At 39.4% G+C, this 144,179-nt stretch overlaps 3 protein-coding genes, 5 long non-coding RNA genes and 2 pseudogenes across 19 annotated transcripts; 3 read left to right on the top strand and 7 right to left on the bottom strand.

Moving 5' to 3' along the window:
- Window positions 1-14,025: 14,025 nt before the first annotated feature.
- On the bottom strand, window positions 14,026-17,231 carry LOC126876048 (uncharacterized). Of its 7 annotated transcripts, none has more exons than XR_007693902.1 (5): window positions 17,175-17,231; window positions 16,847-17,122; window positions 15,781-15,903; window positions 15,202-15,290; window positions 14,026-15,098 (listed from the first exon to the last, which is right to left on the bottom strand). It is a non-coding gene; the product is annotated as an uncharacterized LOC126876048 (long non-coding RNA). The 7 variants fall into 7 exon arrangements; XR_007693901.1 differs by lacking the exons at window positions 16,847-17,122; window positions 17,175-17,231 and adding exons at window positions 16,343-16,406; window positions 16,561-16,840; XR_007693900.1 differs by lacking the exons at window positions 16,847-17,122; window positions 17,175-17,231 and adding an exon at window positions 16,536-16,840.
- Window positions 17,232-22,473: 5,242 nt separating this feature from the next.
- LOC126876056 (uncharacterized) lies at window positions 22,474-23,766 on the bottom strand. The gene is made up of 2 exons (XR_007693915.1): window positions 23,392-23,766; window positions 22,474-23,284 (listed from the first exon to the last, which is right to left on the bottom strand). It is a non-coding gene; the product is annotated as an uncharacterized LOC126876056 (long non-coding RNA).
- An 8,589-nt stretch (window positions 23,767-32,355) lies between these two features.
- LOC126876050 (uncharacterized) lies at window positions 32,356-43,259 on the bottom strand. Its single transcript, XR_007693909.1, has 2 exons — window positions 42,590-43,259; window positions 32,356-32,629 (listed from the first exon to the last, which is right to left on the bottom strand). It is a non-coding gene; the product is annotated as an uncharacterized LOC126876050 (long non-coding RNA).
- A 10,526-nt stretch (window positions 43,260-53,785) lies between these two features.
- Window positions 53,786-55,292, bottom strand: LOC126876055 (uncharacterized). Its single transcript, XR_007693914.1, has 2 exons — window positions 55,136-55,292; window positions 53,786-54,987 (listed from the first exon to the last, which is right to left on the bottom strand). It is a non-coding gene; the product is annotated as an uncharacterized LOC126876055 (long non-coding RNA).
- A 261-nt stretch (window positions 55,293-55,553) lies between these two features.
- LOC126876049 (uncharacterized) lies at window positions 55,554-61,495 on the bottom strand. Of its 4 annotated transcripts, XR_007693906.1 has the most exons (10): window positions 61,012-61,495; window positions 60,342-60,500; window positions 60,102-60,283; window positions 58,251-59,594; window positions 57,096-57,840; window positions 56,788-56,883; window positions 56,433-56,711; window positions 56,089-56,357; window positions 55,907-56,005; window positions 55,554-55,744 (listed from the first exon to the last, which is right to left on the bottom strand). It is a non-coding gene; the product is annotated as an uncharacterized LOC126876049 (long non-coding RNA). The 4 variants fall into 4 exon arrangements; XR_007693905.1 differs by having other exon boundaries at window positions 60,102-60,500; XR_007693908.1 differs by lacking the exons at window positions 60,102-60,283; window positions 60,342-60,500 and having other exon boundaries at window positions 61,012-61,492.
- On the top strand, window positions 57,799-64,916 carry LOC126876042 (omega-amidase NIT2-A-like). Of its 3 annotated transcripts, none has more exons than XM_050638968.1 (4): window positions 57,799-57,842; window positions 62,487-62,671; window positions 63,066-63,234; window positions 64,288-64,916. In XM_050638968.1, the coding sequence occupies exons 2-4, from the start codon at window positions 62,588-62,590 to the stop codon at window positions 64,299-64,301; spliced, it is 267 nt and encodes an 88-aa protein (XP_050494925.1). In that variant the 5' UTR covers window positions 57,799-57,842; window positions 62,487-62,587; the 3' UTR covers window positions 64,302-64,916. The 3 variants fall into 3 exon arrangements, 2 of the variants coding, with proteins under 2 accessions (XP_050494925.1, XP_050494924.1); XM_050638967.1 differs by lacking the exon at window positions 64,288-64,916 and adding an exon at window positions 63,509-63,869; XR_007693897.1 differs by lacking the exons at window positions 57,799-57,842; window positions 62,487-62,671; window positions 63,066-63,234 and adding an exon at window positions 64,107-64,224.
- A 2,236-nt stretch (window positions 64,917-67,152) lies between these two features.
- Window positions 67,153-81,337, top strand: LOC126876044 (katanin p60 ATPase-containing subunit A-like 2). Its single transcript, XM_050638971.1, has 5 exons — window positions 67,153-67,206; window positions 79,860-79,930; window positions 80,347-80,544; window positions 80,648-80,936; window positions 81,113-81,337. The coding sequence occupies exons 3-5, from the start codon at window positions 80,462-80,464 to the stop codon at window positions 81,320-81,322; spliced, it is 582 nt and encodes a 193-aa protein (XP_050494928.1). The 5' UTR covers window positions 67,153-67,206; window positions 79,860-79,930; window positions 80,347-80,461; the 3' UTR covers window positions 81,323-81,337.
- Window positions 81,338-81,749: 412 nt separating this feature from the next.
- On the top strand, window positions 81,750-88,839 carry LOC126876032 (katanin p60 ATPase-containing subunit A-like 1; annotated as a pseudogene).
- Window positions 88,840-95,861: 7,022 nt separating this feature from the next.
- On the bottom strand, window positions 95,862-95,980 carry LOC126876081 (5S ribosomal RNA; annotated as a pseudogene).
- A 39,321-nt stretch (window positions 95,981-135,301) lies between these two features.
- On the bottom strand, window positions 135,302-135,658 carry LOC126876072 (uncharacterized). The gene has a single exon (XM_050638986.1). It carries the CDS (start codon window positions 135,656-135,658, stop codon window positions 135,302-135,304), a length of 357 nt encoding a protein of 118 aa, XP_050494943.1.
- Between the last annotated feature and the right edge of the window lie 8,521 nt (window positions 135,659-144,179).

Raw genomic sequence — 144,179 nt, 5'->3', positions numbered from 1 at the left:
TGCTTCTGCATAGCGTCTAGTATGGCCCGAATACTTGGATCCACACCAGTAGCCATAGGGCTAACAGAAGATGTGTCTTCTGATTTTTTGCTCATAGTGGTTATTGTACTGTTGTTGGAGTCTGTACTAGCGAAGCTATTGCGACGAGTACGATAATATTTAAAAGAATCCAGTTCTTTACCTGAATATTCTTCTTTTCGTGACCAGTTTCAATTTTGGTGATGACCGTAGTCCGCTTTCCGTAGAAGTCGTTTTCACGCAAAGTGAGCTGATCTGCAGAGGTCCGCTGATCCCTCAATCTTCAATGATGCACGTATGCCGAAATGCGTAATTTCGTTTTCTTGAAGTTGATGGATCCTGGCACGGATCGCCAAAATGTCACGTAAAGTTGGTACTTGGGTGGTAGTAAGAAGGCTGAGTCGTAACCCAACTACTTATTTTCCTTTATAAAACTTTATTATAAACACAAAATAACACCGAACCGGAGAATAGGGGTTGTATGAGTACAGCAACTGGAAGAGGAACAAGAACTGTCCAAGCTGGGTGAAGTCTCGGTTTATATACGTTTTGGTTTTAGGATGTTGAGGAGCTAGGTGTAGGTTATGATGTAGAAAAGTGTCCGAAGGTCGGGGGCCCATATTCTATCTCTGATGTGGACTGAGGTGCGTCACAGCCTTGGTGTATGCTATGATGATAAGGTGGTGATGTGTCCAAAAGTGTCCGAAGGTCGGGTGTCGATGTATTATCACTGATGTAGGTTGAGATGTGATTGATGTCACAAGAGCTTGGTCGAATATTAACTTTCAACAACTCTTTTCAAGCTCACCAGTCACAAGCCACGGTTTACTGAATACATCTTTTTGGAAAATCCTTTTTAGATTTTCGTACAAGGAACATGGTTTGTTTGACAAGGGATTTTCTTTTGAAGCAATTTGGGGTGACAAAAAGGTCTTTTTCTTAGGTAGCTTATCAATAAAAATGTTTTATTAATGACGTAACTGGAACGAATACTAACGAATTTAAATAAAATCGACGACCAAATGGAATATATCTTCTTTTCAATTTTCATAAATCGAAAGCCCTATGGATACGTATAAATGTTTCTTTTACTCGTAGTAAATTATTATTATTCTATTATACGTGTGTATACTACAGAAGGACCATACTAATAGGCACCAACAGCTTTCATCTAACATAATATTTTCATGGAATCTTATAATCATCTTCGCCTCATTGTCTCCGAATAAGTCGTATTTAACAACATTTCGAATTTCGATTTGTTGAAAAAGCCGCTCAAATTGATGCACAAATTTGACTTCGCAAATCGCCTTTTTGCACTCCCCGTACTGGCGAGAACGAAGATAAATGTTCGGCACTGAGCTACTGCTCAGTTGCTACGAGTTAATCCTCGTTTTGCTTCAAGTAAATGAAACGCTCTAATCTGTAAGACGTCCATAAGATTCGGTTGACGGTGGCTGTTTCGTGTTAATCGGTGTCTCAATTTTCTAATTTAATTATTGTGCTCGATTTAATGACATGGCGATCTGGTCCAAAAAAAAAAAAAAAAAGTGACTCCTTTTTTTGCTTTGATATAAGATTTTTATTTTTACGTATGAAATATGGCGAAGAAGTAGTGACCTCTCTTTTATCGATGTAATCATATTAGGGGAACGCAGTAAATGGCTTCTGCAATATCATGGAACTATTCGTATCCCTCGATTAATCAAGTTCCCCTAGGTCAGTGGTTCTCAATTCTTGAAGCGTTTATCGATTAAAAAGTAGTTCTAAATCTTCTTCGATTTTCTCCAAAGAATTTTCAAATTGAATATTTAAGACAACATTTAATGAATTCAAATTGAAACGCCTTATTTTATCACGTAAACGATAATTAGGAAAGAGAAAGAATTCGTATTCTATATAGAATACATATTCCATGCAAAGTGTTCCAACAATTTTTAAACCTTTACAAATTTTCCATAACATACTAAAGGAATGTCAGTAATTTGTCATCTCAGTATGCCAATTTCCTTAAATTATGCCAATTGCCAATGTATGCCAATTTGTATAACATTTAAATCCACCTTTTATTGGTAATCTAAAAATCATTACTTTCTTCAATAATATAGGAAATAATACCTTAAAAATTGCTCAAGAAATACGCAAAATGCGTCGAAGGTAACCGAGCCAAAAAGATAATAAATAAATAAATAAAAAAGAAATAAATGAATTTAATAGTAAACACGTGGGTACTTGTTGAAATTTGCACCATTTGACGCGAGCAAACCGTTCGAAAGGAAAACACGTTCAGCCGCCAAAGCTGTGGAATTGAGATCACTTAATTCCGTTTGAATCCATCCATTCTCGTTTAATGACCTATTTGTTTTCAATATCATATCATTTCCAAACATATCGTTCCCGAAAGGCGAAACAAAATGGCAAAACAAATGTGAATACATATCACGAGCGAAGCAGAAGTGCGAAGGTTCTTCGGAACGATAATAATAAAATTGCATGGGAACTATGGATGGAATACAAGGCAAAGGTGTAAATGGTATTATAAGCTTTGAAACGACCGTATGGAACGAGAAAAAATTGATCAAAAAATTGAGTTAAGCCCTTTGAAGCTAGGAACAACACGCTTTGATGTTTTGTTTAAAAGAGAGAGTTACGCAAAAATTGTATAGGTATTCCCTGAAGGTAAATCAGATTTTGTTGCCGAGTAAATAAACGAGATTTCAAGTTTCTTTCGAATATTACAAATTTAAAGGTTTTGGTGGCATTTTATCATTAGTTCTATGATAATACAACTTTTTCATGAATTCTTTTATTATAAAAATATTACTTCTAAAATCCCCGCTTTAAGGGACCAAATCACATGGCTAAAATTTTTAATCTTTTTGATAGATAGTCGCTGTTGATACTTGACCGAGTATGGTCATATAGTCGGTTAAATAAAATTTCCATCCTTTCAAATATATATTATATTCGTCAGTGGTAAATGTTATCTGTGTTGGCATAGTGAATAAATATATTGACGTTCCGTGTTTTAATCAGCAGAATCGTAATCAATACGTGTTTTCTATGTGTATAGAGTGTTAAAAACTTACTTGTTATAGCCGTGGGAGATGGTGATCTGTTAGAAAAAATGGATCACAAAATTGATCTGGAGTATAATTTTCAAGGACAACAGTTTTTATTGCGTCATAAAGTTCTCATGACGAGGAAACAGAAATGTTATAGTCCTTACACGGATATAACATGTTCTTTTAGAAAAAGCTGTTTAAAATTTCATTAACCTTTACTCTGTATTTATTATGTTGTTGAAAGTATGTTTCAAATAACAGTTAATATAAGCATCAAAATAAATAAACAACAATTAATTAGATAATATCGTAATAATATAATATAATGGGTGTAATAATAAATAATAAAGCTTAGAAAATGTGCTCTTGATGAAACCGGTGAAAATTATCCTTTGTTCCATGGTATATATAGGGTAAAACGAATGGTAGACCGCAGCATAGTGGTTTCCAACGATCCACACTTGTTCTAATTCCTCACTCAACGTCTTTCGTGTCCATTGACGTAGAAAAAAGTAAGTTATTGTAATATCGGAATATATTAAAGGTGTAATTTTGTCCGATTAATTATAATTTATTAATAATGGATTGAAAATACAGACATTAGTTAGACAGAGAAACGATGTTTGATTAACAGGAAAACTAAATGCAACGCTCGTATTTACAACAAATAACTTGACAACTATTTGGTAACTCTCTCTCTCTCTCTCACTAGCAACTCTAACACTCGACAACACTCGCAACTCAATTCTAAAGACTCTATGCTTCGACGTCTCGATCAACTCTGATTCTCGCAACACGCACACTTTTCGATTCGCCTTGGATAGCGAAACCGTCCTTCTTCTAACGCGTTTTTAAAACGCGATGGCGCTATCACTTTCTAAAAGCGTCGTCTTTACATTTCCGATGGCCACGGGCACATCCGACTGCCAGATATACAATGTATTATAAAAGTATCATTACCATACTTTTCATGAAAAGAGCAATTTTTCTTGATAACTATACTCTGTAACATAGATTGAAGTCGCTGATTTGATCCCTCTGACATCGTTGTCTTATGAGAGTCTCGCCTGGTCTTAATTGGTTCTGTTGACTCTTATCGTTGTGAAAAATCGATTCGTTGTGTACCTTTTTTGTATAGAGAATTATTTTGTGGTAGAATATAATGTTGTAATATTTGTGGTCTTTACTTTACTAATTTTGTCACTGAGCCGCTCTTTGGTTCGTTGAGCGATTCATATTCCGCATATATTCCGTACTTGCTTCGCTTGGTACTTTTATAATTTTCGCAGTTACAATAAAAAATTTAATTCTTAACAGATTAAAGATTTAACCTCTTGCTTTATAGTGTACAATAATTTTTTTTTTTTTTTTATAGGTTATGTGATAAGCGTCATAGCGAAGCAAACGCAATTAGAGATACGTAATTATTGACTCTTGATAGTTAATCGTTAATCGTTAATTGTTGTTCATCGTTAATCATTAATTGTTTTTGATCGTTCATCGTTAATCGTTAATTGTTGTTGACAGTTAATCGTTAGTCGTTAATTGTTGATCATAAATTGTTGACTGTTGATTGTTAATAATTTAATTAACTTTTTTGTTGAACATCAAGAGTATTTCTTTCTTCACCCACTATCCACCTCACATCGTTATTCTACATACGGAAGGCAAGATTGATATCAAGTTCGAAGGACAGACCGCAGATGTCTGGTCTCTGCTATTACCACGAGACCTTTCGAGACCGCGCAAGGAAGTGCCGGGCCCCTTGAAACTGGACCCAGTGAAACGAGACCAGCCGTCCGTAAACGCGGCATGTAGCGATGGCTTTAGTATCCCGTCGCATTTTCGTGACGGACAGGGCACCAAGGATCTCTTTCCTCGTGAACACCGGTGTCAATATAAACGTATACCCGTGCAACAAACTACGCGGATCCGCGAACAAAGATACGTACGAGCTGTTCGCGGCGAATCGAGTGGTCGAAGCAAACCGAAAACGCCTTTCGCGAGTCAAAACGCGTCGTCTCTGACGCCACAATGTTAGTGTCACGACCGGCATACTTCAAATCCGATGGACTGACGATGGAGATAAAGATGTGGCGGCACTCGGCGACAATCGGCGGCAATATCGCTGAAGTGTCTAATGAACCAACAACATCCCAACGGTCCTTCCGCCGAAGGTTCTAGAAAAAAGAGCACGTGGCAACGGTCGCGGACGCCTAGCAAATGCAAATGCATGGTGGGGATGTTGAGGGATGACAAAAGAAAGTAATCGGATTCGATCGAAAGTCAAATCATAAGAGCTTCAGTCTTGGAAAGTCACGCCTAGAGTTTGGAAGTGGATTGTAAAGTGAATTGTTGTTAGAAAAAAAATAAAGTTTCTTTTTTTTATTTTTCACTTCAAATTTCTTTTTTTATTTTGTTATTTTACGTGACATTAGCGCATCCGGTATCGGCAACAGCGCGTGAACGACAAATGGCAGCCGCTAGGATTCGTTACAAAATCTTTGTCTCCCGTGCGATTAATTCTGTATTTGGAATAATTTTAAATATATTTGACAATATCAAGTATCAACTCGTCACGTCATTATTTAAATCATCTACCACAAATCCAAAAACAGAATAAGGAAAACAGAGAAAAGAACAAATAGAAAATTAAGTTGCTAACATGTTTTTCTATAATAATATTTTAACATCAATATTGTAATACGCAATGTGAAAATGAAAAAATTGGAAGCAACCGAACTACGGATGAAACTAAATCACTTCGCTGCTTGTAAAGATAACTTTTAGTGTTATAAACATAAGTCAAGTAGCAAAGAGCATAAATTGAATTTACCCAAACTCTTCTTGAAATCTGACAAAATGATTCTTTATTTTGTCAAAAAAATCTTTACGTATTTTCCATTCCCATTCGTCGCTTTTTTCAGTGACGTGTTTATCGCTACGTCGAAACTCCGTCGGGTAGCAGTTAATTTCATTTAAAGTAGAAAACTATTCAGAAACGTGTATACGTTACACAGCAACAAACCAGTCACCCTGTTATTACCTCGTTCTCAACAGTTCAAATTTCAGGGACAACCGACTACTTAGTATCGACCCAGTACGTCATATTTACTCGCCAAAAGTATTGTAAACGAAAATTGTAACCAGACGTGCCGTTAGTAACTACCATTTTTCGCGAAACTTCTTTTTCATTTGGCGGAAATTTAAACAAACCCCGAAACACCGTGGCGTTTTGCAACTGTCTTTAATCCTTTAAGATAAAAAAGATTGACGCAAAATTTTGACGGGATGAAATTTCACGATATATTCAGGTGAAACGATGCGAAATTAGAGCGAAGCTTATAATGGGAATATAGTTTGCTTGTCTGTTGTCATAAAATGAGATATGCAGAATATATTAAAAAATAGAGTATATGTAATACGAAACTTTATATTATTCATGTTATTATGGACAAAATATCACAATATGTTCATATATTTAAATCTCCTCCGAAAAAGATTATTGTATGTAGAACACAGTTTAACTGTATTTTGAATTCTTGTTTATCAGATCACAATTGATAAGTTGATATTAGGATGATTATCCTCATTTGAAACAATTTTGTGACTGTTACTTGTCAATATACTTTATATCTTATGTACATTTTAAATATAGTACGCAAACTCGAAGTTGCAAGGAACATTAATAAAAATTCAATATTTCAATAACGCCTTTCATGATTATAATTAAATATTTTTTCAAAATGTCGCATCAGTGTTACATCTAGCACCCCCTCCCCCACACACAAAAGTTTACCAATTTATAATATATGTACTAGTAGATTGACAAGTTACGATTTACAGGTTATATAGAATTCTATTTTATGATTTTATAATTTTTCGTTAAATAGAATAATCAAATAACTTGCAATTAGTAAAATTTAATTTGTTTTATCGTCAAACTTGTACAAGGGAACATATTAATGCTGGTAACTTTAGTGACTTGCAAAATTTCAATAGTGCAAGACAGGCCAGATATTCAATTGCAATTGGTTGCTATCCATATTTTCATCGGTCTTACAATAACCTTATGTTATCAATTATGAATTAAAAAGTTAATGAAATCACAACTCACCCAAGGCCAATGGGTATGACTTCTTTTCGAAGATCGATTGAAATCTCGAGTTTGTTGTTTGAGATATTCAGTTACCACAAGACAAAAACACCACTCCATTACAGCCGACGTAAACAAAACATGACAGATTCTTCCAATTCTCGGACAACAAACATAGGCTTACATACTTACTGTTTTAAAGTCACAGTCTGTCGTTGAACTTTCGCCAAGTAACTTGATACGTACATATACACGTCCCTCGAAATCAGTTTTCGACGAAAATACATACGTGACATGTTATGTTGCAACCGAACGTGAATTTCTCGCGGGAAATAGCCTGATATCGTTTATTTATGCGTCTCTCAAATACGAATTTTACTATACACTTCGTTTAAGGCACGCCATTTTGCAAAACGATTATCGAAAGATTACTGCTTACATCGAGATCAAGAATAGATTCGCAGGAAGCTGGATGCCGCGATTTCTTCCCGCGCTTTACTTTCTTTCGAAGTTGTGTGTTACGCCGGGCGACCCTCTGCCTGGCCCAGGTCACACACCGCGGGCCAGACGGACACCAGATGTCCGCTCTTCCGTACGGCGTACCCTCAATAGCCTTAAGTATCTTCCATAAATCTCAGGAATTTCCTAGTAGAGGCCCTTCAAACCAAACAAACGTCTGTTTCCGAAGAATTTCTAAAGACTCTTGTCTACCACGGCGTGACAAGGGAAAGTTAGTTTTTCTCACGTATGCTGCAACTTTCCTCCCACTAACCACTTTCTCTCGAGGGCGGTTAAGACCCTTCGTTTAACCAATTAAACACGAAGACTATTTCCCTCACTCTTCTAACTAAAATCGTCACCAACAGATCCGATGGTCCCGTGCGCTAGACACACCCACCCTTAGCTTTCCTCCGACACAACATCGTCACTCAACTTCACTTCTTCTACATCGTTGGAAAAGTCAACTACTAAGTCTACCGCTAATGCCCATCGTGCAGTCTAAGCATAACGCGAGAGTCGGTCTCGGTATTGTCGAGCCTACATTTCCTCTCCTAAATATCTTATAGTGCTACGTCCACTAATACATTGAATCCAATTACAAGAGCCCTGCTCTAACGTACATATCTATCTTATCTTCGTGCGATAAGTGATTATCTCTCTATCTATGCTCATCAGTGTAATCTAAGTGTTGGAAATATATAATTTATAATTCAGTGAATCACAGTGTTATACAAACTCAATCACCCCTATTATCTCACCGGAAATCAGGGGATCGATCAAGTCGTGGTGTCGATTGTTATAATCGTAACGGGAATTTACGACTCCCGTTGACGTCTCTCCTAGCGACTACGTCTCCCCGCGATTGGTCGAATAAACATTGTGATTGGTTGATTTCCTGCTGCCATATTCGGTTTCGCCGAGAATCGTGAACACGTACGCTGGAAGCAATGCGGGGTAATTATTTAATTTATTTCATAATATTATTTAACATATATCGTGAAAAGTTCTGAATATTCGGATTCTTCTGTTATCGTTTCATCGTATGTTAGCATTATCAGCTCTCGATATCGAATTGACAAACAGAATTTTTCTCATGCAAAGTAAGTCACATTAAGTATATGTATATGTATAGTCGAAGCAATGCAATTAAAAATTTTTCCATTTTAATTGGAATTATTTATCACAGACATTTTACCGAGCATTCATTTTATAAATCTTATACATATATATATGTCGGAGATGAAAGAACACCGGAGTCTGTAATTGAACAATTGTAGTTATTCAATCCGATTGTAATTGTTCGAGAGTTGTGATAATGAGCTTGGGCTCGAGGAGGCAGTCAGTCGCCGAACGTAGCCGCGGTCACGGGATGAACGCTTTGTCTAACAAAGGTATGGAGTAATTCTATAGCTCTCCTTAAAAGAAATATTCGTGGCGACACGCGACAGTAAACATTCCAACGGTTTCTGTCCCGTGGCTCGCCACACGCAGACCCTATTCTTCGAGTAAGATGATTGCCAGATGTCGATGCGTCTCCGCAGTACATGTTCGGCTAGCTCGAGGGCCCGTTATAAATCTTAAGATTTAGTCAACTAAAGTCCTTCAAACAGACAAACAGTCTTTGTCCCAACTACGGGAAAATAGGGGAGACTTATTATTCAACGAGCGGCGTCTCCCGCTAGTAACTTTCCCTCGAGGGCGGCTAGCATCTTTTTCTAACCACCGATATGGAGATTGACCAATTAGCAGCAACGTCAATTTCCCTTACTTTCTGAACGAAGGCTTTTCTCGACGAATCCGATGATCTCGTATCCTTAGACACACCCCATTATAGTTTTCCTCTGTGGCATCATCGGGACGGGAAAGGCATTCTCGTTCGCGATCTCATTGATGAAAGGAGTAACTCTTTACGATCAGTGAATATTACGCGTCCGACTTAGATTTTGTGAGTACGTTCATCTATCATCCCGTCGACCGCGGATTCGTTATTGAACCTAGGATCATTGTCATTAGTTTCTCGAGTGCCTAACTACCACGGTTACTTGTCCGGCTCTATAATAGTCGTATTTGCACTAGTCAATGTCTTCTCTATTGCATAACGACAACGTGTAACCCAAACGAAGATTCGTTTCACGCCCCTAACCCTAATTCTAATGTCCGCTCCGACATATATATATATATATATATATATATATATATATATATATATATATATATATATATACACACATCGTACATAAAGCAAAATACATCTAAAAAATAATAATAATAAGGAACCTCTGATGGAAATGCCTCCGCAAACATTGTCCGAACGACGATCACCGAAGCCTAGGGAAACAACAAAAAAGGAAAAAACATTAAAATCGCAAAAACAACCATAATATGCGAATATCCAAACTTACGAAAAATAACTCGAAGAAGGAGGTCCTTGTTGTGGGAGAGCAGCGGAATTGCGCGTGTTGCCCGAGCAAACATCGAGGTGATAATGATGCTGCAGCCGCCGGCCCTTGCACGCGCCGAAGAAACACGGGTAATTCCCACGGTACAAAACATAGAAGTTTCTCGCGGAAAAGACTAGATCAGCATGGAATGCTTCAAGCCTCCTAGACGCTAGCTCAGCAGAAGCACAGGACCGATAAAAACTAAGTCGAAATACGGAATTTACATTTTGTCACGTACGATTCCAAGAAACCCAAACTGCAACATCCCGATTCCCACGGAAGCGTACCCCCAGTGGACCACCACCCCGTGGGGGATGGCATTATAAATAAGCGAAGCAACATAGAGCAGCGCTCATTATTATTCTGGTGAACATTCTTATTACGCTCATTATATTTTGTGTTCATTGTTATTACGGATCATTCGTATTACGTTCATTATTCTTGCGTTCATTATTATAGTGATCATTGTTATTACCGTTCATTATTCTTGTGCTCATTATATTTTGTGTTCATTGTTACTACGTTCGTTTTTGCGCTCATCATTGCATTTAGAAATTTTGTATAGTATTTTGCGTTTCGGGGTCTTTAGTTTTTCGGTCAAGGAAAGAGAACCGCGACTAAGTAAAAGAAAGATTTTATCTTTGAAGTCCTCATTTCATCGCTTAGACAGAAACGCGCATTGTAATTGCGGTATTAATCCAGTTAGTAAATTGTTCAGTCTGTATCGAAATAGATAAATAAAGTAAAAGTTGATAGTAAACTATATTCGAGTTCAAGTAATAAACCCAACAAAAACTTCGACGACCACCGGAGCAGCTAAGGTAATGGCACCAGACAGCACCTACTCCTCAAGGTAAGAAAATTAATTTTGAAAATTTCCTTCTTCTCTGATAATCTCGTTGCCCTCGAGAATCGAATTAGAACTTCCTATCATCGATCTCGTTTTATTTTCGTGAACGGTTTTGAAGATAGAATCATTGTTTAAACTTTAAACAAAGGAGTTGTCCGCTGTGTCGGCTTGTGCGAACGGTATTTTCAGCTACTGAAACACTCACTGATCTTCGCATTCCTCCTCCCATTGTTGGCAAAATATTGTCCGTCTTTGGGCAAGGCTTGCGAAATCACACAAGTCCCGCACAGAGAGGACCATTAAATACATCGTCGGGGTCAATCGAAAATTAAGAGCAATACCGGCATTGCTATTAACCGATATTCGTGCCATCATTGCATGCGATTGTAAGAGAGAAATAGCAGAACAATTTCCCTTCGAAAATTTAACCAAAGGATCGTTCGCTGTGTTGGCTTGTGCAAACGGTGTTTTCGATTATCGAAAACACCCATCGATCTTCGCATTCCTCCTCCCACTGTTGGTAAAATATTACCCGTCTTTGGGCAAGGCTTGCGAAATCACACGAGTCCCACACAGAGAGGATCGTTAGAATCATCCTCGATTATTAAACTCAAAAGGCAAGAAAATCATGGTAACAGAATCCATCGTAGTAAATGAATTGAGTTTCGGTTCTAACGGCAAACTACTACAGCGAAATTAAAAGAGAAGAAGAAGTCAAAAGTAAAAATAAATTTATATAAAACAACGAAAAATCTCACATTCCTATCCAATCCAGCAACGCTAAAATATATATATCCGGCTAATAAAATATATATAAAGGTAATAATCTAAGCAATTCTACATTCAAATAAAAATCCGTTTAACGAGGACAAATATTTATTGTTCCCAGCTTTAATCCTCTCCCGTGCCAATATCCCTGCACATAGTAGGTTAGCCGAAAAGTGGAAATCGTTTACCAGTTGCATTAAGCGTCAGTTAACGCTACCCATTAAACAAAAAAAAATAATAAAAAATAAAATATTTTGAAATAGTCCTTAGACTATTTCTGGTGGCAGCAACTATCGTATTAATTAGAAATCTAAATCAGTATTACATACACAATAATATCAATTCAGTTTATTTCCCTTCAGATTAAATTCAAACTCAAACGAAAAAAAAAATTTTTCAGTAAAATTTAAACTTAAGATTTGATCGATTTAAACAAACAAATTGATACGTAACATTAGAGATTTAAATTTTTGGTGGCAGCGGTGGGATCCGCTTCACGGAGGATTAAAGTTGGTTTAAACGGTTCGATTCGCTCCACAAAGAATTAAAGTTGTTACGATTATCGATAAAATATATACCTAAGAAATAATATCGACTAAATTAAAATCGTTGGACAAAGACATGATCTTGATGTTGTCGGAAAAACTTAAAGCATGGGATGCGAATTTTCGCGACATGAGTACAACAATGAATAAATTACAAGACGATGTGCGTTCACTGAAAATAAAAAAAGAAATCAAGACACCCGTATCATTGCCGATAATTTCCCAAGCGACAATACCGATAGAAGTTAATCCCCAACCAATTAAGTTAAAAGATGCAATAGAGACAGTACCAATGTTCGACGGACATCGACCCTCGGTATTTCGATTTTTAAGAGCATGCGAGCGCGCACGAAACATGGTTCCTAGGCATCAAGAATCTCAGTTAATAAAATTATTAACGAATAAGCTTCGCGGACACGCATTTCTCGCCATAGAAGACACAGAAGTAATAAGTTTAAACGATTTCGGGAATAAATTAAAAGATATGTTCGGTCCGGGAAAAACGGTTAACGAATATAAAGGGGAATTAGCTACAATATTTCAACGACCAGGAGAAGATATTTTGGACTACATAGGACGCGTCAAAGATCTCAGACTGGCGATAATGAACGGGGAAAGGTACGAGTACGGCACCGTATTTTAAGATAGGATAGATCGAGACACGAGGGAAGCTTTCGTTAAGGGGCTTCCAAACGAGGTGTATTTACGAGTAAAGATAGCAGGATACCAATCCTTGGACGATGCGTACCGCCAAGCCGTGAAAGCAACACGAGAACTAAAACAAGTGAACAATAGAATTCGATACCAACATTCGACACCTTCGAATAATTATAACCGAAACAACCGCCAGAACTGGAGATTTGTACCGCCGTCGCGGAAACATCTAAACAACCCGGGAATAGAAGAAAATGTTAGAAAAGAAGCAAGAGCAATAATTTGGGAAGAAAAATGCATAAATAAACACCTCGATAGAGATCTAAATCAAAAGAGAGATGCTGATCATTTCAACCAATCAACTTTTCAATGCAAACACCATTCCGTTGCTGTGATAAGGGATAATGTCACGTTAAATAATAAGAGGACGCACGGTGCCATAGACAGGATCATGAGTGAGAAATTTCCTGAGTTACCAAACAAGATAAATAATATTAGTGCCAAAGAACTTTCAGACGAAGCAGAAACTAGGAAATTGAACGACGAGACGACAGGCAATGCTTATCCACTGCATAATATCACAGAGATATTGGACCCGCTGGGAAGTGCGAATTGCCTCTCCACGTTCAACTTGGCAAAGATACAAAAGCAAGACTCCACGAATTTCGTGAATGTCTCAACCATAATAGGAAAAGAGATAGCGAGTGTATCTCACTCAAAAACTTCTATAAAACCATCAGAAGGAAACTTTATCGAACTCAAAGCCAAATCATTAAATTGCAAAGAAGATCACACTATAGAAAATAAAAATATAGCTATCCCTAAATCCAAAACAGAATCTATAAGCAAAAAGGTTTGTAATAAAAATTCAAAGAATAATTCCAAATCTACCAAAAATATTCCTAAACGTTCCATACAAATAAATAATAATTTAATTATAATAAGCACTTCCAGTGAAACTATTCATCCTGAAAAGGTAGAGAAAAATAAAGGTTCAATTCAACGAGCCCAAAGAAATCAAAAGGGAGAAAATAGGGAATCACCAGTTGAAGATATATATAAAAACTTGAATACGCTAGCCATTGGATTATAATTGGATTAAAAATACTTTATTGGTTACTACATCTAATATTTGACGTAGGTAACATAGTAGGTAGTGCTGATCTTATGATTCCCCCAGGAAAATATAGATAGTATCACACTATACTATATACAAAATATTTTTGGGTTAATATGGCTGCGGCACTTTCAAAAATTTGTATTTTGAATGCTATTAGCAAGCAATTGGATAATTGGATCGATGTCAGTAAACTTGCGTCTTGGCGCAAAATAAAAACTAAAATGAAGGAAAGGAACGAAATTCTCCCCGCACGAATTAGTTTTGGACATCTAGCCAGAGAACCTACTGGTGAAGTAATAATCGAAGAGAACATGGAACCAACATACTCAGAATATCTCGAAGATCTGTTCAATAAAATTTACACCGTACAACGAATGGCAAGAGAAAATTTGATAAAATCCAAACTAAGATCAAATATTACGATCGACGAATCAACCTCAAGATTTTAAAATAGGAGATTCGATATATTTACTAAAAGAACCTAGTAAAGGAAAATTCTCCGATCGATATACTGGACCACACAAAGTGCTAGAAATCTTGCAGAACCAAAACGTCAAGATTGAAGTAAAAAAGGGATTCCGCGAACGGTGCACTTAAACAAGTTAAAACTAGCGCATAATCGAAATAAACAATGAATAAAGTGATTTCAGTGGGCAACGTAGTGCAGTAGTGTATGTTGTAGTGCTGTTCGTCGAATGACACAGATAGCGAAAACATAAAAGAAAAAAAAAGGAAAATTATTATATGTGCTTCAATTATTGTTTAAATATAAAACGTGTTAACTCAATGAATAATTAACTAGTGAAAGTGAAAGTTACCTTGTGAACAAGTGATCAACATACAAGAAAGTGTACGTGCAAGTATAGGTTATGGATCGTTGTTCGTGGTACATAATGTACGACAGCTACCTAAAATAAGTGAATAAATTAGTTTCAATCGTCTCAGTGCAAAATACAAGGTTACTAAATGTTATAACTATATTGTGGATAAATCAAAAGGAGGTGTGACACTGTACGTCGAATAATACAGATAGTGAACACCTAAAAAGAAAAAAAAGAAAATTATCATGTGTACTCCAATCATTGTTTGAATATAAAACGTGTTGATTCAATAAATAATTAAAAGAGTGAAAGTGAAAGTTACCTTGTGAACAAGTAATCATCATACGAGAAGGTTTACGTGCAAAATAGGTTATGGCTCCCTGTTTGCGGAACACCATGTACAACAGCCAGCTGAAAAATAAATGAACAAATTAACTTCAATTGCCTTAATGCAAAATACAACAGTACTAAATGTTATAACAATACTGTGGAAGCATGGCACTTTTCGTTGAATAACACAGATAGCGGAAACTTGAAAAGAAAAGGTTTATTACGAGTGCTCCAATTACTGTTTGAACGTAAAACGTGTTAGTTCAACGAATAACTAAAACAGTGAAAGTGCAACCTACCTCGTGAACAATTAATCACTATACAAGGAAGTGTACATGCATGAATTTCGCAGGTTAATAAGAAGAAATAAAATAGCTGATAAAGTATAGAAAGCGGTTAGAAAATAATCAAGATAGATTAATTGAGAGTTAGTAATAAATATAACCGGAGTAAAAGGATATTTTGTTATGCATTAATCTACGTAGTATTGTTATGTTATTTTGTAATGCCTAATAGCGGTCGCGCATACAATGCATTATACACATATTGAATTAAATAAATTAAACACCACCTTTATGACCACAGATATAAGACGATTGAAGGCAGCCGTAGTAAGTATCCAAGGCATATCAAAGAATCGGATGATGTTGTGGGAACGATCCAGGTAAGTGACGCAGCATCGAAAGAGCAGAATCTGAAGAATTACAGACAATGTTAATCTAACAAATAAATTTTAATCATTAATAAGGGAACTAATTCATATCATGCATAAAATAATAACAAATAGCAAGTACAAGCAATAATAAATTAATAGGGAAAATAAGAAAGGTTAATAAACACAGAAATGGGTTAGAAATTACAATGTCAATCTAACAAATAAAATTTAATCACTAATAAGGAAACTAATTCATATCATACACAAAATAATAACAAATAGCAAGTACATGCAATAATAAATTAATAGGGAAAATAAGAAAAGTCAATAAACACAGAAATAGGTTAGAAATTGATAGACTAACTAAATATTAACAACAAGACATGACTGAACTCGGTGCAGAGGAATAAAGTTATGCTACACGAAAATAACTGGTAACACAATACACAAAACATTAACTAAATTAAACAAGACTTACATAAATGCAAGTCACGTATAATCAAAACAATGACTATTGAAATTCGGTGACAATACAATCCATGCTATCACATTAAAGTAGCACACGGTATTGACACAGACAATATCATGAAATACAAAACAATATTACAAAAACACTACTAAATAAAATTATAATGATTAACAATTAATTAGCTATTTCAATAACACGTTACTGTTGACATTAAACCAACGCCATACCAAAGAGACACGCGAGCGGCCATGTTGAAAAATTCGTCGCACATACAAATAATAGCCAATGCAATGTAATACAGCATCATAATAGCAATGTTAGGTACTAATAAAAAAAAACAAACAAAAAAAAAGAGAGAGATAAGGAAAATATATATATAATAAATAACAACTAACATAATCATAACATATTATATATATTATATTATATACAGGGATACAGTCTTCGTACAAAGGAACAGGTCCAAACGAAACTTATAAAAAAAAAAAATAAAAATAAATAATATATATATACATTAACTATTTTTGTATGTGTGTGCAGAACGGATGGCGAATTCATCAACCATTCTCTGAACGACGGATGGAAGTACATGTAGGTGTTGTCCAGACGTTTCACGAGGAATCCAGAGAGCATTTTGAATCTCTGCAGAAAATCCTCCCATGCATGATCGTTACAATAATCTGACTCATCTCGAAAGAAATTTTTTTAGTCCAAGGAATAGCAATCCGCACCGTAGAACTGTAAGGCACCTGTACGCCACCCACGAAACCAAATACTTTTGCTATCCACCTGTAAACAAACAACATTTATAACTATACATATAATTCTCACTTATATCTACCAATATATATGTCGGAGATGAAAGAACACCGGAGCCTTTGGAATTTTGGATAATCCCGCAACAAGCTGTAATTGAACAATTGTAGTTATTCAACCCGATTGTAATTGTTCGAGAGTCGTGATAATGAGCTTGGGTTCGAGGCGACAGTCAGTCGCCGAACGTAGCCGCGGTCACGGGATGAACGCTTTGCCTAACAAAGGTATGGAGTAATTCTATAGCTCTCCTTAAAAGAAATATTCGTGGCGACACGCGACAGTAAACATTCCAACGGTTTCTGTCCCGTGGCTCGCCACACGCAGACCCTATTCTTCGAGTAAGATGATTGCCAGATGTCGATGCGTCTCCGCAGTACATGTTCGGCTAGCTCGAGGGCCCGTTATAAATCTTAAGATTTAGTCAACTAAAGTCCTTCAAACAGACAAACAGTCTTTGTCCCAACTACGGGAAAATAGGGGAGACTTATTTTTCAACGAGCGGCGTCTCCCACTAGCAACTTTCCCTCGAGGGCGGCTAGCATCTTTTTCTAACCACCGATATGGAGATTGACCAATTAGCAGCAACGCCAATTTCCCTTACTTTCTGAACGAAGGCTTTTCTCGACGAATCCGATGATCTCGTGTCCTTAGACACACCCCATTATAGTTTTCCTCTGTGGCATCATCGGGACGGGAAAGTCATTCTCGCTCGCGACCTCATTGATGAAAGGAGTAACCCTTTACAACGAGTGAATATTACGCGTCCGACTTAGATTTTGTGAGTACGTTCATCTATCATCCCGTCGACCGCGGATTCGTTATTGAACCTAGGATCATTGTCATTCGTTTCTCGAGTACCTAACTACCGCGGTTACTTGTCCGATTCTATAATAATCGTATTTGCACTAGTCAATGTCTTCTCTATTGCATAACGACAACGTGTAACCCAAACGAAGATTCGTTTCACACCCCTAACCCTAATTCCAATGTAAACCCGACATATATATATGTCGGAGTCAGGTTGGCACTTTGGGGCGTTCTATGAACCTTTACTTACTTTACCATCGCGGATGTGGTTAGTGTTTATCAGTGCGAATTTGGGCACTACAAGAGGCTATGAGTAACGGCAATAGGATGTCCGATATGATGGTGACAACGAATCCAAGTTCGATAACGAATCCACGGTCCACGGGATGACCAGTATCAGCGTGACTTACTCGGCAATTCGCTCAACGACTCACTAACTAAAAACTCCCTGAATCCAGACGAACCTACCCTTATATACTCCTGTCCCCGCTTCTCGGGTCAATCCTTGTTTTTAAGGAGAGTCATAAAATCATTCCGTACCTCTGTCAGGTACGCGGCCCTCCCGTGACCATGGCTACGTCTGGTGACCCGTTATGTCACCTTAAACCTGAACCCATCGTCGTAACGCCAGGTTGGAACATTAAAAGTTGCTTTCCTTATTTTTATGGCTTAAACATTAAAATCTTGACCATGGTGATGGAAGGTTTTTCCCAGCATTCCCGACGGAAAGTCCCGCTATCCTTCCCTCTCCGACATATTGTTCTATGTTAACCTGTTAATACAGTGTTACATTCATTAAACCACCTCTGTTATCCTAAACGAAACAGGGGAACGACTATTTGGCGGCGTCGATTAACATGATCGTAGCGAGAATTTACGCCTCTCGCTGACGCGTTCTCCTAGCGACCGCGTCTCTCCGCGAACGGTCGTAACACCTATATCATTTATTAATTTACCTACAACAATTAATATTAATTACTTATGAAATTTTGGATCAATACTTGGAATATTTTTAATAATTCAAATTATCTCAGGATTATTTTTATCAATAAATTACTGTCCAAATATCAATATTGCATTTAATAGAATTTCAAATATTATAAAAGATATAAACTCAGGATGATTAATTCGATTAATTCATATAAACGGAGCATCATTTTATTTTTTCATTATAAATTTACATATTTTATTTAATTTTATTTTATTTATATTAATTAACTTACAAATACCTTACATCTTAGGTGATCCAGATAATTTTAAAATAGCAAATCCAATAATTACACCAATTCATATTAAACCTGAATGATATTTTTTATTTGCATATTCGATTCTACGAACAATTCCAAATAAACTAGGAGGAGTAATTATACCTTTTATATCAATTTTTATTTTATATTTAATTCCATTAATTAATTTAAATAATTTAAAAAATAATAAATTATATTTTATAAATAAAATTTTTTAATGATCATTTATTAATATTTTTATTATACTTACTTGATTAGGAAAACAAATAATTGAATACCCATATACTAATTTAAATATATTATATACATCATTATATTTTATATATTTAATTTTCTCATTTTTTATAAATAATATTTGAGATACATTGAATACAAATTAGTTTCAACTTATTAACTACGAAAATAGGAATGGGGAAGTATGAAAGAAAGTAGGAAACTAAGTAGTATGTTTTCATGCGGTCATAAAATTTACTCGGCTATAAAGCCAGGTATAATTCTTTAGGAAATTTTGAAAACATTTGGAGGGGTGCAAACCCTTGGAGGCGGAGCAAAAGACATTTTTGCAATGTCCGTCTGTTGCGATTCTGTCCTGCTTCTGTCGTCCTCTTTCTTACAAATCTATAATTTTCACTGCTTTAATACTTTTCTTGAACTATCAATATTATATAGCAGCGTTCTATATCCAATTAATAATAATAGCAGGATACTCTGAATTGAAATTAATACGTACAGTACATTGAGAATAATAGTTTTAACTTATTAACTACGAAAATAGGAATGGGGCAGTATGAAAGAAAGTAGGAAACTAAGAAGTATGTTTTCATGCGGTCATAAAATTTGCTGGGGTATAAAGCTAGATATAATTCCTTAGGAAATATTGAAAACAGATGAGGGGGTGCAAACCCTTGGAGGCGGAGCAAAAGACATTTTTGCAATGTCCGTCTGTTGCGATTCTGTCCTGCTTCTGTCGTCCTCTTTCTTACAAATCTATAATTTTCACTGCTTTAATACTTTTCTTGAACTATCAATATTATATAGCAGTGCACTATATCCAATTAATAATAATAGCAGGATACTCTGAATTGAAATTAATACGTACAGTACATTGAGTACATAAAAAATAAATATTATTGTTTAATAAAATAATTAAAATTAATAAAATGAAATTCACAATAACAAATTCTAAAATAAATTTAATATTAATCAACTTAAAAAAAATTAAATTACTTAATTTAATATTAAATTTTAAAAAAATTTTATAAAAATATCTATAATTCCCAAAATTATTATTTTAATTTAAACTATTTTTTGTTAAATTAATATTTTTAGTTATATAGTTTAATAAAAACATTAATTTTGTAAATTAAAAATTTAAAAATATTAATATAACTAGTAAAATAATTTTAATATATTAAATTTATTACTATTAATGAAAACTCTTATAATTGTATTCTTCTTTATATTTATAAATCTAAGAATTAATTTAATTTTAATTTTAAATTATTTTTATTTAAATACTTTTATATTACCTTTAAAACAAATATTATATTTAATTTTATATATTATTTTTATAACAATAAATATCTTAATATATAAACAAATAATTTCATTAAACTTATATATGTCGGAGATGAAAGAACACTGGAGCCTTTGGAATTTTGGATAATCCCGCAACATTGTAACCTAGAGTCTACTATAGCTGTAATTGAACAATTGTAGTTATTCAATCCGATTGTAATTGTTCGAGAGTTGTGATAATGAGCTTGGGCTCGAGGCGACAGTCAGTCGCCGAACGTAGCCGCGGTCACGGGATGAACGCTTTGTCTAACAAAGGTATGGAGTAATTCTATAGCTCTCCTTAAAAGAAATATTCGTGGCGACACGCGACAGTAAACATTCCAACGGTTTCTGTCCCGTGGCTCGCCACACGCAGACCCTATTCTTCGAGTAAGATGATTGCCAGATGTCGATGCGTCTCCGCAGTACATGTTCGGCTAGCCCGAGGGCCCGTTATAAATCTTAAGGTTTAGTTAACTAAAGTCCTTCAAACAGACAAACAGTCTTTGTCCCAACTACGGGAAGATAGGGGAGACATATTTTTCAACGAGCGGCGTCTCCCACTAACAACTTTCCCTCGAGGGCGGCTAGCATCTTTTTCTATCCACCGATATGGAGATTGACCAATTAGCAGCAACGTCAATTACCCTTACGACCATCGTGCGCGAGTTAATTCCGTCGCTGGTGCAAAAAATCGAGTGTGGAACCTAACAATTTTTCGACTCCGCTGCGTCGCAGCTACCAATCTGATTATGGGGGAAAATCCTTTACAAAGCAGTGCCCTGAATATAATTTCAATACCGAGTGTCGAATCGACTTCTACGTAGTGGAGGCGCCAACTGGTAGATCAAGCCATCCGGGTGAGTCGCTTCCATTTTACCCCGATTTCGGAGCCGAGTGTTCGCTAATCAAAGAATCCGTAGTCTTGAGAATTTCTGGCAAAAGAACGATTGATATATTAGTAATGCGAGGAATAAGAAATATTGGTACTAAACGTATCGCCCAAATCTTGTCCGTTGCAGGTGTCGGCGATTAGAGATAAATTTTTCATGTCCTCGCTGATAGTTATTTAAAAATACGATATCGCGATTGCTCGTCAAATTTTAAGCCAAGATCTTGACGTAATATTACACAAACTAGCCTCGCTATGTGTAAAACAAAAATAATTCATGCCCGTAATAAAACCGCTGAAAACGAGATCGACGTCGATGAAGTTGACAATGAGGTACGTGGTAGTGATAAAAGTCGATTAATCTTTCTTTTCGAAAATTCAGAGATTCATCCGTTACGGGTTCCCTACGTACTCGTACAAAAAAAATACAGGACAGTTAGAAGTACAATTAATTGATCCTAACATCGCCGTACAAGGAGTCCGAACAGACTTCGCGAGCGCAGAGTAGTACGTGATAGAACAAGCGACTTAATTACAGCCAAAAATCATAAAGCCTAGTAATTCACCGTTCGCGAGCCCTATGTTATTCGTGAAGACGAACGATGGTTCAGATAGATGATTGGTAGATTTTCGAGGACTAAATAAAAATACGGTCGCGGATCGGTATCCTTTACCCCTTATTGCGGATCGAGTCTCGAGATTGCAAAAGCGAGACATATTATTATTCTGTACATATCCGGTGGGTTTCTCCAAATCCATATTCATCCTAATTCTAGGAAGTATACAGCATTGATTACCCTCGATGAACAATTTGGATAATAAGTTGTTGTTTTCTTCGAATTCTTTTGTGCCTTTGTTCGATCCATTCGATGTCCTTTATTTGCATAACATAAGTGCGTGCGCGTTTAATGTTTCTTCCGGAAGTCATTTTCGGGACGGCGATACTATGCTGACCCCGTCGAAAATGGGGATTCTTATAGTTTCGGACAACCCTAATAATTGTGCAGCTCATACTTGTCTAAATATTCTAATATTTATGTTCTTCCTTGCTACAATTTTGTAAACCATCAAAGCGTTTAGTACAGAAATCCTCAGGAGTAGTCGCGTGCCAAGTCTTCTGTAGCATTTGACCCTTTTTAATTGCGGTCACATAAGAAATCATTTGGTCTGAGTGATCTGTACTACACTTTCCTTCATTCCATTCAGCAGCGGCTGCTGATTTCGAGGTTGCGAACAAACGAAACGAGAGATCATTCTTGAGATTCCTTTGAAAACACGTATAACAGCCAACGTGCCATTCTTACGTTGTCGTCTATTTGGATGATCCCCTAATTATTGCCGACTCGATAGATCAAGCTCTAAAAGTATTGCACACCGTACTAGATACCCTTGTAAAAGCCGGATTCTCCTTTAACTTTTCAAAATATTCTTTTCTAAAGACATCGGTACTCTATTTGGAATATGTAATTTACGAAGGAGAAGTTCGTCCCAATCCGGGTAAAACGCACGCCTTGAGTTCTTTACCTGCGTCAACGACGGTCACACAGCTCAGACAGTTCATAGGTTTAGCCTTTTATTTCCGAAAATTCGTCCCTAAATTTTCACGGGTAATGAAACCCTTGTATGCGCTTACTTCCGATAATAAAAACATGACTTGAACAGATAGGCATGAAAAAATAAGGCGAAAGGTAATTTCCGCCCTGACCGACGCGCCGGTGTTAACGGTATTTGACCCGAACCATCCGATAGAACTTCATATCGACGCTAGTTCGGATGGATATGAGGTTATTTTAATGCACAAGATTAAAGGTAAAAAATAGAGTAATAGAATATTACAGTATAAGAAGTAGCCCTGCGGAATCTAGGTATCATTCTTACGAACTAGAAACGTTAGCAGTTGTGAACGCCGTCAAGCATTTCCGTCATTATCCCCACGGACGAGAATTTCTTGTCGTCTCCGATTGTAATCCGTTGAAGGCATCCAGTAGTAAGGTAAATTTAAATGACAGGGTTTACAGGTGGTGGGCTTACTTACAAACTTTTACTTTTGACATTCTGTACCGGGAGGGTAAACGAATGGCCCACGTAAATTTTGTCTCGCGAAATCCCGTAGACTTGGAGTATGAATTACGGCCCGGTACCCGGTAAAATACAGAGAAAAGGTAGAACTCTCTGCTTGTCCATTGTCCCCAGAGGTTTTAGATGATCTGTTATTAACCATTTGCAACAGTCCATTATGCACTTAGGTTGGGATAAAACGCTTGAGAAACTGTGCGACTGTTACTGGTTCGAAGGAATGGCGGAGTATGTTCGCAAATTCGTTGAGAACTGTCATGCTTGTCGAGTTTCGAAGGCTAGTTCAGGTAAAGTACAAGCTGAACTACATCCCATACCTAAGACCAGTATACCCTGGCATACGGTACACATGGATATAACGGGCAAATTGAGCGGTAAAAGCGACTCGAAGGAGTATATCATTGTTTTGGTCGACGCTTTTACAATATATAATGAAAAAATAAAATGATGCTCCGTTTATATGAATTAATCGAATTAATCATCCTGAGTTTATATCTTTTATAATATTTGAAATTCTATTAAATGCAATATTGATATTTGGACAGTAATTTATTGATAAAAATAATCCTGAGATAATTTGAATTATTAAAAATATTCCAAGTATTGATCCAAAATTTCATAAGTAATTAATATTAATTGTTGTAGGTAAATTAAAAAATGATATAGGTGTTACGACCGTTCGCGGAGAGACGCGGTCGCTAGGAGAACGCGTCAGCGAGAGGCGTAAATTCTCGCTACGATCATGTTAATCGACGCCGCGAAATAGTCGTTCCCCTGTTTCGTTTAGGATAACACAGGTGGTTTACTGAATGTAACACTGTATTAACAGGTTAACATAGAACAATATATTTTACAATAATATGATGAAGATGTTACAGAATTTTGGCTCGACTTTGATCTCTAGATAAATTCGTTTGCTCGTCAGATTTGTCGAAGTGTCACGCTTGACTCGTCAGAAGGAACTGCACGCCCTTCGATTATTTTCGTCTTTTCTGGAAGGCGACCCCTTAATGAACCATGCGCTTGCCACTACAATGTTTGTTTGCCGGGCAGCCGCGACGATCCGTCTGCGATGTTGTAGGACCGCGAGCGACGGTTAGAAAATACAGCCTGTAGTAAGCCTCGTGGCGTAACAATAGGTAAATTTAATATATGAATTTTATAAATTGATGAAATTATTTTATTCATTTTTTTGCTCGTAAGTTTTTATTTTTAATATAAAAAATTTTTGTTATAATTAATAGTATAATAATTAGGAAAATAATAAATATTAAAAGAATACAATAGTTGGGTTTTAAATATAATTTTTTAATATTATAAATTTTATTATTTTTGTAATGATTAAAATTTAATATTTTAATATTTGTCGGAGCGGACATTAGAATTAGGGTTAGGGGCGTGAAACGAATCTTCGTTTGGGTTACACGTTGTCGTTATGCAATAGAGAAGACATTGACTAGTGCAAATACGATTATTATAGAACCGGACAAGTAACCGCGGTAGTTAGGTACTCGAGAAACTAATGACAATGATCCTAGGTTCAATAACGAATCCGCGGTCGACGGGATGATAGATGAACGTACTCACAAAATCTAAGTCGGACGCGTAATATTCACTGATCGTAAAGAGTTACTCCTTTCATCAATGAGAGGGTCAAATGCTACAGAAGACTTGGCACGCGACTACTCCTGAGGATTTCTGTACTAAACGCTTTGATGGTTTACAAAATTGTAGCAAGGAAGAACATAAATATTAGAATATTTAGACAAGTATGAGCTGCACAATTATTAGGGTTGTCCGAAACTATAAGAATCCCCATTTTCGACGGGGTCAGCATAGTATCGCCGTCCCGAAAATGACTTCCGGAAGAAACATTAAACGCGCACGCACTTATGTTATGCAAATAAAGGACATCGAATGGATCGAACAAAGGCACAAAAGAATTCGAAGAAAACAACAACTTATTATCCAAATTGTTCATCGAGGGTAATCAATGCTGTATACTTCTTAGAATTAGGATGAATATGGATTTGGAGAAACCCACCGGCCATGTCCAGAATAATAATATGTCTCGCTTTTGCAATCTCGAGACTCGATCCGCAATAAGGGGTAAAGGATACCGATCCGCGACCGTATTTTTATTTAGTCCTCGAAAATCTACCAATCACCTATCTGAACCATCGTTCGTCTTCACGAATAACATAGAGCTCGCGAACTATGAATTACTAGGCTTTATGATTTTTGGCTGTAATTAAGTCGCTTGTTCTATCACGTACTATTCTGCGCTCGCGAAGTCTATTAGGACTTCTTGTACGGCGATGTTAGGATCAATTAATTGTACTTCTAACTGGCCTGTATTTTTTTGTACGAGTACTTAGGGAACCCGTAACGGATGAATCTCTGAATTTTCGAAAAGAAAGATTAATCGACTTTTATCACTACCACGTACCTCATTGTCAACTTCATTAACATCGATCTCGTTTTCAGCGGTTTTATTACAAGCATTAATTATTTTTGTTTTACACATAGCGAGGCTCTTTTGTGTAATATTACGTCAAAATCTTGGCTTAAAATTTAACGAGCATTCGCGATATCGTATTGTTAAATAACTATCAGCGAGAACATGAAACGTTTATCTCTAATCGCCGACACCTGCAACGGACAAGATTTGGGCGATACGTTTAGTACCAATATTTCTTATTCCTCGCATTACTAATATATCAATCGTTCTTTTGCCAGAAATTCTCAAGACTACGGATTCTTTGATTAGCGAACACTCGGCTCCGAAATCGGGGTAAAATGGAAGCGACTCACCCGGATGGCTTGATCTACCAGTTGGCGCCTCCACTACGTAGAAGTCGATTCGACACTCGGTATTGAAATTATATTCAGGGCACTGCTTTGTAAAGGATTTCCCCCCATAATCAGATTGGTAGCTGCGACGCAGCGGAGTCGAAAAATTGTTAGGTTCCACACTCGATTTTTTGCACCAGCGACGGAATTAACTCGCGCACGATGGTCGTAAGCTCTTGCACTGTTATAACCGGCACTGATCCCACTTCTGATGTCGGGTTTACATTAGAATTAGGGTTAGGGGCGTGAAACGAATCTTCGTTTGGGTTACACGTTGTCGTTATGCAATAGAGAAGACATTGACTAGTGTAAATACGATTATTATAGAACCGGACAAGTAATCGCGGTAGTTAGGTACTCGAGAAACGAATGACAATGATCCTAGGTTCAATAACGAATCCGCGGTCGACGGGATGATAGATGAACGTACTCACAAAATCTAAGTCGGACGCGTAATATTCACTCGTTGTAAAGGGTTACTCCTTTCATCAATGAGGTCGCGAGCGAGAATGACTTTCCCGTCCCGATGATGCCACAGAGGAAAACTATAATGGGGTGTGTCTAAGGACACGAGATCATCGGATTCGTTGGGGATATCACACGTTCGGAAAGTAAGGGAAATTGACGTTGCTGCTAATTGGCCAATCTCCATATCGGTAGTTAGAAAAGGATGCTAGCCGCCCTTGAGGGAGGGTTGCTAGTGGGAGACGTCGTTCGTGGAAAAATAAATCTCTGCTGTCTTCCTGTAACTGGGACAAAGACTGTGTATCTGTTGAGGGATTCTAGGTAACTAGATATTAGTGTTTATGACGGTCCTCAGGCTAGCCGATCACGTACTGCGGAGAGGCGTTGACATCTGGTAAACATCCTGCCCGGAGAATAGGATCTGCCTGTGGCGAGCTACGGGACAGAAACCGATGGAATGTTTACTGCCACGTGCCGCTACAAATCTTTCTTTTAAGGAGAGCTATAGGGTTACTCAATGCCTTTGTTAGATGTTAGTTCGTCCCGTTGACCGCGGCCACGTTCGGCGACTAATTGTCGCCTTGAGCCCAAGCTCATTGTCACAAGTCTCAAACGAATACAATTGGGTAGAGTGACAGCAAATCGTTTAATTACAACTGTAGATTTTAATTACAATGTTTTTATGGATTTACCCGAGGTTTCGGAGGGAAGGCATCGGTGTCCTCTTATCTCCGACACGGCCATCCTGACTATCACACGTCCTCGGGGGTAGCTAAAATATTGATTTTTCCTAATATTAGATTTGGTACAATCAACATTATTTACAACTTAATCAAATGTCAAATAAACCAAGGGTCCATTTCGACAACAGGATTTTGCTAGAGGTTTCGGTAACAAAAATAAAAGGTCAGATTTATTAACATTATGATTCGTATTCGAAATATTAGTTGCATCCTGTGGTTTATCAGTCGGGTCGTAGTGGCGTGACGGACTATTTGCGATTTTGCACCCAGATGAATCTTGATTTTGTAGATCGCACGACCGCACAGAGTTTCACTGGTGGTGCGTGCGAAAATACGACCGATTGAGGTTCGTAACATTGCAGCTGGCTGTGCGTGCGAGTACACGACCGCTTCAGCTTCATGGCGTTGCCGCTAGCAGTGCATGTGAGTACACGACCGCTTCGGCTTCCTGGCTTTGCGTTAATGACCCTCGGGGGTCGGGGTACTCATATCGCTCGGGTCACTGTCCTCGCCACCACTAGCAACGTCCAAATCCGCAGGAATGCGACTATCTGGCATCCTTCTCAGCCTGTCATGACTATACTTGTAAGAGCGTTTGCCGTCTAACGTTTTTAGAATATATCGGTCCCCCTCCAAAATCTCCGCTATCCTAAATGGACCCTTAAATTTCGGATCTAGTTTACATTGGTTTCTCTCTTCAATTTTCCGTAGCACAAAATCGCCGAGGTTGAACCTAACCACTTTCGCCTTAGTTTTATCAAATCTGTCCTTGTCGTACTTGGCACTAGCCTCTATATTTTTATGGCTTGGCGCCTTACATCGGAGATATCTATTGTCTTTTCCTCTATATTATCGGGTAGCGTTAAGCCGTATGGCCTTGCTGCTTTCCCGATCAGCAATTCTAACGGGCTTGATTTAGTTTCACGGTTGGTGGTGCAATTTAAAGCCAATTGTATTTCCCCGATCGCGTCTTGCCAAGACCGCCCGGTCGTTTCTATCGTCGTGAACATATTTTTTAGTGTACTCATAGTACGCTCTACCTGTCCATTGGCCCTACTAGCACCGGTTGCTATTAGGTGGAGTTTAATGTTCCTATCTTGGCAAAAATCTCGGAACTCTTTACCCGTAAAGCATCTTCCTTGATCCGCTATTATCCGGCAGGGACTGCCGAATAAAAATATGGCGGACTTTAATGCTTTAATGGTATTTAAGGAATCTATCTTACGGGTATGGTACAAGTATACAAATTTGGTAAAGGCGTCGACTAACACAACGACATACTCCTTAGAGTCGTTTTTACCGCTTAGTTTACCCGTTATATCCACATGAATCGTATGCCAAGGTATGCTGGTCTTAGGTATAGGATGTAATTCCGCTTGTATTTTTCCTGAGCTTGCATTTGAAACTCGACAAGAATGACAGTTCTCCACGAATTTGCGAACATACTTCGCCATTCCTTCGAACCAGTAATACTCGTAGAGCTTCTCCAGCGTTTTATCCCACCCTAAGTGCATAATGGACTGGTGCACGTGGCTTATAACGGACCACCTAAGGCCTCGCGGGACAATGGGCAAGCAGAGAGTTCTGCCTTTTCTTTGTATTCTACGATGAAGTGTGCCGGACCGTATTTCGTACGTGTTCGCGACGTCTTCCGCGAGCTCTTCGTTCTGTAATTTATTGGCGATCTTGGGAATCTGTGGGTCGCGACGTTGTTCCGCTAGTAGCCAGTCGCCGGAGATTTCGGCCAGGTTAATTTCCTTCTCGACAATTTTGCTGGTCGCACGGTAATCTAAGTTTACGGGGTTCCGCGAGAAGAAGTCTACGTGGGCCATTCGTTTACCTTCCCGATACATATTGTCAAAGGTAAAATTTTGCAGGTAAGCCCACCACCTGCAGACCCTGTCATTTAAATGTACCTTATTACTGGATGCTTTCAAAGAATTGCAATCGGTGACAACAAGGAATTCTCGTCCGTGTAGATAGTGACGGAAATGCTTGACGGCGTTTACAACTGCTAAAGTTTCTAATTCGTACGAATGGTACCTAGATTCCGCGGGGCTCGTTCTTTTGCTGTAATACTCCACCACTCTATTTTTACCTTCGACCCTGTGCATTAAGATAGCCCCGTATCCCTCCGAACTGGCATCCGTATGTAATTCGATGGGGTAATTGGGGTCAAATATCATTAGCACTGGCGCGTCAGTCAGGACGGAGATTACCTTTTGTCTTATTTGTTCGTGCCTATCTGTCCAAGTTATATTCTTGCTACTAGACGTAAGTGCATACAGGGGTTTCATTACTTGTGAAAATCTAGGAATGAATTTTCGGAAGTACGAGGCCAAACCTATGAACTGCCTAAGCTGTGTGACGGTCGACGGTGCAGGTAAAGAACTCAGGGCTTGTATTTTACCCGGGTTTGGGCGGACTTCTCCATTATGAATTACATATCCCAAATAGAGTGTCGATGTCTTTAGAAAGGAACATTTCGAAAAGTTAAAGGAGAATCCGGCTTTTACGAGCGTATCTAACACGGTGTGCAATCTCCCTAGCGCTTGATCTATCGAGTCGGCAATAATTAAGACGTCGTCCAGGTAAACACAACGTACGAATAAGCAAGGTCGCCTAAGGCCTTGAGAATGGCGCTCTGAAACACGGAGGGTGCGTTTTTCAATCCAAACGGCATCGTTACGTATTCGTATTGACCGTCGGGGGTGACGAACGCAGTATACTCTGTTGAGTTCGGGTGAATGGGAATTTGATGAAACCCGCTGGCCATGTCCAGGCTAATAAAGTATCTCGCGTTTTGTAATGTCGCGATCTGATCTGCTATGAGGGGTAAGGGATATAAATCCGCGACGGTGTTTTTATTTAGTGCTCGAAAATCTACGCATAATCTATCCGTGCCGTCCTTCTTTTTCACGAGTATCATGGGGCTCGCGAATGGCGAATTGCTAGGCCTTACGATCTTTGCTCTAATTAATTCTCCTATCCTCTCACGTACTATCCTGCGCTCTTCCTCGCTAAGCCTGTAAGGGCTTCTTTGCACGGTGACGTTAGGATCAATTAGCCGTATTTCTAACTGGCCCGTACTTACGCGAGTACGCGGGAAGCCCATAATGAATGATTCTTTGAAACCTTCGAGAACGGAAATGAATCGATCTTTATCGTTACCAATCACGTCGGTGTCGACCTCGTTAATATCGACCGCAACCTCCGCGACTTTACTAGAAACGTTAACGACCTTGCTCTTGCAAATATCAACGCTGTTTCGTGTAATGTTTACGTCAAAACCTTGGCTTAAAATTTCACGACCAATCATGATATCGTATTTTAGGTTGCTGTCCGCAAGGACGTGAAAAGTTATCTCCAATGTAAAACCGTTAATACCTACGGTGGACAGAATCTGAGACGTACTTTTAATACAAGTGTTTCCTATTCCTCGCAGTGCTACTACGTGAGTCGTTCTTTTGCCGGACAATTTCGAGGCTGCAGACTCTTTAATTAGCTAACACTCGGCTCCAGAATCGAAATAGAATGGGAACGACTCACCCCGCTGACTTAATCTACCGGTGGGGGCTTCCACCACGCAGGCATCGACACGATGCTCTTCTTCAGGACGGCGTTTTCCTTCTCGCAGCAGCGGGCAATGCGGCGCGATGTGTCCTGGCTTATGGCATTTGAAGCACGATGTTTTTGGGGAAGCGGTCGGTCGGCTTTCCTCCAGGCGTCGGGGGTCCTTCTTCGATTCCAACCTCATCTTTTTGCGGCATTCAGATATCGTATGTCCATATGCACCGCAGTGGCGGCACTTTTCCCGGGGGGTGGGAGACTTGCTTCGTTTATTTCCGGGGCCCGATGATGGCCTCCGTGGCGGAGATGTCCGCCTCTCCTCGTAGAGGAAAGGCTTCATTTCTTTTTGAAATTGTTTCACCGACTTGATATCACTCGTGAGTGCTAGTCGTCTAAAGCGTCTATCGCGCAAGCCCATTAGATAGAGAACGGTGGCGGTAGCTACTTCCTCCATCGTCGAATTACGCCACTTCGAATACAGGAGGGAGATAAGACGGTTTCCGTACGCCCCTGATGATTCGTTTTCCCGCTGTAGTTCCTTGGATACCTTGATTAACGAAGAGGCTGCTGTTTCTTGGCCACCGAATTGCGCGGTGAATTGTTCCTTAAAAGCTGGCCATGTGATCTCTTCGCCGTCCATTATTTGCGTAAGCCAATACGCTGCCGGACCCTCCAGGGCGCGGTTCAACGCAGAATATAGCGCAGTGATCTTCAGAGGGTGGTCTCACATAAGCAGGCTAACGGCCGCGCACCAGGCGGCTGGATCAGCGTTCTCGGTTTCGGGGTTAAAGCGCGGTAACGTTACCCTGGTTACCAAGTGTCCCTTCTTCCCCGTTAGCGATCGGATTAGCTCACGTACGATGCTCTTATGATCCCGCATCGACAACGTATGTTCGGATCCCACTTCTGATGTCGAGTAAAGTTCCGAGTCTGGGCACGAGTCGTTCTCGGCGGGGGCTTGGGACAGGTAAGGATTCCTCACTGAAGCTATCCATGTTTTCTTTTACACTGAAGTTATTTTTATTGACACACACGAAATTGTTACAGAGTTGACACAAACTCACAATGACCACACACTCGCGACGCTAGTGACAATGGTCTTAGGTTCGATAACGAGTCCGCGGACAACGGGACGGTAGTCGTACGCACTCGCAAAAATCTAAGTCGGATTCTGTGTTGATATTCACTGACCGTAAGGCGTTAATCCCTTTTTGTCGGTGAGGTCGCAAGAGAGAATGACTTTCCGTCCCGGTGATACGCCAGAGGAAAACTATGACGGGGTGTGTCTAAGGACACGAGATCATCGGATTCGTCGGGGATATCACACACTCGGAAAGTAAGGGAAATTGACGTTGCTGCTAATTGGCCAATCTCCATATCGGTAGTTACAAAAGGATGCTTGCCGCCCTTGAGGGAGGGTTGCTAGTGGGAGACATCGTTCGTGGAAAAATAGCTCTCTCCTGTCTTCCTGTAACTGGGACAAAGACTGTGTATCTGTTGAGGGATTCTAGGTAACTAGATATTAGTGTTTATAGCGGTCCTCGGGCTAGCCGATCACGTACTGCGGAGAGGCGTTGACATCTGGTAAACATCCTGTCCGCAGAATAGGATCTGCGTGTGGCGAGCTACGGGACAGAAACCGTTGGAATGTTTACTGCCACGTGCCGCTACAAATCTTTCTTTTAAGGAGAGCTATAGGGTTACTCAATGCCTTTGTTAGATGGAGAGATCGTCCCGTTGACCGCGGCCACGTTCGGCGACTAATTGTCGCCTTGAGCCCAAGCTCATTGTCACAAGTCTCAAACGAATACAATTGGGTAGAGTGACGGCAAAACGTTTAATTACAACTGTAGATTTTAATTACAATGTTTTTATGGATTTACCCGAGGTTTCGGAGGGAAGGCATCGGTGTCCTCTTATCTCCGACATATATGTCGGGTTTACATTAGAATTAGGGGCGTGAAACGAATCTTCGTTTGGGTTACACGTTGTCGTTATGCAATAGAGAAGACATTGACTAGTGCAAATACGATTATTATAGAACCGGACAAGTAACCGTGGTAGTTAGGTACTCGAGAAACTAATGACAATGATCCTAGGTTCAGTAACGAATCCGCGGTCGACGGGATGATAGATGAACGTACTCACAAAATCTAAGTCGGATGCGTGATATTCACTGGTCGTAAAGGGTTACTCCTTTCATCAGTGAGATCGCGAGCGAGAATGCCTTTCCCGTCCCGATGATGCCACAGAGGAAAACTATAATGGGGTGTGTCTAAGGATACGAGATCATCCGATTCGTCGAGAAATTTCGTTCAGAAAGTAAGGGAAATTGGCGTTGCTGCTAATTGGTCAATCTCCATATCGGTGGTTAGAAAAAGATGCTAGTCGCCCTCGAGGGAAAGTTGCTAGAGGGAGACGCCGCTCGTTGAAAAATAGGTCTCCCCTATTTTCCCGTAGTTGGGACAAAGACCGTTTGTCTGTTTGAAGGACTTTAGTTGTCTAAATCTTAAGATTTATGACGGGCCCTCGAGCTAGCAGAACATGTACTGCGGAGACGCATCGACATCGGGCAATCATCTTACCAGAAGAATATGGTCTGCGTGTGGCGAGCCACGGGACTGAAACCGTTGGAATGTTTACTGTCGCGTGTCGCCACGAATATTTATTTTATATGTTATAACGTCGTCCCATATAAGGTATTACGTTATAACGTTATAACACATAACGTAATACGTTATAACGTCATCCCATATGACGTAATACTTTATAACTTCATAGCATATAACGTATTACGTTATAACGTTATAACACGTAACGAAATACTTTATAACTTCATACCTTATAACGTATTATGTTATAACGTTATAACATACAACGTAATACGTTATAACGTTATAACATATAACGTAATACGTTATAACGTTATATCATATTACGTAATAAGTTATAACGTTATATATGTCGGAGATGAAAGAAGACCGGAGCCTGTGGAATTTTGGATAATCCCGCAACATTGTAACCTAGAGTCTACTATAGCTGTAATTGAACAATTGTAGTTATTCAATCCGATTGTAATTGTTCGAGAGTTGTGATAATGAGCTTGGGCTCGAGGCGACAGTCAGTCGCCGAACGTAGCCGCGGTCACGGAATGAACGCTTTGCCTAGCAAAGGTATGGAATAATTCTATAGCTCTCCTTAAAGGAAATATTCGTCGCTAGACGCGACAGTAAACATTCCAACGGTTTCTGTCCCGTGGCTCGCCACACGCAGACCCTATTCTTCGAGTAAGATGATTGCCAGATGTCGATGCGTCTCCGCGGTACATGTTCGGCTAGCCCGAGGGCCCGTTATAAATCTTAAGGATTAGTTAACTAAAGTCCTTCAAACAGACAAACAGTCTTTGTCCCAACTACGGGAAGATAGGGGAGACATATTTTTCAACGAGCGGCGTCTCCCACTAGCAACTTTCCCTCGAAGGCGCTAGCATCTTTTTCTAACTACCGATATGGAGATTGACCAATTAGCAGCAACGTCAATTTCCCTTACTTTCTGAACGAAGGCTTTTCTCGACGAATCCGATGATCTCGTGTCCTTAGACACTCCCCATTATAGTTTTCCTCTGTGGCATCATCGGGACGGGAAAGTCATTCTCGCTCGCGATCTCATTGATGAAAGGAATAACTCTTTACGACCAGTGAATATTACGCGTCCGACTTGGATTTTGTGAGTACGTTCATCTATCATCCCGTCGACCGCGGATTCGTTATTGAACCTAGGATCATTGTCATTAGTTTCTCGAGTACGTAACTACCACGGTTACTTGTCCGGTTCTATAATAATCGTATTTACACTAGTCAATGTCTTCTCTATTGCATAACGACAACATGTAACCCAAACGAAGATTTTATTCACGCCCCTAACCCTAATTCTAATGTAAACCCGACATATAACATAACGTAATACGTTATAACGTCACCCCATATAACGTAATAAGTTATAACGTCATACCATATAACGTAATACGTTATAATGTTATAACATATAACATAATACGTTGTAACGTTATAACATAGAACGTAATACGTTATAACGTCATCCCATATAACGTAATACGTTATCACGTCATACCATATAACGTAATACGTTATAACGTTATACCATATAACGTAATACGTTATAACGTCATCCCATATAACGTAATACGTTATAACGTCGTCCCATATAACGTAATACGTTATAACGTCATCACATATAACGTAATACGATATAACGTTATACAATATAACGTAATACGTTATAACGTCGTCCCATATAACGTAATACGTTATAACGTCATCCCATATAACGTAATACGTTATAACGTCATAAGATATAACTTATTACGTTATAACGTTATAACATATAACGTAATACGTTATAACGTCGCAAGATATAACGTATTACGTTATAACGTTATAGCATATGTCGGATCACGATTCGAATTTTGGGCGCGCGACGACTCTTCATGTGGACTAGCCATCGTTTCACAAAGCCGAGATTTTATTTACACGTATATACAGGTCTATCACTAAGCTTAACAAATAATAAGTACAACTAATAATAAGTCTAACAAACACTAAGCCTAATGAATAATACGATCTACGAATAATTAAATTAAATAATACTATTAGCAATGTTTGAGTTGAAACGAATCCACGGTCACCGGGATAACTCCTTACTAAGCGAAACTAACTTAGACGCAAATGCGATCGTCGAAAATGCTCGATGTATCACTCTCCAAGGCAATCGCAAGAATGTCAGCCTCGTGGAGATTTTTCTCCCTGTACGATTGCATTTTGTTTTCTATACCCGTTTGGAAGCATCGAGAAGGTTCCAAACGCCGTTGCTAGGCACACTCGTTGGAAGCATCGAGAAAGTTCCAAACGCCGTTGCTAGGCAGTTTCTGCCTGGAGTTTTGATTACTATTACAATGTATGTCCCATTGCATCGGCACCTCCGAGGCAACATCACACGTGGCTAGGCCCGCTCTCGAGGCCGCATGCCGCCACAACCACATTTCTCGGAAAACACATACAACCACTCCAGACCTCCGTTAGATAAAACATCCATCCCGTGACCGTGGCTACGTTCAGCGACCGATTGTCACCTCGAACCCAATCTCGCTTATTACAAATCTTAAGCAATTACAACTATAATAAAATCTAGACTAAGGTACTAGAGGATGTTCCCAAAATTTCCAAGGAAAGGCTTCGGCTTTCCTTTCATCTCCGACATATTATATATTATAGCTATAATTTTAGCAGATACTGTTTATCTATTTCGTTTTGCGTGTATTAAGGTCCTCATGGTGTATCGTATAGTAATTAATGCATCAGATTATATACATATTGGTGTTTGTAGGTAACACGTTATACAGAGTGGAGAAGCAGCATCAAATTGTCACGATTGCAAAATAAAATGAGTGAACGGCTGGTGAACGAGCAAAATACTCGTACAATAACAAGTGAATGTAAAGGGAGCTCTAAATTCCAAGAAATTCCATTTTATCAGCCGAACAAAATGTATAATCTGATAATGTTTTGAGGATAGTAAGTTAGGCAGGCGAAAAAAATAGGTGTTAACGATCAAGTATAACAGATACAGTAGTAAATATTCAACAATTTTTCAACCGTAATGTATTTATACACAAATCTGCGTACTTTGTATCAAAGTTTCTGTTGAAAATGACAACGTGAGTTCGTGCTCGCCATCCATATGCAGATGCGTTAGTGATAAGAAATAGTAACTAGAGGATGATGCTAGTTACAATCGATAGATTTAATCGATAGGCTTAAGATGCTTTTTTGTTTTTATCCCTAGTTTTTGTAAGCGTGTGCAATAAAGGCTTTTTTTGGCTCAGAACGGTGTAATAGATTTATCCATTCAATAAAATAATAACTACTCTGATCTTACCTCTGAGTATAGAAATAACAACAGTTTCGATACATATATTTTTATGTACAGCATGTATAAAAAGTGTCAGGGCGTATAAGTGTCCACTAGCGTGATTTCGGAGGATCGGAGCCTCTGGATCGATTGATTCATGCAAAATTTTGTAAAAATTGACGTTTGCTGGCACCGTATGCTACTTAGCACGAGGATCAAATGGAACTTTACTGGGAAAGTATATTTGGATACCATGATGTGCAAGATATTATTCTTGTATATGTAGGATTTGTATACATTTTAATCAATTTACTTTTTTTAATCAATTTAATCCTCATTTTATCAATAAATCCAATTATTTTGCCATCTATCTCTATTACCGACTATCGAATTGTTCGTTGTTCCAAAAATGTGTTGCGCGCAATACTGGGCACTATTAAATAAATTTTCATTTAAATAATTGTTTAAATGTTAAAAGACAGAAATAAATTATTTGCAATTTCAACAAGTTTAAATATATTATTTAAAATAATGAGATTAATTGTTATTTACAAATTTTATTTTCTATTTATTCTAAAAGAAAGCTAATAAAATCAGAATCTTTGTTTGAAAGTCTTTTTTCACGCAGTAGATAATTCTGTAATAATGTGAAATCACGCTGATTGCTCCATTCTGTTTATCACGGGCTATCCCACCTGCTAACGAAAACTTGTTGTTTTCTCGTTGATGTCACATTGCTTACTTTCTACCTGACTGCGAAATATAAACTTGTTGCGAATAATCTCGATGTAAGACCCAATGAAATTTCAACGTCATTTCTCCAGAAAACGGTTCAATTGCGACTCATAGCTTATTTTGAAAAGTTGTCAAGTTGGTCCTCGCGATGAGTAGACGTTTGTAAAACTGTATCATCCAGAGTTGTAGAATTAGGGTGGTCCGGTCAAATAAGTGTATTTTTTATATACTCTGTACATATACAGGCTTTTCCAGAATAATTCCATACCGCCAGACAGGATAAGACGTCAAACAAGAAAAAAAACATTTTTCTTTTCTTCAGCTTATTTTTGCGCGTAAACTTTTTGTATTTAAAGCTAAAGTTTGAAATAGTTGTCGATACTCTGTCACACTGAACGTATTTCATTGTAAGCTAGCTCAAGCAAAAACAAAGCCTTATACAAGAAAACTTCATCCTCTTCCTTTGACTTACTTTTGCATACAGAAAAATCTGCAGTCTAAGTGTGCTATCCTGAGATTCCTTGATTATACATATCTTTTCTAAATTTTTCGTTTCTGTTAACAAAACTTCCATAAATGATAAAGTGCAGGTATTCCTAAAGGAAAAAAATGTAAAGAAACTAAAATTAACGCCCAAACACCCAAAATTTCAACATTAACCCGCCATATATATATTGTTAAATATGTAAATTCGCACGTTCGTGGGGAGACGCGATCTCGAGGAAGCGCGCCAACGGGAGTCGTAAATTCCCGTTGCGATTGATTAATCGACGCCACGAATCGTTCGATCCCTTATTTCTTGTGGGATAATAAGGGTAGTTAAATTGACGATAACGCTGCTATTAACAGGTTATTATATATGTCGGAGGTGAAAGGAAAACCGGAGTCTTCCCTTTGCAATTTTGAGGAAGCCTTCTAATGCTTTAGCCTAGATTTTATCATAACTGTAATTAAGCAATTGTCATTTGTAATTGTTTGACATTTGTGAAAGCAAAAGTGGGTTCGAGGTGACAACTGGTCGCCGAAAGTAGCCAGGGTCACGGGATAAACGTTTTGCCTGACGAAGGTGTGGATCGGTTGTATTGTTCTCCCTAGAAATCACATAGAATTGTACTTTAGAGATGCTGATATAATGGGACACACGTTGTATTAGGAATTAATCTCCAGACAGAAACAGGTCGTCCCATATAACGTAATACGTTATAACGTCATACCATATAACGTAATACGTTATAAAGTTATATTATGTAAAGTAATACGTTATAACGTTATACCATATATCGTTACATATGTCACGACCGGCATACTTCAAATCCGACGGACTGACGATAGAGATAAAGCACTCGGCGACAATGTATATCGCTGAAGTGCCTAATGAACCATCAACATCCCAACGGTCCTTCCACCGAAGGTTCTAGAAGAAAGAGCACGTGGCAACGATCGCGGACGCCTAGCAAATGCATGGACGGTGAGGATGTTGAGGAATGACAAAAGAAAGTAATCGGATCCGATCGAAAGTAAAATCATAAGAGTCTGTCTTAGAAAGTCACGCCTAGAGTTCGGAAGTAGATTGTAAAGTGTATTGATGTTAGAAAAAAAATAAAGTTTTCTTTTTTTATTTTTTACCTCAAATTCCTTTTTTATTTTGTTATTTTACGTGACAGATACATCGACACTCTGTGTTACCACAGATTTTATACGAAATAGTGAAATTGGAAATCGAATACTGTATTCAGAGTTAAAATATAATGCTATATGGAAATGAAATAGCACTTCAAAGACTTGATAGATTTCGTTAATAAAATAAAGCAAAATAAATCTTTAATTCACTCACTACGAATTTATGGTATTGATTAAAATCAATGAATGTAGAGTTACTTCCGATTAAGGGTACAACTGTTATAAATTAAGAGCATAATTACATTGAATTAATGGGAAAATGTTGTTATAAATTATTGGTATAACTGTTAAGAATTAATGATGTAATTGTTTTAGATTAATGGCTTAAATGTTATAAATTAATGGCTTAAATGTATAAAATAATAGTTCAAATATTGTAAATTAATGGCTAAGATGTTGTAAATTAATAGCCTAAATGTTATAAATTAATAACTTAAATGTATAAAATAACAGTTCAAATGTTGTAAATTAATGACTTAGATGTTGTAAATTAATAACTTAAATGTTATAAATTAATAGCACAAATGTTGTTGAGAATTGTGGATCTTTGAAGTCGAAATAATGTTATAAGAACACTAAATTTATACTGAGGATTAATTTTAAAATAGTAATATATTTATTTCATGGACGATTTCTTATATATTCATCGATACACACTTGCACGCGTCTCAGCACTTTCTTCTATACCCGACTGTTAACCGACTGAACAGTTTACATTCATCTGTTTTCGAGAAGCCGCGCACACACATACATCCACACGCTGATATTCACATACAAGTATCTCTACTACACATTTAACCCAGTCCAACACAGAAAATTATACATATCTCAACAAATGTTATAAATTAATAGTTTAGACGTTATAAATTAATTGCTTATATGTTATATATTAATGGCTTAAATGTTATAAATTAATAGCTTAAATATTGTAAATTAATTTCTCAAGTATTGTAAATTAATAGCTTAGACGTTATAAATTACTAGTTACAATGTTGTTATTTGATATTTTTTTTTATTTACCTTATATTTAAATTCTTCTTGGATGTTCACTGTCCGGAATTTCAGGCACGAAAGAGCTCGCGCGCGACTTCCGCGTTCCTTATATATCTTGACAAGGTGTCGAGATGTCAATCAAACGTTAACGATCTCTTGACATAGCAAAGGACGGGTTTTCCATTATAACAAAATCAAATTGAACAATTTTAATCGTAATTTTTAATTTTTATCGTAAATTGGCGCCTTCGACGATTTAATACGGTATCCATTTTTATCATTTTAATAGTTTCTACAAACTAAGACTAAATTCACACCTCCTTGATACTAGTTTTCGACTATCAATTAGTTTGAACAAAAAGGGAAAAGAGCCTAACGGCAGTCGATGACGTTACTGTGAAATATGTTATGGTATTTAAATAATCAGCCAGATAAAATTCATATTAATCATTATATTATATTATCGATATTCGTTCATTTACTCGTGCTAATTACAAAATAAAATGTTCTCTTTTCTTGAATAACACCTACATCACCGTCTGCGATATTTAAATTTCTTATTTAATGCTTATTTAAAAGTCAGGTACCTTTTTAATTCCTCTCAAGTTAAACGAGTAAATTTACTCGTTATAGTTGTAACATAAAATGGCTATTTTCTTCAATACCACTTGCATCGCTGTACGTGATACAAATATTAATTATGTATCGAATAATATGTACCAATTGGCTGTAATCGCGGTTAGGTATTTCTTCGTTTGATCTATCAAGAGATCTATTAGGCTATTAGAGAAACACTTATTGATTCCTCAAAGATGTATCTTAACTTAAATCTTAAAGATTAACTAAATGATTATATTTGATTAGTATTCGACAGTGTCTAACATATTCAGCCATCTTCTTTTATAATTGATACTGCTCGGATCAATTATTTTATAATAAATTGCAGATTATGCCACGGTATATTATAAGATATTTGTCTATAGCTCTTTTTTTCTAATTCATTGATTTTATTATTAGTCTCGTTGGTTTTTCCTGTGAGTATCTGCTGTACGTACATTGGAAATACATAATGGATACGTACATTATATATATATTTTAAAATATAAAAATAAAAAATTAACAATACTATTATAAATATTGCTATTATAATTAATTAATAATAATTTAATTAGATAATTAAATTAAAATAATTTATAAATATTTAACGTAATAAAATAAAATTTTTTAATAAAATTGATAAAAATTGAATTATCTTGTATATAAGTATATATTAATATATAATTATTAATTTTAAATATATTAATTTTAAAATCTTTATACATACATTTAATTTTATAAAAAAATTAAAATATAAATATAAATATTTTAACTTTAAATTGAAAAAAATGTATTATATATAATTAATTATTTATATATAAAAATTAATATAAATTATAAATATTTTATTATCTTGAGATATATAATTAAATTATTATTAATAATAGGTAATATTAATTTATAATTACTTATTTATTTATATATATATATACGTCGGGTTTACATTAGAATTAGGGTTAGGGGCGTGAAACGAATCTTCGTTTAGGTTACACGTTGTCGTTATGCAATAGAGAAGACATTGACTAGTGCAAATACGATTACCATAGAACCGGACAAGTAACCGTGGTTATTAGATATTCGAGAGACTAATGACAATGATCCTAGGTTCAATAACGAATCCGCGGACAACGGGACGGTAGTCGTACGCACTCGCAAAAAATCTAAGTCGGATTCTGTGTTAATATTCGCTGACCGTAAGGAGTTAATCCTTTTTTGTCGATGAGACCGCAAGAGAGAGAGACTTTCCGACCCGGTGATACGCCAGAGGAAAAATATGACGGGGTGTGTCTAAGGACACGAGATCATCGGATTCGTCGGGGACATCCTACGTTCGGAAAGTAAGGGAAATTGACGTTGCTGCTAATTGGCCAATCTCCATATCGGTAGTTAGAAAAGGATGCTAGCCGCCCTTGAGGGAGGGTTGCTAGTGGGAGACGTCGTTCGTGGAAAAATAGGTCTCTCCTGTCTTCCCGTAACTGGGACAAAGACTGTGTATCTGTTGAAGGATTTTAGGTAACTAGATATTAGTGTTTATGACGGTCCTCGGGCTAGCCGATCGCGTACTGTGGAGACGCGTCGACATCTGGTAAACATCCTGCCCGGAGAATAGGATCTGCGTGTGGCGAGCTACGGGACAGAAACCGTTGGAATGTTTACTGCCATGTGCCGCTACAAATCTTTCTTTTAAGGAGAGCTATAGGATTACTTAATGCCTTTGTTAGATGGAGAGTTCGTCCCGTTGACCGTGTGACACCAATTACCTCTCAGAGAAAAGACATCGACTCCCGACTGTCGGACGCCAACGCCGCGACGCATCTTAGTCCCCATCAGAGATAAGGCCCCAACCCCGACTTTCGGACTCCTTGGAATCCACACCAAACCCCCCAACATCCCCAAGCCAGGGTGTATATAAGCCGAGACTTCACCCAGCCCGGGGAGTTCTCGTTCTAGTTGCTGTTCTTGTACAACACCCCTTTATCTGTTCAACGTTATTCTACTGTAAGTGCCAAAGTCATAATAAAGTTCGATAAAAGAGAATTAATAGTTGGGCTACGACTCAGCTTTCTTTTCTCTCGCAACCCAAGTACCAACTTTACGTGACATTTTGGCGATCCGTGCCCGGATCCATCAACTTCAAGGAAACGAAATTACGCATTTCGGCATACGTGCATCATTGACGATTGAGGGATCAGCGGACCTCTGCAGATCAGCTCACTTTACGTGAAAACGACTTCTACGGAAAGCGGACTACGGTCATCACCAAAACTGAAACTGGTCACGAAAAGAAGAATATTCAGGTAAAGAACTGGATTCTTTTAAATATTATCGTACTCGTCGCAATAGCTTCGCTAGTACAGACTCCAACAACAGTACAATAACCACTATGAGCAAAAAATCAGAAGACACATCTTCTGTTAGCCCTATGGCTACTGGTGTGGATCCAAGTATTCGGGCCATACTAGACGCTATGCAGAAGCAGAACGAAATCAAGTTAAGAAAACTGTTAAAGGAGACTATTAAAGCAGCGACTAGTCGGAGTTATCAGGGTAGTTTAGTTTCTAATAATTTGAACAAAAGCTTGGAGAAAACAGACGTTACTGTGGGAAATGAAGAAATGGTTTTGAAAGAATTTTCAAAAGAATTGCAGTCTAATGTAGAAAATTCTTATGAAAAGAAAGTATCAATTGACACCGCTTCACAGGATTATATTTTCATTAAAACAGACTTAATGTTTGATGTCAATAGCTCAACAGAATACCAGAAAGAGTCTGTGAAACGAAGGAAAGAAGATATTGCAGTATTGTATAATGATTTGTCACCATCTTCGTCACAAGATACTCAAAATTTACAAGAATGGTTTGACAAAAAAGTAAAAGTTTAGGAGAAGCAGAAAAAGATCATAATAAGAAGGATAATATTTCAATGAGAAATATTTTGGACGGCGATACAAATAAAGAAAACCAAATTGAAACGAAGGAATTAGAAGCAGTTAGTAAATCAACTGCTGAAAATGATACAAAATCAATAGACAACGTTGAACAAAATATATCATTAGAATCCATACAAACAGCAAGAGATAATGCTTACAATAATGAACATTTGCTTATAGAAGAAGACCAAATGATGACAGCGAAAAATGCGTGTGACACTACAGAATCAAAAACTTCAGCAGATCTTATGTCGAGAAATTTAGATGCTAATACACAAGAGAAGTCTTTAGAGAATAAAGATGACAAGAATCCATCTCCATCTATGTTAGATAGTAGTAAACGGAGCAGTCGTTATAATGTTGCTGCAAAGCCTGCTACTTCGCCAAAATTTGAAGAAATTGTTTATAATCAAACCAGACAATCAAACACAAATAAAATTTTGCGAAGCGCTTTAAAGACGAAATTAATCGAAGACAAGTCTGAAATAATTAATAAACAAAAGGCATCGGAAAATGTAGAAAATAAATTTGCCAAAGAAGAAAAAAGAGGTGTTAAACAAAAATCAATTTCAGATAGTGAAAACGAAACAACTGATAAGTTCGTCAACGAAGGGAAGGTCTTTTAACGAACACAGCTAGTGATAGCGATAGGTATAAATCTGTAGAAAATGATAATGCAGTAACGGGTGTAATAGCAACTGATGAAGCGAAACATAGAGGCAGACCTAGGAGATCGGATAAAGTCAAAGTTAAAGAAGATGAAAATACAAGGAAGATCCTACAAAATGAGAAGGGTGGATTAGAAGAACAAAGAAAACTCGAAGAAGATACAAAAGAAGAAACTGCAGAGACAGAAGTCAATTCAAAAGGTATATTAAATAATAAGTGCTATTTACTTGATACCGAAAGAGCTATTGAAATTAATGATACGGTTCAAGATATTAAATTTACTGAAGGTAGAAGCCGCACTCAAAATGATATGGAAGATGTAGTAGAAGATTCACAAGAATTATCTAATAAAAGTAAGTTATCAGAAATAAGGATTGCACTTAACAAAATTGAATATACAAAAACTATTTTACGGAATAAAAAGAATTCATTAGAAAGAGAAAGAGGAGTAAGGAAAAAGAAGAAAATGTACAGACAGAAATTATTTCAAAAAATATATCAGATGATAAATGTGATTTGCTTTAGAAAAAAAAAAATATTATCCACAAACTACATTAGGAATTTATCTATTTTAGTGAAGAGAAAGAGAAAGGATAGAGGAGTTGATCAATAGACTGTGGATTTTGAAGCGTTTATGAAAAACTTACAATTTTAATAAAATATTCAATGTAAAGTCTTATAATATTATAAGACTATAATATTATAATATTCAAATAAATAGATGAAAAAAAAATTGAATTTGCATAATTACTCATGGCTTATTGATCAATCATGCGACTCGTTCAGAGGTAACTCGAGTTGTAAAGGCGACAATTTATTAAAAATGGTATATCTGACGTACGATGCATTTGCTCATGTTAAACTATTTAAATAAGTATAAAAATCACGCGAAAAAAAATCTACTGAAAATAATGTTGAACTAGTTAATAATAATAAATCATATAGGGAAACACAAACCTTAAATCAAGATTTTAAGTTAAAAAAAAAAAAAAAAAAAAAGAAAAAAAAGAAGAAAGAAGTTGATAAAATGACAGCAACATGTAGCAGCAGGCGAGAGAAAATAAGCCAAATTTCTAAAAGAAGAAACGATGCTCAAGAACTCGAAATTTCTCGAGTGGATATGCTAAACAACGAATTTAATGAAGAGTTGAAAGAACGTGAAACGGCAATAGAAGACTTACATCAAATGTTAAAGCATCAATCGGAAATTCATAAAGTTACCTTAAATGAAGCAAGTTTGAAAATAGGAGAACTCTCTGATAAAATAAAATGTTTTAAAGGAAAAGATAGTCAGATACCGAAACGTAATGAATTACTCGAAGAAGAACAGAATAAATGGAGAAGTTTAGAAAAAATGATTACAGAAAAACTTGAAGAAGAAAAATCCCGTTAGGAAACAGCTGAAGACGAAGTGAGAAAGCTTTCCAAATATAACGAGCAACTTCTAAAAGATTATCAAGAAATCCATAAAAAAAAAAAAAAAGGTAAAGAATTAAACATGTACCTCAACTGAAAGATAAAATCAATCGACAGGATTTATATGCGAAGAACATAAGAACACAATATATAGAACAGCACAAGATGATCGAAAAATTGAGAGCAAAAGGAAAACGTGTGCATAATAAAGGTAAAGAGAACACATAATGTATCTTCACCAGGGGCGCATGATCCAAAATTAAATAATAAAATAAAAGGTTTTGTTACTGAAAAGTTAGAGAGATTTCATGACAACAAAAGCATTGCCTGTGCAGAGTGCAGTGTATCAATGTGCACTAAAAATGCAAGCAACGTGACGATTACTTTTAGAACACCACAAGCACCACGAAAACACAATCAAGACCAAACAAGATCAAGTTCAAAAGTGAAGTTACGCGAGCTTATTACTGCTAACGACCAAAAATTGAATTACGATCCCGATCATCAACTCGCTGATCCTCAAGTAGAATGTTCCGACAAAGACAGGACGACACAAGAGTTCGAGAAGCACATAGAGGACATGAAGGAGGAAGTGCAAAAATTAGAATTGCAACTCGACGAGTTACAAAAAAAAAAAAAAAACACACGCACGTAAAAAGAGTTCAATCTTTTGGAATACAAATTGAAGAACTAACAATAAAATTAGAAGAAATAACATAAGTCACAAATATGAAGTTGACTTGCTGGAACAAAAAAAAAAAGGCCAAAATTAATTCATGTGTTAGTAATTCAATGGAGGAACGTGAAGCTGGAGCTAAAGATGCAAAAGAGATAAAATGTAGTTCTTGAACCACAAGGACAAATAATCTGCCCTTCAATGTGAACTAGACGAACTAAAGGGTGAATATGAAAAAGTGGGTGATTTTGGATATAAATATGAAGAAGAAACTAATAAATTGAAACTGGATTTTGAAAAATAAGAAAAATGATCCTTGTCAATGAAAATAAATTTGAAATATTGCGTAGGGTAGAAATTGAAGGTAAAGTAAAAGATATGAACGAACAAAATAATTTTCTTAGAAAAGAACTGGAAAGCGTCCAAAAACTTTCCAAAGATGTTAATAATCGCTTACTCGAGGCGAACCAAGAATTAAAAGATTCACATAGAAAACACACTCTTATTTGAAAATTGAAAAAAAAAGAAAAAAAAACATCAGGAAGAATTAGGTGATATAATAAAACTTCATGATGAAGAAAAATATAAACTGATACAGCATTGGTGTTCTGTAGAATGTCAAACTGCCATAAAGGGTTACATTGATGGAAAAGTGCAGTAAATATTTAAATAACAATCCATGACTTCTTAAGTAATTGTAACAATCTTGATGTTTTACTATGGAACAACTAGATGAAGTGCACAGTGACATTAATAAAGTAGAATCATCGATAAAAGTAGATGTATCTTCTTCATTAATATCAGAATCAACGACTGATATTATAAAGAATGTGCATGATATTCCAGAAAATCAAAAAAAAAAAAAAAAAAAATAAGTCACAGGAATGTACAGATAATACAATTCAAGATGGTTTAGTAGTAAATAAATGTGATGTAACAAATTTAAATAAAAACAAAAACAATTTCTAAAGTAAGGAAAGTAGTGAGACAGAGAGCATAAAGAACGCTGCGATTAATGAAGTAGAACAAGAAATAATAAATAAGGACCCACAAATTGATGATCAATGTAAAAAAAAAAAAAAAAAAAAGATGAGAAATTTCAAGAAGAGCAAGCAGAGAATACAACTGAGATTGGAGATCATTCAAGATATGCAGGTGACACATCTTTAGATAAAGAAAGTACGAACGATGTTGAAATATTTAATACAAATGAGGGTGAACAAAACATTGAGAAACACAACGTTTGTACAGTGTTAAATATAGATACAGTTAGTGTTACTAATGCTCAGTGTCAAGCATTAATTAAAACACTTGGTGAAACTTTTGATGATAAAGCCCAAACATTGCATCTCACGGATACAGACACAGATTTGTCTAAACTAGTTGATAGTAGTTCAGAAGTAATGGTACTGACTGTAGAAACTACTATATATTAATGATATGAATGAAAGTACGGAAAAAATATTGTTTTAACTGTACATGAAAAGGATGCTGTTGTAAATTCCAATGAAGAAAAAAAAAATGTTTCTGCAGAACAAAAAGGAATGAAGAACGCTGAAATTGTAAATGAAGAATTTAATTCGATAGGTTAAGCACGAGAAAGTGATGGAACAATTATAGAAGTAATTTCAACAGAAATTGTGGCTCAAGAAGTTTCTGAAAATTGTAGCCAGAAATACAATTATGACATATTAAATCATACAAAGACAAGAAACGATTCTATAACTCCTATTACCTCAGGAGTAATTAGTGATCTAGAAACTGCAGATGACATTGATATTAAAGAAAAGAATAACAAGAAACAACAAATGGAAATGGCAAGATTGATCTTTTGATAGTTCACATAAAATTAATGTAGAAAAGAAAATTATTCATAATAAAATTGTCGTACTTATACATGTTGCTAATACAGAAGGAAGGAATAAATCTATAAGTGAAGCAGATAAAGTGCGCATAACTAACAAAAGAAGTGTCATTCAGGATATCTTTGATGATAGGGGCATTGAAAATGCAGAAGATGACAGTCAGTCGGTATCTAAAGCTCCAAATACTGTGGAAATTGAATTGAAAAGTTTACTAAATGACACAAAAACACGAACTATAGAGGAAAGCACAGTTGTACTGGTTGAAGAAGAAATTACATGCATGGAAAAAGAACCAGTTGTAGATGCTGAAAAGGCTTTAGAAGTTGCTAAACAAAACAAAGAAATGCAAGTATCAAAGGAACAACTGGATAACAATCAAACTATAAAGAAACAACAAGATAGTATAAAACCATTACTCAAAGACCACTAACTCATTCTATATCACAGGCTGTTAGAAAGTCTACAAAAGATTCAACACGTGATACTGCGGCATTTCGTCAAACTTAGCAAATTATCCCTATTAATCGTAATCGAAATTTAACCAGCCAACAACCTTCACAGGTTGAAATAGCAAAAGCATATACCACGACGAAGAAGAACAAGTACAAGTCGAACCAGTCAGAGTCCAATTCCTCCATACTGAGGAAACACTAAGATTTTGGAGGACCAAAATCAATCTAAAGAGGGGGGGGGGGGGGTATGTGACATCAATCACATCTCAACCTACATCAGTGATAATACATCGACACCCGACCTTCGGACACTTTTGGACACATCACCACCTTATCATCATAGCATACACCAAGGCTGTGACGCACCTCCGTCCACATCAGAGATAGGATATGGACCCCCGACCTTCGGACACTTTTCTACATCATAACCTACACCTAGCCCCTCAACATCCTAAAACCAAAACGAATATAAACCGAGACTTCACCCAGCTCGGGCAGTTCTTGTTCCTCTTCTAGTTGCTGTACTCATACAACCCCTATTCTCCGGTTCGGTGTTATTTTGTAAGTGTTTATAATAAAGTTTTATAAAGGAAAATAAGTAGTTGGGTTACGACTCAGCCTTCTTACTACCACCCAAGTACCAACTTTACGTGACAGGAGCCGCCTCGGACCTAAGACTGATAATATATAGGACTTGGGTTAAGTAGTAGAAAGGTAGTCGCGATACACTGTGTGGTTTTTAATAGTTCTTACACACGGTGTGTACGCGAACCTTTCCCACCAAACTAGATTAAGAGTGGGGCCGCTCCACTGGGATACGTCGCAAGAGAGGGTAGGAGATCCGACCGGCCTTGGATACAGTGTCCGGCCGTGGGAGGGAGGAATCCGTCTTCAATGTCTCTGCCATGTACATAGCTTTGTTTCCCCCTCCTTCCATTATGTCTAAGGCATGAGCCTGCTAGGTAAGCCTTACTGATGAGTCCACTAGCAGGCTCTGGACGAAACACACTTTTTTTCTTCTTTTTCTCCGTCTTCCTTCATATATCCGTGATAATTGTAGGCTGCTGGCTGTAGATGTCGCTTGCCGGGGTGTAGTACTGTTGTATTTTCTTCTTATTTAGATGTCGTGGAAGAAAAATCGCACTTTGGAAAAGTACGAGGCGCCGGGATTTGAACCCGGGATCCGAACGTTTGTACTCTATGGCGCTAACCACTGCGCTGCCGTCGTCCGACACTAGTTGGTTTCGAGTGGTGAGATTTGCGTTCTCGTGTGCCGCCACGAGAGGAAATCTCAGTGTGGGTGTGCTTTCTGAACGAAGAACGCGGATTCGTTGTTCACACTTTTCGTTAGGAAAGTGAGGGTGCCCATTGATTATAGCCAACGTTAATGAATGAAGATAGGAGGAGGAAGCCTCCTACCAACGTGGCTCGTGGGTGACATTGTTTATTGGAAAAATAACTACCCGCTTTCTCCGTTATTTGTAAGAGTGCGCAATAAACCTAAGCATTGTTCCAAGGACCATCCATAAACCGAAAACACTTACAGGGCTAGAGATTCCTTCAAGCTATTAAGATTACGTCAAAGGATTCAGTTTATAGTATATAGTATGTAGTAGATCAGTATATAGTATAAAGCTTCAGACGGCGCAAATAAGTAGTATAAATAATATTTGTGATAGATTTGGCATCAATTCCATGTTTCCTTTAATATTTGCCTTTAGAAAGTCCAATTCGTTTCACGATTATACAAATTACTAAAAAAATGTCTATATTAGTAATTTATTTATTTTGCATTAATCGTGACATGTTAGTTGCATTATGTTATATATAAACTACCACAGAGGAAAAATGATAATCTTTCAGTTATTAGTTTTCTGATTTTAATGTCATTTTATGAGTACTTTAACACGAGGTACTTGTAAATGAAAACAACCAATTAGGTCTAAAAACATAAGCCTGTTACCAAGACTCTTATTAAATTGAACAAGCTTTTCAAAAATCGAACGTGTATATTAACGCGAACTTATTATTTGACTGATTTGACTGATTTGACTGACATCCGAAATTGGTGAGATCATATGAAATTTTGCTTTTCGCATCAAAGCCCCTGACAAGAGTGAAATGGGTAAACAAACAACGGAGAGGAAGATAGAGGAAGAGCGAAAGAGGAGCAGTAGCATCGAGGACGAACAGGCCGCGGTGTTCCAAGAGGAACGAGATCAGCTGCGTGCGGACGCAAAGAGACGGATTGAGGAGATCCAAATCCGAAACATGCGGGCGTATAACAGGAGACGCAAGAATGCGACAGCATACAGGACGGGAGATCTAGTGGCAATCGAGAGGATGCAGAGGGGTCCCGGGCTAAAGCTGCATCCGAAGTTTCTTGGACCGTATCGGGTGATAAATGTCCTGCGAAATGACCGATACATAGTGCAGCGAGAGGGGGAGCACGAAGGGCCACGTACAACTTCCACGGCAGCCGATCACATGAAATGGTGGAATGCTGACGATAGTGATGTAAGTGCGAGCGGCGCTGATGAGCACATCTGAGGGCAGATGTGATTGTCAGGAAAGGCCGATTGTAATATCGTAGAATAGCTTTGATTGGAGATCGGCTGAAAATAGAAAAACCGTGTACGTCGTGTTTCTGTGGTTCGTTTACATTTAAGAGTGCCTACGTGACTAAAGGCACGTAGTTGGTAGTTCTTACATAGGTATGAGGGAAACAATAGACAACGTTAGAAGAAGGACGGTTTCGCTATTCAAGGCGAACCGAAAAGTGTGCGTGTTGCGAGAATCAGAGTTGATCGAGACGTCGAAGCATAGAGTCGTTAGAATTGAGTTGCGAGTGTTGTCGAGAGTTAGAGTTGCTAGTGAGAGAGAGAGAGAGAGAGAGAGAGAGAGAGAGTTACCAAATAGTTGTCAAGTTATTTGTTGTAAATACGAGCGTTGCATTTAGTTTTCCTGTTAATCAAACATCGTTTCTCTGTCTAACTAATATCTGTATTTTCAATCCATTATTAATAAATTATAATTAATCGGACAAAATTACACCTTTAATATATTCCGATATTACATTACCGTTATGTAATATTTATCATGCTTATTTTGTACGTAAAACGAATCGTTGGAATATTCCCGAAGCTAACGAAGCATTTCCCAAAAGTTAAACCGAAGAAATTAACGCGAATAGTTAAGTGAAATTTTTCCATTAACTTGCTGACCAACCGGCAAATAAAAAATCATAAAAATTGTTTCAATGTGTTGAGGTCACGCATAACTTCTTTTTTCATTGACGATTACCAAACAGGTAAAATTTCGAAATTGTACGAAGGCCACGTGACCAGATCGTATTGGAATTTGAAGTGCATGGAAAAAGACAACTCGAAGTACAAACCTTGAGCTGTACTACTCGAAGTACAAACGTGAACTAATGGATGCAGAAAAGCAATTAACGCCAAACATCCGAACAGCATCTTGGAGCCCGTCATTGTTCTGAAATAAAAGAAGTGACGAATTAAAAAGACGCAGGACTAATAATAATAAAGGAAACTTAGTTCGTATTATAAATTGAATTTACATCAGAAAAGAAGCACGATCAAGCGAAACAGATCGTAGAAATGACAAATATCATCGATATACGTTTCAGTGTAATTTCACTTTTGAAAATTATTTAGTTTAATACGATCGTATTCATCGCTCCGAAACTTTCATTGTGCTGCAATTTGTGCTGCGTCTTTTTAATTTCTCTATCTTTCTGTGTTTTCGGAAAAATTACTTGAAAGATTAAGAATTGCTTGCCTTATTTTATTTTCGATTAGTTAGGATTTGATTATTCCAGGTAAGGTTTATTATTTATAACAGGTTTTATCACTTGTTTATTATTTAGGAGTTTGTTATTTTAGGATTAGTACCTTTTAGGATTTCTTATCCTTCGAGTTTCTGTTTCAGATATCTAGGTCTATTTCAAGATGTTTTATTACATTAGGATTATTTATTCGATTAAGATAATTTAAGAGTTTCACAATGTACAAAGAAATAATCGCGTGAAATTTAGATTTATGCTTTAAACGTATTAAACACGCGGTAATTTCAATGTCTATAGCCTCGAACGTGTTCTGATTAGTTGTGTCATTGTCTGTGACATTGAAATCACAAAAATCCATTGCAAGTGTGCTGTCATGCAATGTGGATGTAATTGGGTTTTTTGGGGTTAGGTTGGGGTTAGGTTGTATCATCTGATTTGTACAGTACTATTTTAACGCAAGGACAGGAAAGTTATTATATATTTCCCGTCCATTATTTGAATCGTTGTGAAGTGTAACGAATTATATTCGATTCGAGGAGATGTTAATGAATTACCCATTTCATATGTAATTACATGGAAATAAAAATCATTGCAAAAATAATTGATCTAATGACAACGGAATTTCCAATATTTTTTTGTTTCGTCACGTCTTTTTCATAATATATCTTTTATAGGTACGTGATTTATTAATCGTTCGAATGGAAATAATTATTCGTATAATATTCAAATGATTCTAGCCATAAAATAAATTAAAACGATACCTGTAATGCAATCTGCGTATGACGTCAACCTCGATCTATGCTTATACAAGAAATTTTATCAATCAATGACTAGATATACAATAATCAAATATTATAAAATTTCCTGAAAACCTTTAGGTGTTAATATTAAGGTGTTAATATCTTTAATATTTGCAAGTTATTGTTTAGCGCTAATTAGTTAGAATGTAACAAGTGGTGTACCAGAATTGAGATAATTAAGCCACACGAACAATCTTATTTAGATCTTTTTAATTTTTTAATTCTCTTTTGCTCTAATACTTCGTAAAATTAATCTTCATTAGCTACTACACTTCATAGAATAACAAGAGATAATTTTTCTTATATAACGTTTCATTCATAAAATCTATCATTAAAGTATATCTTCATAAAAATATCATTCCATACTAACGGTATATTTGGTGTCATACGAGATAACAGTTACCAGTGATGACATATGTAACTTTATAAAGATATCTCGTTTTATTATATATTAAAAGAATGTACTCATTGCTGCTATATTTCAGATGAAAAAAAGGTGGCAATGATTTTACAGTAAAATCGTTCGTTTACAACTGATTCATTTACATTTCATGATAATACTGTGCATTCTGAATATGCTATGATTTGGTTTAAAATAATAAATAGTCCATTCTTGCATACTATTGCTCCAGCTTTACTTGTATTTTCGATATTGGTATAAATAGAAAGACAATTAATGTCGTTCGAGTCTATTTTCGGATCATTTATATTACGTTTAATCCATATAGTTATCATATGAGACATAGTATCGTAAAATTTGGAAGAATAAAACGTTCGTACAGGAAGTACATTTTATAAGAACTCCAACAAATCTGCGTGTGCACCTAAAATACAAACTGATAGTGATTGTTCATAAGTTTATATACATTATCTAATGTCAATCGAAGGTATCAATTCTTTTTCTCCATAAGAGTACTTCTTCATTTATATGTGTTCAAAAATACATGTGTTCAACCGTGAAGCATATGTCACCTACAACGAAAAAGAGTTTTCCTATACTTAATATTTCCTTTATATACCTATGAAAGTCTATTCTTCGCGTAGTATGAAATTATGAATAAATCTGGAATATTGTTCAATCTGAAAAGAAAAATAACTTATTGACATCATTCATTGATACGAGATTCAGAATGTTTGTTTTGTCTTGCAGAAAAAGAAGGCAGCCCTCCCTTTCTTTTAATGTGAAATAGAAAGCGAAAATTTGAAAACAGATTTTTTGGAAATTTACTTGCAAATATCGTTTTCAATATCGTGATTTTCTTCCCAATGGTACTGTACTTTCAAATTTTCCAGTATCCCTCTAAAAACAAAAAGTCGAACCTCGTTATTGTTAACGTAGGCATTACAAGGAAGCGAAGTATTAGAAAGCAGCTCCTTTTTATTATGGATTTCTCTATAATCATGTAAATAAGAAATTCCGGAAATTTTTTCCTCAAGAATTTAATTCTTGTGTTTTGATTGATAATTATTACACTGCATACTAACTTTTCGCATACTGTTCGCGTCTAACAGTTTCCTAATAATAACTACTTCAAAATTACATATGTTCTTGCACGAATTCAAAAGTACGTATGATACAATTACAATTGATTCTAAAATAATAATTATTTAAAGATATTAAGATACTAATTAAACGTTTCACTGTATTTCAAAATCTGGAACAACAAATTTTTATTTATAAAAAATGAAACTGTCTTTATATATTCTTTGTCACGATGCTATTTCTTATTACCGTGTCGACATTTTTTAAAATTCATTTTGTTATCTCTACGCAATATGAAAATTCATATACTGCTTAATATTTTTTACATATTATCCATCCACCGCATGATATCTCCTGAAAAATCAAAATATTAATGTTATATTATTACAATGCTTCTTAAATTTCAATTTTTGACAAATTTGAAATCCAATATATTTTGCACAATTATTATTTATCAAAAAATTCCAAGTTAGTAACTTTCTTTTCAAATGGCAAATAACATATACTTTGACTTACCTGTAAGTTTTTGTTCCTAATCATCATTTCCTCTTATAGAACACATCATTATTGTTCTCATAATTACTACCAGTGTCATAGATATTGTAGTGGCTACAACTGAATTAATAGAAAATGATAAATAACTGTGTATAACACTAACACATAATTGTGTATAACAATGACAGATAACTTTTACTTACATATCAGTCGATAAGGGATTACTGTGATATCCTGTTGATGTTTCTTAAGGCACTTGATTAGGTGCGATACGGTATCATTCCTTATGGTATACTGTAGATAAGTATTTTAGAAAATAACAAGAATAAATCTAAATTATTCAGAGGTTCCAGTTTCGGCTTAGACATAAATACAGGACCATTTGCAAAGAAGAAAGGGTGCGTTTCTACAGCCTCGTTATAGTAACCATGAATACCAATCTCTGAATTACTGGTTACTAAACATAAATATCCTATAAAATTTAATATATTTCTTTAATTTTTAATACATACATGAGTTAGTAGTTCTAAATTATGAATCATCCTACCTGTGATATTACACTTTTCCTTATAATATCATCACTCGAGTGAACAACATTAAGATCATGTAAACCATGTCATCCTATCTTACTGTGAAGATACTTAGTTATGTTATCTAACATTATAAAAATATCATCAAATTCAAGTCCTTTTATTCACATCACATGGCCACGACGATCTGGTTCTTCGTTATATAAGGTTCTAAAATTTGTCGTATATATAGGATGTACAAACCGTGATATCAAGGTATCAGTTCTTCCTTCCCAAGGGACAGTTTCATTAAAATTCTGATAGAATTAAAAATTAATTATTAATATTCTAACAATCATATATGTTAAATACATTATAGTCAACGATATATACCTGAGCGAATGTAGGGGTGATTCCTTGATAATTATAAATGTCATCAGCCCACATCATTGTGCCACTTCTTTGTACTCCAGCCTCTAGATTAACAGCCTAAACAAACATACGAAATTTTATAGAAGCTGTACAAAATATAGTATATATGCGCAATATTGAAGCGTTCAAGGGGATATAAAGGTAATGTACATCACATACACGTGTACTCTCATGCAACAAAATACAATTAGATTTAATAGTATAAGCTCTTTTATTCATCATAAGAGATTGGAAATTTAAGTGTCTTACGAGGGTGAGTAAAAAGTTACCCGCTCTGTCGGTGTAGAATTTATTTTAAGCAATTGTCAAAAAAGACATACATCATTTTTTGACATAATCACTCGATTTCTGTATACACTTTGTCCATTTGCCGAAGGACCTTTATATTTTCTCATTAAAAAATGTTTTGGGCTGAGCTGCGAACCACGAATGCATCGTCGTCTTCACCTTTTCATCAGCTTTTCCGGCATCCATCTCGCACAAACTTTTTAAAATCCAAATCTGTCGTGCACTATTGCATAAGCAGAGCCGTGGCTGATTTGCAAATGATTTGCCACATTATCCAGTGTCACTCGTCTATTCCATAGAGCATAAGTTCATGAGCACGTTCAATGTTGTCATCGTGGATGTGGACGGGCGTCCAGCTGTTTTTTCATAACACTTGTGCGATCTTCTTTGAACTTTTGTGCCCATTCAAACACACTTCGTGACAAAACACTTTCTCCATAATGTGCATTAAATCTTTGATAAATATAGGCATCAAACATAACCTCCGACCACAAGAAACGAATCACAGCATCCTGCACTGTTTTCCTGCAAATCACCATTGCAAAGCGCCATTACTCGCGCAACGGTCACAAACGAATTGACGTAACACAAAGAAACCTGCGCAGCAGCACTGAACAGATATTGACGTCATACGAAGAGTGCAGATGGATCAATACGGTCGACAGAAGTTTTAACTATCTGGAGTGCGGATAAATTTTTACTGAGAGTCGTATAGGAATCTATAATCTGTAAGTACACCTTTGGCTGAATGGAAATTTCTCTTACATATAGTCAAAAATGCTGAAACTGTGTATTGAATTGGAAAGTGATAAAAAATAAGTGAAGTTTCGAGGTTGCATGTGATTGCATGAGTACACAGGACGTTTTTAGCGAATAAAAAATAATTTTGAAAGACACGAGACTTATCTTGTATTTTATGCACTCTCTGTGTCCGAATTTCCAGAAGCTCTCTATCTTATGAAGTGTTTTAGATTAGCCGGAAAATTTTGTACGTACGTACAAGAAGTATACGATCTAAGTGGAATATTCCATTATTCTCTTGATACAACAGAAACGAAATTTACAGAACTTCTCAGAAAGTTGGTTTATTATTACCAAATTTATAGAATTAATATACGTTTATCATCTTTACATACCTAAGTCGTGGAGGTTTATCGTGCGTAAAAAATTAGTGTCGTTTCAAAGTTACATTTCGTACATTTTAAGCCTATAATTTGTAACGTACAAAACAATGTAAATTTGAGCTGTTTCTTATCTCCACAATAAGAAAATCCAACTTTACGTTTTTTACACAATGATATTTATGGAACAGTAATATCATATTATTGCATCGCTTGGAGAATGAAGTCAAGGTACGATGTGACCCTAGTGTAAACGCTGGGATACCCAGCTGTGCCACACTTATAAGCATAAGACACAATACCTATTAAATACGAGGTTAATTCATGTTGTATCAGCAGTGGTCCGCCACGGTCAGCCTGAAAGGATCGTTAAATTTTTAATCAAAGATACTGAAATATATCGATCGAATTGCATTGAAATTATACTTATATACAGTAATAATCTTCTATTGATTTGTGTATTGAAATACTCCAATTTATAACGTACATGTTATATGTATTTTGAGCAAAACTAAGATTAGAAGGAAATTAGATTAAATACCATAACGAGGTGTGAGAAGTGGGCAAAACTATTAAATTGTGTTTATCTATTATTTTTAATGTTTAAGACGTCGATTTGATGTTAATTCGAATTGACGTGTCTTCAGATACCGTATAGTTTGTAGTAACTCTGTAACTTAATTACCGTACAAGAATCCTCTCCACCCTGAGCATGTTCGGCGCATATTATACCATCAGTGATATCAGGTGCATTAGGAAATTTGGAATAAGCTATTTTGCATTCGGCGTTCTTAATCACTGGCATTTGTACTTCCATTAATGCATTAGGTCGTGGTCGTCCTACGAAGAAAATGAGAAAGATATTTAAGACTGGAACTGTTTAATTTTATTATAAAATTGATATCACTTGCTATATCTTAACGCTCCCCATCCAGCAACAAGGGGGTTATAGCCGACGAAGTTGCTCTTTCGTACAAATGGGATATACGTACCCTGAAAAATAAAAAAATAAATGAAAATGCAGGAAACGAATGACCAAAAGTATGAGAAAGAATTGTACACGCTTTATGACACAATATATGTGTACAGTAAGAAATTTCAGGATATGATACTTCAGCAATACTCAATAGCATATATATATATATATATTTGAGGACTTACTCGAAAATGGCACCTCCTCCACCAATCTAAGAATGGCAATATTATGTTTGTGTATGTTTTCTATTCCATCCATATGTGCACAATGTGCTGCGGTCAAAACATGCCTAGCCGATATCAGGGAACCTCCGCACTTCCATAGTGGTTTGTCTGGGTTTCGGGGATTACGAAAACCTAATGCAGCATTCCATGGCCAAGCGCCTAAAATGCAATAGTCATAGTTGTGAATATACATAATTTTTTCTCACATAACGAGTAACAACGATTATTACCTATTCGATATTCGATCATACAGCAGACGATAAGTACATACGTACAAATACTCTGAAATAGAGATTTGATAAAGACAGAAATTAAATTTTTATTCCAGTGGAATACAAATTATTAAATAATTCTATATAATTTCTATTTGAACTATACTGAACTATAAAGTTCAAACGTGTAATTTCTGCCCTAACAGTTTTTGATCTCTATCCATATTATTACTCCTATATCAATTTTTTATTTCAAGCAAAAAGATACTCTTCCTAACATGAAGTAAAAGAAAGAAATAATTCAAGTTAATAAGTAAAGTTACTACCGATAAAATCATAGCATTATTATTTAGTCTAATTGAAATGTACATTGATGTGCTGTTTAATGCCTTTAAAGTTCATGCTTTGCAGTAAATGGCTTATTATTAATCGGAAAGAAAGACATAAAACGTACCAAGTTCAGCTGGTTTACCATCGACCACCCTGTTATGAGAGACGTTGCTAAAACCACAGTATGGTGGTCGCAAAGCCTTATACTTATACACAGTTTTTATTAAAATTTCTCTCTTCTCTTTGTTTGGATCGTTCGGACAGCAAACGATCGTAACATTGACCTGGTATCTGCACACTGATCGTCTATAAAAATCGGTGGCTGTACGGTACTGTATCTGCCATATTTCTTGCAGAGGTTTACATTTTCTGTAGTCAAGGCACCTGCCTTCTTGATTGTCCGGTGTGGTACATTCTGGATCAAACAATTTTAAAACATTTATACAGTTCAAAGATGCGTAAGAAAGCGACACCGATTACTCAACTTTCGAAGTAAAAAGCCGATCAAGTCCACCGGATTGCCCTACAGACACGTATTAATCCGTAAGAGTTAGTCATCATGTTGATAATAATTATCTAAAGAAACTTTTCACGTGAAAATATAAAATTTTAATTGATTAGATATTGTGTTAGCCATACTTAAGAAAGAAAATGAAAATGAATGAAATGAAAGAAAAGGACTACCTTCAACCTCATGTTTTAAATAAACACTTTGTCAGTTTTGCGGTAAATAAATTCTTAGGAATTCAGGACAGTTTTTAGTGAATCATTTTGTTTCGACCGTTCGCGGAGAGACGCGATCGCGAGATAGCACGTCAACGAGAGTTGTAAGTTCCCGTTACGATTAAATAATCGACGCCACGAACTGATCGATCCCCTTATTTCGATTATGATAATAAGGGTAGTTCAATGAAATTCCACAGAATTAACACAAATAAATTAATGTTTATTTCAACAACTTATTAACTAGAAAGATATAAATGGAACAAAAAAAATGTAACTGCGTTTTGGTTGATAAGTAATGCGCGACATACCACATGTGTTGACGGTTCGACTTCTCGAAAAGTTCTGAACGCCTTTCGATTTTTTTCGTTTTTTCTGGAAGGCGACCCCCACTACGTTCGGATCACGCCACATTCTTTTACTGCGAGGTAAAATACGGGCCACGAGTCGACGTTTCTGGAAGTCGCCCTGCTTAATGAACCATGCGCTTGCCACTACAATGTTTGTTTGCCGGGCAGACGCGACGATCCGTCTGCGACATTATAGTGCCGCGATCGATAGTTAAGAATATGACCTATGGTAAGCCGCATGGCGTAACATTCTCCCCCCGTTGAGAGGGTACCGATCAAACTAGCGAGGTGTGGTTGAAGTTCCCATCTTATTTCGGCTCGGTGGCTAGTTGTTCGGGTTTCTCGAGATCGGGTTGAATTGGCAGTGGGACAAGCCTTTTGACGCCCCGATCCAAAATGCTCTTTGCCGTCTGAACTGTAGCTGTCCGGATGACACCATCGGTGCCTGAATGAACCTTGATAACTCGGCCCAGAGGCCAATGCATGGAGGGAACGTTGTCCTCTCTGAGGATGACGATTGTGCCCTTTTGGATGCTGTGTCCACCCTTGCTCCATTTATTGCGGTTGGTTAGCTCGTTCAAATACTCCTTATGCCAGCGGTTCCAAAAATGTTGTTTAAGCTGTTGGATATGCTGCCATTTGGAGAGTCGGTTCGATGGAATGTCTCTGAAATCTCGATCACGTAAGCACATTAATGAATCGCCAATGAGGAAATGTCCGGGAGTGAGGGCTAGGAGATCATTTGGATCGGTGGAGATAGGAGTTAGCGGGCGGGAATTGAGGACTGCTTCTATTTCTATGATAAGAGTATTACAGTGTTAAGCTCATATGTTTCTGTTTCTCCACTCGCGCTGCGCCATAATATCCTTTGATATTTCCGATCCTCTGGTCGTACGAGGAATTGCCGATACATTTTCTCGATCTCGCCAGTGAGTACGTACTGATGAGCGCGGAATCTAATTAATATACAAAATAAATTGTGAATTGATTCGAGAATATAGGATTTCTCCATTTTCATGATTATCGTGATTTTTGTATAAATATATTTTTTAAGATACTAATAATTAGGTACTTATAAATTAGTATTATCAATTATTTTGCATTTATAATTCCGCCTCTAGTATAAGTGTTAATTGAAAACTAACTTTATGTTTCAAAAAGTACTAGCAAAGTCGTTGAGTAACAAGCCACTGATGCTAACACAAATAGCATTGTCGTAATTAAATATTTCTAAATATTCATTTTTCATTTTGAACCCGTAGAAACAATTTATTATATATACTATTAGCTAAGTAATTGCATATTTAATTAAGTCGAAATATAAAACTTAGTTATTTTAATAATTTAAAAAATAAAAAACTGACAAACATTTCAATTTAATTTATGGTTGGAACAAAAGACAGTTATTTTTCATTAATTGAAATATTGCAATGCAGAGTACTTTCGAAAATACGCCGAGAGTATTCCTGATGGTGAAACGAGCGTTGCTTCATCGAACGCAGCTAAAGAAAACAACATCTATGTAGTTGGTGGTACGATGCCTGAAATAGAGGGCGATAAATTGTACAATACCTGTACTATTTGGGGTCCCGATGGAACTTTGATAGCAAAACACCGAAAGGTAAGTAATATATTCCTTTATGGCTTTGAATTTGAAAATATTGGGGCGAAGAAAGTGACTCTATCTAGGAATAATTTAGGAATATACATATGTACATACGTATACTATAACCAATTCTATAATTTACGGTTTATAGATAACGTTATGATACGGGAAACGCCCATTTTTGTTGTAATGTGTAATATAAATTTTTCACATACTTAAAATATTATTATACTTATTTTTTCTCCTTTTTAAACATTATTAAATGATAAGATTTTTTAATAAAAGAAAGTGATAAAAACGCTGTCAGTTATTAAATAAAAAATAATTAAAGTTTAGGAGTTGGTAACTTTGATATTAAATTACAAAAGTTGCAGCAATAGAATTAGCGACCACATTTTTATGTTATTAGGTACATCTATTCGACATCGACATTCCTAATAAGATTACTTTTCGAGAGAGTGATTCACTCAGTCCTGGTAACTCCCTAACGACGTTCGATGTGAAGGGCTGCAAAATAGGTATTGGCATTTGCTGTGATATTAGATTCGAGGAAATGGCACGCATTTATCGGAACAAAGGTACGGTAACTTAATCGATCAATACTTAACTAGCAAAAAATTAAATATCTTTCTTAAATATATTCTATATAAAATTAATATAATCTGTAACTCTGTATAAAAAGAAGCTTAATTTAAAAAACCAGTATATTTGCTGAAAATGAAACAAATAAAAGAATTAAAAGCACAATAAGAGGACTGTCCTCGCATATTCAGAAATGATGGAATGTGAACCGCGCAACTACGAAGTTAATTGGTATTCGGTGGCTTCATATTTCCTGCTTCTCTGGGTTAGGTTGCCAAATGCTGATATATCCAGCGGCATTCAATATGACCACTGGACCACTGCACTGGTCATTACTTCAGCGTTTCAGAGCGAATGATAATCAATTATACGTTGCCTGCATATCACCGGCTCGTGTTCCTTAAGCAAGTTACGTCGCATGGGGACATACACAGTTGATCAATCCCTGGGGAAAGATTCTTTACGATTTGGAAACTCAAGAGAATATGGCAGTCACCGATATCAAAAAAAAAAAAAAAAAAAAAAAACTGGCGAACCGTGTGTTACCACAACGAGACCCGCGATGCTATTTGTCGCTTTAAATTGTGCCGCAACTCGTTTTTGAGATCTTTGCCAGGGGCGCGTTAAAACATGCTGAAAATATATTTCTGGCTTTTCTGGGGTTTAACTGAAATATGACAAATAACGTTGTAAAACATATGTACTTATGACTTACAGAGTAATTGAGTGTACAAAATATATAGTATACAAAATAGCCAGCGATTTAGGGCTTTAAAAGATCAAAAGGAAAGAAAAGAAAAGAAAAGAAGAAAGATAATATGTTGTGGCAGTCTAAGTCGATCTAAGAAAATAGATAAAGGGAGGGGGGGGGGCAAAGCTAGTTAATCTGGAAAGAATCCAAGCGTCAATTTCAAGCATTTACAGAGAATCAAGCGGGCTGGTTAAAGTCGTGAGTTGAGCAATTATCCCGCGTTAGGTTCAATCAGGTTAGTCCCACGCGAAATTGATCCAACCATGCGAAAACGAGTGTATTCTGATTTCTGTCGCAGATACTTCTGGCTAGTGCAGTACCTACACGGTGGTTGTTGAAATAGCCGCTTCTCATCTATTTTCCGCAGCGCGGACATCATCCTTTGATCCCTTACGACTAACGAAGTTTTCGAAGATGTACGGCAGTTTGAGATTCTACTTGAAAATGATCATGATTGCGGTCTGTGTGCCGTCTGCTCTTCTTTTTGTCCTTCCGTTAAAGACTGGTAAGTTGATACTGATTAATTATGCGATCGAAACCATATATAATGGCTACAAAAATGCCGCCAATATAATATTCCTTCTTTCTTTTATCTGTCTGCCTCTCAGGTCGTTTTACTAATTACAATAAGTAATTTCGTCTTCTTTGCGCTCTCTTTTAACGCAAAAAAATATGAAATTAACATGATATATACATTACTACATAAGTTATATATAAAATATGTATATTATACCCTTGCCTACTGACTGATATGAATTTCTTTCGGTCTCGAATGCGTTAAAAGAGAGCGCAAAGAAGTCGAAATTACTTATTGTAATTAGTAAAACGACCTGAGAGGCAGACAGATAAAAGAAAGAAGGAATATTATATTGGCGGCATTTTTGTAGCCATTATATATGGTTTCGATCGCATAATTAATCAGTATCAACTTACCAGTCTTTAACGGAAGGACAAAAAGAAGAGCAGACGGCACACAGACCGCAATCATGATCATTTTCAAGTAGAATCTCAAACTGCCGTACATCTTCGAAAACTTCGTTAGTCGTAAGGGATCAAAGGATGATGTCCGCGCTGCGGAAAATAGATGAGAAGCGGCTATTTCAACAACCACCGTGTAGGTACTGCACTAGCCAGAAGTATCTGCGACAGAAATCAGAATACACTCGTTTTCGCATGGTTGGATCAATTTCGCGTGGGACTAACCTGATTGAACCTAACGCGGGATAATTGCTCAACTCACGACTTTAACCAGCCCGCTTGATTCTCTGTAAATGCTTGAAATTGACGCTTGGATTCTTTCCAGATTAACTAGCTTTGCCCCTCCCTCCCTTTATCTATTTTCTTAGATCGACTTAGACTGCCACAACATATTATCTTTCTTCTTTTCTTTCCTTTTCTTTCCTTTTGATCTTTTAAAGCCCTAAATCGCTGGCTATTTTGTATACTATATATTTTGTACACTCAATTACTCTGTAAGTCATAAGTACATATGTTTTACAACGTTATTTGTCATATTTCAGTTAAACCCCAGAAAAGCCAGAAATATATTTTCAGCATGTTTTAACGCGCCCCTGGCAAAGATCTCAAAAACGAGTTGCGGCACAATTTAAAGCGACAAATAGCATCGCGTGTCTCGTTGTGGTGACACACGGTTCGCCAGCTTTTTAAAAGCGCTCTCCGTCTGCTTTTTCCTCTCTTCCCTGTCTCTTCGTTTTTCCTTAACAAGCAAAACCATTTTCGCGAGGACGAGAGTACGGAAATGACGTACTGGCAATTTTGTTTTGTGATAATACAAGCAGCTCGGTTTCAGTGAATTAAACTTGGCCCCAAGCTTCTACTTATCCCTACCTTCCTTTCCTTTATTTTCCCTTCTATATCTGTTTTGCGGTTTTCCACATTTCCATCACAATAAACCATGTTTTTTCTCGATTTTACATGTTAGCCAATGATTCACGGCAAAAGCGTCGACTGTAAAAATATTTGTAGTTGCAATAGCAACAAGTATGTTTTCTCAAATAGAAAATATTGGGAGCGTACACGCTGGCAAAACAATTCATGAATAGCTCGTCCTCTGCTTGTTATTTGTTTCGATACTGTTAGCAAACAAATTCATGAAACATACTGGTATAGCGTAAAATGAACATAAAAGTTTTGCGTACACTTGAGAGCTGAACTTTGGTTGTTATACGTATATTATACATATACGCACACAGTTATGTATATGTATATATATATAGAAAATTCCTTAGAACCTTGAGCTTAATAACATATTAAAATCATTAACATTAAGGAGGTGAACTTTACTTACCAATTACCAAAGTTTCTTCCGCCAAATAATACATAAAAATTGAAAAAGATAATGTAACTAGTTTTAACTTTTTTTTGTGTTATAATTTGAATCACTCGATTTATCCGACTGAGGATGGTCGATCGCAATCTCAATTTATACGTATTCTCATCGCATGAAATAGATCACATGAGGGATTTTCAAAAGTCGATGGAATATTAATCGCGATTAATTATTTGTAGGTGTATTCTGTGCGGCTAAAGCAGTCACCTAATGAATTATTGAGTACCAGGAATGTTAGCGGTAAACAGGATTGCGGCTATGAATGATTCTCTAATGTCTATATTAGAGATGAATTTGATAATTTATCCTCATAATATGCAATCCGCTTTTAAGTGGAAATCATAATTAACAATTTCTGTTTGATTAAATATGAAGAGCAGATAAATCTATACGCTTAAATCAATATTAGAATTTCTTAACATTTTTATCAAATATTTTAGCACTGTAAAAGCGTCGTAGTAGAGAAATATTAGGTTGTTCCAAAAGTTTCTTTCGTTTTATAAGAAAGTAATAGATGTACAACATTTTTCGTTTTATATTATTTTATTGAATTACGTGTGATCCACCTTTTTCCAATTTAATGTAAAATAATATAGAATAACATAAAACAAAATATGTTATGCATCTGTCATTTCTTTATAAAACGAAAGAAACTTGGGACAACCTAATAGGAATTTACTTTTATTATCCATTATAAAAATGGATTGTTAATCCTCTAGGAGATACGAACAATATAATTGCAATTAATAAGGAATAAGCTAGCATAACTTAAACCAGCTTTTGCAGAAAGCTATTAGCTAAAGATGTTTATTAAACAATGACAACACGAATTTTCTTAAGTACCCCATTTGGTACTTAATCTACTTCGTAAGTACTGTGTGTCCTAGCCTTCAAAGGATGCAATTTTAACCAGAATGTTTCACATTACTTACCCGTATTATTTCCTTGTAATATAATTTATATTTACATTATCTACGTTACGTTACATTCTACGCGTTAATGTAATGTGATTTTTATTTCTAATCGAAGTTATTCAAACTTTGTAGTATCTCAATAAAAAATTAACAGCCTGCAAAAACTTCACAGAAGCATTAGTTTCTTCGAAACTATTGAATTCAAATGGCTAATATTCCTTAACAATATGCACTCGACGACGTTTATCGAGAGAAGTATGTGGCGTAATAGTTAAACTTTCAATTCATATACATATATCGTTTATGAAAAAGTAGTCATTCTGCTTTTGTGATCTGTGACACACTATAAATTCTCATAAGCTAACCAACGCGTAATCTTCTGTAACGTATTAATATAATATAAGTATGTATATCTCGACTTTGAGCAACCAATTGGTGCTAAATAAGCTTTAGTACATACTTCTTACACGTAACAAAAGACCAGTTAACATCTCTGCTCTTAAAAGAAAAACGAAAGAAGCTCTGAAAAGCTGCAGAGTTCAGGTCGAATAACACCAGCTCAGATAAATGACCCTCTAACTTACCTTTGTCCTCATCGACGTCAGTGATTTTAAAGCTACTTATAAAGTGCACTCCTCAGCCAGCGTCCACGGCAGTCAATATTATTTAACGGGTCTTAACGCGATGTAAAAAGGGAAAAAGGAGGAAAGAAGGAACAGGGAAGCAAAGAGAAGAGACAAATTTTTCATTTTCTCGAAACTGGATCAAGTTTCAGGCTGCTCGCCAAAGAGTCTGTAGCTAACGAGACAAGATTAGACAAACCACGCTTTAAAATTGCCACAGAACTATAATAATCCTCGAAATCAATACGATTCGTCGATCCATCGCCTGATTAAAAAATGAGATAGGATGAAGCTCACTAGTCGGCCTTTGAACTTTCAATAGCGCTTACGGCTCGTATACTCTAGTTTGAATGCTACAATGTAAGCCAAGTCAGCTGTAACTAGCGTTCGCGTGATTGTCGCTATCTATTATTCACGCGTTACACGTTCACCAGACAAACGCGTCTACCGGTTGACATTGTTTTCTGTCCTGAGTTTCAAAGCAATTATGTTGCTTCGTGTAATCAAATCTCGCCAAACTAACGATAAGTTCTTGTTTGACCTTACACAGTTATTAAAACTATACAAGTTAAACCAATCTAGCCTAAACAAGTAATGTCGTTATATATTCTTTTTTAAATCTATATATTGTTTAATAAATCGTGGTTAGGATATAGTAGCTGACAAAAATATTCGGATAAATATATTGTAGAAACATTTTAGGAGTGTATTATGCATAGTGGCACTATTTAATACTGTACTGTGACTATCATGGTCGTGTTGGTATTATTCGAAACTAATCTGAAAATCTGTATGGAATTTGTAAGATATTTAGTACGAGTACTGTGCATTACTGATATGTACACAACCGAGACGAGATAACGAAGGTACTGCTCTCCATCGTTCATCGCTACGCGTTGCTAATAGCAACGTATAATGCATATATATCTCGCAAAGACCATAAAAGTACCCAATGGAACCACGTTTAATATTTGATAATAATGTCCCATTACAGTTTCGTCATTTTCAATTAATTAAACACGACCCTCTCTTTAAAAATTAGAAGATAAAATACGTAATACAAATCTACTCGAAATCTTTTAAACCTTACGGACGACCTTACGGACCTTACTTATGGTCTTTAAAAGCAGCAGGGATTAGCAGAATATTAACTGCGGATTTTTCTTGGACCGCAGCATGCAATATGAAATATGGTTATTAAAATGTACACTGAAAATTTCATATCCATAAGATACTCGTGCTTGTAGAACCTTGAAAATGAATTCTTAACCCAAATAGTCGACCGCGATACTCGAGAAATTTTGTGAAGCTGACGTCAATACCAATATGTACCGTCGTTGTGCTATTATTTCGTGATAAACCGTATTGATTGCACTTCCATTTCACGGAATTAATTTTTCCACACAAAAAGTGATAACGATAATCGAAAAAAGAAAAATATACTACCACATTTCGTATCAGCATACACAAGCGCACTCGATTTTACACGAGTATACAATTTGCAAATTCGACGGAACGATCGGATTTAATTATTTTTTCGATATTTCAGGCATCAAGTTCTATTTACACATCGAACGTTGAAATACGGCGAAATACAAAATGTATAAACCACTCTGGACATTAATTAACTTTAAACGTTATTGATTAATTAAAGAAACCAACCATTGTGTTGATTTTTACATTTTGAAAAATTGTTATCCACTTTTGCTTTGTTTAAAAATTGAAAAAAAATACTTTTATTGTAAGTCACGAGTATCTCTTTTATTTATTTAAACTTTAGATCAAATATTACAATTTATAAATATATCATTTATTTAGATATACTTGTAATATCTGTTTTATAAGTTTGTACAACCATTTATCTATTTATCTATTTTATTTGCACATAATCTTTATAGACTGATTTTGTAAGGAATAAAAAATTGTGATTCTATTTAAAAACGATCGTGTCAGACTCAAGTGATAAGCGATATATATTTCAGCGATATATATATTCAGATTTCACCATCACATAAACGGTGCTATTGGAAACGTTTCACAATGGACGTCTTACAAGCGCCTGCGATGTCCGTCATATGTAAAGCTATACCACTAAATCACGGCCGCCATTTAGTGATTCAGGTCGATCACTTAGAGTTGTTAATCCGACATAATGGCGAGCAATACATCGAAGACATTATTGGAAACACAGTTACAGTTTAATTTCATTGAGCTTATTTGCAAATAAATGTGTACAATATATTTTAGAGGTTTTAAATATTATTGCTGACTAAACTTCGCGTCTGCGCATCATCTTTCTTTAACTTTTTTTGCATTTTCTTATCGACGCATGAAGACGAAATGCGTAAATTTTATTATTTATTTAAACATTACTATATTGTGCTCAAAGTAGCGGAATATCGTTCTATTATCAATATATGAAGAACTAAAAGAATTAAAAAAGAATTAAAAAAATATGTAGTTCAATCAATACTTCGTGTATTTTTCTATCTCCACAAGACAATATCCGGACCAGTTACGCTTACAGTATCAACAAAGATTTGTCCAGCCATACGGAATAAGTCGTACTCAGTAGTTTAAAAGTATTAACCGCACGAACTCCAGAAACACTTTTGAAGTAACTTTCGAACCAATAAATCCCCGAACTAAGAACTGTCATATTTCGTCTCTATTTATCGAATATTGTGAGAAAATGCAAAAAAAAAGAAGTTAAATAGAAAAAGTACTTGGAAACTTAAAAGAAAAAATCTCGAAAAATCTCTTAATACTTTTTACTGTCGTCTTGAGACGCACCATGTGCTAAGCTTCTTCGTAGTTACAACTTTTACCGCAGATGTAACGAACTGACAAATGCTTCGAATGGCGCGCGCGCGTCAACGCCTACACTTAAATTTTAAATAAATGTTTTTAAATAAATGTTTAAAATAATACATTAAATGTATTAACTTTCTTGCGCAATTTCATTTAATTTCTTACGATATGGAGGGTTTAATTACGTTTAAGATATCTATTTGAATCTTTTAAATTCGAAGTTTTTTAAAAAATTACCTTAAACTTTATAAAATTAAATCGTTTTTCCACTTTGTTGTATCATAAAATAGTTATTTAAATTCAAACCTTACCGTCGTCTTGAAATATTCTATATTTTCCTCGTCTTAAAAAATCTCCCTACAGAAAGAATAAAGAAGAATAAAATCCCATACGTTAAATTTCACGTGATTGATGGAATACATAACGATAACGAGAACTAACTAGCGACAACAAGCAACCATTAGCAAGGACAACTGGCGACTATAACTGTCGTCTCTATGATGTATGGCGACTAAGGAGAACAGCCAGCAACTACGGATGACATGTAACAACCAACTGCCCCACTTCTAAAAGGCAACTAACTTGCAAACCCTTTGATGGTTTCTGTAGCGTGATATACCCCTTGAACGTGGTTAAAGAATGTGGTCGCTGCTGGACGGCGGTTTGACAGCAGAGCGATCTCGCCAATTCAAAGCTTGACATTACAAACTACCCAGAATCATTAGGCTCGTTATCGAGCATCTAGCTTTCAGAAGGTGCTTTATCATATGATATGACATCACGATATTTTTATAGCAAGAAGAATGGCCAACCTCTAACAAAACAAATTTTTACTAAGTGCTGCATGTGAGCTGCAGGCCGGCCTACTAGGGAAATTTGACGAATGAATAAACTAAAATATATACGAATATATTCGTTATATCATAAAATGCCCGCATTATGTTCTCTAACACCATAGAGGAAACTAAATTTATATATTAAAAAATTGGAATACCTGTTATAAGAGAGTTAATTAAATTCTAACTTATCGATGACTCCATAAAAACCTTTATTTCCTAAAAATGTATATCTTCCAAATTCTCCTTAGAAAGTATCATAGAGAAAATATGAAACCTGAAAAGTACATCACGCTGATGCCTCGATCAACCCTCGTGCTTCGCAGTCCATGTGTCCGAGCGATGAATTCCCTCCAAACAAGGAAAAACCAAAGGGAGGTTTCCTTCGAAGGACGTGAGAGGGTAAGGGAAGCAACGGGAACGATGATCACGCGATATACTGGCGGCGTACGTATAGAACGGCTGTTGCGAGAGAGTTCGCAAGAAACAAGAAGAAAAAAGGAATCGTAGGCCAACGCGCCTATACGCTGTCGACGGACAAACAGCGACTGAGCCCAACTGAAACGAACTCTGTCGCAGTATGAGCACAGGCTACGTTCGCGGGAAAAAGTGGTGGGGATACATGGGAGGCAGACGTAGAGAGGACGGAGCTGCGAGCGTAATCGAAATCTCCGGAAAACTGGAGAGCCTGGGCAAGGGAGGCAACCAGAGTGGAGGACTAGTGCCTGTGAGCGCAAAACGGGTGTGGATACGGGAAGTCCTGCCTGGACAAGGAGGAGTTAAACCAAACCAACAAGTGTGAGGTTAGGACGGTGGAGCAGCCATATTAGGACGCGTGACAACAGCGCCGCTACACGGGCTACTCGAGGAACTACCCAGACGCAGCCATATTGGCGCGTGCGTCGAAGCGCGTTGCGCGGACCACTTGAAAGTGACAGCGACTGGCAGAGTGGCAAGTGCTGACCGAGCGACATTTCCCGCCCAACGGGGAAACGGACGCATCCATGGCGAAAGAGAAGGAGGTAGAGGAAAACGCCAGGGGACGGAGGGAAACGGAACTGGCTGCGGAGCCGCCGCACGTTAGCACCAGGAGCATGACGAAGGCGATGCCGCCAAAGGAGGGACCCTCCCGCTTCACGCTGGACAAGGAGGGAATATGGACTGAGGAAGCAACAGAGGAGGAGGAAACCCCCGCCAGAGAAGCACCCCGAGCGAAGAGGAGGAAGGCCAACGAATCCCCCGAACTCCCCGCGGACCCGGCTGAAGAAATGAGATCAGCCACAACGGCGGACATAGGAGCCGAACTGATTCGCCGGGCTGCCGAGGTGGCCAGGGCTGCCGAGGCGCCCCGCGGCCACAAGGTCACGCAGGGGAAAACCCTGAAGGAGGCGGCGAGAACCATCACCGCGGGCGTGACAGAGTTAGTGAGGAGAACGGACCCTGTCACCGACGCACTCGCTATAACGCAAGGACGCATAGCAACACTGGAGGCGGAGGTAGAGGCACTCCGAAAAGAGCCGGCCTCGCGCCCCACCGCGGATGAGAACAGCTACAGGGCGCGTCTCGCTGCAGTCGAGCACCAAGTAGAGGAGATGAGATCCTTGCTGCACCGACTGGAGGAACAACTGCAGGGAACAGAAAAAGGAGAAGGAAAGGAGGTCGCCCCTGTCGCGAACACGAGAGGGATGGAGCCTGGAGCCCCAAGCGCCCCAGCGCCCAAGGGAGGCCGATTGGCGGACACCGAATGGCAGACCGTCGGAAGGAAAAGAAGAGGAAAGAAGAAGGAGGCAGGGAGGAAGCAGCCGGCGAAGCTGATCCCCGAGACAGGGGCGGAGAACCAGAGGAAAACTCCGGAGAGTGGATCGGCGAACACACGAAGAGGGGGAGGCAGGGCGCGCACCGCGGACGTCAGCGGTAACAATCACCCTGACGGACAAATCGAGCCAATCCTACGCGGAGGTGCTGGCTGCGGCCAAGGACAGTGTCTCCCTGTCCGAGCTCGGCATCAACACGATGAGGATGCGGAAGACCATCACCGGAGGTGTCATCTTAGAGGTCCCTGAGGACCAGGGAAGGGAGAAGGCCGCAGCGCTCGCAGCACAGCTGACGCGGGCTCTGGACCCGAACGAGGTCCGCGTGGCGACCCCCTTCCGAGCCGCGGAGACAAGGGTGTCCCTGATAGACATAGCGGCCACCAAGGCGGAAATCCAGAACACCCTGGCAAGGGAGAGCGGCTGCAAGCCGGAGGACATCCGGCTGGGAGAAATCCGCCCCGCCCGGAACGGACTTGGCGCCGTATGGATACGAGGCCCTGCCAGTGCAGTGAGGAAACTGGCCCAGGCTGGAAAGGTCGCCATAGGCTGGTTGATGGCGAAGGTCGAAGCCATCGAACGGAGACCGTTACAGTGCTACAGGTGCCTTGGGATAGGACACACGGGGAAGACCTGCACCGCCAAGGAGGACAAGGGGCACCTGTGCTTCAGATGCGGCGAACCAGGGCACCAGGCGAGAGCATGCACTACTGCGAGCCCGAAATGCCTGCTCTGCGAGGCGCTTGGAACACCGTCGGTGCACAGGATGGGGGGACCGGCCTGCGCCCCCTCGAAGAAGGGAACGTGGACATCAACGCCCGGGGCGTTTGCCCACGGAGCCCTGCTGGAACGGGGCAACGGGTACGCCGCGGTCGAGTGGGCAGGGATGATGGTGGTGGGGGTGTACGTGTCACCCAACAGCGGACGGGCAGCGTTCGAAGAATTCCTGGACGGAGTTGGCGACTGCGTCAGGCGACGACTCCCCCGACAAGTGCTCGTCCTGGGAGACTTCAACGCGCACTCCACGGAATGGGGGAACGCCAGGACCAACGCGCGCGGCCGCACGCTATCAAACTGGGCCGCGGGACTTGGTCTTCTGCTAGTGAACAGGGGCTCGATCAGTACCTGCGTGACGTGCAGAGTGAGCTCCATTGTTGACATAACATGGACCTCCCCCGAGGCATTCAGGCGGATCTCAGGCTGGAGAGTGGCCGAAGGGGTCGAGACGCTGTCGGACCACCTCTACATATTCATGGAGGTGGACGCACCTGGACCTGGAATGCCGACGACAAACGACGGGCGCGGCCCGTCGAGGGGGAGGCACGCGCGCCCACCACCCAGATGGAAAATAAAGGAGAGGAACGAAGACCTACTCCGGGCGGCTGCTATAGCAACAGCTTGGAGCTGGGAGGCCTCGACAACGACGACCGAAGCAGACGTGGAAGAGGAGGCCGAGAACCTCCGCCAAGCCATGACAGCAATCTGCGACGCATCCATGCCACGAGCCACACCAGGCACGGTGCGAAGCAGAGAAGTTTACTGGTGGAACCCCGGCATCGCGGAACTGAGGACGAGATGTGGCCGGGCCCGAAGACAGTACCTAAGGGCCCGCCGCTGGCGACGACGCAACGAAGAAGAAGTCTCCTTGCGCTACCGGACGTGCCGCGCGCTACGGCGCTCGCTACAGAGGGAAATTAAAAAAGCGAAGGACCGTGCCTGGTCCGAACTGGTTGAGACAGTCGAGTCGGACCCATGGGGGAGGCCATACAGGACGGTGACACGGAAACTGCGCGCGAAGGGCCCCCTGATAACGGCGGAAATAGAACCTGCACTGCTGACGCGGATCACCGGAACGCTCTTTCCCCCACAAGAAAACAGAGCGGCGGAACGGCCACGGGAAACGACACGACCGCTGGAATGGAGGGACGACTGGGAAGTCACAGAGGAGGAGATATGGGAGGCAACCAGAAGAATGACCGCCCGCAACATGGCACCGGGCCCGGACGGAATCCCTGGCCGGATCTGGGGGGAAGTGATGGGGGTCATGGCCCCCAGACTCCGGCACCTCTTCACAAGATGCCTGAGGGAGGGAGTCTACCCCCGGGCGTGGCGGACAGCGAGGCTGGTCCTGCTCCATAAGGAGGGCCGACCGACGACCTCGCCGTCAGCGTACCGGCCGATATGCCTACTGGACGAGGTCGGCAAACTACTCGAGAGGGTAGTCGCCGCCCGCTTGGAACGACACATAGCGGGCCAAGTGCCAGGTTTGCACGAAAGCCAGTACGGCTTCCGGAAGGGGCGCTCGACGATTGACGCGGTCAGACGCGTACGAGCGATTGCGGAGGACATGGTCTCCCGGAAAGGCGTGGCGCTGGTGATTTCCCTGGACATCGTCAACGCGTTCAACACCATGCCATGGGACAGGATAGTGACGGCCCTGGAGCACTTCGAGGTTCCCAACTACCTCGTCCGATTGATCCGGGCCTACCTCGACGACAGGTGGGTGTGTTACGCCAGTAAGGAAGGAGAGGAAAAGCGATCCGTCGAGCGTGGCGTCCCGCAGGGCTCGGTGCTGGGCCCAATGCTATGGAACGTTGCGTACGACGAGGTACTACGATGCCCACTACCCCCAGGCGCGGCCATAGTATGCTATGCGGACGACACCCTAATCCTGGTCGAGGGTCGTGGCTGGCACGAGACGCTGCGCATTGGCGGAATCGCAACGGCTTGTGCGATCCGTGCCGTGAACGAACTGGGCCTGAGAGTCTCCCCTGCGAAGTCGGAGGCCACCTGGTTCTTTGACAGGAAGAGGCGAGGGACACCACCGCCCGGCCTATGCATAAACATGGCAGGTAAAACCGTCCGGGTGGGGTCACAGATGAAGTATCTGGGACTCACCATCGACAGCCAGTGGACGTTCGAGCCGCACTTCGACTCACTGATCCCGAAGGTGTCAGCGGCTGCCGATGCCCTGTGCGGCCTACTACCGAACATCGGCGGGGCCGGAGACGCGGTGCGTCGACTCTACGAGGGCGTCGTTCGGTCACGAGTGATGTACGGGGCCCCAGTATGGACGGACGACCTGATGGCAAGCCGTCGCAGCATTCTGCTCCTGAGAAGGCTGCACAGAGTGACCGCCATCAGAATCATTAGGGGATACTGGACGGTGTCTCACGCGTCGGCGTCCACCCTAGCCGCGTCCCCCCCCCCCGTGGGAGCTGCGGGCGCTGGCGCTCAAAAAGAGATACACCCGCCGGAGAGAATGGCACCCGGGAGAAGACCCCACCGAGCAGGCGGCTCCAAACGACACAGGAACCGCCGAGGAGGACACATGGAACCTGTGGCGATCCCAACTGATCAACGGGAGAAGCGAACACCGAGGCGCGGATGCGGTCCTACCAAACTGGGAGGCATGGAGGAGCCGCCACGGCCTCCCACTCACATTCAGGATGACACAAGTGCTCCCCGGACACGGCGTGTTCGGCGAGTTCCTGAAGAGAATAAGGCGAGAGACGACAGACATCTGCCACCACTGCGGAGAGGGCAGGGACACAGCGCAGCACACCCTGGAGCTCCGTCCGGCGTGGGAGCTGCCCCGCTACACCCTGCGGCACGCCATAGGAGAAACGTGGACCCCCTCAGCGATTGTGGAAGCGATGTTGAGAGGGTCACAGGAATACGAGGCCGTCCGCCTCTTCTGCGAGCGAGTTATGCTCGCGAAGGAGCGAGCGGAAAGGGAGAGAAAGAAAAACTCTCACCCCTGCAGGATAAGACGATGGAGAAGGATGGCAGTCAGACGACCCAGAGCCGCCCCGCCACCACTCCAACGGACTACGACCAGAAGAAGTGACAGCACTAGGGGCAACGACCTCCCCCTAACGCCCACTCAATAGCCGGCTCGAACAAGAGAACGCGAGAAGGGGATGCAACTGAAGTTAATTCATAAGAGGTTCCTGGAGCACCCCTATCACGCGCATAAGATGGTCATCGTGGAGTTTTAGTCGGTAGGAGTCCGACACTACTCTGCTGTTACGCGATTATTGCAGCAGCGGAGTGTCCATGAGGATTTCTCCACGTACAAAAAAAAAAAAAAAATAGGCTACGTTCGCGGGTCGATCGAACACGTTCTGCGCCTTTCCTCGGCACCAGCGTCAAAACCACCCTCGACGAGCGCAACGCACTGGTGCACCTGCAATATTAACCACTGGTCTTTCCTTTTTCGCGCGATATTATATCAGCACCTATGATACCATTTCAAAGACCGCAATCAAAACATTAAATACCGCATTAAAGCCATACAATAATTCGCAATATTCATTCGTAAACGTTATTGTATATGTGCTTAATTAATCGTTATTATGTTTCGAATGATTTACTACCTCATATTCCATAAGCAGATATATGGTTCATTTTCACCTCAAGTACGATATAATTTGTAACAAATATTTATAATTCACAATGTAAAATATTTATAATTCATTGGAAATATTATTCTATCACGGTATAGTGGTCAAATTTCACATAAATCACAAACATATGGTAGTCAGAAGCTATACTCACGACATGACAAATCATGATGATGTCATGAAAAATAGCGTCCGTCCATATATATTCAAACGCAACGAACAAGTTCGAACTTTTCGAGAATAAACGATTTGTTCGATAACATCTGTCGCGAGCTTCTCTTCCTTTAACGATAGCAATTGACAACTAAAGCTCGAGAGGCTCGTAAGGATGAACAGCGACGAGTATCTAGAAGCTATGTACTCACCTGGGCAAGGAGACTCCAACACCAAGGACGTTGGAAGTTTCGAGAAGCGAAGATGGAAATTGAAGTAGCACGTCAGGTCAACTCTGGCAAAAACTGCTAAAGAAAGAAAAGTCCAACTAATTTGTTTCCAACAATAAAATGAAATTAATTTGTTTCACAAATTATTAACTGGATATTATTCAAAAATTATTCAAAATTCGCTTGATTGATTCACGGCCCGGGACACTTGGGTCATACCATTTTGGTAATGGACGAAAATGGCAGAAGGAAGAACGACCGTTTTTTTCATATTTCTCTTTCCCCGGGAAACGAAAGAATACCCGAGCACCTTGTTTCATTTCTTCTCGACATCAATTTCAATCTTTTTAAACGAAATATAATCTGAACGATGAAAAGTTCATTCAAATAATGCTCCGCGCCAGACACTCACGAAAATTAAGAAGAAACACGGAAAATTCGCGAATAAAACGGATTTCTTTGTCCCAGTGAGATAATAAATCTCGTACACGTATTGGTTTTTAAAATCAATATATCCACCAATGTGCACTCGTTTAACAAGGGTGATGGAACGTGCCAAAAATCTCTCAAGTGGGTCTTGACAACGGAAGAGTCGAAAATGTCACAATTATGAATGAAAAATTCGAATAGTTGCTGATTTTACAGTCGAAACCGATAAAGAACTCCAGATATTCCCCCAATTAATTTACAATAAATTCGCGAAAATGATCGATTGCTGACGTCATTGTATTCTAGAAAGATTGTAAAACGATAAGAATTTATTGAAAAAACTTATATTCGATGATAACACTTCTAATAAGAGTACTAAGAGGAGCGATTCTGTACTCACCTTCCTGCCTCGAAGTACAGAACGCAATTAACCGTCCGCCCAGGATGGAACCGTTCGGAACTTTTGTAAGTCACTGCACGGCCGCTGCTTATGGAGGAAATGTAATAGATATAAGTACAGAGCGCGTGAGCGAACTAAAAGCGCGATAGAGAAGTAGAGAGAGGATGTTCCGTCCTTGTCTAATGACGCGCACTTGTACAGGAAATATGTAACAGCGGTATACGAGCAGCGTCAGTGTCCACTAGTGTGCATGCCTGATTAAACAAGGACAGGAAGTATCTATACATGGTGTTCTCTTTCTATTTCCATGTTGCATCCATCTTACTATACAGTACACACACTCAGCTATTCTATTATTATATTTGTGCGTTGCTTATGTGTGAACCAAACATTTCCATGACAACAAATCGTTTGTCTCTTGTTTGATGCTCGGTTTTCAACAGAGTTGAAAGAATTTTTTAAGAGAAACGCAATGGACGGGTTGTTTTTAAAGTAATAAACGGAAATTCTCGTATCCATTGAGAAACGATAGGCGATTTGAAAGTGTCACTATGAACGGTGATTTATCGATGCAAGGTAGTATGAATAAGATATTTTATAATCTGCGAAAAAAGGTAAGGAATATTCTAGATTTTAGATTTTAGAATTTCCACGTCACAGACGAGTGTGTTTTGTTATTTGATTTGTAATATTGCTGCAGTTCTCTTAATAGCTGTTCGTTTCATGCGATACTCGCACATAGTACCTATGACTTTTGCTTCTACCAATTTTTATAATTAGGCTGTATCAAATATTTTTAACGTTCGTGTTTCATGAAAAATCATGTGTAACTCGTTGAATTCGCAAATGTAACAAAAAATTACATGAAAAAACTTATATTATTGTAATGAAAAAATAATTATATTAGGAGGAGAGTCGTATTTCGGAACGTCATCGGAACATATTATACCTTGTATGTGATTATTTGGAACACAATGGGTGAGTATATTATAATTAAAATATATCCCTAGTTCCAATTCTCTTGAATAGTGTCAGTGACCAATCGAAATAGAAATCAGTGGACATCGTGGAAAGAGAAGGCGAAACCAAATTTGAAAATTCGACATCGGTAATTCAGTAGTTAAGAATAACTCAATCGATAATGTAGATTAACTAGTTATAAACAAATATATGAAATATAAATTCAAATTATTCTTATCCATCTAAAAATTGGAAATTAAAGAGCAGAAGACAAGAAATTATCTTCGAGGATTTATATAGTAAATACATTCTTTTGCCTGTCTTACCTAGAGATAAAACAGTTGTTTGATGGTTATCTTATAGTGTTCAGTCATTGCGAAAAATATTTTTAATCAGTTAAAAACTATAATTAATTAAAAACTACATTTTTTTAGATATATAGACATTAGCGATGTATTATTCCGGGAAGCTCGTCTATCTCCCGAACATCGGGTCTGCGACAACATCGATTTGGAAATTATCGTTGCAGAGTATGAAAATTATTACAAGATGAAATTTCAAAAATATCCCATATTGTGTAAGAAAATAACTGGAAGGGAAATGACGAGGGAAGTGACAAATGCAAGCAAAACGTAAGAATTTAAATTATTTAACGATATTAAACGGTATTCAACGTATTCAACGTATCGTATTCGACATATCAAATTCAACGTATCGTATTACAATATGATCCAGTGTTTGTAGAAGTATTGAGACAAAAGCCAAATCTGTTAGTAAACAAGCGAGAAGTGAGCCTGTGAAAGAGACGAATCTACAGCAGAAGATAACTGATGACAATACGAATGATATTAATCTCGCAATGACAGTGACGTCAATATTCCCCAATGAGAGTGATGGACGTTCATCAGAAGAGCTATTTAACGTCCCAATGGAACAGTCCATGCTATCGAAGATATTGAAATGCATTGAAAAGCTTTATTCAGATAATCCGGAATTACGAAAGATTGCTGAGGACGTCTCATGCGTAAGTTATTTTCGATTAATATACGTATCGTAAAGCTTTTAAACGATAAAATTCCCGTCGATAAACCGTCCAACGTATATCGACGATGACGTGATTTCAGTAACGCTTCAAATATCAAATTACGTAACACTTACTTAATATAGAGAAGACGCCATTTTATCTTTGTATCGTCACAGGAGATCGTAGTAAACAAATTAAATGTACATTGGGATGACGTTATAGGCCTAGAAGAATGTAAAACCGCTGTTAAGGAGGCCGTTGTGTATCCCCTTAAGTATCCTATCTTTTTTGATGGCCCGTTTTCCCCCTGGAAAGGTATTTTGCTGTACGGCCCACCTGGTACATGTAGTCTGGTTCTTGGTGTCGGGTACTTTCCTGAGATTTAGTATCGTATACAGCACCCGGGCAACCCTAGAAGCCATCGGAGTTGGGATACGCCCAACCAGCGCACTCGGTACACAGTACCGGTTACCTCAAATAATCGCCCGCAGGAGGCACTCTCGTCTCAGGTCGAACGGGGCCCTTTCCAAGCCCTTTCGTCTGCCGGGACGGTATCCGGAGCAGGTGGGACGCTGCTCACCCGCCGAAGGCCACTCGGAGAACTTTGTCCCCCTTAAACCAGCCCTCTGGCCAGCACTTGGCCACAACCACTGCCACCACGAGTCCATACCCATAATTGGTCGAGCCGAGGGTTCGCTACGCCCTCAGGGCTAACACTCGACCGCCCGTGGTACCGTTCATATGTCAACGGGGCCCACCTGGTACAGGTAAGATACTCGTATTCTTTTCATTTCTGTACGTGTTTACAAGAAATATACAAAACAGGGAAAAGGATGTTAGCGAAGGCAGTCGCGACAGAATGCCATTGCACCTTTTTTAACATAACTGCCAGCTCATTGGTCAGCAAATGGAGAGGCGATTCCGAGAAGTATATACGTGTAAGTTGCTTTGTCTATGTAAGTTTCTGTTTAGGAAATTCGAGGATTTGGGAATACAAATTATTTACTATATTTCCCACACAACAGTTATACATCTATATTACTCTCCGAAGAACGTCTTGCACGCACGCTGGTCGCCAACCGACTATCCTAGATTCTTCTAACATCTGGCAACAGTCTTTTGTCTCCACTAAGACCTTGACGCCCTCTAACCCTTACACACACACTCTCATGTACAGTGTAAATGTATCACTTCCCTAACACGCCTCCTTACATTTATACTGTACACTTAATTTTATTTACATACTTGTCGAATTAACAAAATATTTAACATTTATCGCTTTATTTACATTTCTCTTATTTTACATTCATCCATGACCTAAACCTTTCAAATTTCTCTCTACACAGTGCCTTCGTAAAAATATCCGCAGTGTTTTCTTCTGTACTTACTTTTATTATGTTTATCTTATTTTCCTTTACGTACTCGTGAACGTAGTGGTAATGAACTTCGATGTGTTTAGAATTTTTTGTAAAAGTTCCGTATTTTGCTATACTCATTACTCCAGAGTTATCCTCATAGATTTTTACAGGGTTATCGTCTACATTTACATCGAAGATTTTCATTAGTTCTCTGATAGTCATTACTTCGCTCACCGCTTCCGATAGAGCAACATACTCTGCATACGTCGAGGCTTTTGTCACACACCTTTGTTTTTTAGACTTCCATCCAATTACATTTCCATACAATCTAATTACATACCCAGAAGTCGATTTCCTATCTATATGATCTCCTGCCCAATCAGCGTCCACATAACAATCTATCGTTTCGCACTTTTCATTTCTTTTATAATGTAGCCCTAAATCTCTAGTCCGGTACAAATATTTCAATATTCGCAAGGCATATTTAAAATGTGTCTCGTTACAACAATCTTGAAATCTACTCAGATAATTCACACTATAACTTATATCGGGTCTGGTATTTACACTAATATACAGCAATGCGCCAATTAAATTCTTGTATCCAATGTCCTCTCTATTTATCTCAGCTTTTTCAATTTTTAAGTTGGTCTCCATAGGTGTACAGTACAATTTGCTGTTATGTAATTTATATTTGTTTGCTAATGATTCTATGTATTTCTTTTGGCTTAATCTCATTTCATTTTTTAAATAATCATACTCTATATTTATTCCAAGATATTCTTTTACTTCACCTAAATCTTTCATTTCAAATTTATCAGCTAATAATTTTTTTTACACTTTGTATCTTCCCTTTGTTTTTACTACAAATCAACAAATCGTCTACGTATATTAACAAATACACAACATTTTCTCCCTCTCCATAAGTATATAGGCACAGCTCTATATTGTTCTTTTTAAAACCTAATCTCGTCACATACTTATCAAAACACTCATACCAGTCCCTCGGACTTTCTTTTAACCCATAAAGCGCTTTCGATAATTTACAAACTCTATTCGTTCCGTCCGCATATCCCTTTGGTTGATTTACATATACCTCCGAGCTTACTTCACCATTTAAAAAGGCAGTTTCTACATCCATTTGCTCAATTATTAATCCATTTTGACAACAATATGATAGCAATATCTTAAAGGTCTGATTACTCGCCACTGGAGAATATATGTCATCGGCTACGTTTCTTTGTTGAAATCCCCTTACCACTAATCTAGCCTTATACCTGTCCTCTGATTTTTTCGTGTAAACCCATTTTACATCTAATACTTCCTTGCCTTTTACCCTTTCTACCAATTTCCAAGTTTTATTCTTATAGAGACATTCTATTTCCTTATCCATAGCCTGTTTCCAAACTTCATTATTTTCGCAACAAATCGCCTCCTCAAATGTACGAGGGATATCTACTTTACAATAATTTGCATGCATCTCGCAAATATTTTCCTTTTCTGGATACCTTACTGGAGTTTTCTTAATACGTGTAGATCTCCTAGGAGTGTTTGAGCTTTCAATACTACTATTATTTTCATCTTTCCTACCTTCTAACTCTTCCTTATCCATACCGACCAATGAATAGTTATCTTCGCTATCATTTCTATCTGCCTCTGATGAATTTTCCTCAAAACCGATACATTTAGTGTCTGTCTCTATGACCTCTACATGTCTAGCTATTGTTATTTTCCCACCTAATAAGACTCTGTATCCTACTTCACTATATCCTAATAGAATTCCCATATCTGCCTTCTTGTCCCATTTGGAAACTCTTTTTTGTTCTGGCCTTCTTACAAAAACTTTACTTCCATATAGATGTAGATTTTTAACACTTGGTTTTTTCCCGAAGAATATTTCAAAAGGTGTCTTTCTTTCTATAGTATTCGCTAATATTCGATTTTTCAAGTATGCCGCTGTACAAACTATTTCCGGCCAGTACCTTTTATGTACTTTCGCTTCCGCTAACAAGCAACGCGCCATGTCCATCACTGTTCTATTATACCTTTCCGCTGTCCCGTTTAATTCATGTACGTATGTTGGGCAATTATTTATTCTTATACCTTTATCCCTAGCAAATTTATAAATTCGATTATTTAAATATTCTTTACCATTATCGCATCTTAATATTTTTAACCTCTTGCCCGTTAAATTTTCGGCTTCATTTACGAACTGTACGAAAGAATCAAAGACCTCATCTTTTGATTTTATACAATAGATCCTAGCTATTTTACTATATCGATATTTTATATATCGATAAATGAAATGAAATATTTTTCTCCATTGAATCCGGTGGTCTTAAAGGGACCACATACGTCCGTATGAATAATTTCCATTATTTCCCTAGCCTTAGTTCGATTATTTTTGAAAGGTAAGTTATGCATTTTGCTTTCTATACACACCCTACATTTCAAAAGTTCCTTTTCAAATTCATTCGGTATGCCAGTCACTAGCTGCTCTTTACCCAAAATCTCTAAATATTTAAAATTTACGTGTCCTAGCATCCTATGCCATCTTTCCTTTTTACTCATACCACTACGTTCGGCGCTGTTTACTAAGTGCTTCTTCCCTTTCAATATACTTTTTATTCTATATGTCCCATTCTCTTTGAACGCTACAGCTGTAAGTTTATTATCCTCATCTATTACTTTCGCAATATTTCCTTTGGAAATAACCTTTGGAAAATATTGTCTGTTAGTTTACCTAAACTAATCAAATTTGCGGACATTTCTTTCGCGTAAAATACTTTCCTCATATTTATTTCATTTTGTTTTCCGAATGCTTCAAAATAACTTATAACATTCCCAACTTTTGTCGCTTTTATCGGTCTATTATCGCCTAAATATATATTTACCGGTTCTTTTAGGTCGATAGATTTATCGAAATAATTTATATTATTAATTATGTGATCGGTACAACCGCTATCTAATAGCCACACTATTTCGTTCTTACTTATTTCATTCGTCTCACTGCTGTTTGCTGCGTGCGCCGTTGCTGTCCATATGCCTGCTCTTGAGTTTCCATGCTCGCCCGTGCCGGTTGTTGATTGACGATGAAAGTTTCCACGTCCTCTGCTCGTATTGCCTTTGTTCCCTCTTCCTCTGCTTCGACCACGTGTTGGCCCATGCCAATAGCCGTTACTGCTTCCCGCTTGGACGCCATTTTGACACTCTCTCGCAAAGTGTCCTAATCTTCCACATCTGAAGCATCCTTCCTTTTTTGCAGAAAAGGCGTTGGTTTGCCTTTCTCCTCGATTGGATTTATTTTTCTTCTCTGCTATCTCTTCTTTCAATGCGTCTATTATGTCCGCTATGTAGCTGTATTCTTCGGGTAACGTATTCAGCATGTAATTCAGCTTTACCCTCTCACTTACTTGTGCGCCCGCACTTTTTAATTCATTGATTAATTTTTCAAAGTCGTTAAAGAATGATGCTGAATCACTGTAGTTCTCCAGTCTTATGTTTTCCAATCTCCTTCTGCATACGATCTGCAGTGCCGTCGACTCTTTCAAGTACATTTCATCGAACCTTTTTATTATATCATACGCCGTTTTTCCTTCCCTAACATACTCCAATTGTCTGTTCGATATTGCACTATAAATTATATTAATTGCCTTCAAGTCCTTTTTGTCCCAGTCTTCATCGTCTCTTTCGTTCTTCATTCTAGTTGTAACAACCTCGCATTCCTTATATTTGAGAAACATCGTGATTCTTTGCTTCCACATTCCATAATCCTCACCATCGGATATAGGTATCATGATTTCCGATCTCTCCATTTTAATTGATTCTTCCTTTTTTTCTTTTCTTACTCAAGCGTTCCTACGTGCTTGAAGTATATTTCTTTTTTTTCTCTGAAAGTTTTTTTTTTCTTTACTGAAAACTCACTCGCAAGATCGTAACCACGCACTAAATATCTTGCAAAACTAGTAACCACGCTCTGCTACCATGTTTAGGAAATTCGAGGATTTGGGAATACAAATTATTTACTATATTGCCCACACAACAGTTATACATCTATATTACTCTCTGAAATAATGTGTAAATGTTTCACTTCCCTAACAGTTTCTTTGTTCCTTTGTCTATGAAGGAGAGATTCTAGGTATAAAAAGATTTGATTTTATTTTTCGTCATTTATATATAAATAGAATAGTTGTTTGGAAAACGAAATGATATCATATTCGTGATGAGGCAATGAATTTAAGGAATTTCGAATATAATATTTAATGAATAATACATTTGTTAAACTGAACAGGTTTTATTTGAACTTGCCTATAGTCATTCGCCTACAATTATTTTTATCGACGAGATTGACTGGATTGCCACAAATAAAGGAGACTGTATATTGTCTGAACCTGCAAAGAGATTCAGATCAGAACTTCTTTCTAGATTGGATGGATTAGTGTCTAATGAGAATTCTAATGTAGTTCTTCTGGCTACAACTAATTTCCCTTGGTACGTATATCACGTTATTTCAATGTTTTCTAAGTAGAAAATATCGTAATATTTCTCCAAATTCCAAATATGTTATTGTGTTGTTTGAAGTATTCCTTCATTATTATTAGTATAATAGAACGATAATATTTATTGTAAATACGTTATTAGGGGCATTGATGCAGCTTTACTCAGGCGGCTCGAAAAGCAAATATACGTCTCACTACCCAATGAAGTTGCTCGACTTGGTATATTCAAATTATACCTTAGCAACCACTTATTAGAAAATAAAATTGCTTTGTAAGCAAGCGTGGCTACTAGAAATAAGCCCGATATGGAGGAGACTTGAAAAGAAAGAAACACCTGTTACCACTTTGAAATATGAATTAAAAAGTTATGAAATATTAGCAAAATTGTTAAAAAAAATGTCACCTACAGTTATGCAAATAGATAAATATGATACGTGGAACAAATAAATACGCAATCGTAAGGACAGATATTGAAAAATATAAATAAATGGATTATCGTTCGAGAAATCATTCGCATGTGTGTGTATGTGTGTGCGCGCATGTGTGTCATGTGTGTGCGTGTGTGTGCGCGCACGCGCTATAGGCTAAGTTTAAAATGTTCGGTTGTATTATATCCTTGTATTATATATGTCGGAGATGAAAGGAAAACCGGAGCCTTCCCTTTGCAATTTTGAGGAAGCCTTCTAATGCTTTAGCCTAGATTTTATCATAACTGTAATTAAGCAATTGTCATTTGTAATTGTTTGATATTTGTGAAAGCGAAAGTGGGTTCGAGGTGACAACTGGTCGCCGAACGTAGCCACGGTCACGGGATAAACGTTTTGCCTGACGAAGGTGTGGATCGGTTGTATTGTTCTCCCTAGAAATCACATAGAATTGTACTTTAGAGATGTCGATATAATGGGACACACGTTGTATTAGGAATCAATCTCCAGACAGAAACTGCCTAGCAACGGCGTTTGAATCTTTCTCGATGTTTCCAAAGAGTATACAACAAACTTTTGACAGAAATTGCCTAGCAACAACGATTGGAACCTTCTCGATGTTTCCAGCGAGCATATAACAAACAAATGCAGTCGTATAGCGAAAAAGATTTTCATCAGATATTCATTCGTGTGATCGCCTTGGAAAGTGATACATCGAGCAATTTACCGAGTGTCTCAGCAATTGTATTTTGTGTTTAAAATTATTCTACACATAGTAAAGAGTTATCCCGTTGACCGTAGATTCGTTTGAACCCCGGAACATTGTTAATAGCGTTAATTAAATTCATTATTCGTGAAACCTATCAATCGTTAATCTCATTATACGTTAAATTCATTATTCGTAAGACATATTATTCGTTCCTCTTATTGTTCGTTAAACCTATTAATCTTTAATCTAATTATTAGTTAAACTTATCGTTTGTTAATCTTATTATTTATTAAACTCATTATTCATAATATTTTGTAAAATCTTGTTTATTCGCGTAAATATATTCTGTTTCGTAAAACAATGGCTAATTATTCGTTCCTCTTATTGTTCGTTAAACTTATTAATCTTTAATCTAATCATTAGTTAAACTTATCGTTTGTTAATTTTATTATTTATTAAACTCATTATTCATAATATTTTGTAAAATCTTGTTTATTCGCGTAAATATATTCTGTTTCGTAAAACAATGGCTAATTATTCGTTCCTCTTATTGTTCGTTAAACTTATTAATCTTTAATCTAATCATTAGTTAAACTTATCGTTTGTTAATTTTATTATTTATTAAACTCATTATTCATAATATTTTGTAAAATCTTGTTTATTCGCGTAAATATATTCTCTGTTTCGTAAAACAATGGCTAATTCAAACGAAGGATCATTACGCGCCTTAAATCCTAATGATAACCCGACATATATATGTGAGTGTATTTTATCAAAAATATATTTTTTATGTTTTCTTATCTTAGTAATTATTTTTAAAAAAGTCTTAAAGTCTTATATGAAAATAAAGCTGTTCTTTATTTCAAATAATTGAAGTAAATAAATACAATGAGTTTTATATTTTATTATATCTTATATTATCGTTATATTGTTATTGAAAAAATTGATATAATCAACAGTTCTTCCTGTTCTCTTGATTGTTTCTTACTTGTTTCTGTTAGGGAAGTGAAACATTTACACTGTACATGAGAGTGTGTGTGTAAGGGTTAGAGGGCGTCAAGGTCTTAGTGGAGACAAAAGACTGTTGCCAGATGTTAGAAGAATCTAGGATAGTCGGTTGGCGACCAGCGTGCGTGCAAGACCTTCTTCAGAGAGTAATATAGATGTATAACTGTTGTGTGGGAAATATAGTCAATTATTTGTATTCCCAAATCCTCGAATTTCCTTAACATGGTAGCAGAGCGTGGTTACTAGTTTTGCAAGATATTTAGTGCGTGGTTACGATCTTGCGAGTGAGTTTTCAGTAAAGAAAAAAAAACTTTCAGAGGAAAAAATATACTTCGAGCACGTAGAAACGCTTGAGTAAGAAAAGAAAAAAAGAAGAATCAATTAAAATGGAGAGATCGGAAATCATGATACCTATATTCGATGGTGAGGATTATGGAATGTGGAAGCAAAGAATCACGATGTTTCTCAAATATAACGAATGCGAGGTTGTTACAACTAGAATGAAGAACGAAAGAGACGATGAAGACTGGGACAAAAAGGACTTGAAGGCGATAAATATAATTTATAGTGCAATATCGAACAGACAATTGGAGTATGTAGGGAAGGAAAAACGGCGTATGATATAATAAAAAGGTTCGATGAAATGTACTTGAAAGAGTCGACGGCACTGCAGATCGTATGCAGAAGGAGATTGGAAAACATAAGACTGGAGAACTGCAGTGATTCAGCATCATTCTTTAACGATTTCGAAAAATTAATAAATGAATTAAAAAGTGCGGGCGCACAAGTAAGTGAGAGGGAAAAGCTGAATTACATGCTGAATACGTTACCCGAAGAATACAGCTACATGGCGGACATAATAGACGCATTGAAAGAAGAGGATCAAACGGTAGCGTATGTAAAAAATAAAATAGAGATAGCAGAGAAGAAAAATAAATACAATCGAGGAGAAAGGCAAACCAACGCCTTTTCTGCAAAAAAGGAAGGATGCTTCAGATGTGGAAGATTAGGACACTTTGCGAGAGAGTGTCAAAATGGCGTCCAAGCGGGAAGCAGTAACGGCTATTGGCATGGGCCAACACGTGGTCGAAGCAGAGGAAGAGGGAACAAAGGCAATACGAGCAGAGGACGTGGAAACTTTCATCGTCAATCAACAACCGGCACGGGCGAGCATGGAAACTCAAGAGCAGGCATATGGACAGCAACGGCGCACGCAGCAAACAGCAGTGAGACGAATGAAATAAGTAAGAACGAAATAGTGTGGCTATTAGATAGCGGTTGTACCGATCACATAATTAACAATATAAATTATTTCGCTAAATCTATCGACCTAAAAGAACCGGTAAATATATATTTAGGCGATAATAGACCGATAAAAGCGACAAAAGTTAGAATGTTATAAGTTATTTTGAAGCATTCGGAAAACAAAATAAAATAAATATGAGGAAAGTATTTTACGCGAAAGAAATGTCCGCAAAATTGATTAGTTTAGGTAAACTAACAGACAATAAGAATACGGTTATTTCCAAAGGAAATATTGCGAAAGTAATAGATGAGGATAATAAACTTACAGCTGTAGCGTTCAAAGAGAATGGGACATATAGAATAAAAAGTATATTGAAAGGGAAGAAGCACTTAGTAAACAGCGCCGAACGTAGTGGTATGAGTAAAAAGGAAAGATGGCATAGGATGCTAGGACACGTAAATTTTAAATATTTAGAGATTTTGGGTAAAGAGCAGCTAGTGACTGGCATACCGAATGAATTTGAAAAGGAACTTTTGAAATGTAGGGTGTGTATAGAAAGCAAAATGCATAACTTACCTTTCAAAAATAATCGAACTAAGGCTAGGGAAATAATGGAAATTATTCATACGGACGTATGTGGTCCCTTTAAGACCACCGGATTCAATGGAGAAAAATATTTCATTTCATTTATCGATGATTATAGTAAAATAGCTAGGATCTATTGTATAAAATCAAAAGATGAGGTCTTTGATTCTTTCGTACAGTTCGTAAATGAAGCCGAAAATTTAACGGGCAAGAGGTTAAAAATATTAAGATGCGATAATGGTAAAGAATATTTAAATAATCGAATTTATAAATTTGCTAGGGATAAAGGTATAAGAATAAATAATTGCCCAACATACGTACATGAATTAAAGCGGAAAGGTATAATAGAACAGTGATGGACATGGCGCGTTGCTTGTTAGCGGAAGCGAAAGTACATAAAAGGTACTGGCCGGAAATATTTTGTACAGCGGAATAACACCAGCTCAGATAAATGACCCTCTAACTTACCTTTGTCCTCATCGACGTCAGTGATTTTAAAGCTAGTTATAAAGTGCACTTCTCAGCCAGCGTCCACGGCAGTCAATATTATTTAACGGGTCTTAACGCGATGTAAAAAGGGAAAAAGGAGGAAAGAAGGAACAGGGAAGCAAAGAGGAAAAACGAATTTTTCATTTTCTCGAAACTGGATCAAGTTTCAGGCTGCTCGCCAAAGAGTCTGTAGCCAACGAGACAAGATTAGACAAACCACGCTTTAAAATTCCCACAGAACTATAATAATCCTCGAAATCAATATGATTCGTCGATCCATCGCCTGATTAAAAAATGAGATAGGATGAGATAGGAAGTCGGCCTTTGAACTTTCAATAGTGATTCTCTGTAAATGCTTGAAATTGACGCTTGGATTCTTTCCAGATTCACTAGCTTTGCCCCTCTCTCCCTTTATCTATTTTCTTAGATCGACTTAGACTGCCACAAAATATTATCTTTCTTCTTTTCTTTTCTTTTCTTTCCTTTTGATCTTTTAAAGCCCTAAATCGCTGGCTATTTTGTATACTATATATTTTGTACATTCAATTACTCTGTAAGTCATAAGTACATATGTTTTACAACGTTATTTGTCATGTTTCAGTTAAACCCCAGAAAAGCCAGAAATATATTTGCAGCGTGTTTTAAGGCGTCCCTGGCAAAGATCTCAAAAACGAGTTGCGACACAATTTAAAGCGACAAATAGCACCGCGTATCTCGTTGTGGTAACACACGGTTCGCCAGCTTTTTAAAAGCGCTCTCCGTCTGCTTTTTCCTCTCTTCCCTGTCTCTTCGTTTTTCCTTAACAAGCAAAACCATTTTCGCGAGGACGAGAGTACGGAAATGACGTACTGGCAATTTTGTTTTGTGATAATACAAGCAGCTCGGTTTCAGTGAATTAAACTTGGCCCCAAGCTTCTACTTATCCCTACCTTCCTTTCCTTTATTTTCCCTTCTATATCTGTTTTGCGGTTTTCCACATTTCCATCACAATAAACCATGTTTTTTCTCGATTTTACATGTTAGCCAATGATTCACGGCAAAAGCGTCGACTGTAAAAATATTTGTAGTTGCAATAGCAACAAGTATGTTTTCTCAAATAGAAAATATTGGGAGCGTACACGCTGGCAAAACAATTCATGAATAGCTCGTCCTCTGCTTGTTATTTGTTTCGATACTGTTAGCAAACAAATTCATGAAACATACTGGTGTAGCGTAAAATGAACATAAAAGTTTTGCGTACACTTGAGAGCTGAACTTTGGCTGTTATACGTATATTATATATATACGCACACAGTTATGTATATGTATATATATATCGGAGATGAAAGAACACCGGAGCCTTTGGAATTTTGGATAATCCCGCAGCATTGTAACCTAGAGTCTACTATAGCTGTAATTGAACAATTGTAGTTATTCAATCCGATTGTAATTGTTCGAGATTAGTGACGGTGAGCTTTGGCTCGAGGTGACAGTCTGTCGCCCAACGTAGCCGCGGTCAAGGGATGAACGCTTTGCCTAACAAAGGTATGGAGTAATTCTATAGCTCTCCTTAAAAGAAATATTCGTGGCGACACGCGACAGTAAACATTCCAACGGTTTCTGTCCCGTGGCTCGCCACACGCAGACCCTATTCTTCGAGTAAGATGATTGCCAGATGTCGATGCGTCTCCGCAGTACATGTTCGGCCCGAGGGCCCGTTATAAATCTTAAGGTTTAGTTAACTAAAGTCCTTCAAACAGACAAACAGTCTTTGTCCCAACTACGGGAAGATAGGGGAGACATATTTTTCAACGAGCGGCGTATCCCACTAGCAACTTTCCCTCGAGGGCGGCTAGCATCTTTTTCTAACCACCGATATGGAGATTGACCAATTAGCAGCAACGTCAATTTCCCTTACTTTCTAAACGAAGGCTTTTCTCGACGAATCCGATGATCTCGTATCCTTAGACACACCCCATCATAGTTTTCCTCTGTGGCATCATCGGGACGGGAAAGGTCTGTTGTCATCCCGTTGGCCGCGGATTCGTTATTGAGCCCGAGAGCATCGTCACTAGTGTCGCGAGTGCCGAACCGCCGTGATCAATTGTCAAGACTGTAATAATTCTATCATTGCAATAAACTACGCCTGTGTGTACCGTATCAATGGCTAATCCTCGAGAAGATTCATTTGACGCCCACAACCCCATTCCCAGTGCCAATCCGACATGTATAATCGTTAAATAATTTGTGGCGTGTTCATTATATTATTTTTAAATATTGTCAAATATACAAGTTTATGTTAACCTTGTTAATTCAATGTTAAACTCATTCTATCCACCCCTGTTATCTTAATCGAAACAAGGGAACGATTAATTCGCGGCGTTGATTGTCCGAATCGTAGCGAGAATTTACGCCTCTCGCTGACTCGTTTTCCTCGCGACTGCGTCTCTCCGCGAACGGTCGTAACAATTATATCGATATACATAGTCATACGCTATTTTGAACCAAGCAGTACTTCATTATTTTAAAACATGTAGTGCTGTGTTATTAGAAAATGCATTATACTACATAGTAGTGAAATATATACGAATAATATTATATCGTACAAACACACATGATGGAATGATTTCCACATGAACACGGGTTAGATAAAAACCTCTAAGGTTAAAAAATTAACTCGATGTTTTTATTAATTGAATGTGTGTAGAAACTTAGATTGCTCGTTGTTGAAACCGTCGAACATATTTAAAATAATAAATTAATGTACAGCCTGTATACGTGAGTCATTAGTACAAAGTATAAATCGCAAAATGAAATCGCGATTAAATACTCGTTAATGCTCGAGATACTGTAGATACTGTTAGATACTGTTTCACGTGACTAACTGATAATTGATTGATAACTGATTGCTAACTGATAGATACTCGGTATGTACTGCCCTGCTCGCGATCGAGTCCGTTTATTTATACTAGTCGGGGGAGATCGGAAAATCCAAATTCGTCTTTATTCGACGGTTGCATGTAGCGGCGACATCGTTTTGCCCGAAGTTTATTTGTCATTACGTTTCATGCATCAAGGCTGTGTCAATGACCCGAGCCAAACAACGACATGAGTGGCTCTCGATTCGCGTCGTCCTGTGACTCCTGTGCCGCTACACGCGTTAGTCACTGTGAATAATTATATCATATTATTGAAAGTATCTATTATATTTCGATGTACTCAGTTTTTTAATATTTTTATGTTAAATTATATTATTCTTCCAGAGCTATATAATTTGACGCTTTCACTATTTGAAGTTTCCTTCTATGAAACTATTCCTTTCAACGAAAACCATGCCATGCTTTGAAATACAACTTCTCAAAACACTTAATGTAAAAGTAGGGAGGTCATGATCCATGCTGATATATACATATTTTCCCATTTGGAGTTAACATCGCAAAAAGTTTCTTCTTGCTTAAATTTAATTTGCGATAAGTATCTTCTGTTTGTTCTTCAGTCATAATCACAGAAATAAGTGATCGAAAAGGTAGTGTAGATCGAAATATAATATAATATGCTCAAATATACTAGTACTGCTAAAGTATTCAACAAGGGCGGTGGTACAGGCAATTGTCATCGAGAACAGATGATTAGCAACTGTGTCATTGTAAGTAGCTTGTTTCTTCTTGTTCCTTATTTTGAGATTTAGCTTCTCTTCCTTACATTCATTAACTCTTTGTATTGTCCTTATTTCCCCTTCCTTTTTCACCCACTTAGGCGCGCATTTCTTCACCCACGAACAGAATATGTAGCTGATCTTCATCGAACAAGCTTATCCGAACGTCTCACAACTTTACGGGTACTTGCACATAACTTTAATACGCATCTTCATTCGTCACTTACTCATTGAATGGATTTGAGAGACAGCGATTCTGACGTGTTTTCCTTCGAGCATTATCATCTTAGGAGTGTTCCTATTGGAGTATATATGTTTCGTAACGGTAATAGATACACCTAGTTCGATGGACTTTCTTCATACGGAGTAAATTTCTGATGCCTGGATTTACTATTATGAACCAATGCTTCATTTGTGTAAGTAGTTTCAGAAAACAGTCTGAGTTTAATTTGGTAGGTCCGTCATTTTAAAGATATCTTCTAGATACGCGAAACAGCGTACTATATATTTAGTATAGTTTAAAATGATATCTTATAGAATTCTCAAATCCGAGTCGAAATTGTATTCGTGAGCAGTTGCAATTATCATACAGGCATGTATGTATGTTTCACTTCTTTTTTTTTTTATTTTAAGTGGAGGAAATCCGCACGGAAGCCAGGCCGCTTTTGAGGAAGGCGGCGTGGTAGTGTCGGACTCCAACCGACTAAAACACCTCCACGATAACTATCCCGGCTGCGATCGAGAGAGGCCCGGGAACCGGTGTGAGTGTCGCAACGGGGCCTCTCCCCCGCGCGCCTAATACCACCGCTGATAGGGCCGGTGTGTGACCATTGTCACACCCCGCCTCGTCGCTGGAGCCACCGCGCCAGGCAGCCCGGTTTCCCTACCGGACTGCTTGGCGGCCCCGAGGCGCTGAGCCGCCAGCGTCCAAGCCCGAACCCCATGGAGGGGGGGGGGGGCGGGCCCAGCGCTCTTCTCCAACGCCACAAGGAGTTCCCAGGCGATCACCCATCCAAATACTATCCGTTCCCGGCGCTGTTTAACTTTCGTGATCTGGCGGGAACGAGTGCACTCTGCGCGGCCAGGGCGTTGGCGCCATGTATGTTTTCACTTAAAGCCTTTTTGATTATGTGGCATCAGAATTTTCTTTGCACGTTGTCTATTTACAGTCTTGGGTGCAGGGGGACCATATTTGAAGCTCTCGAAAAATTAGTGAATAAAATTATTGCCAAACAGATCGAGAGAAAAGGAGCGTTATATATTCCACTTATTAAATTATCAGACGTTAAAAATTGTTTACTTTTCATTTTTGCTATTTATATTATTTTTAAAATAATACTGGCATTGACAATAAAATTCGATAGGGTTTGACATCTGTGCTTTAGTGATAAGTAATTGTTACGCAATACATCTGTTCAGTTGAGACGTACTGATGAACTTCACTATACAAATTGTATTATAATTTATAGCGTAGCTTTATAGCTGTTCTGCTTTTCCGGTGTAGCGCTTACATTCGGATTTTTGGGGGTTGACGCCTCTGCTCCTTTTTCAGGCTTTTGTGTTTTCAAGGGTTGCAGAACCATCCTTGCCTTCGTGGCGGGTGGCGTCTGCCTATGTGACGACATCTGGATTACTCTCGCGGCGTACTGTTTGTACACACGAACACGCCCTGTCAGGAAATCTTTAAAGTATGACAAGGAAGTTGGCTGATGTACTTATCAACAATCACTGGGCTTATTTAGAACCAGGCAGGCAACCGCCAGAGGCAAGGGAAGTGAAGAGGCTTTGCGAGGATTTGTGGAGTAGAACTAGACCTCCAAATCCCATAATCCCGGGAAGTAGAACCTCGGAGTTGTCATTATGTGAATACTTTCTTGTTTCACATGATGTAGTAAACCAAACTTCTTTCAACTTTTTTTAACAAACTCTTTTGAATCGTACAACATTTTCGTCCGATTACGATCTCTCTCACAATTGTATAGTTTTATTTATGAATATTAGACAAGTAAATATTTCGTTTTTTTCGTCCAGATACACTACAACTTGATATAATTTTATATTATTGTTGCTGGATCACATTGCATAATTTTTATGCCGACTGAAAAATGTTAAAATTCTACACGTAATTTCTTTAGAGATGATCGTACATTCAAATCATACAAATACATTCGTCTATAAAATGATGAAATTTTCCATGATCAGAATGTTGGTGTATGCTACGTTTCATATCGCACAAGAATAATTAGCTCCATTCCTTCCAATGACGTTATTACAGAAATTCATACTAACCACATGGTCAGCTGATCTAAGTGCACGAACGAAAGAATCCATCCGATATTATTTTTTTCCTTTTATATATCCATATGTATCATTTCTCTACTACCCAGCATGTGCATATTCTAAACGTATCACGTGCATCTTCTTTCTGTTTCTGTTTCCATCTCAGAGTTCGTAACACAAGTATATCATTTCTAATTTTTCCAGTTCTCTTCTTCTTTTCTTTTATCTCAATAATCGTTTAGTACTGCATGATTCTTAGGAACTTCATGGATACTCTACAATATCGCCCATCTAACGGATTGCAGTCAAATTATTTTTCATCGCTACATTCTTTCTTCAATACTTGCTACACTGCATAACGTACTTTCGTAATTTCTAGAGTTTTCCTCTACGGTGAGAGGCGAATAAGATCCAGTGTTTCACTGTTGAATGTTTCAAATGTTTACATCGTTGCAGAAAACGTTGATCGTTTAATGAAAGATCGTTTAATACGACCTACTATTTTAGCATAGCCTTTTTTGTTAATACCGGCGACTGCGCTCTGCTCACTCTTGTGTTATATTTTACAGACCTTTCTAAGGATTGTGTTACCATGTTTCAATACCTGTTAATAAATTTTGTAATTTTTATGACGAAATAGTTATTTGTAATGTATATATAGTCTTATTTTGATAAACTAATTGATTTACTTGCAAAATTTAATGAGAAATAAAACAGTAAAATATTTTGTAGAGATATACGCTATCATTTTGCTTTCAAAGCACCTTAAGAGTAATCAACAAACAATATGACAACATTCTATTTAGATTTCCTTCTATAACTTTCCCATCTTTTCCACATGTATGTCATTTATAAAATATAACATTTGGAAAATAGAAACTCGTAAAAAATATAATATTGAGAATGTTCTCATTGCTTCTTGTACCGTACATCAAACGTAGTGTCACATTATATCACAATCAATAAAAATATAGCAGCAGAAATGGAAAATGTAAATAACCCACGAGAGAAAGGAGGGTATCACTTGTGAATACACCACACTCCCATGATCTATTGTCTCAGTCTCAATTAACTAGAAGTGGTTAGAATGAAATAATTACGTAACTGTAATGCTGGCCGTATGTCATATCAACAATGGGAACCGAGGCAGTAAAACTCGATAGCGACACATACCCGACGGCAACACGTGCTTGCGTAGCGGTTAAGAAAAACCGACGGCTAGTAAATGAAAGAAGGCCAAATGCAGTCGAATAAAATCAAATATTAAAAACAGGACCTAGGCTAATTAAGATTCTCTTAACATGTTCACTACCAGCGTCACACTGTTATGACGCATCGATTTTCATTCAGAGCTCAGAATCATAGATATGCGAAGATAGTCAATTTTTGTTATCTCTGCATAAACAAATGAATTCTACCGTGAACTTGGCAAGTATGGTTGAAAACGCTCAAATCTATAACCAGCGCGTGTGATCTAAGTTTATATTATATCGCTAAAAAAATTTATTACGACAAAGTATTAACTCGTCTCCCTGTGTGTTCTCTAAAACTACCTAGTTTTGCAATTGCAAAAATACATAACAGATATGTAAGCAGTCTAGAATATATATTATTATAATATAATACATAACCGTCATAAATTAATAAGTAAATTTTCATATCCAGGAGACCCTTAACGAAGAACAAACGAATATGATAGTTTAAGTGATGAAAGCAGAAAATATGATGGAGGCATTACAGGTTCATTTGAAATTCGTATTGAGTTGCCCGGAAAATTCATTCCGATTTACATTTCAATTCGATATACATTTGTCGAATTATATATGTAATATAAAAAAAAAGGGGGCTTGGTCTATCAAATATTTAAGTTCGAGTTTTCTGGGGATAGTATAAGTTGTAAATTTAGAGTATAAACTAAGAATCATAAGAGTGCTGGGGAAGAGAGAAAGAGAGAATGTAAGTAAGAGTGTATGCCTTGGTGACGTCAAAGCTAAATGAGTAGTGAGTATGAGTGGGAGAAGGGTGCGAGGGTTGAGGGTCAGCACTTTTTTGACCTGGGAAGACAGAAGTTGTGAGCCGAGTGTTAGAATAAGACGTACGAAGATATTATAATCAGTTCTTGGATTGGGTATTGCTCGTTAAAATAAAACTAAACTTCACTTCAAATAGAACATCCTTTCTTATTCTTATTCTAGACTATTTAGATACTACATATAAGTACCATTTTGTTCCACAACCTTTCTTCATCTTTCAGGCAACTTAAATATTCCATCCTACCAAAACTTCTAGGATTTCTGACGAAAAACTTTTCAATATAAAATAAAAAAAGTGATGGTCCTCTTGATGAAGATTGTGATAATTCTCATAATAGTTATTTGGAGAAAAGCAAACATTGATCCGTTTTACGTAATTTTGCCGGAAAGGAAGAACTAAAAATAAATCTTCCAAGCAATGCTTCGATTCTAAATACATTTGATTTAATATTTGACGATAATCTCATGTAGAACATTGCGAATTGGACAAATGCTCGGGCTTTGTTTGTCATATGGTACACGGGGATCTTCCAGGTTACAAGAAGAATGGAAATCAACTTCAGTTGAGGAAACAAGACAATTCTTAAGATTATGAATTGCCATCGACAACATTCGAATGCATTATATTATCACTCTTCATTTAGCAAAATAATGCCTCTGTCACGTCCCGCGACTCGCACGATCCGTAGCGCGAAAGTAAAATTTAATTTCTTTCAAATCAAGGTAATTTAAAACGTTTATTTGAAACCGTGTTTACAGTATTTGAAGTGAAAGGCAGTTAAGGCCGCTAAAATCTATATCTTGCGAAAACTTATCTAACTATGTCTTTATATTTGCCTAATTATGTTTCTACAGCGATATTACGACAATTTAAATCGGAAACAAAGTCGGCAGTTGAACAAACGTTGGGGATCTTCCCAAACATTTTCAGAAGAAAGACCCCGACGTTTTTTCATCTCCGACGGATATAAATGTAGCGACTCAGAGAAGTCAGTGAGAATATTTACCGTTCGTATCGAGTAATAATAATTATTATCGTTCGTCTATTGAATAATATTAATTAATTACCGTCCATCAACCGAATAATTACCATTCGAAGAGTTAGTTATCATTTTGTCAACCGAAGATTCATCATCTTGTCCACCGAAGGATCACCATCTTGTCAGTCTGCCAGTTAATTATCAATATCGAAATCGTGTAAGATTTAAATAAATCATTACACATTGTAAATTTACTTTCGAACAACTTTAATCCTCTCCCGTGCCAGTATTCCCGCACATAGCAGGTTAGCCGAAAGTGAAGCTTATTGGCAGTTGCATTAAACGTCAGTTAACGCTACCTTGTCGTCGGCAACTAAATAGAACGTAATAATATATACAGATATAAAATTTGTGGTGGCAGCGGTGGGATACGCTCCACGGAGGAATAAAGTTCTTACGACTAATGACAAAATAAACAGAAAACACGTCGACTGTGCGAGACTCACTGAGTGAGGATACGTTCTTGACGTTGTCAGAAAAAGTGAAAGCGTGGGATGAACATTTTCGCGTATTAACCGATATGAGCTTAAGGGTTGTTAAATTAGAGGAAAACGCGCAGATAACAAAACTGAAATACCTGCATCATCGCCGATAACACCGCGAGAGACCAGAGCGATCAAGGGTAACTCGCAACCGATTAAGTTAAAAGACGCGATCGAATCGGTACCAGTGTTCGACGGCCACCAACCGTCTGTATTTCAGTTTTTAAGAGCGGGAGTAACTATGACTCTCTTAATGCCTGTTAACGGCATGCCTACCTCCCAGTGGTACCGTCGGTAACATATGCGCCGCGTCAGCGTGGGGATTTGTCGCCCGCAAGCGGCGTTCATGGTTAAACGGAGTGTGGTGATGAAGGAGCGGAAAACAACATTTATTTAATAAGTCTGCTTGCCGATCAACGGTTTATAACGTGATACATTGGAGACTTTAAATATAAAAGGAATCTGTTCTGTTACGACCGTTCGCGGAGAGACGCGGTCGCGAGGAAAACGCGTCAGCGAGAGGCGTAAATTCTCGCTACGATTCGGTGAATCGACGCCGCGAAGTAGTCGTTCCCCTGTTTCGGTTAAGATAACAGAGGTGGTTAAATGCATATGACACAGTAGAGTAAGTTATATTTCACCGTTTATTCCAACAACTTATAACGAAGGCAGTTACGCTGGTGCGTATGTACGAGATGGGTGAGTGACTGATCTGCGGGTGTGTCCTACCCGGTGGAAGGATGTTGACCGTTCGAAGGATGTAAAATCAGTACTGTCTTGGGAGACGATGCTGTATCGGAGGAAAGCTAAGGATGGGTGTGTCTAGCGCACGGGACCATCGGATTTGTTGGTGCTGATGTTAGTTAAGAGAGTGAGGGAATAGGCTTCGTTGTTAATTGGTTAAACGAAGGGTCTTAACCGCCCTCGAGAGAAAGTGGTTAGTGGGAGGAAGGTTGCAGCGTACGTGAGAAAAACTAACTTTCCCTAGTTAAGCCGTGGTAGACAATAGTCTTTGGAAATTCTTCGGAAACAGATGTTTGTTTGGTTTGAAGGACCTTTTCTAGGAAACCTATGCGATTTATGGAAGGTACTTGAAACTATGGAGGATACTCTGCGAGTATCCGAAGACATCTGGTTGCCATATTGCCCGTGGTGTGTGGCCTCAGGTGGATACGCTCCACAAATACCCGAAGAGCCTGGGAATGTCTATCTCGAGAGAAAAAAGTCAAGAGTTCCAGGTAGTCGCTGAAAAGGGCACGTGGTTCGTCAGAGACCCTAAAATAAAATTAGAAAAAGCTCAGATATCAACTATTGACCCGGAGCAAGCCTTTAGATATTTAGGTGCCAAAATGGGGCCTTGGAAGGGTATCGACTGTGACATAATAGTCCGGAAATTCTGAGCGTGGTGAGAAGAGTCAGAAAGCTTTCTCTTAAGCCATGCCAGAAAATAGAATTAATTGTGAATTACATCTTCACTCGCTAGATTTATAATCTATTGAATAATCCACCAAGCGACGGTGTCTTGAGAATATTGAAAAGCGAAGTCAGGCAAGAAATTAAGGCCATACATCTGGTGCCTTCGACAGTCACTGGTTTCTTCTATGCTCCGAAAGCATGCAGAGGATTAGGGTTACCGAGGTTTGAACACATTGTGAAACTCGGTATCCTAAACAGTGCGAAAGAACTCACTGGATTCAGTGGCATCTCGCTTGATAAGCGACGAGGAAGAAAAAAATTAAAGAAAATAGCGAACTCCCTAAAGATTAATTGGCCGGCCATTTCTGAGGACATTGAGAAAGCGAGAAAGAGGCTAAAGAGAGAACACGTAAAACAGTGGTCCGAACTGAGGAGTCAGGGCCAAGGAGTCAAAGACTTTTCAAGAGAAAAGATCGGCAACGTGTGGTTGAAGAAGTATAATTTGGTCAAGCCATCAAGGTTTATAGAGGCACTGAGACTAAGGACGAACACCTTTGGTACAAAGACTGCATTGGCACGGGCCGACAAAATAATATACGTAGCTTGCAGGAGCTGTCGCGCCCAACCAGAAACCCTAGGACACATCTTAGGGTTGTGCCAATACACCAAAAGTCTAAGAATAAGAAGATACGATGTGGTGAAGTCTCACCTCGCGAATAAATTAAGTAAGAACAATGAAGCATTTGTGGAGCCTACGATAAAAGTAGGAGGTAATCTGTATAAACCGCACTTCGAAAACGAGGAACGGATTCTCGTTGAGATTGCTTCCCTAAAGCGGAGAAGGAGAAGGTCGACACATACATTCCATGCCTGAACCACTTAATGGCAAAATACAGTGTGGATGATGGCGAGATTTCACCCGTGGTCTTGGCCATAACGCCAAAAACCATCGAAATTTTAAGGGAACATGGCGTCACGAAAGGTGAAATGAACACGATTGTTATGAATGTTTTAAGAAGCTCTACAGAGATGTGCAACGTATTTTTAGATGGATGAGCAAAATATTATTATTTATTTACTTATTTTTTATTATTTATTTTAAATGTTAAATTATTATTGTTATTTATTTATTGACTATTATTTATTTATTCATATATCATTAACTATATATCATTTATTCATATATCAAAACAAAACTTATGCAGCTACCAGAAAAAAATCCACTTCAGATTCAGACGAATATCAGAGGAGATTTGAAAATCTCCGTGGAGGACGATCCACACAACCAATACTACGGTATCCATATACGGTATTTACCGGAAGCAGGCTCGATATTTGATGACACCAGACGGTATCCTACGCGCCAGAAAACTTCTTTTATGACCAATGGCCGGGAAGTTCATTTTCTTTTCGAATTCTCACATCTATTTGTATTCGAAATAGTGCACTAAAAGTGATTTCTTAATTGATAGAATCTTATTTTTGTGATACGATGTAGCTTCATTCTGGAGTTTAGAAAATGATAAAGACACAGAAACGTTTTATTTGCTAGATAAATTTTACGAGAACTAATAAACATTTGAGGCTTGATTTTTGCATACTTTTCAAAATTAAGAAAAGTTATATTTCCACAAAGCTTCAAGTTTGTATACTCAATTGTATATAAATATGTAGCGGCACATGAGCTAGAGGACAATTTGAATCATGTTGTCTTGCCTCGGAGTATCAACGTCGTTAGAACATACATACTGTAATAATAAGTAAACTCCGGGAAAAAACAATGTCGTCGCTACGGGCAAGCGTCAAATAAATACGAATTTAAATTTTTCGGTATACCCCCGACCAGTATAAATAAATGAACGCGATCGTAACGTGGCCAGTTTTTCAGTCCCAGTCTCGAGCGACCTTAATAACGATCGATACATAGTTTTAGCGAATCAGTTAGTACCGGGCGTCTTAGCGAACATTCTCTGTATCTATTATTTTAAAATATATTTGACGGTGAGGTGATATGTCGTGATAGGGTCGGAAGGAAAACTCAGATTTATTGAACGATAAATGTTTATTCACTCTAATGTCAATGAGTACACTTGACGCAGGATTCGCGATTATATTCGGATCGCGAATGCGCGGTTATGAGATAGAGCTCGGATAGCTACGATTCGAGATGCGCTGCGAGTGCGGACAATGATAGCATGAGATGTCGAGAGCTTAGATAATTATTCGACTCGAACCGTGTAAGTATAACGATCGTGATATGTTGACTCGCGGTAATAGACTGACTTTTTGTCGCGATGCTGCTGCGGAGGAAGGCTGCGTTGGGATGTGTCTAAGGATGCGAAGGCATCGGATTCGTTGAGAAAAGCTTTGGTTCGGAAAGTGAGGGAAATGTACGTTAATGTTTATTGGCTAATTCGTGTTGGTCGTTGGAAAAGGATGCTAGCTGTCCTTGAGAGGGTGTTGCTAGCGGGAAGCATCGTACGTAAGAGATAGCAGATTTCTCGTGTGTCCCCGTGGTAGGTGGTCGACTTCGAGACTGATAAACAAAGACTGTTTGTCTCTTTGGAGGACCTTAGCTAAAATAAATCCTAAGATTTATAGCGGTCCTTAGGCTAGCTGGAAATATTTGGTACGAATGTATCGACATCTGGCAATCATCTTGTCCGCAGGTATAGGGTCTTTGTGTCGTGCGTCACGCGACGTAAACTGTTGGGAAGTTTACTGTCAAGTGCCGCCATAACGGTTTTCAATATCAAGATATCTCGTCATTTACAACACACTACCAATCATCTCCTACAACCGTGTAAAACGGGTCACTGGGTATGCGCAATAGCATTTTCCCTTCCTCGTGAAAAAAATAGATAATATGTATGAGATACTGATGACCGAGTACCGAGTCGTATTGGTAAAATGGTCAACGCGAAAATTCGTACGTGACTCAGACATAAACAACCAAAAAGAACAGCAAAACACACGTTTTCAGGACAACAGATGCTGAGTCTTAGTTCAAGATCGACAACACAAAATTCAATTCAACTAAGAGGAAACCATCGTGCAAATGGAAGAATAGCCTGCTGTTCACCCATTCAACCTATAAAAACATCAGTAACTGATGTCAAATATCACGCTTAAGAGAATCAGGAAATCAAATGAAGCGCGTAAACGATAAGTCCTACATATACACTACTATAGTCCTACATATATACTACGGAGGAATAGTTCACTTCAATATTTTCTTGCTACGTGTTAGATCTACGAGTGTGAAAGCATACTAACAAACGATATCTAAAAGAGGAGGTGTTATGTTCGCGAAACATATTTTAATTCATATTTATTTAGAGAGCGTACGCTCGATTTAGACTATGGAGAACTTAGGACCAACGCGAAGCAGAAATTCTTTAAATGAAAGTCTCACGAACGCCACGACTTCCTCCTATTCGCCAATACTAATTTTTCCCCAACTTGTGAAGTGTGCAAAGGGAAGTAAGAAAGGTTAGACGGGTTCAGTTGGTCAACAGATTCGCTACGAGAAATGCATACAAAATTGGGTATCGAAATCACACGCATCATCGACTTTAGTAACTATGCGGTACATTAAATTGCTATTAAACATTATTTCACATTAGCTTTTGACCCTCGGTGAAACATATGGGCAGCAGGATTAGACTCTTGGTTCGTCGCAATCGAAACTTAACTTCAATTTAATATCGTTTTTGAAATGTCATGTTTTCTGAGATAGAGTTTATACGTAGATGCAGTTATTATTACACTAAACAGTTATAAGTCATAACGTATATAGTATGTCCATTTTAAGTGTATACGCGCTATTATTTCTATAAAATATTATTATTTCTAATATTAATTTTAATTATGATATTAATAATATTAATTAATTAATATTATTTCTATAAAAATAGGGGAAAAGTTTAATATAGAACTTGAATAGTATCAAGGAGACTTATACTCCTGTTAGTAAGTGCTCCAACCATATCGCTAGAGATGGTCCCTCCGTGTGCTTTTCCTGAAGGGTATTTGGTATCATATATGGTGTAGTATGGTATTTTCATGTAGCTATTTGGAGTGAAGTGTGCTTCTGAAACAAGTAATATGTCTATATTGCTGTTGTACAGGAATGTTTTAGTTTCTAGGGCCCGATGTTGTAGTCCGTTTGAGTTCCAGGCTGCTATTTTCAGCGTGTCCGTTTTTATTTTTTGCTTAGCATGTTTGTAAGAAGTTGTAACATGACTGTGATTTGTTGCGTTTGCTATCTGAAAACTGCGTTTTGTTCGCTTATCATTTTTGTTAGCATTCGATGTTTTTAATGGATTGTTTGAGCAGTTCCCTGATTTGTGTAGTGTCGTTGCTGTTATTGTTCTGATTTTGGTTGTCCAAGGGTGGCAAGGGTTCATTACGTGCTGTAGATTTGGTGTTGTCTCAGTTAGTTATTGCGTATCCTGTTTCGAATCGGCGGAAACAGTTTACGTTGCAGTTGTTTTCTGACTACACAGCCTTTGTAGCTAGCTGGGTAGCTACATTTCCATTGCAGTTGTAGCATTTTACTTCATTTATTTTTCCTATGTATGGACATGTTAGGTGCTTTTCTGCGCATTTAACACACGCCGGGATTCTGTTGCAGTAATTTTTTGTGTGTCTATATTGCTCACACCGTATGCATTGCGGTATGTCTTTCTTATGTCCAGGTGGCTCCACTGTTACTATTGCGTTTAGAACCTTTTTAATTTCAAAAATTTCTCTGTTATTATTTTTAGGTTCGAGTTCTATTAGGAATAGCGGTAATGATTGTTTAGTATCATATCTGGTTATGTTATTTATTGCTCTTACCTGATGTCCGATTTTAGCTAGTTCCTCGCATATGTTATTGTATTTGTTTTTGGATGTAATCCTGTGGTTACTGCTTTGTAACTTTTATAAGTTTTGAGCTGGTAAGTGTGATACCCGGCGTTTTTCGCTTTTAATGCCTTTTTCTTGTACTTTTACCGAATCTTGTTTTAATTGTTTTATACTGTAATTTTCTTTGCCTGCCGCGTAGTTAAGTAGTTCAATGAGGGCGTCTATTATTTGGGCTTCCATGTAAATTGGTGGTGGTTTGGCGATGTGGGTTATTGGTTTTCCGGCCGGGTCTGTTTCTTTCTCTTCTGGCAGTGCGCTGAAGGAGTTTCGGAGTGTAATTTCTTGTAGCCATTATTGTTTTCCTGCTTCTATAGCTTTCCTAACGTTTGTGTTTGGTGTTATCGTTGAGGTTATTCGATGTGTAAATAGAGAAACTCGTGGATAAATTGTAAGGTAGAAAATATATTTAAATACAAGTGTAATTATAAGTAAGAATACAATTTGTGCTGGTCCAGATTCGCACGCTTACCCAATAACTGAAAACCCCGAAGCTAACGTCGCCTGTCTACTGTTTATGGTCTGTCTTCGTCGCAGTCTTTTGTTTACATGCTGTCGATGGCTTCAGTGCTTGAGAAAACTAAAAAGACCAGATGTAGAGTTTTCTTAGAAGTGGTGACCATTTCAACAGTTATTTTTCGGTTTTCGTTGTAACTTGCCATCTTCCAGCTTTTATCCTGGTGGGTTAATTCATTATTGGTTTTATTCTCTTCATTGTTTTGTATTGGTTCCATTTCAATTTCGTTTGTAACTTCGTTCGTAACTGTCGTTGAGGCGACATTAGAGGCCAGATGTGTGCAGGCCCTCACCGCGTACTCTCAATAACCTCAAGGACTCACCGTAAACTTAAACTTTTAGTTTATTGTTACTGTAAGTTTTATCAATTTATGGATGGCCCTTGAACAGTCCTTAGGTTTATTGTACGTTCTTACAAATTAGGGAGAAAGCAGGTAGAGTTACCTAATGGGAAAATCGAGTATTTGGCTAACGGTAATGCTGGATTTTCCCATAAACAATGTCACCTACGAGCTACGTTGGTAGGAGGCTTCCTCCTCCTATCTTCATTTATTAACGTGGGCTATAACTAATTGACATCGCAGATCGTTACCATCACTTTTCCTAACGAAAAGTTTGAACAACGAATCCGCGTTGTTAGTTCAAAGGGACACACCTACACCGAGCTTTCCTCCGTAATAATACGAGAAAACCTCGACACTGAAGCTACAAACTCTCATCAGTCAACATCTCTCCGATCAGTCGCGTAAACTGTACTTGTGTTATTTAATAAAGAAACATAAAGTGGAGTTACGGCTCAACCTTCTTGTATTTAAAACCTAACTCTTAATTTTATGTAACACAAGCAGCGTGCAGACGTGGCCGCGGGGCGGGGGGGAGGGGCGAGTTAAAGTATAAGCAGACGATAATACACATATCGCGCTGACAATTTAGTTTCATTTTATACAAATTATAAATGGAAAATAACGAGATGGGGAACTCACGTCAAGTGTGAAAATGAAGTTAAGAGAGCAGTTAAGTTGTTTATCAAAAGTTTACTAGAAGCATCCAGTAAAATTTTTCGCTGACGGAATGAAGAAACTTGTCACGCGTTGCGATGGATGCCACGGCATGCCGCCGAGAAACGGCGTGCCGTGGGTAATAAGAGTGTCATAGTTACTCGGGGGAAGGCGAGACCTTGATCTTGGGTAGGAGTGCCCAAGTCGCACTCCTACTTCCCAGTGGTACCGCCGGTAACATGCTAAGTCGCATCAGCGTGGGGAATAGTTCCCCAGATGCAGCTGGCATGGCTAAACGGAGTGCGACGAAGCACGAGCGGAAGACAACCCATTGAATGTCGGCTTGCCTATTAATGGTTGATTAAACCGTGAATTGGATATAAATCTTGAATGCAAATTTATTTAAAAAGGGGAACTCGTTCCCGGGTTAGACAAATGATGACAGACTTGTTATGGTTACGATTTGGATACGGATGGATAAATTTAATGATAGCAAACAAATATTGTGAAACAAATTGGATTCGAATAATAGTAATGCCTCGGACGCAGCGTCTCTCGGTCCTGGAAGCGCTGTGGCGGATTTATCCGCTTTGGAGGGGACCATTGATGACGAACCGGCAATGTCCCTGGACACATTTGTATAAGATCTTAGTTCCATTGATGGGGGATAAAGTTGCCTGCCCGGTCTGCGAAAAGAGGGAAATCCACCTGCTTTTCATGACATTACAGGATCTGGACATGCACCTTAATGAACATCGCGTAGAGACCACCATTCAATGGGGCTGCGGTAGATGTAGCAAAAGCTTTCCTAAGCTCCGTGGTGCACAGTGTCACATTCCTAAGTTTCGGGACCCCACGGAGCATCGTGAGGGACAATTCAAGTGTGACGCTTACCCCAGGAGCTTGGGATCCCAAAGACCCCTCTTTCGACCCATGAGCGTGTTAAGGAAATTCGAGGATTTGGAAATACAAATAATTGACTATATTTCACACACAACAGCTATACATCTATATTACACTCTGAAGAACGTCTTGCACGCACGCTTGTCGCCAACCAACTATCCAGAATCTTCTAACGGCAGTCTTTTGTCTCAACTAAGACCTGGACGCCCTCTGACCCTTACACACACACTCTCATGTACAGTGTAAATGTATCACTTCCCTAACAGAGCGACACGCGCACCCTGCCGTTAGAAATATTAAAAGAAAGGGAACGGTCTCCCCAACAAATGTGGCAAGTGGTCGAGTTTGGAAAGTGGAGGAGGTTGCTCCACTGAAGGAGCTAAATTTAATTTACAAAGATTATGAGTTCCCCAACATAGAAATCAGCAAAATTTTGACGACGAAAACAGCTGAACAAATTAGGAACAAAAGGAAATCATTAAAGATTGGTAATGTTGAAGGGGATCTTCAGAAGGAAGCCTCTGCGACAGAGGGCGGGTGCGATTTCGGTGAACCATCCATGGTGTCTACTCGCCAGGAAAGAAGTGTTAATAGCGAAGAAACGGTTCACGAGTGGAGGCAATGCCTCGCCGAAGAAATCGAAAGACAAGTCGAGGTGCCCCCTGTTTTAAGGGATGCTTATACCCGGCTGAAAAAGATTTGGAACAAGGGAAGAGACGACAAGTCGGAATTAATTAATCAAGTCGATCGATATATTCAAACAATTTTAAATGGAGCTCTTAAAAATGAGAGTAGTAGAAAGAACAAGCCCTTAGAGAAAGAAAAGAACCAAAGACAGGATGGTGGAAAAAGGAATAATAGGAATAGAACAAAAAGGTACTCCTACGCACGTCGCCAGGAGATCTTTTATGAGTGCCCCAGAAAGTTGGCTGATGCCATAATCAATGATGATCTGGCTTATCTGGAACCTACCAGAAAGCCACCAGATGCGGTTGATGTGAAACAGTTATATGAAGCTCTGTGGGGAAGAACTGGGCCCACAAATTTGGAACTGGGTTCGGAACTGGAGAGAGCTTCAGAACTGTCCTTGAACAGCTATTTTATGCCCGTTACCATCGAAGAGATTGGGGGAAACTAAAAAGAATGAGCTGTAAAACAGCGGCAAGGCTAGACGGACTGTTGAACGAAAATTTGTTAATGCCCGACCTGCCTGTAATATTGGCTAAGTTGTTTAATATATTGTGCTATAGTTCCTACTTTCCGACCGCATGGAAGGAAAATAGGACAACTTTAATAATCAAAGCCAATAAAAACGAAAATATGGTCGAGAACTGGCGACCAATTACGATTGGCCCAATTTTGGGTAGAATTTTCTCATCAATCCTCGATAGACGGCTAAGACGGAGTGTAGACCAGAGCCTGAGGCAGGAAGGCTTTACATCCGAGAGCGGATGTAAGATTACCATTAAATTACTTAATGAGGCTCTAAACTGTAGCAAGATAAATCGAGGGGGAGTGTTCACAATAGTGGACATTTCGAAAGCCTTCGACACTATACCCCATGCTTATTACTAGTACAGTTATTACTATTTGATAATTTATTATTGACTTCGCTCATTTATCTATATAATTATTATTAATTGTTGATCATTATCTTTTTATTACCCATTATTTATTACTATTATTTTGCTGCTGTTATTATTCTACTATTATTCATTATGTATTTTATACGCTGCGCATCATGTATGCATCATCAGAACTAGTCATTACAACGATAGGCGATTGAATAATGAAGATAAATAATATATTTGATGTAAAACAACAAGCTCGTACATTACATTATATTTATATGAACTTCGTGTTATAGTAGCACGACATGGCTGGATTTTTGTTGACGGCTTGGCGAGTCTTGTTGGTTTATGAGAGGATATATTTGGAAGGTTTACTGCGAGATATTATGACGGCCGGCTACGAAAAAGGACATTCTCAAGTTAAAAATATGGATAAAGTTAATAAAGGAAAGAAAATTACGGGGGTTTCGGAGCCCCCAGGCCCCGTCGGCGACTCGAGTAGCGTCCCAGGCTCGAACCGACGGTCATCATACGACTGGACGAACGACGAGAGGTCCCAGGGCCTCCTCTCGTTCGGTAAATACGTCCGGGGACAAAAGAATTGCCAGGGTTGCCAATGAAGAGATTGAAAACAGGGCAACCCCGAAGCGATGAATAGAATTTAATGAACACATCGCAGAAATTATTGAAGAAGTCGGGGTACCGGCTATAAAAGGAGTAAAGCTACCGGGTGGAAAAACGATCCGTATCGTGAAAGAGGAAACTCTAAAAGGCGATAGGATCGTTAAATACCTGAAGAAGACTTCGGAGGAGGATAGGGCGTCCAGGCCAACGAAAAGTCTGGCCCGAAGTCCCACTAAAAAAGAGCGGGAAGAAATAAGTACCGTCTCCGAGCTAGACACACCAGCAGAAATGTCGGATAGCGGGAGTGAGGTAGCGAGAGCCGGGGGGCATCTCAGAAGAAAGGCCATTGCGAACAGGTCGCAGGCGGAGAATAGAGCTCAAGAGGATGACAATATTGTCATCAACATGAGCGAATGGAAGGCGATGGCAGAGATTATTAGCGACTTCTTCACCGAAATACAAGGGGTTACCAACAGGATCTACCTATTGTCTAAAAGAGACCCTGATATTAAAAGAAGGAGGGGCATAATTAGCGGAAGGGCTAATACGCTCTGGACCATACTGACTGAACAGAGAATCACAAGAGTAAATAGAACGGTTAGCCATGATATGACGACGATCGCTCCGAAGAGGAGCGACGAAAAAAAAACTAAAAGAAATGTGATATCGCCCCTCGAAGGGGAAATCAATAATAAACTGAAAAGGGCGAGAAGCGGTGAGGTCTCCTATGCCGAAGTTTGTGCTGACGGAGGTTCAAGGCGACTCTGTACTACACGGATAGCGACGGGAGAGAGGAGTGAACCATCGTGCGTGGACGAAAAGAGAAAAAGAGGATCAACCCTGGAATAGGGAATAGGGTTGAAACGGATAGGGCTTTAACCGTGGACAGGCCGAAGAGATCTGAAAGGCCGAAGAGGAATAGAAATAGGCCCGAAGCCATCCTTGTCAAGGTGGGACAAGGGAAAGAGTGGCTTCGGGTCTATAGAGACATGGTGGGGCGAGGGAGACCCTGAAGGATAGCTGCGGTATTAGGAGAACCAGGGCTGGTGACATCCTAATTGAATTAAAGGCAGGAAGCGACGCCAATAAGATCGTGGTGGAGCTGAATATAGCCCTTGGCGGCAGGGTGAGCGCGTTACCAATGCGCGACAAGACCTCCGTCGAGATCAAGAGGATAGATCCCCTGATGAGCAAGGAGGAACTAGTAATGGAGCTAGTAGAGCAGCTGGAGATCAAGAATAGCGGCGAGGTCGAGGTGAAAATTACAACAAGTCAAAATACAAACAAACACCCCAGAAAATTATAGGAAAGTGACAAAAGAATTAAAAGAAAAAAACGCTATGTATCACACGTACCGGCTCAAATCGGAAAGGAGCTACGAAATAGTTATAAGAGGATTACATCCAAAAACCAACACAAAAAAATCTAAGCGACGAATTAGCAAAAATTGGCCACCAAACAAGAGCAATAAACAATATGACAAGATACGATACGAAGCAACCATTACCATTATTCTTAATAGAACTGTGCCCTAGAACCAACAACAAGAAAATCTACGAAATCAAAAGAATTCTAAATACGATAGTAACAGTGGAACCACCACGCCACAAAAAAGATATACCACAATGCATGCGGTGTCAACAATACGGTCGTACTAAAAATTATTGTAACAGAAGCCCGGCACGTGTTAAATGTGCAAAAAATCATCTAACACGCTGTCCATACATAGGGAAAATAAATGGAGTAAAATGTTACAACTGTAATGGAAACCACCAATGGAAGCCAGCTATAAAGGATGTGAATCAAGAAACAATTACAACGTAAACTGTTTCCACCATAACTACCAACCATAACAAAGTATAACGGATAATGAAGCAACATTGAAAGCACAAAATGAACCAAAAACTATAAACAGAAACGTAGATCCCCAGCTACTAACATAGAAACCGAAGCTACGCGCAAGTAACCCAAAACATTAAACAAGCAACGCTCACAAACAATCAGAATCAAAGAAACAACATCGAAGACGATATAGAAATCAAAGAAATGCTCAAACAATCCATTAAAGGTATGGAGATATTAGGAAAAATGGTAAGTGAGCTAATCACTATACTAAGGCAACAAGTACAACAAACAACAGTCATGTTACAACTACTCACAAACTTGCTAAGTAAAAAATAAAAATGGACATGCTTAAAATAGCAGCCTGGAACTCTAACGGACTACAACAAAGGGCCATAGAAACTAAAACATTCCTGTATAACAATAATATCGACATACTACTCGTATCGGAAGCACACTTCACTACAAAAAGTTACATGAAATTACCGTACTACACCATCTACGACATCAAACACCCCTCAGGCACATGGAGGAACTGCAGTAAGAATAAAAAATGACATCAAGCGTGACCTACATATCACCTACAAATCAAGAACACTTACAAGCAACCACTGTCACAATACAAACCAATGACAATTACTTCCAGATATCAGCAGTATATGTACCTCCGAGACACAAAATGACACTTAAAGAATGGGAGGAGTACTTCCAATCCTTAGGCGATAAATATATACCAGCAGGAGACTAATGCAAAGCACACAGTATGGGGTTCGAGAATTAACATGCCGAGAGGTAGAACATTAGAAAAATATATTAGAAGCAGCAACCTCAACGTACTACGTATCTACCATCTACGTATCTACCAGGAAAACCAATGTATTGGCCGACAGACCTCAATAAAACACCTGACCTTTTGGATTTTTCAGTAACAAAAGGACTAAACGTAAGCAAATTAAAAATAACAACCAGCCTTGAGCTTAACTCCGACCATACACCAATTATATTAGAATATACAAGCAAACCACTACTTTATAACAAGCCAGAGTCGCTTTGCAATAAAACCACCAATTGGCAAACTTTTAAAGAGCTAATCGAAAACAAAATCAACTGCAATATCCCATTGAAAACACTCGAACACATTGAACAAGCAGTAGCAACTATGACAGAAATAATACAGGAAGCAGGGTGGGCAACCACCACCCATGATTCAAATAGCAGGCAATCAAAAATTATTCCGCAGGACATCCTAGATAAAATCAGGGAAAAAAGAAAAGCGAAAGCAAAATGGCAAAAACAGAGAACACGAGAAAACAAGAAAAACTTAAATAAACTTACAAAGGAATTCAAGAATAAAATAAGGGAACATCATAATAATGAATTCTTAAAATGCATTGAATCACTATCCGCGCATGAGAATACCAACTACTCTCTATGGAAAGTGGCTGACAAGGTTAAGAAAACAATAAAATCAATCCCAGCAATCAGAAACATGGACAACACATGGGACAGAAGCAACGAAGAGCAGGCAGAAGAATTTTCAAAGTACCTACAAAATATATTTTCACCGTACGAAATTAATAACAGCATCTCCAGATGGCAAACAAATGAAAAAGTGGAAAATGCCAGCAACACAACTGATAAACGCTGCATCATACTCAGCACAACAGCGCAAGAAGTTACAAACTTAATTAAGGGAACAAAGACAAGTAAAGCTGTCTTGACTTGATCAATGGAAAAATCTTAAAAAACCTTCCGCCAAAGGCTATAAGACTAACAACGAAAACATTCAACGCAATTCTAAGAATACAGTACTTTCCTGCACTATGGAAAATAGCACAGATCGTAATGTTCTTACGTGTTACGCCACGAGGCTTACCACAGGCTGTATTTCTAACCGTCGCTCGCGGTCCTACAGTGTCGCAGACAGATCGTCTTATCTACCCGACGGAAAATACACAATGTATCGACGAGCGTGTGACATCAATCTCATCTCAACCATAAGATATCGACCCCGAGTTTCGGACTCCTTTGGACACATCAGCACCTTATCATCATTGCCTGCACCAAGGCTGCGACGCACCTTAGTCCACATCATAGATAAAGACTTCGACCCCTGACCTTGGACGCATATCACCGGTTACACAGAAGCTATGACACACCTCAGTCCACATCATAGATAAGACATCGACCCCCGACCTTCGGACACTTTTCCACATCATAACCTACGTCGAGCCCCCTCAACATCCTCAAACCAAAAACGTATATAAACCGAGGCTTCATCCAGCTCGGACGGTTCTTGTTCTAGTTACTGTTCTCATACAACCCCTTTTCTCCGGTTCAGTGTTATTCTTGTAAGTGTTAAAATTTATAATAAAGTTTTATAAAGGAAAATTAGTAGTTGGGTTACGACTCAGCCTTCTTACTACAATCCAAGTATCAACTTTACATGACAAGCGCATAGTTGTCACCAAGCAGCGAGTTCTAGAAACGTCGATTTCGGTCCGTTATTTCATACATATAAAGAAGGTGGCAGGCGTAAGCATAGGCGCGAACGGTGGCGTGATCCGAGCGTAGTGGGGGTCGTCTCCTAGAGAAGACAACGAAAAGGATCGAAGGGCAATTAGTCCCTTCTGAAGAGTCAAACGTTATACATCGAGAGGTCTGACGATTAAAACTAAGTCGCTTAATCTAACGAACTCCTTGAGAAATATCGTAAAGTCATATGTGTTTCGACCACTCGCGGAGATACGCGATCGCGAGGAAGCACGCCAACGGGAGTCGTAAATTCCCGTTACGATTAGATAATCGACGCCACGAAATGATCGATCCCCTATTTCGATTAGGATAATAGAGGTAGTTAATTGAATATGACACTGATGTAACAAGGTGTGAAAGACAATTTATTCCAACAACTTTATGAAGAAGATAGTTACGCTGGTGCGTGTGTATAAGATAAGTGATTGACTAATCTTCGGGTGTAAACCCGGTCGAAGGATGTTGTATGTTTGAAGGTTGAAGAATCAGTGAGTTTCGGTGACGATGCTGTAGCGGAGGAAAGCTAAGGATGGGTGTGTCTAGCGCACGGGACCATCGGATGTGTTGTTAATTGGTTAAACAAACGAATTGGTGGACTAGGAAGGATCTTAGCCGCCCTCGATAGAAAGTTGCTATTAGGAAGCATCGTACGCGGGAAAACCCAACTTTCCCTTGTCCAGCCGTGGTAGATAATAGTCCTTAGAAAGTGTTTTAGACAAAGATATTTGTTCGGTCTGAAGGGCCTTAGCAAGCAAATTATTGGGATTTATGACGGGTACTTAAGGCTATTGAGGGTACGCCGTAAGGATGAGCGGACATCTGGGGTCTGTCTGGCCCGCGGTGTATGGCCGGGTCCAGGTATAGTGTTGCACGACGCAACAATATGTTTATTTTAAAGTTTATTTATGTTTAAAGATATGTTTCTGTAATATATTAACTGTATTCATCGCTAAATAATTTGTGACGTTTTTATTATTACATTCATTATTGTTAAATATACAAGCTATATTAACCTGTTAATACAGTGTTAAATTCATTGAACCACCTCTGTTATCTTTATCGAAACAGGGGAACGACTAATTCGCGGCGTCGGTTATTAGAATCGTAGCGAGAATTTACGCCTCTCGCTGACGCGTCTCTCCGCGAACGGTCATAACGCATACATTAAAAGAAGGGGTTTGAAACAGGCGGATTTTTCGGCTACATTTTTATACTACAATATAAATATACGTAACAATAAACATAGTTAATAACTATACCAAAACGATATATATAAACAATATATATATACGTTCACCGCGGGAAGTATGCTTACATTCTACAACGTAACCTGTTTGATGAGAGATTCGGAGGTAAACGAAAGGCTCGTCCTTCCGAATCGGTTCTTTCTTGCTATTATTCTTTTTTTTCTTTATTTACCAATCAGTCGAAACTCGTGCTTTGTAAGCAACAGTAGTGTAACCGATATCGTAACGTTTCATATCATATACAAAAGTATTAACCTATTTATGTCGAAAAACTGTTAGTTTAGATTATATCTTAAGTTTAATTTGTCGTATGAAAGATAAGCATAAGACACGAAGCGGTATTGTGTTTATGCTAAAACAAACGAAAGACAAGGACAACGTAAACACAAGAGTACCGTTTCGCGTCCTTACCTGTTTTTCATACGACGAATTCAAGTTAAGATATCTGGTGAACTAACAGTTCCTTTTAATTCTTTCATAAGAAGTACGAAGATAGATCGATGAATGTATTAAAAAATATATGGTTCCATTTGCAAAAATGAAGTTGAAATGGGACCCTACCACTGAATCTACAAAAAAGTAATTTGCACCGTATGTGATGTCTTCTTTCGAACTAAACAATTTTTGTTAAAACTATTTTTGATGGCATCAATATTACGTGAGATATTCTACCGCTTATTGTTTCGCCATTGGTTAAATATTGAGATTAGGTTTCTATGTATAATAAATTTCTATGTGTAATAAAATATCTACACATAAAACACATAGAAAAATAGAAAGTTTTAGACGATTTTGTAGATATCAGACTCGGTATATTATTTAAATCATGCCCATATCTAATTGTAATGACTTGCAACAGAATCCGAGAACTGAGATTTGTATTATTTCATTCATAATTTTTGGTTAATAAATAAAAAAAATAACGAATATGTATACTGTATCGCGTTTCTTAAATGAAACAATGCATTTTGCGATTAAAATGCAGACATTAAAGCAAATAATAGAGTAATAGTAGATAATCAAAAAGAAGTAGGGAAAGAACTTACCTTAACAGCATGGAAACGAATTTATGAAGAATTGTGTTACTGGAATAAGCTTAATTGTGTATCACGAAGTGCGTCAGGGAAACAAAACAAATTTCGAAAAAAATTACTATCTATCAGATCAATACAATACGAGATTCGAAGAATAATTAATATTAACAAAAACATAATTATTTTATAAGAACATAATATTCAATTATAGAAACAATTATATGTCAGAGAAGGATCAGGAATAGGGTTGTGGGCGTTTGATGAATCTTCATTGGAATCGGCCATCGTCGTGTTATAACGAAGGTCTGTTAATACGAGTATGGATGCTACCGACTCAACAATCAACCGCGGCAGTTGGACACTCGCTATACTAGTGATGTCGGTCTTAGGTTCAATAACGAATCCCCGGTCCACGGGATGATAGATGTACGTGCTCACAAAAATCTAAGTCGGACTCTGCGAAAACGTGAAATATCCACCGAGCGTACAGGCACTAAGTAACTCGCTAATATGACCTCACGAGAGAATGACTCTTCGTCGCGATGATGCTGCAGAGGAAAACTATGATAGGGTGTGTCTGAAGACACGAGATCATCGGATTCCTTGAGGATAGCCTCCGTTCAGAAGGTGAGGGAATTTGACGTTGCTGCTAATTGGTCAATCTCCACATCGGTGGTTAGAAAAAGATGCTAGCCGCCCTCGAGGGAAAGTTGCTAGTGGGAGACGCCGTTCGTTGAAAAATAGGTCTCTCCTATCTTCCCGTAGCTGGGACAAAGACTGTTTGTTTGAAGGACTTTAGTCAACTAAATCCTAAGATTTATGACGGGCCCTCAGGCTAGCTGAACATGTACTGCGGAGACGCATCGACATCTGGCAATCATCTTGCTCGAAGAATAGGGTCTGCGTGTGGCGAGCCACGGGACAGAAACCGTTGGAATGTTTACTGTCGCGTGCCGCCGCAAATATTTCTTTTAGGGAGAGCTATAGAATTACTTCATACCTTTGTTAGACGAAGCGTTCATCCCGTGACCGCGGCTACGTTCGGCGACTGGCTGTCGCCTCGAGCCCAAGCTCATTATCACAACTCGCGAACATTTACAATCGGATTGAATAATTACAATTGTTTAATTACAGTTATAGTAGACTCTAGATTACAATGTTGCGGGATTATCCAAAATTCCAAATGCTCCTGTGTTCTTTTCATCTCCGACATATACGTTAAGCTCTGTAATTAGTAACCATTATCGATGATCGACTTTATTCTTGGTTCTCAATAAGCATTATCTTTGATGAAAACATTTTTTAGGGGAAGAAAATAAAATAGGAAGAACGACCTAACTTTTATATAAAAAAATATAATCAATACGTTTAATTAAAACTAAAACATAAATATGTATATCACCACTCTTACGTTAATATAAATGAGAAATATAATAGAAATAAGAAAAAAGAAAAATAAATAAGAAAACTGTATTGGTTTCTACGACTTACTCCCACATGTGGAATAGTCTATCTGGTTGCCGTATGACCCATCCTAGGGACAGAACAAAGTTATTAGATTAAAATAATCCACAGAAAGTTTTTAATTCATAAAATTAACAGGTATAAAGTGTTTATCCTGGATAAATCCTTTTTATAAAAAATTGCAAATCAACTTTCGAATAACCAGATTTTATATTTTATCTAGCAACTAGCACATCTTACCAATTGCACAAACACTTGCTAAACCCAAAAATTGTAACGTTTAAATAGGTAAACATTCCGTAGCACGTTCACACTCCCGCGTTTCGAATATGAAAGACTGTCGAACAATACCGTCCCTAATAAAGGCAGATTCGTACTGCTTGTTCATTGTCTACGCTTCTGGACTGTAAGCGAATCCTGTACGCTGCGCAAATGTCTCCGCGCCGATTATATAAGGTTGTCCGAAAAGTGTCTTTCCTTTACAGTCACGTCTTTTACAACAATGCATCTTTATACAAACATAAAACCTAATGTCACAAACGTTGTGATCTTTATCGTGATAAAACAAAATGGATCGTACGTAATTCGATAAAATAATATAAAACGAAAGATGTGCATCCATTATTTCCTTATAAAACGAAACAAATTTTTCGGACCACCTAATATTTCAATTTTACTACAATACAATAACGACTTTACATTTCGAAAATTGTCACCATTACGCGGCTGATTTTTATATAGATGTTATCTATCAAAGTGGATAAAATATGTAAATGCAAAATATATTCAAACTATGTAATAATTGTACAATATTTTACAGAAAATAGTTAATTTAATGATTGTTCTCCCGTGAAGCGTAAGTAATGCTAGAGATATTTGGCAAAAAATGGAGACTATATCTGCAATCGCCACTGAAAATTGTGTAACTGCTGCACACATACGTAAGTATAATACATAGCATAAACCGCTACAATGCTTATAGCTATATCAAAGAAGATACTCTATACGTAACTATTCTCTAATCTCCACATGACCAAACTATGACCCTAGGGAACAATGTATACAAAGCTGCATTATACATGTACGATGTATATATACATATTTTGCTCACTGTCAACAATATACAAGAAGGGTACTTTTACGTATCCCCACAATAATTTTTTAAAAGCAATTTTTGTATCTCAATACTTCAGATAGAGGAGGTAATACCAAAATTCTACGAGATATTTTGTTGTATGTAACGACAGCAGGGACAACAAGGATAGCAGGGACAGATTTAGCAAACAAAAAAAGAAGTTTATATAAATATACATATACGTGATGTGATCTTATTTTCGAGTTATTTATGGTTCATTCTGCTACTATTCATCTTTACCAGATGTAGAGTGATACATTGAAGTCAATTTATAAGTGAGAATTTTTTATTGCATAAAGACGAATAAAAATTTTCTCTATAATGTACCGAACATAATTATTTAGAAAAAACACGAACGAATAAATGTTCTTTTTAAAGAAAAAAATTAATGAATAATGAATAAGAATGAGAATAAAATTTTAAATAATAAATTATTTAAGAAGTGGCCGACAGCTTGAATTTCCATGATATGTTGTAGAAATCAACATTTTCAACAACTTCTTCTTTGGCATTTTACCGCCGCTCGGTCTTAGCTTCCGAGATATTCGCAAAAACTGTCGGTAACACTACATGTATATCTCTAACAGAGTCGCAAGCATAGCTGACACGTTCGCCGTTTTGTTCGTCGTATTGCTTGGCGATTTATTTATTTACATTCATTAGACATTGATGCCTTTGTCTTTGAACTCTACTTTCCGAATCCAACAATGATTAATTATTTAAAACTGCGTATTCAAGACTGTAAGAATCATTGTTGATATTGGCTGAAATGTATTTAAGTTGAAATAAGAACAATAAAATATAAAGCTCGATATAAACTATAATTTAAAAGACTTAGATTATTCTAAACCTAACTCATACCATTAATAATAACAATTTTTATTACCCAGTTCTGCAAGCGGTTATAATTCGAAGGATCCGTGGAATACCCAAGTTCGCCTAGTCTTCTTTTATATGTCGGATGAGCACAGGGATTAAGGTTGTGGGCGTCAAATGAATCTCCACAGGAATTAGCCATTGATGCGGTACAACACAGGTGTAGTTTATTGCAAGGATTGAAACTTACGGCGCAGGGGGTTTCGGAGCCCCCAGGCCCCGTCGGGAGTTCGAGTAGCTTCCCAGGCTCGACCCGACGGTCATCATGCGACTGGAAGAACGGCGGGGGGAGGTGGATCCCCGGGCACCCCCTTGTACGGTAATTACTACCGGGGACAAAGGAGATAAGGAAGGAGAGACGAGGAAGCTATCACTGGGTGGGGAGAAGCCGAGGAAGGTGGCGGATATCAGGTTGAATGAGAAGGTCACCATATCGGTAATCCCGAGGGAGAAGGGAGTAAAAGAGGGTGATCCCACGAAGAAGCTTCAGAGAAGCCCGACGATCGGAGGTAGATCTCAGGTGGAGGTGGTGGAGGAGTCGGGTGGTTCCTACGGTGTAAGGGACAGCGACTTCACCACGCCTGTGATACCTAGGAAAGGGCCGCCGGTGTAGTTGGTGAGGAAGATGGTAGATAGAAACACCAAAAGGAGGCAGATTAGGGCGACCACGACTAGCGAGCTGGAGGATAGTACCAGGGAGGATACCCAGCCTAGCGACGGTGAGGAAGAAGAAAACGTCCTGATCTTTAGGGCGGAACTTAAAGGATTGACCCGGGCCCTCGCGGGAGCGGTACAGATGTTAGGTATGGCGGTCCGAAAACTTAGATTGGACGAGGACGACGACGAGGGCATCAGGGGGATGGGGAACGTGATAAAGGCTATCCTGCCCTCCTTAGAACAGTGGGGGGAGCGGAAAGCGAGGAGAAGGAGGAGGAAGAGAACCCCGGTGGAAGAGGAGATAGGCGCGGGAACAATAGCGAGGAAGGAAGTAGCGATGGACAAGGGCAGCCACCCCAAGAGAAAGGTGGTATCGCCGGTGGAGATATTGAGAGCGGAGGAACGAAAGAGGCCGAGGAGGGGAGAGGCTTCTTACGCGGAGGCATGCGGGAAGCAATTCAGGGACGCGCGAAGAGAGGAGGAGGGCAGCGAAGAATCTGATGGATGAAGGAGGGTGGTAAGAAGAAGGAAGGAGAGAAGAGCGCCCGTGGCGGTACTGGATACCCCGGCCCAGCCTGTACACTTGATGCATCCGGACAGGGACAGGGAGGTACAGGCTATTGGAAGGGGAGTACCGAGAAGTAGGAGGAGGAGGGAAGCCATCCTGGTGAAGTTGGAGCAAGGGAGTGATTGGCTGCAGATCTACACGAGGATCATGGAGGCCAGGAGCTCTCGAGAGCCGGTTTGTTGGCGTGCCCAGTGGTCTGGTACGCCTTGGTATTGGCACCTTCAGACGGGGACGCAATTAGGGCGTTATAAATCAACTTAAATAGGCGCAGACTGGCGCAGGACCTGATGATGCAGTACGCGTGTGAAAGCAGGGTGGACATCGTGGTCATCTCTGAGCCCTACAGGCAATTGCCTTATTGGTTTAACGACGAGGGCGGGGATGCATCCGTATAGGTCACCCTGTTTAACGGTAGATACGCGATAAGCGAGACCCTGGTCCAAAAGGCTGGGATCGTAGGAATCAAGGTCGGCGACGTGTTCTGTGTCAGTGGTCGGTGCGGGGGTTCCGCAGGGGTCGGTCTTAGGATCGCTACTGTGGAACCTCGTGTACGACGGAATTTTCGAGATGCTCGACCGGGAGAAGGACATCGAAGCGTGGCGTTTGCTGACGACCTGGCGGCACTCCTTAAGGCCAGGGAGTTCCTCGGCATCCACGACAGGATAAGGGCGGTCATCAGCACGGCCACCAGTTGGTGCAGCGACGTGGGACTTCATCTGGCAAGAGAAAAGACGGAGGTTATCCTCCTAACCTACTACAGTGAAGTACTTGGGAGTTTGGTTGGATATTGCTAGGGGGTTCTCCGCCCTCCTCGAATCGGCCTGTGACAAGGCGGAACGGTTCTTGGGCGCCATACGGGGCCTGCTCCCCAACGTGAATGGGCCTAGGGACGAAGTCCGAAGGCTCTATTATGGGGTATGAGAGTCGGTGGTCCTGTATGGTGCACCTATATGGGCCTCATCCCTGGGCACGGTGAAGAACAGGAATATCATCAAGAGGGCACAGAGGGCGGCGATGATCTGTACGTCTACCGCCTATCTTACAGTGTCGCATGGAGCCTTGTGCGTGGTGACGGGTAATACACATTAAGGCGTGGTAGCGGTGGAATCAGTACGGCGTGAAGAGGCGGATCGTCGAGAATGCAGAGGGAACGGAGCCGGCATTGTACGCCGGAGATGGAGAGGCTGAAGACCGAAGCCGAGGACAAATGGAGGGTGGAATGGACGTTCCACAATCCCTACAGCTGGACTAAGATAGAGGACCCGTTGATCTTCTACAGAACGAGGAGGGGCGTCAACTACCACGTCATGCAGATTCTCACTGGGCACCGTATCTTCAACTGGTACCGTCACAGGATTGGGAAAGAGATGCACACCAGTTGCTGGGATTGCGGAGCCGCCGTGGACGACGCCGAGCACGTGCTGTTCTGGTGCCCTAGATGGACAGGGGAGCGCGCGGAGTTGGAGGCCGAGATAGGAGAAGAATGTAGGATAGAGAACCGGATCGTGGAGAAGCTGGCCGCCGAGGAGCGGCTATGGCTCAAATTTAGTAATGTGTGCACCACAGTCATGACGAATCGGCTTAACAAGGAGAGGAAGGTGGAGGCTCTGCGGAGAAGAGAAAGCAGGAGGAGAAGAGTTTAGCGTGGAAGATTGCCGATGAAGATGGGTACGCATAAGTAAAGGCCAACCCGAAGTAATGTCGAATGATTGTACCGGGTTGGTACCTCGAGTACCTCAATGCAGTGAACAGGAGGAGGGGATTTTAGTGGGTACGGCGACGTCATCTGCCGAGTCCCACATAACTCAGTGACGCGGGTCATAACATTTTCCCCTCCTCGCGCGCAAAAAAAAGGTGTAGTTTATTGCAATAATGGGATTGTTACAGTTCTGACAATTAATCACGGTGATTAGGCACTCGCGACACCAGTGACAATCTGTATTGCCCGAGTAGCCGAGCTAACTGGACGTGCAAAGTAGTGCTTCAGAAAAGTGCGGCAAGTGGGGATGAGAAAGTTAAGAACGGTTACGCCCATAGCCAAACGGTGGAAACCCGTGTCTTCTATTAAGAAGACTAGCAACCTACCATGAAAAATATTGCACCAATAAAATTATAAACAAAAAAGATCAATGCTACATATACAAAACAACAGATACATCAAAAACAAGTCAACAAACAAACCAAGGACAGGACTGCTCAGCCACAGTTGAAGTTGACATGGAAATCAACAAAGTAACAACTCAACAGGACGAAAGCTGGAAAGTAGCCAGCTATAACAAAAAAAAGAAAAATAACAGGTAATCTAGATACGGAAAAGCAGCGATGGTTGCAAGAATTACCGCTAAGAAACTCCTTCAGCTCGCTAACAGAAGAATCAGACGACAACCCAACAAACAACACCACAACCCAATCAACATACATCACAAAACCACCACCAATATTTGTTGAGGCGCAAATAATAGACCCGCTTATCGATCAACTTAACAATATTGTTGGAAACGATAGTTACACAATAACACAAACAAAACTAGAACAAATAAAAATCCAAACAAACACACCAGAAAATTACAGAAAAGTTATAAAAGAATTAAGGGGAAAAATGCCATATACCACACGTACCAGCTGAAAACGGAAAGGAGCTACAAAGTAGTTATAAGAGGACTGCGCCCAAAAATCAACACAAAAAAACTAAGTGACGAAGTAGCAAAGATGGGCCACCAAACAAGTACTATAAACAATATTACAAGGTACGATACGAAGCAACTACTACCGCTATTCTTAATAGAATTAGAACCTAAAAATAACAACAAGGAAATTTTCGATATTAAAAAAATCTTAAACACACTAATCACAGTCTAGCCATCCAGGCACAAAAAAGACATACCACAATGCATGAGGTGTCAACAATATGGACACAATAAAAATTACTGCAACAGGAACCCGGCGTGTGTCAAATGCGCAGAAAAGCACCTAACAGCGAACTGCCCACACACGGGAAAAATAAACGACGTCAAATGCTACAATTGCGGTGGAAATCACCCAGCGAGTTACAAAGGCTGTCTAGTAAGAAAGCAACTTCAAGGCAAACTTTTTCCGCCGCTTCGTAACAGGACACACAACAATCTCCACGCGCAACAGGACAACATAGAGCCTACGTCAACACCAAAAACACAGCACGCAAGGAACAATAACCACACTAACACCAACACCGCTAGAAACCGAAGCTACGCGCAAGTAGTCAATCGGTCGTCACCCTTAGACAACCAAGAACAGAACAACCAAAGCAACGACGCTACAGAAATCAAAGAGTTAATAAAACATTCCATAAAAAACACCGAAATACTCACAAAAATGATAAGCGACCAAAACGAAGCATAGCAGATAACAGTCATGTTACAATTACTTACTAACATGAAGAGCAAAAAATAAAAATAGACACGCTTAAAATAGCAGCCTGGAACTCTAACGGCCTACAACAAAGGGCCCTAGAAACTAAAACATTCCTGTACAGCAATAACATCGATGTACTACTCGTCTCAGAAACACACCTCACAATAAAAAGCTACATAAAAATACCGCACTACACCATATACGAAATCAAGCATCCCTCATGGAAAGCACACGGAGGGACGGCAGTAGTAATAAAAAACGACATTAAACATCACCTACACAGCCAGGTCAGTAAGGAACATATACAAGCAACCACCGTTACTGTACAAACTAGCAGCAACTATTTACAGTTGTCAGCAGTATATGTACCACTGCAACACAAAATTACATCACAAATGTGGGAAAAGTACTTTCAACATTTAGGTGACAAGTATATTGCAGCGGGAGACTATAATTCAAAGCACACACTATGGGGATCAAGAATCACTACACTTCGAGGTAGAACCTTGGAAAAATACATTAGAAACAATAACCTCAATATATTATCCACAGGAAGACATACTGGCCGACAGATCTGAACAAAATATCTGACCTACTTGATTTTGCAGTTACAAAGGGACTAAATGCAAATAAACTATATATATCACCCAGTCTTGAGCTTAGCTCCGATCATACACCCATAATTATTACATACAGAAACAAACCAATACCTTATAACAATTCAGAGACACTATGCAATAAAACCATCAAATGGCAAACATTTAAAGAAATAATTGAGAACAAAATCAATTGTAACATCCCATAGAAAACACTTGAACACATCGAATAAGCAGTAACAACACTTACAGAAACTATTCAGGAAGCTGCATGGGCAACCACCATACCTGAATCAACTAATAGACGAATAAAAATAATTCCGCCAGACATCCTTGAAAAAATTAAAGAAAAAAGAAAAGCGAAAGCAAAATGGCAAAAACATAGATCAAAAGAAAACAAAAAGCACCTAAATAAACTTGCAAAGGAAATAAAAAACAAAATAAAAGAACACAATAACGAGTTCACAAAATTCATAGAGTCACTATCTGCGCACGAGAACTCTAACTACTCCCTATGGAAAGCTACAAAAAAAAAAAAAAAAAAAAAAAAAAAAAAATAAAGAAGCCAATAAAACTAGTCCCAGCAATCAGAAAAGCAGATAATACATGGGCAAGAAGCAACGAAGATCAAGTTGAAGAATTTTCCAACCACCTAAGCAACACATTTACACCACATAACATCAGTAATAGCAACCACAATTTTCATACCGACGAGGATGTGTTAACCACTAGTACCACAACTGACAAACACTACATCATACCTGAAACAACAAGAAATTAGAAACATAATCGAGAAAACAAAAAACAATAAAGCATCAGGAATCGACCCAATCAATGGTAAAATCTTGAAAAACCTTCCTCCAAAATCGATACGACCAATCACAATAATTTGCAATACAATATTAAGAATCCAATACTATCCTAAACTGTGGATACTAGCACAGATCATAATGTTACCTAAACCAGGCAAAGACCCACACCAAACAGCATCATACAGACCAATATCACTACTTCCCGTGTTTTCCAAAATACTAGAAAAAATAATTTACGCCCGCTTAAAACCAATGATAAAGAAGGAAAAATTAATACCAGATCACCAATTTGGATTCAGAAACAAACACTCCACGATAGAGCAAATGCACAGACTTACAAATGAAATAATTCTAGCATTAGAAAACAAACAATACTGCACAGCCCTCTTTATGGACATCGAGAGAGCATTTGACAAAATAAACCACGAAAGCCTACTTCAATCAATCAGAAAACAATTCCCGGAGCAGATATACCATTTAATTAAATCTTACTTAAGCAGCAGAACCTTCGTAGTAAAAATTAAAGGTACATACTCTGAAGTTAAAGTCATCAAGGCAGGAGTTCCGCAAGGAAGCGTCCTAGGACCAATTTTATACACATTATACACGGCTAACATACCAACAACTAACAATAGCAAAATACTGACATTCGCGGACGACACAGCGGTACTAGTCAGGTACACTGACCCTGCAACAGCAGTCACATCACTACAAGAACATATCACAAAAAGAGAAAAGTGGCTTCAAGTTAAACAAATTAAAGCAAACCCCGATAAATGCAACCACATTACATTCACACTGCGAAAACAGATACCTTCAAACATTATACTGAACGGCACGCACATAATACAAACAAGACAATTCAAATACCTAGGACTCCACTTAGATACACGATTCACATGGAAACAGCCTATTAAATCTATAATAGACAAAATACAGATAGCAAGGAGACAAAAGTATTGGTTAACAAGTCGAAAATCCAAACTAAGCATAGAAAACAAACTAAAAATATACAAAACAATCATAAAACCAATTTGGACGTACGGAATACCACTTTGGAGAACAGCAGCAATGAGCCATATACGCAAAAGAGATACAATCCAAGCTAAAATTCTTAGATCAATTGTAAACGCCCCATGGTACGTTAAAAACGAGGACATACGGAGAGACCTTGGAATACCAACGGTCAAGGAAGAGATTAGCAGATTTGCAAGAAGGTACAGAGAAAGAATAGCAACGCACCCGAACCGGCTGGCAGCGGAAACGTTCAACACAATTATAGAAAGAAGACTAAAAAGGAAACCCCCAGCAGATCTTACAAAGGATATATCTTAACAAACACGAGGATAGTACCCCATTGGGGGTAGCCACCCACATGATAATCAAACAGATAAAAAATTCTACCAAATGTCGAAATTGGACAAATTGTGAATGTGAAATATTAAATTAAAAAAAACACGTCGTATTAACAATCAAACCCCAGGCAGGAGCAATGTCGGCTCTGCGCGGGTCTGCCTAGCAACGGCTTCTGTAATTTTTTTGGTATCCCTGGCCAATATGCAACGAACAAACACGATCGTAAGGAGAGGAAATTTCCATCGGTCTTTTATTCTTGCGATCACCTTGGAGAGTTTTCACATCGTCAAATTTCAAATTGTGAATGTAAACAACTAACTAAAAAAAAAAAAATTTATCGCCGTCATGTCTCTTGCAGAATATACTACAGCTTCTCAGCTTCTCCCCTTTGTAATTGGTGTACTTTATTAATTCTCACAGTTCCACATACGTTTGTTTCATGTGATGTAATTCTCGATACAATGTCGGTGAACTGTACCAATTATCAATAAATAAATAATATTCTTTGTGCAATAACTCACTCTCTTCCAACAAAGTTATCACAACATTTCTGCTAGCAGATCTGGTATCAGTTTTATCTTTTCCTGTATATATGTCGGAGATGAAAGGGCATCGGAGCCTCCCCTTTGGAACTTAGGGAAATTCCCTAACACCGTAATCTAGATTCTATCATAGACGTAATTAAACAATTGTCGTCTTTCGATCCGATTGTATTTGTTTGAGATTTGTGATAATGAGCTTGGGCTCGAGGCGACAGCCAGTCGCCGAACGTAGCCGCGGTCACGGGATGAACGCTTTGTCTAACAAAGGTATGAGATAATTCTATAGCTCTCCTTAAAAGAAATATTTGTAGCGGCACGCGATAGTAAACGTTCCAACGGTTTATGTCCCGTGGCTCGCCACACGCAGACCTTATTATTAAGATATTAAGTAAGATGAATGCCAGATGTCGATGCGTTTCCGCAGTACATGTTCAGCTAGCCTGAGGGCCCGTTATAAATCTTAAGATTTAGTCCTTCAAACAGACAAACAGTCTTCGTTCCAACTACGAGAAGATAGAGGAGACCTATTTTTCAACGAACGACGTCTCCCACTAGCAACTTTCCCTCGAGGGCGGCTAGCATCTTTTTCTAACCACCGATGTGGAGATTGACCAATTAGCAGCAATGCCAATTTCCCTTACTTTCTGAACGAAGGCTATCCTCGACGAAACCAATGATCTCGTGTCCTTAGACACACCCTATTATAGTTTTCCTCTGTGGCATCATCGGGATGGAAACTCATTTTTTTTCGATCTCATCGACGAAAAGAGTAACCCCTTGCGACCAGTGATTATTACGCGTTTTATTAACAAAGAGTCCGACTTAGATTTTCTGAGCCTGTACATCTATCATCCCGTTGACCGCGGATTCGTTATTGAACCTAGGATCATTGTCATTAGTTTCACGAGTATCTAATTACCACGGTTACTTGTCCGATTCTATAATAATCGCGTTTGCACTAGTCAATGTCTTTCCTATTGCATAACGACTATGTGTAATCCAAATAAAGATTCGTTTCACGCCCCTAACCCTAATTCTAATGTAAACCCGACATATATATTTTCTCGATGTAATTTTCCAATAGGATAAATAATGTAATAATGCATTTTTAACTTTTTATATTTATTTATTAGAATATTTATCTCATATGTACATATATAACTTGTAATGTAATAATTCTTTATTGAAATGTTAACTGTTCTTAATCACTTGGTTTGTTAACAGATTTATGTGGGATGGTGTGATGTTAGTGAAAGACGTGGCTGATTGTTTATAAACGTTGTTAAGATATGTTAATGTTGTCAAGGAGTGTTGTGAGCGTTACCTAGGTTTGTTGCAGTAATGGTAATGCTGTCAGAGTTGAATTAATCGTGATCGAGAGAAGTTCATCGTGTTGCTGTGACGTAGAAATAGTGTTAAGCGAATTCGTGAGGTCCGATATTATATTCAATTTTGTGAGAGTGTTACAATATTGTGTTTATCATACTGTCTTTTCTGTTAATTTATAATGAACATTCCTACATTTATTTAATTGTTTTATTTATCCATTTATTTCTTGTATTTGTTAATAAATTATAACCTGTATTCTTGTCTTTTTCCCCAATTATTTCCTCTTTGCCATGATGTCGTATGTTGTTATTTTTATTTTGGATTCATCAGGTGAGTTCGCAGTTCATTCAGTCTATTAATTAATTTTATTCAATTATTTTATAAATGTAGTACCGGGGAAAAGGGTCTAAGAAACATCAAGTTAACTATAGACAATGTCGCGAGAGCCGAGGCGCTGTCGGCTCCATTGATGTGTCCTCGGTCTTTACAAGTGCCGAGTTTCGTTATATAAAACCTACCCGACCCTGGCTACGAGCGTCTGCGGAACACGTGTGCGGTGGGCCTAGCAAAAGACAAAAGAGATGCTACAACGGCCAGAGAGTCAGTTGAGAAGCGGAGTGTGAGTTGAGCGGACACAGAGTGTGAATCGACGTGCGACGATATTATAGTCGGTCCTTTTGTTATTGAATATCGCTTATTAAACTACACTAAACTCTAAATCTACCATCATTACTTGTCCTTACTCTAAGAATCCATACGTTACTACATAAATTTCTCCTTTTTTTCTTGTTGATTGATTACAATATGTCTTCCTATTGTTCCATTTATTCTCTGTATTTTCGACCAATCGCGAGGAGATGCAATCGCGAAGAGAGACGTCAACGGGAGTCGTAAATTGTTATAATCGTTACGATTATAATAATCGACACCACGAGTTGATCGATCCCCTGATTTCCGTTAAGATAATAGGGGTGATCCAGTTTGTATAACACTGTGATTCACAGAATTATAAATTATATATTTCCAACACTTAAGTTACACTGTTGAGTAGGTATAAATAGATAACAACTTGTCGCACGAAGATAAAATAGATATGCACACTAGAGAAAGGCTCTTATAATTGAATTTAGTATGTTAGTGGACGCAGCACTATAGGATACTTAATAGAGGAAGTGAATATTCGACAATACCGAGAATCGACTTAGTTGATGTGAGTTATACTCCGCTAGCGTTATGCTTAGACTTAGACGTTAGGCGTTAGATTTTGTACTTAGTTGTTGACTTTTCTAGCGGCGTAGAAGAAGTAGTTGACTCTTCTAGCGGTGTAGAAGAAGTAAGGTACAGTGACGATGCTGTGTCGTATGAAAGCTAGCGATGGGTGTGTCTAGCGCACGGGACCATCGGATTTGTTCATGACATTTTGGGTCAGGAAAGTGAGGGCAGTATACATTGCTTCTGATTGGATACACGAAGGTTGGTGGACTAGGAAGGTCTTAACCGCCCTCGATAGATAGCTGCTAGTAGGAAGCATCGTATGTGAGAAAAACTAACTTTCCCTTGTCAAGCCGTAGTAGACAATAGTCTTTAGGAAGTGATTTAAAAAAAGGATATTTGTACGGTCTGAAGGACCTTAACTAGCGAATTCCTGAGATTTACGATGGGTCCTTAAGATTATTGAGGGTACGCAGAATGAGCGGACATCTGGTTCCCGTCTTGCCCACGGTGTGTGGCCTGGTCTAGGTAGAGGGTCGCCCAACGTAACATACTCTTTTACTATTATGTGGTATATAATCATTTTAATTTCTGGATTTTACCTGCTTATTCGATTTATTAATTGGTTTTATTTAATAGTTTGTTTTCATTTGCATATCTTCATTTCCATCTTCGTCAATTAATTGTGGTATATTTTCCTGTCGTCGGATATAATTGCTCTTGTTCCGGATTGATTCGCAGCTCACTCGGGTTGTTAGTTGGTATAGGTTATGTTATACTCTTTATATTTACTATTTCGTTAGAGTACCTATTTCTATTTTATTATTTGTTATTTACCCTCGTACGCTAATTCTCTCTATATATAACTACGTTTAATTAATCTTTTATTAAAGAATTTCCATTTTCGTTGTACTGTGCGTTCGTTTTGGGGGTTCGAATTGTCACTCGCGTTATTTGTATATTGCGATTTTCCGTTTTTTCGTTACGGCGCGTGCGGAGCGCGTCTGTAGCGGCCTCTCGGCTGAAGGAAAACAAATCTTTTGTACCTTCGCTTGTCTTTTAACTCCTCCATGTTAAATTCTAGCCCACTATGTATCTTGACAAAATCATTAGGTGTAATGCCTGCGATTGTGTATTCTTTGGCAATTCCATGCCCTATCAATGCCTCAGGTTTAGCTCCTACTACATCAAAATTCGTCACTTTCGCAAATATAGTTATGCACTATATCAAGATGATTCTGTATTGAAAAGCGGTGGATGCAGAACTCAATTATATGTATTAATCCTGTCTTTCTTGCTGGTATTTCTGATAATTTGTCTATATAGTTAGTACTACTACAATTTCCAGATAGAGTGAAGACTATGTTAATTATGTCACTTGTATTACTTCTGATCAATGCATGCGGAATTTTATGAGTGGGCCATTAGAATTATTATTACTGGAAAAATGTAGATTTTAAGCGATAGACAGAAATCGATTACGGCCCATATTACCTTTAAAATATGATGTTTCTATGCATTTATCCATGCTCCAATAACTCTGAATAATTGGCTTAGAAAGTAATTCATTAAAATGTTTAAAGCAATAGATACTTTTAGTTCATTTTCTGAAAGAGGCATAAAATTTGCGTCTGTTTCTCGATGTTTATTTGTTTCTGTAACTAGTTTTGTAACTAATTCTTCGTTAGAAAATAATTCAAAAACTGTTCTCCTCAACAGATTTTGCGTATTAACAGTTGCACCAACCACACTTGAAAAGTCATGTATAATTGGCGTATAATTTTTTGCTTTCCAGATGTGATCTTCATCTCTAAAACTGCCGCACTGATCAACTTCGCTGCCTTCGTTTGATGAGATCCTACGGATACGTTTTCGAGTATGTCCTATTGGTATACTTTGATCCGAATCATCAAGATCGTCAAAATCCATTGGGGCAACTAAATTTTAGTTTACATTATAAAATCAGAATATTTTTTAAATTTAAATTTGTTAAATTTAATTAAGACAGTACTTCCTCATAATGGCAGTTAAAAAGATTTTCACAACAAAAGTAAGACTTCTTTAGAAAATAGTAAACTGACATAAGGTCAAACGTGATCTCTCACATCTGAAGAATACTTAGCGACTGAAATAAAATTAATCCGCGCTTGGATGCAAATGGGTTAATCCCCCCATTCTTCTCCTTATCGAGGTTCAGTTTATTAATCAATCCGTTCAACATTTGCACCGCCCCCGACAAGGTTAGCGTGAACCGCCTTCATCTCACCCTTTGTGAACATTATCTCCTTTCTTTCGACCTCACTATTCTGAGCGTCGATATTCTCCCTCGCGCTATTCCTGCCACACTGCGCGCAGGCAACCATTTTTTTTTACGTGGAAAAATCCTCATGGACACTCTGCTGCTGCCGAAATAATCGGCAACGGCAGAGTAGTGTGGGACTCTTACCGACTAAAACACCACGATGGCCTTCCTACACGTGTGTCAGGAGTGCCCCGGAGACGTCGATCAAATTGTTTTTCCGTTGCACCCCCTCACGCGTACTATCGTTAGAGTCGATCGCAAAAGTTCGCTTAACTTTTAAATTTGGAGCTAGGGGGGGGGGCATTGCTCCTAGCGCCATTCCCCCCTACCAGTCGCGACCCGTTGGGAAGACGGTGAAGCGGCTCTGGGCCGCCTGACCCTCCCTCGTCGCGTTACCCTACAAGGGTAAGAGCTCTTCTCCCTTTCCCTCTCTGCCCGCTCCTTTACAAGCATAACCTGCTCGCAAAAGAGGCGAGCAGCCTCGTATTCCTGTGGCCCGTTCAGCATCGCTTCCACGACGGCTGAAGGGGCCAAGCACTCGCCCATGGCGAGACGCAGGGTGTAGCGCGGCAGCTCCCACGCCGGACATAATTCCAGCGTGTGCTGCGCCGTGTCTCCGACCTCCCCGCAGTGGTGACAGGTGTCTGTCTCCTCGCGCCCGATCTTCTTTAGATACTCCCCGACCACGCAGTGTCCGGTGAGTATCCTGTAGACGAGCGGAAGGCCGCGGCAGCTTCTCCATCTCTCTCAATGTGGGAGGACGGCCTCTACGCCCCTGTGTTCCACTTCCTTGCTGACCAGCTGGAAACGCCACTGGTCCTGCGCGTCCTCCTCGGCGGTGCCTAGGTCCTCTCGGGCCGCCTGCATGGTCGAGTCCTCTCCTCCCAGGTCCCACACTCTCGTGCAGACGTACCGTTTCTTGAACACCAACGCCCGAAGTTCCCACGGGGGAGGCGCGGCAAGAACGGTCGCCGACGCGTGGGACACAGTTCGGTATCCCCTGACGGTTCTGATGGCGGTCACCCTGTGCAGCCACATGAGAAGCAGAATACTGCAGCGACTCGCCATCAGATCGTCCGCCCATATCGGGACCCCGTACGTCATTCGGGACTGAACGACGCCCTCGTATAATCGACGCACCGTGACTCCCCCCCCCCCCGATGTTCGGCAGCAAGCCGCACAAGGCGTTGGCAGCCGCCGCGACCTTCGGGATATGGGAGTCGAAGTGCGGCTCGAACGTTCACTGGCGGTCGATGACGAGACCCAGGTATCGCATTTGCGAACCAACCCCGACGGTTTCGCCCGCCATGCTTATGCTCAGACGGGGCGGAGGAGTCCCTCGACTCTTCTTGTCGAAGAACCAGATGGCCTCCGACTTTGCAGGGGAGACACTGGGGCCCAGTCCGCGCATAGCACGTATCGCGCAGGCAGTCGCGACTTCGCCGGTGCGCAATATAATATCATACGTGACTCAATAGCTCCTGTAATAGTCAATTGCTAAAATTAAAAATCTTCTCTTAAATTTGCAGTGAGTTGCAGGAAGGACAACAACTACATAATATCTGGCGGATCACCTACCAGATGTATCTTACGAGCAATATCCCTATCATGGCAATATTATAAATATAAATTATAATTAGCTAAACTAAATATATAGCATATAACATACCTACCATTTAAATGGGAACCTCACCTATACCATTCATCATACATCTTACAATACTGTACTTACAATTGAATTAGAAATTACACATAATCATCTTAGTCTTAAGACTTACACACTAATTAATAATTCCGCCCTATTAAAACAATATATATTAAATAATTTGTTGCCATATTTACAATTCGGCACATCGTACTCTAACAAGTGTTATACAACTCTCATATTATCATGGCATGGTGTCGAACGCGTTGACGATGTCCAGAGACACCGCAAACGCCACGCCGTCCCGGGAAACCATTTCTTCTGTGAGTACCTGTACGCGCCTGATCGCGCCGATCGTCGAACGCCCCTTCCGAAAGCTGCACTGCCTGTCGTGCCAATCCGGTACCCGCCCCGACATGTGTCTTCCCAGGCGGGCAGCAACGACTCTCTCGAGGAGCTTGCCGACCTCATCTAGTAGCCAAAGCGGCCGGTATGCCGACGGCGAAGTGGCCGGTCGGCCCTCCTTGCGGACCAGCCTCACTGTTCGTCACGCCCGTAGACTCCATCTCTCAGGCGTCTGTTGTAGAGGTGCCGAAGTCTGGGAACCACGACTCCTATTGATTCCCTCCAGACCCGGCCCGGGATCCCGTCCGGGCCCGGCGCCACGTTGCGGCAGGTCATTTTCCTGGTTGCTTCCCACAGCTCCTCCTTGGTGACTTCCCACTCCGTGCTCCATTCCGTCGTGAGGGTGGATTCCCGCGGCTGTTCAAGCGCGGAGTCCTCCTGCGGGGGGAACAGCATCCTCTTCCACGCCTGTTTCGGTCGTCGTCATCGTCAGGACCTCCCAGCTCCAAACTGTCGCTATCGCAGCCGCCCGGAGTAGATCTTCGTTCCTCTCCTTTACCTTCCATCTTGGCGGTGGGCGCGCGCGTCCCGCTGGGTGTTCTAGGTCTGGGTGCTTCCCCCGCCTCCATGAGTATGTAGAGGTGTTCCGACAGTGTCTCCGACCCCTTCGGACACTCTCCAGCCTGAGACCCGTCTGAACGCGTCGGGAGTAGCCCACGAGATGTCCACGACGGAGCACCCTCTCCGCGCCATGCAGGTGCTGGCCGAGCCCCTGTTTACGAACAGGAGCACGAAACCCGCGGCCCAATCCGAGAACGCGCGACCGCGTGCGTTGGTCCTGGGGTTTCCCCATTCCGTGGAATGAGTGTTAAAGTCCCCCGGGACGAGCACCGGCCAGGGGAACCTAGACGCTGACCCCTCCGGGAACTCCTCGTACGCTGTCCATCCGCAGTTGGGCGACACGTACACGATCACCACCACCATTCCTGCCCACTCGACCGCGACGTATTCATTGCCGCGCTCCAGCGAGACCCCGTGGGCGAGTGCCCCCGGCGCTGATGTCCAGGTGACGGCAACCATTTCGTCCGTGTCTCCGGTCCAGTCCGGAGCGTCAAGCATACTGTACGGTTCGGCCACCACAGCTAGGGCGACCGCGTTCTCCCGGATAGTTTGAAAAAGCAGGTCTTGCGCTCTTCTCGACCGTCCTAGGTTCGTTTGGAAGATGCGCATGTTCTTAGTCCCCTAAGTTCATCGCTTCCATGGCGTCCTCCGCGCCGACCTCCTTGCTCGCGGGTTCAGGGTCTCAGGTACCTTGCAGCGGCGAGCCTTCCTTTTCACCACTTGCAGCCGCGGGTTGCTCTTCTTCTCGTTTCCTTTCTTGGAGAAGCGCAAACCGGTCCTGCCATCCTCTGCGCCGACGGTGCCCCGAGCGGCTCGCAGAGCAGGCATTTCTGGTTTGCGGCGGTGCATCTTATGGCTCAGTGTTCCGGGCCACCGCACCTGTAGCACAGGTGCCCCCTGTCCTCGTTGGAAGTGCACGTCCTCTTCACGTGCCCGATCTCCAGGCACTTGTAACATTGAAGAGGTCTTCGCGCGATGGCCTGGATTTTCGCTGTCGACCATCCGATCGGGACCTTGCCAGCCTGGGCCAGTATCCTCACCGACCCGGCCGGGCCTCGCATCCACACGGATTCAAGACCGTTTCGGGCGGACCGGACCTCGCCCAGTTGGACGTCCTTGCAGCCACCCTCTTTTGCCAGGGTGTCACTTATCTCTTCTTTGGTGACCGAGATGTCTATCCCGACCACCCTTGCTCCCGCGGCTCGAAAGGGTACCGCTACTCGGACCTTGCTGGGATCCAAGATCCGCGTCATATGTGCCGCGAGCGCGGCAGCCTTTCCCCCTTCTGGTCTTCGGCGAGCTCTAGTATGGCTTTCCGCATCTTCAGCGCCTTGACGCCGACCTCGGCCAGAAAGTTGCTGCCTCTGGCAAAGGCCAACACCTCCACGTAGGATTGGGCCGATCCTTCCTTCGTCGTAATGGTGACCGCCGATGTTCGCTGTGTGCGCGGGAGAGGCGGCTTGTCTCCCCTCTCTTCCGCGGTCTCCGCTCTTTGCTCTGGGGCTTTTCTCGAATTCTTCGACCTTGACACAGTGGTCGTCCCCGCTGGTTGTATTTCGATCGACGCCTTCTTGATTTTCCTTCTTTCTTTCACGATCTGCCATTCTATAGCAACCGCTTGTCCATCCATGGTCGCTGGAGCGTTTGGAGCTTCAGTGTCCACCCTTCCCGTGGCCTGCTTGGGGACAGCCTCCGTTTTCTTTTTCCCGTCGATGTCTCGTAGGCGTCCCTCTGCTAGTCTGGTCAACGCGGTGCCCACCTGCTCCATCTTGCGCTCGACAGCAGCCAGGGGCGACTCGCTGCCCTTCTCCGTCGCAAAGTGCGGGGGTATCTTCCCTCCGAGCGCCGCGATCCCCGTTTCCATTGTCATCAATCGTGCTTTCATTGTCGTCAATCGTGCCTCCATTGCCGTTATTTGTGCTTCCACTATGGCGACGCACGGGGTGGCATCCACCCTTCTTGTCAACTCTGCTGCGTTGAGGGCGAAGAACGTTGCTGCTTACTTTAGGGTCTTCTCGTATCTGCCCTTGACATTGCCAGATTTTTCGGCAACCATAACCACCTCGTCAGTTAGCCGGCTTTGTTCCGCCCCTAATTCCGCCGTCCTGGCTATTCTGAGCTGCTGGGCCATTTCCTGGTGAGACCCAGAGTGTCCGCCAGACTTTTTCACCCTTCCGCGTCGCACTCGGACGATGAGGGGGGTATCCTCGTCATCCGACGTTTCTTGGATGAGTTAGCTCCCAGTGCTTGATGGGAGGCGGCAGAACCCGCGACTTCCTCCGTCTTTTCCTCTTCGTTCTTTTTCCTTCTTGCCTTGCTCTTGATTTTTGGATTCATCATCTGGTTCTTTCGGCACCCAATCACCGAGGCTTCCGGGTGCTTCCAATTCCTTGCGGACAGGGAGTCACCCCCGGCAGAGCGGCTTACCGGGGGAAGGCTGATACCGCCGGGGGGTCGCCAGGTATCCCGGGGTTGGCCGCTAATGACCGATGCACCCATTAGCCACTTCGCAATGCTCTCCACTGCGAGGTACCCCGTCGCCGCGCACCGCTGCTTAGGGTTAGGGATTTTTTATAGAGGTTGTCATCCTCATGGTCCGGCCGATGAAGACAAGACCCCCGGCCCATTGAGACATGACCAATGGGGTACGGTATTTGGGCTAGGGTTCCTCGGGGTCGCATGCCCGTACTGCAACTCGCCAGCGAGTCCACAGCCCCTGAGGGATTGGAAGGTATGGGAAAGAAGTGGAGAAGTGGGAGAAAGAAGGGAGAGCCGTGACTTCCGCTCTCCTCGCTAAGACAACACATCCCGGCCGCGAGGCCGGCACCCAGTCATGTCCGCTCCCGAGTCAGAAACTTGACGTAGATCTGGTGGGATGTTAAGCCCGCGACGACCACCTATCGGATCCCCATCGCGTGTGGGTTTTACGCCACGTTGTCTTCCTGTTCTGTTCCTCGGGAAGGGTGGGTTTCTAGCCCACGTCGCCATCCTTGTACAGTCGGCATCTTCCTTTGGGACCTCCGGTCGCTGCTCCAGGAAGGGATTGTGATAAGTAGACGGGAGAGGATCCCAGGGTGCCTGGGATAGCCATTGTTCCGTTAGCCACTGGCAAGCCAGTGTTTACCAGGCTCCACCGACTTAGAGGACTTGGCACTTGGCACTGGTGGGCGTGAAGAGTGCAATGCCACACCAGCGCCATCGGGACCCGCCCGCAGGCAACTTAACCCCAACCTAACCCCATATCTAGCGCGCGTACTTTGTTCAACCGCTCTCCTCGCCAAATCATCCCCTTTATCATTTCTCACTGTAAGCGGCGTGCTCAAGACACTATCCCCGGTGCCGAACACCATTTCACCACCTCCCGATTCCGTTTTTATTTGGGTCGTTCGGCACCCATCCACCGAGGCTTCTGGATGCTTTCAATTCCCGTGGAAAGGATGTCGTACCCGGCACAGCCGCTTACCGGGGGAAGGCTGATACCATTGGGGGGGACTGCCAGGCACCCCGGTGTTGGCCGCTGATGACTGACGCACCCATGAGCCACCTCGCAGTGCCCTCAACTGCGAGGTACCCCGTTTCTTGGTATCCGTAATGTACATAAAATTGGTGAAGGAAATGCCAAAACAAACTTGACAGTTCATATTCACCTTCAGTACTAATATAGTAGTTACACCTCCTAGATGGTCTATACGAACAAGTCTGTCTATTACAATGAGGCAATTTGTTTCTTATATTTGGAGAATAAGAGTGACTTTAGTAAGTTGTACTGCCAAAGTACAGTTGTATCACTATACCCACAGAAGTATCATTAATACCACATAATGATGTACATATTGATATAATAATATCAAACGACTTTTATAAGAACATTGTTTTTATAATTTCAATCCCTTATGAGTTCTTCCGCGGTACTTACTTAAACCAAACACTCTGTACATACAAATACATTTAGGTGTGTACACATGTGTATTTGTTTGCGTAGTTACAAGTTTGGCTTCGTTGAGTTCTCCTTTCATTGTTTTCATTTGTCATGATATATTTTACCCTACACTTTATTTCAGTTAAAACAGCATATTTATTTATTTTCTTATTTATTCCTCTAAATAACACATTCTATTTTACTCCTGTTGGTAAGTGCACAAATGCTTTAAGATTTACTATATGAATTATTGTGTAATATGCCTTTCTTTCCAATCTAAATTTTATTTATTTTGACTGTATTTTGAGAACATGTCAGATTTTCGTAAAAATAAAGATCTGCAATCAATATTGAAAAATTTAATGCCAAAAGAAATACGAACGACTGCGTATTTTTCTAGGAAAGAACATGGGAAAAAATGCATATTTTCGAAAAATTTATGTAAACTTAAAGTGTCATTGAAAAAGGTTAACCCTGGCTATACAGAAAACAGATTTCTTAAAAATAATTATGAGCGGCTTGAACGAGATTTCATTTATTAAAAAAAAGAAAAAAGAAATGAAGAAAAGGAAGCTGATATCTCGTTTCACCAACAATTGCTATTTTTTTAAAATAAAAATTTTGTCTTAAATGAATCAGTAAACTCAAATAAAACGAATCTGCATTAGAAAGCACGCTTACATCAGTGCTTAGAACGTAATGAAAATAATAAAAGCATTGAAACCTTTTGTAAGAAAAGCTGTTCGTCAAACAAAAAACAAATTACACTGTGTTGAGCATTAAGTGTGTTTATTATGGCTGACCATAAAAATTTTAATATAGCATAATCAGAATTGGGACAAGAAGGTGCGAGATTAATTATATGGTAATAACGTTCATCATACATCTGGACATCGTCATCGTCATCATACATCATACGTCATTGACATCTGGCAATCATCTTACTCGAAGAATAGGGTCTGCGTGTGGCGAGCCACGGGACATAAACCGTTGGAACGTTTACTATCGCGTGCCGCTACAAATATTTCTTTTAAGGAGAGCTATAGAATTATCTCATACCTTTGTTAGGCAAAGCGTTCATCCCGTGACCGCCGCTACGTTGGGCGACTGATTGTCGCCTCGAGCCGAAGCTCATTATCACAAATCTGGAACAAATACAATCGGATCGAATGACGACAATTGTTTAATTACGCCTATGATAGAATCTAGATTACGGTGTTAGGGGATTTTCCCGAAGTTCCAAAGGGAAGGCTCCAATGTCCTTTCATCTCCAACACGGCCATCCTGACCTTCACACGTCCTAGTGTGTAACTGAAATATTGAGTTTTTCCAACATTAGCCTTGATGTAACTGATATTATTTACCATTCAATTAAATTTTCCAAATAAGTCAAGGGTCCAGTGCAACAACAAAAATTCGTTCGGACGTTTGACAACAGAAGAAATAAAAGAGAACAAAAATTAGTACCGTTATAGTTAGTATTCAAGGTGCCAGTTGCATTCTGTGGGTCAGTCAGGTCGTAAAGGCATGATTGACCATTCTCGATTTCGTACCCAAATGAATCTCGTTTTTCTAGCTCGCGCGAGAACATGGAGTTTTTGTGGTGACTGTGTGGTGGAGCAGACGTAGGAAGGACGGAGCCGTGAGAGTACTCGAAATCTCCGGGAAACTGGAGAATTGAGGCAAGGAAAGTAACCAGAGTGAAGGATTAGCGCCCGCGAAATCAAAGAGGGTGTAGGAACCCATGAAATCTGGTGTGGAAAGGCGCTAAAGGCGGAGGTAAACCGAGTGTCAGGTTATGACGGTGGAGTAGCCATATTAAGAGGCGTGACAACAACGCCGCTACACGGGCTACCCGAGGAACTACACAGACGCAGCCATATTGGCACGGCGTCAAAGCGTGCCGCGCGGGCCATTCGAAAGTGACGGCGACTAGTGGAATAGCAAGTGCGGAGGAAGTGGCCATTTTTGCGCCCAATGGCGACAAAAGACGCAACAGTGGCGAAAGATAAGGAGGTAGGGCAAATCGTCAGAGGAGGGGGCGAAGCGGAGCTGACTGCTGATCTGTCACGCGTCAGCACCAGGAGCATGACGAGGGCGGCCCCGCCAAAAGAGGAGCCCTCTCATCCCACACTGGACACGGAGAACCCACAGACCGAAGAAACGACGGGGGAAGAGGATCTAGCCGAAGAGATGCGAACCTCTACTACGGCGGACATAGGAGCGAAACTGATCCGTCGAGCCGCAGAGGTGACCAAGGTTGCCAAGACATCTCGCAACATCAAGGGCGCGCAGAGGAAAACGTTGCAGGAAACGGCGAGGACTATCGCTGCGGGCGCAACAGAGATGGTGAGGAGAATAGACCCCGCCTCCGGCACCTTCGCTATAGCACAAGGACGCATAGCGACACTAGAGGCGGAAAACGAGGCGCTCCGAAAAGAGTTGCCGCGCGCCTCGCCGCAGAGAAGAGCAGTGACACGGCGCGTCTCGCCGCAATCGAACACGAGATAGAGGAGATAAGACCCTCGCTGCACCGGCAGGAAGAACGCCTTCAAAGCATGGAAAGGAGGGAAGAAAAGGAGGTCGCTCCGGACGAGAGCACAAGAAGGACTGAGTCCAGAGTTCCAAACGCTCCAGCGACCAAGGGAGGACAATCGGCTGCCACGAAATGGCAGACCGTCGAAAAGGAAAAAAAAATAGAAAGACGAAGGATGCAGAGAAGAAACAACCGGCGAAATCAACCCCTGGGACAGGGGCGAAGAGCCTGAGGAAAGCCCCAGAGAGTGGATCGGAGAACACGTGAAGAGGGGGAGGCAAGCTGCTCCTCTCACATACACCACGAACGTCGGCGGTAACGATTACCCTAACAGATAAATCCGGCCAATCCTACGCAGAGGTTCTGGCTGCGGCCAGGAACAGCGTCTCCCTGGCTGAGGTCGGCATCAGCACGATGAGGATGCGAAAGACCATCACCGGAGGCGTCATTCTGGATGTCTCCGAGGGTCAGGAGAGGAAGAAGACCGCAGCGCTCGCAGCACGCCTGACGCGGGCTCTAGATCCGAACAAGGTCCGCGTGGCGACACCCTTCCAAGCCG

This window comes from Bombus huntii, unplaced genomic scaffold, assembly GCF_024542735.1.
Source record: "Bombus huntii isolate Logan2020A unplaced genomic scaffold, iyBomHunt1.1 ctg00000062.1, whole genome shotgun sequence".
Lineage (NCBI taxonomy): Eukaryota > Metazoa > Arthropoda > Insecta > Hymenoptera > Apidae > Bombus > Bombus huntii.
This window is presented reverse-complemented; position numbering and strand designations above follow the sequence as displayed.

Bases quoted from the DNA above. Each gene is read 5' to 3' on its own strand.
- LOC126876044 (XM_050638971.1), top strand. From the start codon at position 80,462: ATGAAATTTCAAAAATATCCCATATTGTGTAAGAAAATAACTGGAAGG. The intron at 80,545-80,647 runs GTAAGAATTTAA...AATATGATCCAG, and splicing joins GTGACAAATGCAAGCAAAAC to TGTTTGTAGAAGTATTGAGA. The intron at 80,937-81,112 runs GTAAGTTATTTT...GTATCGTCACAG, and splicing joins TTGCTGAGGACGTCTCATGC to GAGATCGTAGTAAACAAATT.
- LOC126876042 (XM_050638967.1), top strand. From the start codon at position 62,588: ATGCCTGAAATAGAGGGCGATAAATTGTACAATACCTGTACTATTTGG. The intron at 62,672-63,065 runs GTAAGTAATATA...TTATGTTATTAG, and splicing joins TGATAGCAAAACACCGAAAG to GTACATCTATTCGACATCGA. The intron at 63,235-63,508 runs GTACGGTAACTT...TCTCTGGGTTAG, and splicing joins ACGCATTTATCGGAACAAAG to GTTGCCAAATGCTGATATAT.
- LOC126876072 (XM_050638986.1), bottom strand. From the start codon at position 135,658: ATGACGTACGGGGTCCCGATATGGGCGGACGATCTGATGGCGAGTCGC.